Here is a 143275-nt window from a genome sequence, read left to right on the forward strand (position 1 = left end):
GTAGAGGGGGAGGATGACCTCCCTCGACCTGCTGGCCACACTCTGAACCCCAGGATGCCATTGGCCTTCTTGTCCACGAGGGCACATTGCTGGCTCATGGTCATCCTGTTGTCCACCAGGACTCCCAGGTCTCTTTCCACAGAGCTGCTCTCCAGCAGGTCAGCACCCAACCTGTACTGGTGCATGGGGTTGTTCCTCCCCAGGTGCAGCACCCTACACTTGCCCTTGTTGAATTTCATAAGGTTCCTCTCTGCCCAAATCTCCAGCCTGTCCAGATCTCTCTGTATGGCGGCACAGCCTTCCGGTGTGTCAGCCACCCCACCCAGCTTTGTGCCATCGGCAAACTTGCTGAGGGTGCACTCTATCCCCTCATCCAGGTCATTGATGAATATATCGAAGAGGACTGGACCCAGTACTGACCCCTGGGGAACACCACTCGTCACTGACCTCCAACTAGACTCTGTGCCCCTAATCACCACCCTCTGAGCTCTGTCTTTCAACCAGTTATCTATCCATCCCACTGTCCATTCATCAAGCCCACTCTTCCTAAGCTTCCCTATGAGGATGCTGTGGGAGACCGTGTTGAATGCCTTGCTGAAGCCAAGGTAGACCACATCTACCGCCCTCCCCTCATCTATCCATCCAGTCATGCCATCATAGAAGGCTATCAATCAGATTAGTCAGACATGATTTCCCCTTGGTGAATCCATGTTGAGTACTTCTGATAGCTTTCTTTTCCTCCACATGCCTTGAGATGATGCCCAGAACGAGCTGTTCCATCATCTTTCCAGGGATGGAGGTGAGGCTGACCGGCCTGTAGTTCCCCGGGTCCTCCTTCTTGCCTTTTTGAAGACTGGAGTGACGTTGGCTTTCCCCCAGTCCTCAGGCACCTCGCCTGTTTTCCAGGACCTTTCAAAGATGATGGAGAGTGGCCCAGCAATGACTTCCGCCAGCTCCCTCAGCACTCTCGGGTGCATCCCATCAGGGCCCATGGACTTGTGAATATCTAATTGACCTAATTGATCCCTCACTCGATCCTCCTCAACCCAGGGGAAGTCTTCTTTCCCTATTACTTCCCCCAATGCCTGGGACTCCTGAGGGCTGGGCCGAGCAGTAAAGACCGAAGCAAATGGAGGACTGGAGAAAGATGTGTGTTGTTACCACACTGTAGAAAAACAACTTCAGCTTTTCTTATCTTTTCATGGCTTTGCAAAGTCTGAGCTGCTCTGAGTTAGTGTTGCTGGAGTCTCAATCTCCCTTCCATGCTTGGCTGTACTGCCGGAGTCCCACTCACCTCCTTGTAGAGACTGGGGCTTGTTTGAGGCTTCCTGGGGGGCAGCAGGGAGCTGAACTGGACAGGTTAAAACCTGAACTGGCTTGTTGTGGGGTCAGGTGACCATCAGCTCAAGAGCAAACGCAGGGCCTTGACAGCATCCTCTTAAATTACGTGGTTTTAATGTTGTACCACCAGATGTCTCAATGGCAACAAGGTGTCTAGAAGTGAAGTGTTCAGCTTCAACCAGTAGCAAGAGACAGGCTACCTTGCCCAACACCATCAGGGGCACCTGAGACACGCACACGGGACTGCCGGCTGTGACACAGAGCCTGCAAGAGACCCAAGACTTGTGGAAAAGCAGCTGAAGGGCAGGCAGGATCCCTAGGGCACCTAAAATGTCACTAATTGCTTTTGACTAGGAACTGAATCACTCCTACAGAGTGGAGGGAAACAGGACTTCAAAGAGCACCCTCTGGTTGCAGAGTGTAGAGCATTAAGAGGTAAGGACTGAATTCCCCTCTGGAGATGCCTGTGTCTCTTCATTGGCTTTTTACACAAACAACATCAGGTGAAATGAACCCAATCCTAAATTGAATTTCCATAATGTTTTCTTTCCTTCAAAAGGTTTTTATTTTTCCCTGAAATTCTCAGTGCCTTTGTGACATAGGGCCCTACATCCATTTTTTTTCACTATGACCAGCTAGGCTTTGGTGTTTCAAAAAAAACCAAACAAATTTCAACACCACCTTCCTGGAAATCTGTAAGAAGTCTGCATGCAGAACAAAGGACTCCAGGTTTGTCAATGCTACTTTAGTGACTAAAATTTAAGAGACTTTTCTTCTCCCTTCATAGCTCTTTCTTGTAATCTCACTTCCCAGAAATCTAACCACTTCTAAAATGGCATAAGGGACATCACTTATTTGCAAACAGCAACAAGAGGCAATGCTTTGGGAAGGAAACGCATGCACTGAGGGTGTTTGCATTCACAAGAAAACGTGTGGATGTGTATGGGCATATGAAAGTTTGTACTCTTGAAAAATGAAGTAGCCTATAATTGGGTTATGGATCATAACACACTAAAAAACTACAGCACTTTAGGATGATGAGCTGTATGTGAAACACTCACTGTCAACCCTGCCATTTATCAGCTGATTCACATAAATGAGGAAGTGGCTTTGGCATGTAATCAATACCTTAAGTGAGGGAAGTAGAGTGAAGCTTGCTGTAGCAGCGGGGCCCCTTATTAGAAAGAACATAACCTATTCTTATTCTTAAAGATGATCTAAAGGGCAGAGACTGCTTACCCTGACACTGTAAATGATAAAAAGCCAATTTCTGGAATTGAAGTTCAGTGCTGAGGAGGGTGAAAAAGTTCTCGTGTGGTGGAGTTTTACCTAGTGAGGTCAAACGTACATCACTGACTTGCGTCATGACCATGTACTTGCCCAAATCTTTCCCTAAAACTATAGGCTGTAGTCATTGTGCCTGTCTATTTTTAAGCTACTGGTAAGGACACCAGTGATCCGTTGCTTGCTCCTGAGTAAAAGGTGTAGCAGTTGTGTGTAGGCGGCCAGTAGCTACGTCAGCAAATATGTGTCAGGGTATAAATCTCCTGAGATTTATGACCTTTGTCTCTTGTGCTTATTCTCATTTCCTTTGTGCCTTACTGCTGGTTTGTTAACTCCTTGGGAAATACATCTCACTTCTTTCTGGCGTCTGAACAGCACCTAGCAGAGTATATTTCTGGCTTGTACCTGCTAGCCATAGCATCTTAAAAGGCTGTGAACTATCATGGCGGAGTCCGAAAAGTAGGAAATTGCAAACAAAGAATTTTGTGTTTAATTTGCAGTAAGGGAATTTGAGTTAGATAGTAAGGCAAGTTTTCTAACAGTACCACAGTGAAATATAAATAGATTGCCTTGGAAGGCTGGGAATCTATTATCACTGAGAAACGCAGCCAATAGCTTAGCCAGCCCCTTCTTAGGACTCATTGGTAAGCTGGTCCTGCCCAGAAACATGGTGATGAACCATATGACCTCTTAACATCTTCTTTTGGGCCTGTCTTCTGTGTTGCTGTGGTCTTTCCAAGCTGACTCTAGACTTTAATCCCATACATCCCACTCAGACTAGGGGGAACTTTGTATACAAGTTCCATATTTGCCTTGTAAAACTTGTTGACTGAGCAAACCTTATCTGCAATCCATCAATACATTTTATGTCCGCCATGTCACACTAACATGGTTTTCACTATTATTTTTCAGAATCGGTCCCAACTTCTAGAATCATAGAATAGTTTGGGCTGGAAGGGACCTTTATAGGTCACCTAGTCCAAACCCCTCTACGATGAGGAGGGACATCTTCAACTTCTCCGGGAAGCTGTGTTTTCATGGTGCAGCTCTGAAGGGAAGAGATCCTCTCTGATGAAAACCAGGTGCGTGGTTACAGAGGCCATTGTTTGCTGGCCCAAAATTTAGCTAACCACTCTGTTGCACATTCAGCACCATAACGTCTGCAGGCCTGATTCCAGTGCTACTGCATAGTTACTAGAGTTGCTTTTCTTCTTTTCTCTAGACTGTATGAGAAGAACTGCGCTAAAAAATAATTGAGGTACAGAACAAGCTGTAGAAAAGCCAGTCTGCTAGGGATCATGTAAACGCCTCATGCAACAGAGCTGACAGAGCCCTTGTTGAGGACTACAGCACGACCAGTGCTACATTCAGGTCCAGGCACTACTGTTCTCAAAAGTGTATTGACGAAAGAGAAGAAACTTGAAGGGATAATTATAAGTAAAAGTAAAAGTTAAGTGTGTTATGTGGGGAGAGTGATGTTTAAAAGTATCCGTAAAGACTAGAAATCCACAAATATATGAAAGATGTAAACATCACAGAAAGGAATTACTTCTAAAGTTCAGTGAACCATAGGATGGTCCAACTTTTTTTTCAGTAACGGACACGTCGAGGGCAAACACCAGGAAAAAAAGACCAGCTGAAAGATAGTTTTCTCCAGTTTGCAAGCTGGAAAAGAGACCTGACCATCTAAGTATAGGCATTTACAAAGTACATTAGCTGAAGCTGTACAGCTCTTCAGACAGGCAGATACTACTGAAAATATCCCGCAGAACATTGCTTTCTGTAATGACAGAAGCACCAAAGGCCGAGGAGTCATCTGACCTTTTCTTCCACCCCCATGAACTTGGCAAAGAGGATTTCTGTCTTTGTCAAGAAGCTACCTAGCGGGCTACAAACTGTGCTGAGCATTATGCATGCAGTCGTCTCCTCTTGGCTGAGCAGTATGTTTGTCACACAGTCTCATCCATGGAGCTGGGCAAGAAATACACGCTGCTGCTGAGCAGCTGGATGATGACATTTCATTGTAAACAGTGGACGGAATTGGGCAAGTTACACTGAGAGACCGCATGATAACCAGGCAGTCAGGTGTCAGAGAGAGACTGAAAAAGCCTACTCCATGTTCTTGACAGACAAAGCGCCCAGCCTCTGTGAACGTGGTCCATAAAACGTGCAGCCTCTTGGGCTGGTTTTCCTTACCCATGCATACCGCAAGGGATGGGGAGGGGTTGATATATTACACATATTTATATGCAAAACAGAATCATAAGATGGTTTGAGTTGGAAGGATCATCTAGTTCCAACCCCCCTGCCCTGGGCAGGGACACCTCCCACTAGACCAGGCTGCTCAAAGGCCCATCCAGCCTGGCCTTGAACAATTCCAGGGATGGGGCATCCACAACTTCCCTGGGCAACCTGTTCCAGTGTCTCGCCACGCTCATAGTGAAGAATTTCTTCCTAGTATCTAACCTAAATCTCCCCTCTTTCAGTTTAAAACTGTTACCCCGTGTCCTATCACTACACTCCCTGATAAAGAGTCCCTCCCCACCTTTCCTGTAGGCCCCCTTTAGGTACTGGAAGTTTGCTATACTGCATCACTTATGTAAAGGAAAATGCTGTTAAAGGCCGAACAGGAAACCCTGGGCAGTGTTTTCAAAAGAAACCAAGTAACTTAGGAACTCTGCAGCATTAATGTTTGTTAAACTTTGAAAACATTTGTCCTCAATATTTGCCTATGCACACTGAGCATGAGGTACACTTTACCCTTGAATAGCATGTATTTTAATCTCACCATGCAGAGAACAGGAAGCCTACTCAAATGAGAGTTATTTTTTTGTGTTACACTGTTGTAACAACAAACACCATGGTTGTTTGAAACAAAGCTTGGCTTTAGAGGTAGAAGTCCAATTTAAGGGAGAATAAACAGCTCTACCTGATACATGAGGTCACCAGGACTGACGGGCATTTCAGATGTTCCCAAAGTGGGCGGGAAACCACTTCAGCCGGGTCTATCAGTGCTTCCCTGTCTCAGCCCACAGTGAAGCTCTAAGCGATACACAGTGTAGCACAGCAAAGGCGGGCCGTGAGCCACAGGTGCTCCAACTGCACACCAGGCGAATGGGGGACGGTGGGAATTTCCTGCTGCCAGATCTCCCACATCACTGAATCGTGGTCTCACAGCAAGTTGCAAGTATTTCTTTTTGAAAAGCTGAATAAAACAGTGGAAAACCCACAAGATGATGCAGCTGTTACAAGAGCCTGTGATTCTACCTGTCCTGACAGAATACGAAGGAGAGGACCTGCTATTTTTTTAAATTAGAAACTTTATTGTGAATTTTGTATTACCAGAGTTTGTACTCAAGCAGAGTAACTAACAGCTTAGCTCTTAGGCAGTTACACTTAACTCTTTACAAAGTCGCATGGCATTTGTTATCTGAAGCAACGTGAGGAGGAGGCGGACTATGTCATTGAGACTTTCGGGAGTGCATCAGGCACCTAGTTTATATCTCAGACCCTGTGAACGAAGCACTGCTTCCTGTGCCCCTACTTTTCTCTCCATCTCTCAATTTAGCTTGCAAGGTCTACAGGCAAAGGTCATTTGCTCCTGCTCAGCGCCTACTCTGCTAGCTGTACAGCAGCACAAACAACTGCCAACCGGAGGAGCCTCCCTGAGTAGAGGTCACTTGTTCCTGTCACAGTATGAAAAAATTAGGGGTGTTATTTTAATGTATGAGGTTTTCTCTTCAAACCACTCACTTAAAAGTCTTCCCGTACACATAAATTTCTCAAAGGCAAGAGGAAACCTGGACTGGTTTGATGTCAGAAATGTTACCTCCATATTATTATCAGCTTTACTCCTGGAAGAAAGAGTGTCTAGTCAAGAACACCCATCTGCTAATCAAACCAGAACCAAACGCATCAGCTCCATGGTCTTTGGTAATGCTGCTGGATGACAGTGCCAAGTTTTCACTTTTATTTAACAGTTTTCCCACAAAACAGGGAACAGCAATGTCAGCTCACTTCCGCATTTTGGGGTTTAATTGCAAAGCACCTGTGAGAGCACTTCTTACTTTTTTTCCAGGAGTGCTGAACTAGCCTGTGGTAGATTGGGAGGTGTCATTTCTCCAAGGGTTTGGAGAAGTCTGATGGGCAGTGCGGTTAGTAGGTACTGCCCAGATGGTAGTATTCCCTCAACAACATTAGTGTATTATTTCCAGTTATTTTGTACAGCATATACCTAAAGATCCACAGTTTTAAAATGCAAACTTGTTTGAGAATTTAATACTAAAAAGAGGACTTGGTTAACAGTCCTAAGGACAAAACTCTTTCTTTTTGCTCACAGAAGCAAATACAGAGCAGACAGTAACACAGAGACTCTTCAAGACATTATCAGCCCAAGACATAGCAACTTCTGCCTTCCTTTAAAAAGTGGTAAGAGCTATGAAATTTATACAGTTTCTGGATTCTCTGCTCAAACTGTCACAGGAGAAACTAGGAGAGAGCTGCTCCTGCCTGAAAGTTTGCAGTAGGTGCGAAAAGTAAGAAAGAACTGCTAATAGAAGTGAGAAACATCCCAGGTTCATGAACCTGAGTTCAGACACAGCAGTGAGCTATATAATTTTCCTCACTGTTTGAAAAATAAGGGTAGGGTAGTGGGGAGACATCAGGATGCCTTGAAATTCCAGGCAATTTGTTTAACAGCTGCAGGAGAGATGGGAGAGACCAAGCAGAAAGGCTAGAAAGCTGGAGACTGATGGTTAATTTGCACCTCATTGCAGCTTGCTGTCCCTCTCAGCCTGAGAGCTAGGTGGCAGGCAGCACCAGGTGGATCTTGTAAAGCTGATTTTCCAGCAAACGAGCCCGCTGGTAATTTAAGTACCAGAGTCCAGTCAGCTAGACCTCCCCAGAGGAAGAGCTAAAATAGCTGTTGTCCTCCTGTGCTAGCTCTACTAGAGAGGAATAGAAGGTATTTTTGTGTATGCTGTTGTAAGTATAATGTCTTGGACTGTTGGGTTTTTGTTTGTTTTTTTTTTTTTTTTTTTTTAATGGGGAATTACAAGCAAGCGATATTTAAAAATGCATCGTAGTTAAAAAGGCTAATATTCTTTAATGGAGGGTTACTTATATGCTTGAAGGCTCTTTTGTGTTTAGAGAGCATACTTAAATCCAACTGTACTGGTTTTAAGTTTCTCTTTTCAAAGACGTTCTGTATCTCTAATATAGGAGACTGCTTTAACTTCCTGGCATTTATTTTTAAGGAGTAAATCTTTCAAAACAGCCAGAATAATAAAAAGTGGTGTCTTCCCTAAAACTATTTGGAGACTCTTACTATTGGTTTGTTGGGGTTTTTTTAAGTATTCCTGTGGCTAAAGACATAGGAGGCTGAGGGGAGACCTCATTGCCCTCTACAACTACCTGAAAGGAGGATGTAGAGAGGTGGGGGTTGGCCTCTTCCCCCAGGTGAATAATGACAGGACCAGAGGAAATGGTCTGAAGTTGTGGCAGGGGAGGTTTAGATTAGATATCAGGAAGAATTACTTTACTGAAAGAGTGGTGAGGCACTGGAACAGCCTGCCCAGGGAGGTGGTTGAGTCACCGTCCCTAGAGGTATTTAAGAAACGTGTAGATTTGGCACTTCAGGGCATACTCTAGTGGCAGAGACTGTAATGGGGATTTTTTTGTGTGTGTGTATGGTTGGACTCGATGATCCCAAAGGTCCTTTCCAACCATGAAGATTCTGTGATTAAGGTAAATGTTACTACTTACAGAAACAACAACTAGAAAAATAAACGTGGAGATCTTGACTCTGCACATATAAAACCAAGCTGCTGCCACTCAGAAAACTTGTAATAAGCCAAGTTAAGAAAAACATTGAGTATTTACGGCTGTTGTGATCTAGATTAATAAATACTTACATGTGATTTTCCTCTTTGCTTCACAAGATTGTACAAGTAGCAACTCTTGTGTTAAATGCTAGTAAAGAAAGTTGCTATTTTTGAGAAAAGAAATACATTTTTCTACCTAAAAGAAAAGCAGGGAGCTAACTGCTTGGGGAGTAGGCGTTTGCTTCATTTTGTTTCTTGATGCACAGTTTGAGTAAAAAGAAGGAGTTCAGTGAAGTTTATAGCCTTCTGGGGGCAAGTTGGTATTTGTACTATGCAGGGGGAAATCCCTTCATGGTCAAGGAGTCTGGTGTTCTGACCCTGGGGGCAACCATGTTAGTCCCTCTCACATGCACACACCTCCTCATGAGCTCTAGTTATAAAGCTGTTGTTTAATTTTCCTCCCACTCTACCCCTAACAGAAATGTGATCTGTAATGGTACTATTCTGATAGGCTGGCTCCAAGTAAAACCTAATCTTGGAGGATCTGAGGACTGTTGTTGCTGGTCATTTAGGTTATGCAGTTGACATACACTGGGCTCTTGACTGCTTCCCTGCTTCTTACTTCAAAGCAAGTGTTCGTTTTGGGGTGTGTTTTGGTTTTTGTTGTTTCATGTTTTATATAATCTTCTGGAGAGAAGCAATGCAGTGTATTTTCAGAGCTGAGGAGTTGAAAGTGATGGAGTGGTAGAAGGTAGGTGTAAAGCTGCAAAATATCACTTAAAGGTAGCTGAAGCTCCCAAGAATCAAATTTTATCTGGTGCATTATTTTTTTTTTTTTTAAATAATATCTCTAAACGTCATACCTAACTTTCAAAAGTATTGCTTGTTTCCCTCTTGTTTCTTTCCAATGACAAATATTCAGCCAAGCTGCTGACGGCTGTCACAGAGCTCTGCTCAAGTCTGATCATGTTCATCGGGTTACACTGGATGGTGTTTCTCAGTGCTGATGTTCCAGCAGATGCTCTTTTTTTGGGTGAGAAACTGTGAGTGAAGTCCACAGTGGCGCAGTGTCAGATGAAAGCTCCCAACTACTCAGTTCAGAGGAGAAGGTTGCAAATTGCAAGGTGGAGACAAATATCTTGCTTGAAAGGTGGCTTTATGCCTGCAAAATTCACCTTCCATGCTTTGGTTGTACGCACGTGCTTATCTTTTTGGAAATATATTTTAAAACATTGTTTGGGAGAACAGACAATAAAAATATAACTAGAACTGAAGTGCTGCTGTAGGTTATGTATCTTGGGTAAGTCCCTGTGTGGCAGTGTGACAGCTGTAGTTGTGGCTAATTAGTATAAGAAACAACTGGGTTTTGTGGGTTTTTTGATCTTGTAGGCTCATGGAAATGCTGACACTCTTGTTGCACTTGCTTTTCCAGCCTCCCCACATCCCCCAAGCCAGTACCTACAAAGAGCAAACCCATAAAGACAGCCTAATGTTTTCCTGAAAGTAAATTCTTAGCTTCTGAAACCTGTTATGAGACAGTATGGAGAAAGCTGCAGGCTCGGAATATTCCAGCTGATTTGTGTGGCTGTGGCTTGCAGGGTTTGACTGGGAGGCCATTGAAAGGGATCAGAAACTGGAAACATCTATGGCCATAGGACATACCTTCAGTAAACAGCTGGACAGTTGTTGCTGTTAGACCTGAGCAAAAAGCTATGGAGTCAGGGAAGGAAGTACATGCTGCAGATGGGATCAAAAGTAATAGCCACAAAAGTTGTGTGAGGTTTCTGTTTCTTTTTAATGAACACTTTATATAAAAAAGGAATACACAATTTGGGATGAATTGGTCTAAGTAACGTTGCTTGGTGCTTCCTTTAATCTAAAAAGATAGTCAACTGCTAGGTTGCAGGGAGTTCTTCAGTTCTTATTGTTGTTGTCATTGTCACCCCACCCCCCACCTTGGTTATTATAATTTAGAATAAGCAGTGAGATTTCTGAAAGTATTTCTTTTTCTTCTCCACCTCTTCCAAATCCACTTTTAGTTCCCTGGAGAACTAACCATCGTGACTGAAGGTTTACATCACAGCTGGTATATGCATCAAGCATTTTCAAATCATTTGATACCAAAGCACCAGGTTGTCTGCTGAAAGAAAAATTGGCGCAAAAGCTATGTGTATGTTGATCATCCTGAGTCTTATATCTTGTCCTTATTCTTTCCAGGTGCTTTGCAAAAGAGGTGAATTGATAATGGCTTCAGAACATGGAGCTAACAAACGGCGTCATAACCCAGTGGACAGTATACGCAGAAAGATCAAATCTAATCAAATGATGGACCAAGTCTCTAATCCTGCTTTGCAGATACCAAAATTTCAGTCCCAGAACTTTGACAGTCCACAGTACAATATAAAAAAAAATCTAGAAGAAATACTGAAGAAAAGAACTTTGAGAAGTCATGGTAGTACAGGTCCACACTTAATCAGTCCCAGGAGTGATGGTGTTTTCTCTTCAGACTTTGAGTTGTTGTCACCTTGTTGCAGGCATATCTCAGAGTCCTGTTCTGCAAATGCTTTGTATACAACCATTAAAAGTGAAGAGAGATCCAGCAACACATGGATGGCAGTATGCCCTCTGGAGAATTCTTCTCCATCCTACTTCAGATCCCGAGAAGCCAATACCCGTAACAAACTGTGTGCCTTATCAAGTATTGAATCTAAAGATGTGCCTCGTGAAAAGAAGTATCTTATGTCAAGTCCAAATTTATATTTCTTCACATCTGATAAAAAGTCAGAAAGTGCTGTGATCCAATCTCCTGTGCCAAAGAGATTACCTTTGAGTGAAAAAGGTAAAAATCCTGGGCGGGAAGTGGGGGGAGGAACTCCCAATCCAAAATCCTAGACGTCTGACCATTCAGCCTACATAGACGAATAGCTGACAGTTAGTTATTCACTACTTAAGCTAGAAACAATATGTTTTAGAATCACTCAAATCCAATAAGACTGCAAAAACAGTTGAGTAAAATCTTAGTTTTTCCTTAAAAAATATTGACGTGATTGTAAGAAGTGCAGAAGTAATGAGTTTTATATGCTTACTTCAAGCAAAAGAGTAGCCAGAGTTGCCTGAAGTGCATGTGTAGAAGTAGATATATAAACCAGTTCCCAATGCAGAGGCTCCAGCTACGAACAGTTCCTGGTGTTAGTTGTCAGTAAAAGCTCTGGTTTTATTGGTGGAGGGGATGCAGCTGGTTGGTTGGTTTTGGTTTTTTTTAATCACCCTAATATTTTTTTTAAAAAGCATTGTTCAAACTACAGTAGGCTCTGTGTGCTCATGCTCTTATGTACATAATATTGTAGTTAGAACCTGTGGTGCATGAAAGTTACTAGGAGAAAACAAAGATGGATGGCAGCAAACTTTTTCTTCATAGGATGGAAGCAGTCACCGGGGTACAAAGCTGACAATGTGCATGACGTGAGCTTGATCTGTGAAGAAGACCTACTGACAACTGTTTTCTGTGCATGTGACATAGAGCATACAGGTTTGACAGCGACTCTTGCTCCATTTTATTCTTCTCTCAGAAGAAATTTTCAAGGCCGAGATCCTGTTATGATTCCTGAGACGTGCAAATCTGTGATATGACTAGCTCCCTTAGCTAGGTGGCTATATGTGTGGCAGATGCAGAACAAATGTCTGTGCCTCTTTTGCACAGTGCCTGTCTCTTCCCACCTCCTTCCCCTTTCCCCCCCTCCACCACCTGATCTCTGCTGAATTTTAGTGCAGAGGAAGTAGAGGAGCAACATGCTTCTAGAAATCAACCTTATTGTAAATGACTGCTTATTTCTCTTAGGCTTTTTCCCGTTAGAAATGAGAACTTTGGGAAACTTCAGAGCTAGAGATAATTCTTCCAAGTTCCACCTCAAAAGTGACTAAAATGGTAGAGAAAGGAGTCACCTAGCAGAGTAAGATAATGACAATCACAGGGTTTGCCCAATTTGATGAGAGACCTGAAAGGAGCAGCATACCAAATGTCGTTTGTTGTTCTTAAACTGAAGTCCACAAAACCAGTGCAGATCCGTAGCATGCCCTTTAACAGCTTTTTATAATGACCTACTGGATTTCAGAGTCTGGCACATGGACATCTGTATCTATTTTAGGAAAAGTAGCAGTTTCCAACATAGTTGACTTTTTGAGACATACAACTAGTCGGGGCTCGGAAGATAGTGGTCTTGAAGAGCTGTGCAACATGCTTGACCCAGATCAGAAAGATGTCTCTATTGACCTGGAAACATATCATGCCATCATGAAAGAGTGGATTGAAGACTGTAAGAGAAAATGGTAATTGCTTTTTATCAATGTCTATCTCATAAAAACTTCTGTGAAAACAGGACAGTAGAAAGTTCTCCTGTGGCTTGTGCCTTCCGTACTCTGGAACAAAGATGGTATCAGGACACTGTGACCACAGTGTGGGTTTTGACTGAAACCTTCTAAATGTTATGAAGTTGGTAAGCAAACTAGTGTCATACTGATTTTGTGACTCTTGATGCTTCCTTGTTTCAGGGAGGATGGTGCCACCGAGGAATCAACAGCAAGCATGGAAGACCCGGAACTTAAAGTACATAAAAATGTCTCTGAAGGTGCAGACCATTTTACTCTGTCTTTATTCAAGAAAATACCACTTTCTTACTCTATAACTAAAACCACCTCCTCTTTCAGCAAAGAAGATGCATGTCCAGATGAATGTTACATCAGGAAGCTTGGAGGCCTTTGGGGGTGATGTGTCTAAAGGAGACATGTAAGTTCACTTAAGCAATTCTTTCTCACAACTTTGTACTCCTAGCTTTGAATTACTTGAGAGCAATTCCTAGAACTGCTGTTCCAGAAAACTATCTTGGCAGAGTTTCTAATGCTGACCTCAGTCTGCACCAACTCTTGATGTTATCACTTTCTTCCTCACAGCTTCTGCTCCAGCTTAAAACCACACTAATAATTTTTCCTACTGATATCTTGGTCCTGTGTCCATTTGCCTCCTTAATTCCCTGTGGTCAGAGCTCTGGCATGTGTTTCTTTTCCTTTTTAAACTGGTTTGTTCCTTCCCTCCCCCAAGTTCTTAGGTATATAACAATAGAAGACATTATCTCCTGAATATCTGGTCCTTGGTTTTGTTTGTTGGGGGTGTTTTAATTTTTTTTTATAGTCATGACTCTGACTTAGATTTTGTTAATAGCAAAGCACTTATCTCTGAAACTTCTGGTGTTTAACTTCTGCATTTTATGCATGGTCAGAAATCTTAAAATCTGCTTTCTGGTGGTTCCCTATCGTTTCTCAGGATCTCAAAAGGGTGATCTTTGTTCAAGTTTCAGTTGAAAGCCTAAGTTGGGGATAGTTTAGGGGAAAAGAAAGGATCCAGAAATTTTGGAGTTAATCCAAAAGTATTAGTGGTGGCCTTAAGAGCTGATTAGCAAAAGCTTAAGATCTGTCATTTAGACATTCAGATGTGGCACTTGTTTGGTGGCATACCTCAATTGCAGGGCACATTAAAAAAAAAAAAGTGATTAAAAGCGAAACAGTTCCTGGTTTCCATAGAATTACAGAACCGATCTGAAGACGGTCTGATATCTCTGTGCAGAACAAATGAATATGCGCTGCAGTGTTACAAGTCTCTCCTCTCACCTCTCTAATCAGTGCAGCACAGCCCTGGGATTTTTAGAAAGCCTAAATTAGATCAAATCATCTTTCTCAATCTTTCCTGTTTTTGTTACCGGAGCAGGGAGACTTCTGACTTGATAACCTGTGTTGCGGACCTGCAGTATAAGAACCAGAAGCTTCAGGAAGAGAACACAAAGATGAAGCTCACGTTGGAAGCTGTGGATGAGACCAACAATAAGCTACTGGCAGATAATGAGGATCTGCATCAACAAATAAAAAGGTTGAAAACCCTGATGGCACCAGGCCTACAGTGTAATGGCTGTAGGCAGGCTTATCTTCTTCCCAGTGGTCCAGCCTTGCTTTATGCTTTTAGCCTCACCGATGCTTCGTGACAGCAACTTTCTTGACTTAATGTAATATCTGTAAGGTTTAATTATCTTGCCTGACTGTTCTGCTCCGTACCTCCTGGTTATTATAAAATCAGCCATTCATCTTATAGCCTGGTTCTTGTGGCGTGAGGCGCTGCAGGCGCACACAGGCAAAATCTTAGGGTAAAGCAAAATCAAACAAACAAAACAAAAATAAAAAGGCTTAATATTACCAAGAGAACAGCCGGGCACTGGAAGGCTTCCAATCCTAGACCACGCGCTTGCTGCCAAGCAGAGGGGAAATGAGCATGTAAGAGCTATTTTGCTAGTCCCTTGAGGGATTAAAGTGAGTTGTCTCACTAGCTTAGTATTGCTGCAGCCTGGGGGCCCATCACGTGTGGCCTATGCCATGAGTATGAGCCTATTGTTACAGTGAGTTCCTAATGCTCAACTGACCCAATTAATTCAAATGTGATATAGTTAAGGCAACTGCCAAACTGTTCCCACTATCTTCTGGGAGATTAAGGCGAGAGTCCTGCAGTGTAGCTGGCATGGGACGTGTGCCCTTGCGTTGGACCATGTGCTCGGCAGCCTAGAGCTAGCTGGGAAAAGGGCCTTGCCCCATTGGTTAAATAGACAGTGTTTGGGGTATCAGATCAGGATAAGAAAACGATGCAGACCTTATCCTTGAAAACTGAACTGAGATGGTTTCCATAAGTGCTGGCAAACTCATCTTTACAAGACTTCATTACGTGCTCAGGTAACCTGATATAGTTGACTGTAACAAGCTAGATTGTTTGGTGGATGCAAACAAAAGCATGCTGTCTTGGATGTTACATTTGCTTGGGGTTTCATCCCATGCTGTGAGAGCGGAAGGGAGTGATAAATAGAGGGTAAGTCCATGAGCCCTTGCTTACTGGAGGAAAATGATGGGCTGAAACTTGATTGTCGCTCTTCTGTTAAGTATCTGTGCCAAAGAATAGAAGCCATCTGTGGCGGCTTCTAAAAATACTCTTCTTGGTATTTCAAGCCTAATGACCAACAGTAATTTGCTAAAGTTTCTCTGGATTTACTTTCCCCCCACACAGCATCCGGTATTCCGTGCTGAGAGCCAAATCATTGGAAGAAGAACTAGAAGATGCAAAAAACAACCTGAACCTGTCAGAAGAGAAGAGACAACAGATTCTCTGCCAGAATAAACAGCTAGTAGGTGCTCTTATTTCTTAGCTTCCACTGTACAGCATTTCATACCTTGCTGTAGCAATGGCATGACTTCTCAATGGGTAAAACCCATCAGTATGACCTTCTCTGTAATAGCAGGTGCTGAGGCTTTTTGAGAATGTTTGAAATGTGATTTACTAGTGTTACAAAAACACTGAAGTTCTTGCATGGAAGTTTCTTTAAATTCTTGTCAGTTACAGTGAAGTAAACAATTAAAAGGGCTGGTCTCACATGTAATTATGCTTAAAGACAACAGCCCTCATGCTTCCATCATCGAGCCCTGTCTGTTTTGAAGTTGGTGATGTTCTGCTAGAAATTCACACAACTTTTCTAGAACCAGCAGGGACAGGAGACTCTGTTCAGATGTCCACACAGAAGAACCTACCAGAAACCTGTCCGTTCTGGACTGACAGCTGGAAGCCAGGCAGCACACCTTGGTGTGTCTCAAAGGGCACAAGCTGCCTACGTGAGAGTGTCTGAATTGCGTACCGTGTGTCTGAATAGCAAAGCCCGTGTGACGACTGTAGGAGGTGTAAAGCAGCCTGGTAACAAGGCTGATGTGGCTGTAGCTTTAGCAGGTGTTGCCAGACACCAGAGCCTATGCTCTCTGGAGAACATATGTTTATGTTACTGCCAGGCGTCTTGTTCACACTACAGCGGCATCTCTGTGTCGTCTTGTGTGGGCATCGCTGTAAATCAGTGTTCCATAGCTCTGTGTGCGGCTGATGATGGGTATTTAGAAATCAAAAATCTTCCATGTCAAGCAAGAACACAAGGTATTTTTTTTGGTGTTATCCTGCTGCAGTGCATGTATATTTTTTAACTTGAGATTACATGCATAATTCACCTTGTGAGAAGGAGGTGGGGTGGGAGAGAGGAATATTATTAGAAGTCTTGTATCTGTGCCTATAAGTCCTTTAGTTACTGTTCCCTGTGCAGTGGAGGCACTGAGTGGGATGCCACAGTCTTCAGACATTCTTCGTGTCTGATATGGAAAAAAATGTGTAGTGTGGCATATAGGCTTTCCAGGTTTGTCTTAACTCAAGCATGAGCACAACTCATCTGGCTCACTCTGGCCTTGAATACCTTCTTCCTACAAAGTGTTTGGCTTTGAATGTTGAACTTGACATGCTGAAAACAACTGTTTTGTTTTTCTCCTTTTTTCTCTTTTCTTTTTTTAATAAACCTGATCAGGAAAAAGAGAATCGGTCTCTCATCGTCAAAATTACTTCTCTGCAGGAAGAGGTAAAGTAAATCAAGACTCTGCAAGCACATGTTCTTGTCTAGCTAAAAGCTCACCATTAAGAAGTGAAATGTTTGTTAGACTTTGAAGGCTGACATGCTAATTAGGTTATCAAAATATCTTGCATTTTACAAGGATGACTTATCATAAACCTTTATATCTTGGAAGTTGCACTGTGCTTCAGATTTTCCGCTTGCTGGGTAAGTAAGGATACAAGGTTGGGGAAGTATGGGGGACAGGAACAAACGGCTTTTTCTTTTTTCACCCCCCTGCCTCTTTCAAAGCTTTATAGACAAATTCCAAATACTTCTAGTTAACACAGCTATATATATACACTAATTCTATATTGAAACAATATCTATCTAACACTTTTTTCTTTTTGTGTTTGCTTCAGTTTCCCTCCTTTAAGATCCAAAGGAGGAGCCCCCTGTATAGAGCTGTAAACCCCACCAAAAAAAAAATGCAGTGGCTGGGGGCTTCACTCACAGAAGGATCCATTGGCACTGGCCAAGGACCTACAGGAGGCTTGTCGGGAACATACTGCTAATGCAGCTATGTCTCTAGGCTTTCTTTCTTTTTCTTTCCTTCTTTTTTCTTCAGAGGAGACCTATTCATTCTTACTTTGCTTTATTTGTTTCATTAAAGTAAACATTCTATAAACCAGATCTATCAGGTGATTAAAATGTTTTAAAACTTGGTTGCAGCCTGTATTTTAGAATGTTTAGGATAAAATAGAGAAACAGGTTAAATCAGACATAGTAATGAAAAGAAACACCTCATGGATTCAGGAATCTACTATCTGTTATAACCACAGGTTAGTCCTTGTTCTTTGCATGCTTACCATGCTGAAAATTAGGCTTCCTAAAAATCTCGTAAGCCCAAATAGCTATTAAACTGCACCTTTCCAAAAATAATGCTCATGCTGAAGACCTGAAAGCTTTTCTTTAGCTTTCTAGGTCTGGTAGTGCTTATAAATCAAGTCGTGAGGTTTTCTCTTCTAACAGTGCTCTGGAGAAATGGGGGAATAAGTAGCAGAAACAGTTTCAGTGGGGCAAATATAAACAGTGTACGTGCGTACAGGCTGGTAGTGCTTTAGAGTAGGCAGTAGCTTGTGGGTGGAGATGTCACTTTTGCCTTGTTTCTTCAAGGAGAAGCTGTCAATCCATTCAGCTGTGCCTAAATGCTCTGTATCTTGTTCAGGCTACTAGGAATAGCATGGACACTGATGAACTTCAAAAGAAGATTTTGGAGCTGTCTAAAAATGCAGCGGAGCTTCAAGTAAGCATTTCAAGTCTAGGAGGAGCAAAAAGACAGCCTATCGTTTCCTCAGCTCTAGTGAGGGAAATGCCTACCTCTGGAAGGCAGACGGCCCTCAACCTGTCTGTAATTACAGAACTGCAGTGCAACCATAGCTTGGACGGTACGACAGCTTTGACTAAGAAAGCTGTTGTCTGGAGGCTAAAAACTGGGCTAATACGAAAAAATAAAAATCCCCAGTTTCATTCTTTTCTCTAAGTTAAACTTTTAGGAAACTTTTTCACTGCTGTTTGAGCAAATATGTTAGAAAGTCAGGCTTTGGCTGATGTTGCTGAAACTAATTAGCCTGGACAGACAAGAGGAATCAAAAGTGACAAGGCAAGCTGAGAAAGCTCTTGCTTTTAACTGGGTGCAAGATTTGGACTTTGAAACACAACGTGGAAAGTATTCAAAGAATAATTTGTTTTTTTGGAGCAAGGACTGTTGATACCCTTTTCCCCTTCCAAGTGTAGGAGACAGGAACAGACTTGTGTTATGGTACATACTGATGACTGAAATTATTCTTGATCTTTTCAATCTTTAGATCCAAGCACATACCTATGAGAACACTTTGGTGAATAAAGAGGCAAGCTTGATCCAGGTTAGTTGCTTTTACTTCATTACTGTCTCAGCTGAAAATACTGACTATGGGATGATTTGTAAAAAGGCAAGGCAATAGTCTTCACTGTAGCACTTTTATCTCTACTGTTCTCACACTACAGAACCTCATCCTATTAATGGCTTCAAAGTAGGCGAGATCTGCTTTAGGACCTGCTTATGAGTCAGCATAATTAAAGGTCTCAAGAGCTTGCTTTTATTTAAAAAAAAAAAGAAAAAATCACAACCTATTAAAACAAAACAAACTTGCAAGCTTCAGAAAAACATGCAGAAGCTTCTAAAGGCTACTTCCTTCAACAACTGGTCAAAGGGTGTACCTGTAGAAGATCCTTTCCTTTGCGTCTTTTAATTAAATTGCTTAATTTTTGTGTCACAATTATGATTCAGAGCCCAATGGAAAATCAAAATTTTCCTTTCTCATTACTGAGGTGTAATCATCTAGGCTTTGCTGAAGAGCGAACACTTCTGAGGTTGTTTTTAAACTAGTATTTTTGTATTAGAACACAAAGTCATAAAACTACATAAGGGTGTCGGCATTCTCTGGATCCATGAATTACGCACACAGCCTTCTAGGCTAATGGAGTTTCTATTTAGCAGAATGTGCTCTAAACTAGCTGATTATACAGTTGACTTTTTTGCTATCTGCAAAAAATGAGTGCAGCTGAATTTAACTAGTGACAAGAGAGAACCTAATTTCAATGTGATCCAGCTGATGATAATTTCGTTGCTGAGTGGTTTTGAATAGTTTTTTTGGTTTTTAGGTTTTTTGACAGAAGCAGCTTAAGGGCACAAATAAGTTAACTTTTTTGTTTTTCTTTAAAATAGCTTTCACTTTCTTCTCCTTGAATGATTTAAAGCTTTTGTGGTTTATGTAGTATCCTTTTATTTTTAAAAAGGCTTTTTTAGTCTATTGACCAAACAAGAATTTTGAAAGCAGACTGCTAAATTGCATGTTTTTGTAGATAAAGGTGACTGGTTTGTATAACCTTGAAGAAATTGGTGTGGAAAACTGACTTTGCTTGTTAGCATTAGGATCTGTGGGATAAGGGTTTACCTGTAAGCTAAAAAAGCCCTCTTGTGGCTCTCTATCCAAAGGTAAATAGGACAGGATTAATAGTCACTGAAAATTATTATGACAACCTTTCTTTTCCAGGCTTGCAGAAGGTATGTGAAGATAGAAAACACTTAACTTCTTATTTTCTTTTTTGGCCTTCAGTATCATACATCAATTGTCCCTGCCAAGGCTGGAAATCTGGCTCAGTAACCTCACCTCTGCTTAGCTTTCTATGTATTTCATCTCTTTCAAAACCCTCAATTCTTTTTAAAGAGGAAGAGTAGGAAGAAGTCACAAAAGGGGTGAGAGGACCAGAGCTCCTACCTGAAGTTCCTCTTTTCTCTAAGAAAGGCTCTTTGTCAGCTGAGACATTGTCTTCTATTGCAATGGCATAACGTGACTGAAGCCCGTTCATAGTTTGTGATGCTAAGCAAGCTACCGCTTCTACTAACCTCTCGGTCTTACCATGAGGGTTGATACGTTCTCTATGAGCCCTTCTATTAGGCAGTGTTTAATCTGCAGAGCACTACACTCTGCCTTTAATCATGAAAACTAATGAGACTAAACTGAGAACATTGCAACTTGTTTTAAGGGTCTGTTGGGTTTAAAACTGGTGCCAGGCATAATATAGTCCAGGTTTTCAGCTAAAACTAGAGTGCTTCTGTCTAGTTCAGTCTGCTACTGCTGGTACAGAAAGCAGATAAGCAACACACTAAAATACAGCACCTGGAAAGAGTTTTTCTGTCTCCCTAATTTCAGGAGTTACATAGAAAAGGTCTTCTGAGTGCTTTCTGTTAGCCAATATGCAAGGTAATTGACTGTTTTCTTCTCAACTTGTGTTACTTAATTAGATTGCTGCTCAACCTAAATCATAGAGCTTAGTGATGTAATGTAGGTTAGAATACAGTGTTATTTTGGTTACAAAGCATCACAGCTGTAAATATTACAAATGCACTTCAATGTGCTAGTTATCAGGTTGTGTACTTTAAAGGTTCTTTTCTCCACAATCTCTGCAGAAGGAGCAAGACATCAAAGAACTGAAGTTAACCATTGTGGAGTGTTCCTCAGTAATAGAGGTATGGGACCGGCTTTATTTTTTGACTATGTGAGGGGAAAGAATGCATATCCTATGTTTATTCTGCATGATAAACTAATGACCTAACCAGGTGTGATGTATGTTTTAGACTTTGCGGGCAGAAAAAAATAAGCTACTGGAAAACATGCAACACATGCAGCAAGAGCTGATCTTGTGAGTATTGTGAACAAGTCCAAGGAAACACAGTTCATCAAAAGTCAAAAAGGTCTGATATATTGGGGTTTTTTCTGCTTCTTTTAGAAATGGGTTGAGTCTTCCATTGTTCTACAAATTTAACAGTAATATTCCTGAAGGGATGAATTCACTGCTCTGTGAACTGGAACTTGCTCAGTCTTCTGAGGTATGAATCAAATCTTTATTGTATCTTATACCAGTTCTTGCATGAGTAAAAGAACAAAACTACCCTGTAGATCATTAGATAACCCTGGAATTGGAAGCCATTAATCCTAGCACACACGCATAGGATGGGAAAGTTATAATATTGTCCCAAGTGCATCGGAGAAAGTCAAAACAAAAGCAAACAAAACCGTTGGTGATCTGAAAAATGAGTCCTACAAAGTAAATCTGGAAGAGCTAGGGTCATGTGTTTAGCTGGCAGAAGAACAGACTGAAAGGAGAAGACAGAAGTTTTCAAATGCCTAAAGGGTATTATGCTGAAGAAAGTAACAGTCTGTTTCTTCTTGTCCTGCCTACACCAGCCACAATGATTTTTCAATTGCAGGAGGGGAGACTTTCCTCGAAGGCTAATATAGTGAAAAAGAAAATTAAGCATTAGAGTATGCATCTTGACAAGGTTGTAGAGTCTTCATCTAATTTATTCTTTAGAAACTTTGATAAGCATCTGCGTGTAGGTACCATTCCCTTCTCCTTCAGCAGGTACAAAGGAGACCTGAACTTTAGAAGTCCTGTCCAGCTCTTCTTTTTCTCGTTCTGTTTCTTTTTTTTTTTCTTTTTCTGAGGTCTTTGGATAGTGACTCAGGAGAAGCATCCTTCAGATGAGTCTGGCACAGGGTGACAAAATCTTAGTACTGCAGTTGAGCCTATCAGTTTGCATTGTAGTGTGCCCCGTGCCCTCTGCAGAACACCCGGCAGGTGGTTTGGTGACTTTTTGGAACTACACTTTTGATCAGACACACTTCACAAGCACTGGAAGTTTGGTCTCTTAACTTACCGTTCTCATCATTTTCCAGCACTTAAATGGAGAACTGGAAAAAACCCAAACAATTTACATGTATGTTACAGCTTTGGTTCAGATTTTTCTGAGCTATTCTGTGCCCATTTCTCTGAAGACATTCCATGGAGTTCCCGTCCTTCCTTACAGTGCTGTATTCCCTTCAGATGCGAGCTGTGCAGCAGAGCTGATAACAGATGTATGTTATTGCAGTGATTTCTCTCGTAAGACTTCACTATGTTGTATGTGGTGCATTTGCAAAGAGTTAGCAGTTGCAACAGAAAAAAAAAGTCTATTAACGGATTAAAACTACAGGCCCAGAAACGGGAGCTATACTTGGCTAGGCAGCTCTGTTTCAAATGTAACGTATTGTCCCCTATTGCAGCTCCCCAGAGTCACAGTGAGTCACTGTGTTTACCCCTCAAATGCTGTAATGAGACACGATTCCACCAAATCACCTGTAAAGCAAGCAGGGGCTCTGCTTATTCACCACTTGGTAAAGCCTCTTCTGAATAAAGATAACTAATTATTGACTTCCTCTTGCCTACTCCTGACATGAAAACTTACGTTGGATCACTCGGCGGCTTGGCCAGCTTGCCTTTTTTTTTTTTTTTTTTAAATCATCATGACATGATGGTTTTGAAAAGCTTTTGCAAGCATCAAGTTTCGGTAGCTCTGACCTTCTGGTAAATACAATGCAGGGATACTTCAGTAAAGTCTAAATGTCACCGATGCTGGTTAGTAATAAGGAGATGTCAAAATAAGCTAGCTGGCTCTTCTGTCTCTTCAAAGATTACCGAGACTGAATGGACATCCGTGGATGAAATGCTGGACCGTGAAGTGCTGGTTTTACTTCATGGACCTGAATACGCAGGAGAAAAATTTAAGACTCTCATGCAAAAGCTGGTCAGTGGCAGAGCTTATGTGAATAAGGATGTGGTCTTCTGTCAGCATTTTCATTAGAATTTCTCCAAGCATTGATAATCAGATCATGTTTACTCCTTTTGAAAAAATAATAGCTGCTTTGGGGGTGGAGGGTGGGGCATGCTCACTCTAACAATATTACTTGGCACCTATTCTAACACTGTTCCTTATAACCTGGGTAATTCTGGGCAGCATTGTGTCAGACTACTACTAGAAATGCCAAGATTTGGGATTTTGGAGGGTTTTTCTTGTTTTGTTCAGCTTTGGGTTTTCTGGTGTTTAGTTGTCTGTCTTGTTTTTCAGCAAGAGGAAGCCTCTGAAGCAGAGGAGCTTGTCATGACTTCTTTACAAGGGGTAAAAGATCCTGATGTGAATACGCAACAGCTCTGGGAAAGAAAACTTGTGGTAAGTAACTGTTTCTTCTGACGCTGTTTTATGAAATAGCAGGGCTGTGCAAAAACTCAAGGTGGGTATCTTACTCCTACATGCTATGCACATTGATTACTTGAGATCCTAGCAGTCCATTTCGGGTGAGAGATGGCTGTATGGAGAGAAATATGGTTTGTAACTTTTTTTTTTTAGGAGGAGGAAGGGGAGCATTGCTTATCACTTTAAAGTGCTTTTCACTGTGCTTTTTCTGATATGTCTTGTGCAAGAGCTCACTTTGTTAAAACTATGCTTGAAGGAAAGGGTAGATGAAGCAAGTTGATTTGAAGAGGAAGATGAGGTCAGATGGCAACACTGTGGTGTGTGAGCTCTGAAGCTTTTCTGCCCACTGCATGCTTCTGTGTGCCTCGAGCCCCCGTTTTCCACCGTGCTCTGAATCTGACTACTGTAGTGGATGGTTTCACTATCAAGAGGAGAAGCGGGGTAGCTTTCTAACTGGATTTCCAAATCAAAACCTTCACGGGCTTTGCTTTCTTTTGAGAGGTAAAGAGTTCTGCTGTTGCTGGACACACTCCATAGGAAAAGTCTCTACAAAAACATATTTTACAACTTAATCTTGCATATGTATTTTAACTGTTCCTCAAACCTCTTGTGAGACTTGAAAAGAAAGACTTTTGCACAAGGTAACTGACAAAAATAACTGCTCCGTGTGGTAGCAGCAGTCTATGGACACAGCTCAGTTCTCCTGCTCTTGTTCCCTCCTCCCCTCCCATGTAACAGCACGGCTTCTGAATTTTCATATTGCTGGATGTAGCTTTTTTCTAACCTGGTCCTTCTTGCTAATCTATTGTCAGGAATACTGCTACGGAGAACTTCACCAAACTGTATATTAATGCTGTCTTTCAGCTCCTTAATAAATGCAAAAACCTCAGTTCATCCCACTGGCCCTCTTCATCTTTTCCTGGGCAGGCAGGAGCAATGACTGGAGCCATCCAGTCCCCCATCCAGCTCTTGATTTTCTTCTTTTTTTCTTTTCTATGTAAATCCTGAAAGCTTCTCCTTGGAGACGGTTTCAGTCACTTCATCCTGGTGTGTCCTTTGGGTAGACTTCAGGAAGCTGCTGGCTCATGTGTTGCTGTAACTTTTTTTTTTTATCTTGACTAAACTTCCCCCTTCAAAGCTGTCACAGCTGAAAAATGCTTGTTAACTTTTCATGCTGGGATCATGTTCCTGTTAAACATGTGAACATGTTTAACATGTAAACAAGTTAAAAACTTTTGGTATGGGCATTGGAGTTGATCATGGCAAACGAATCCTATTCTGGTTCCTAGAGAGCAATGCCTTTGGAAACTAAGCTAACAGAGGATCAAGGAAGAACAAGATTCTTTAAAAATACAAGGCCCTGTCCTGGGACTCATGGGGATGGGAATTGACTTCATGTCAAATGCATTGTCTTCACCTAGCTAGAACAAGCCAGATATGGGGAAATACAGCATAGGGAGCTGAACACAATAGATCGGGGGGGGAACAAAAAAAAAAAAAACCCCAAAAAAACCCCCCTCAAAGTAGCTTCTTCCAGCCTTGGAGAAAGCTCTTGTAAAACAAACAAAAATTTAAATTTTAGACCATGCACTGTCACTTGAAGCCTAAATACTTCCCCACCATTTCCTGGGAAATGTTTTATGGACACGTTTTCCTGGATTTTAGTATGTTTTAAAGTATATTACACATAAATTGTAAGCATGCCTGTGGTTTTGTGCATGTATACATATATTTAAGCATGTACAGATGGTGACAGTAAAAACTTTTTCACCCTTCTGCTGGAGGATAAGACAGTGGCGTGTGTGCCCTGATAAGCCTGTACCACTTGTGTCAAAACCATGTCACTTCTAAAAGCAAGTGCTGCCTGCCTTGGCCAAGAAACTGATCTGCAGGATGTGGGCATTTATACACGGTCACGTCCTGTGTCATCCTTGTAAACCTATCTAGCAACACTGCTCAGGCTCTCTTTTTTTTGTAGCATGATGCTTGATGTGCTACGCTTTTTTGTTTGAAGCTCATGAACAGTGTTAGACTCTAACTTGCAGGTAGGTGATGTGGCCCGTAGTTGTAGGATTGATGTTTTTCCCTTGGAAGTAGTGTAAAATCCCAGAAATATGAGCCTTGTTCTTACCTCATCTCTGTTTTACTCCTATCAGGTATTCTTTAAAAGCTGAGGACTCTTTTGTATGTTCAGTTGAACAAGGTCAGAGAAAGAGGACTGGATTCTTCCTTCTCAGTACTTCCTACTGCAAGTCACTGTTCAGAGAAATACAGAGGACGCAATGTTACTTAACACTTCATTTTTACCCTCTTCCCCTTTTTCTTTCCACAAATTGGAGGCAAAACTGTCACAAAGGTCATCCCTTGGACAGATTTCATCTGTTAGGCATGTATGACAAACTGAAATAAGAGTTTATTGAGGTTTGGTTTGGTGGTTTTTATTTTGCTGTAATAGAAACTCAAATTGGTGCCAATGGACTTAGTTGTACTTTGAGGAAAGGGTCACAGAAGCCTAAATCGTTAGTTTTAGGGCTTCCTGCAAGATGGTCATTATTAAAACTTCCCCTTATGAAATGTCTCTTGTTGCTGTATCTGGGCATCTTGTGATGGAGGTTTTCTGGGGTAAGTTGTTAAGACTCCCTCATGCACCATGTAATCCTCTGCCACGCTTTCCATAAATACTTGCTATCTGTATATCTGTTTTACAAGGGATGAAGAGGGCTATCTGTGTACCCTAGATCTGCACAGAAAGAAAGGCTAAGAGTGGCTTTTGACTTGGAAGTAACGTTTGGAAGAAAGAGGGAGCCATTTGTCAAACTGAACCACCATACGGAAGGCTTATGGTTTTTTGTGCAAACTGTTATGCACTGCTCCATCCTAAAAAAAGTCGTAAAGTACTAACACTTGGCAAGGGTCTAGCCTGTCTGTCCCTGCATCCCATCAGATTCAGGAGTGAGAAGGCACAGGTTTGAAGCTTAGGTAGCTTGGTTAACCAATTAGACTGCAGTTTTGTACAAAACAAACACCTATTTCTCCTTTATAATCTCTTCCTTATGAAACTGTATTTTTCCTCATTTCTCTCTCTCTCTTCCCCCCCCTTCCCCAACCAGATGCTATGTGAGTAGATTACAAAATATTGTCAACCATCCACTTCATTGCTGAGAGCGTTGGATGTAGATGATGATACTAAATGGTGGAAATCAATTCCCTTCACGTAAACTGGGGCTCTGGTTTACTCTCTGGCTCTGCTCCTCGTCTAAGCACATGGCAACTCAGTTTGAAAATTCCACAGGTTCTCAGGCAAGAACTAGGAGAAAAAAGACACCTTTGGATCCAGAAACTTCATCTCTTGGAAAAATACAAAGAAGCCCTAGAAAAGGACTTTATTCGGATGGCAGGCAACCTGAGGAGAACCAAGACAGAGCAATTCTACCTAAGGAAAGAGCTCTCTGCCAGGTAGCCCTTGAAAGCGTCTGTGTCTCTTTCTTTGTTTTTTTTCTTGGTTGATTGCTTAGCTGTTTGGTGGTATGTGTGTGGGGGGGTTGTTTTTGATCTGGGTAGGTTTTTTGTCGTGTGGAACAAAGTGTACTGAATTCGGAAGGCTTTTCCCAGAGGAACTTAACCTGCTGTTTTGGAGAGTGGATCTGGTTTTAGCGTAACGTTAACACTGTGTGGGAGTTAAGGTTTGTGTATGAAGTAACATACAATCTTGGGGATGCCTTTGAAAACACCAGGGAGACCACAGACTGAGCAGTTAAAGCGAGAGGGCACTGCCTGTCTAGCAGGTGCGACCATTAAAGGAACTGCCGGTTTTGTGTGAAGCAGCAGACCTGTAAAATATATGCCAGCAGGTTATTACTGCTTTGGGAGGCAATTGCTAGCCCCAGTTAACATAATGTCTCCTAGTTTCCCAAGGGTATAGCTTCAATGAGTTATCTCATTAAATATGCAAATGTAACTTTAAATTTTAATTTATTGGCCCGTGGTTCCTGCTCTGGGTTTTGATGTTAGAAATATGGCAGCAAAGGACGTAAACGCCTGCCTGCCTGCCCTCCCTCCTCTCCTCAGACATTCAGGAAAGTAGCTGGTCAAGTTGTTGGAGGTTTCTTGCCAGAACAATTAATGTGAATTTGTTGTCTCTGTGGAGCCCAGGCTTACTCACAGTGTCAGCCTTCTGCTATCCTATGCTAAATGTAAATTTTTGCATACGTGCCTTTACCTGGGTTTGGGGTGTAAGCAGCTTCCTAGGGCTTTGCACTGCTGAGGGCTCATGCAGAGCAGTCACACTGCACTTCTGCCTGACTCTTCTTCCACTTAGTGTTGTTAATGTAGACCTCCCACGTGCTCTGCCTTCACTCAGAAAAGAGCTGATAAAAATACTGATGGCTTGGTTTCTTAAAGCTGCCTCTCTGTATCAAACTTGTTTGTGGTGGTAGCAACAAGAAAAAAAAATAAATGCATGAAGGCGAGTTGGAGAAGTGGGAAAAGGGTTTCTGCAGTGGAAAAAAAGGGGTTCCTTGAAAGCCATTAGCTTTTGCACTGGTTCTGATGGCATCTGCTTGCTGTCAAGTGAAATACCCTCTGATACACTGGGAAATTAATCTGACGAAGCTGTGTATCTGCAGTAATAGCTCCAGGGTATCTCTCTTAGAATGATTGACTCTCTATCCAATTACTAGCTTTCTCAAACTATGAGACAATGCATTCTCTTGACTGAACTGCAAAAGTTTGCGCCACTAAGCTTTTGTTCTTCAAGAGTTGTCAGGATATCCCCCAAGTTTCCACTATGGTATCCAGCTGGTTGGGGCTGGCACAGCTGGGGAGAAACCAGGGAAAACCTCCATCCCCTTCCTAATTCTGGAGCTGCTGTAGAAAAGCCTTGTCTGCCTACTGGGTGGAATTGTGCTTAGCAAGAACAAAGTCCCTGGGGCTGGATCCTGGGGATCTGCAACGTGTAACAGCTGAATGTGATTCTTGATGCACATCTCAATGACTAGCGTGTGTCATCTCCTGGGCATGCCCGCTCTAAAACGTCAGTAACGGATTGTGGTTTGTGCTCTCTCGCCCCACAGGCAGTGTGAGATAGAAACTGTGAAACAGCTACACGAAGAAACTGCTGGCCAGGCAGAAGCCCTTGGTTTAGAGCTGCAAAAAGCTACAAAGCAGCTTGAGGATGCCAGCAAACAGGTAAGGGACAGTCTAGTTCCTTCTGCGCAGAAAACAAGCGAGCAGATGCAAAAGGCTACGTACAGTGCCTCACTGCTCTTGGGAAAGGAAATCGTATGTTCGGAATGGAGTGCCTCATTGCAAAAGTGGAACCAGCAGAGGAAGTAAAATTTGAGGGGGTGGTGACAACAGTTTGCTGATGAAAGAGGCAGCATTGCATATTTGTGGTGGCTTAAAAAAAAAAAGAAAAAAAACCACCAAAAATAGCTTCCAATACACAGTCCACCCCAATGTAAAAATGCAGAAGTTCAGAGGGAGCTTTATCACTTCCTGAGAAAGAACAGATGCAGTTTGGTTTCATTTACATGAACTGTAGAGGCTCCTTGTGTTAGCCGGGCTGCTCTATTTTTTTTTTTCCTTCCCTTCTTTTTTTCTTAAATATTGTTTTGTGCTTAGGCAGAGGATCAAGTTGAAGCCTTTCACTCTGCTTGTGAGGAAGCCGCGTCCTTGAAATGCAAGTTAGAGGAAGCCATTTCTGAGCAGCAAAAACTCAAGGATGTGAATGCAGCTTTAACAAGCACTTGCCAGTTTCTTCAAGAAAAGGTGGAAGACCAGAAAAGTAAGTAACTACTGGTAGTGTGCCAGCACTTGCTCTTGCATGGGCAGATCCTTTATGGCTTAGTTATGGCAAGGGGGAATAGGACTGATCTGCAGGTTATCAGGAAAAAGGCTCTGTGGATACTCTTTCTTTTTTTATTTCCCTTTCTTTCTATTTTTCCTTCTCCTTTAAAGAGATCTGTAAACACGGAAGCTAGGCTGAGAATCAGGTGGGAATCCTCATGAGTGGGTGCTGGGCTGGACCAAAGCTGCAGAACCTCCTAACAAAATCGCTGGTTGTAGGAGGAAGGGTTAGTAACTCCATGGGTGACACAGGCGCTCCTTTACCAAAGGTGCTGTACCCACACCTAAACAGCCCACCTTATTCCTAACAGAGTCGTCCCTCTTTCTTAAGCTTCCAGTAATAAGTAGACCTGATTTTTATGTTCTGCATGCTGCTTGTATTTGCTTTGTGCTTTTGAATAACTGCATGATGTTAGGCTGGTCTCTTTAGTAGAAAGCAATCGTGTCGCTGCATTGTGCACGTGCAACTCCTGCTACAGAACCATGGAAACTTCATACTACCTCTTGCTCACTTGCTAACATTAATACCTCAAAAGCTTGGGCAATTAAAGAATGCAGGTGGCTTGATTCCAGCACGTGTGGCTTTTTCTTTCCAGAGCCTGGAGTGTGTGTCACATACTTATGGGGGGGGGGTGGAAATTGACTGACTTAAACCTGCTGAACATTTGGTCTCAGGCACGCATTTCTCAGGGCGATGTAGCTGATGCTGAACATACATGTGCGTTCTAAACAACTTTATGTGAAACTCCGATTTGCCTTGTAGGAAAAATTACAGTGGGGACCCTGTGTCTTATCTCTGAGGCGCACCTGTTAAGCACTGATGTGGCAGAAACAGCTCCAGGCTGTGCTTGCTGGCTTCTGAGCAATACTTTGGTGTTGCTCACGTGTGCGTTTTCTCATGTTGCTTCCACGTTTGCTGCTTCCTTCAAACTGTGGGGGTCGGCTTTTTAGCAAGAGGCAACAATGGAAATAGCGTGTCATTTTTTTTCCAACCCTGAATAGACAAAGCTCTTCTGCAAAGTGAGCTAGAGTCAATGAAAAGAGAGAGAACCCCAGGCATGTGGAAGAGACTGGTGCCACTGTGATTCAAAACAAAAAACAAAAAAAATCCCCTCCAACCACACCCCCAGAAAACATCAGCACCCTGAAAACGGCTGAGACATTGACTTTAAATGACTCAAGGTAGCTTGCAGAAATCTCCTTCTGTAAGATAAACCGAAATAAACTGGTAGATGCGGAGAGAAGTTCAAGGCATTATAAAGAACAGGGCTGACAAACACGGAGGGGTCTGAGGGAGGACAATGCTTTATATTGGTTCCTGCGGAAAGCCAGACAGGTCTAGTGCCCCTTCTGACCGAAGGGCTGGGCTGTAGTCTCTTCCCCACCCACCTGCCCCCTCCATTCCTCTCCTTCCTCCCACCCACATGAGAGATGAGAAATGAGGGAACCTGTTGGCCAAGGAAGCCACTTCAACCTAAGTCAGCTTTCTATATTTCAAATGTCTAATCGTGCCTTGCTGCTAGTTACTACAGCCCTCATCCAGTGAAAAAGCTGAACAAGTTACCGAGAGCTTGTCTTCAGCTTTTGCTTGGGCACTGAGGTGACAGTGCTACTGAAATATCCTTCCCCTGCCGTTATCCGCTGTGGTATAAAAGCTACTGTAGGCTTACATCAAGGTAGAAGTCACCAGGCCCTGGCATTACCAAACTTAAACAAAGAATGTTTCTAAATATAATATAAAGCCCAACGATTTTTATTTTATTTTAAACTTCTGTACAGGATGGAAGGACAGATGTGCTTCTTCCAATAAATTGTAACAGTCATCCACTTCCACAGGGAACTGTGGTACCTCAATGCTGACGATGTGGGGAAGCATTTCCCCCCCCTTTATAGCAAGGGGAAACATAACCACAGGGAAGAAAAAGTGCCCAGTGTTTTCTGGAACTTGCAAAACAAAATACATTTTTAAAATTCTCTTTTCCTGTGAAAAACTGCAGTAGGTATAACTAGACTGAAGCGAAGTGCGATGGCTTTGTGACAGGTCGTAGTCGGGTTTAAAGACACTATAACATCTGACTACTTGTTATCAAGTTATAAGGAACCCTGTAAGACTTGTAAATGTCTCTTCGTAGCAACTGTTAATACGCTAAGATGGGAGCTGCTTCAAAGGCAACTCTGCGAATTGCTGTGTCAGGTATGATGCTTGTCTGGTGGCAGAAGAAAAGGTAGGCTTGCACAGGAGGTGCTCTGGTGGAAGGTCATCTACAGCTGGGCTGAACTGCAAGTAATTTGGCCGCATCTGATTTCCTCTTTTCTAACGTGTACATAACTGTGGAGGCAGTAAACTGTATGTACTGATCTGCAAACTATTACTTTCCTTTAGCCTTCTGGGAAAAAAGGGGCTATAACTTACAGGTGTGATGTTGGTCTTCACTGTAAATAATTGCTGGTGATCATATCAAATGGGGCTGGGGGAAGCTTTCCCTCATGCATTGGTGTGACTCGTCCTGCACAAACAGCCCGCTTTTCTACACAAAATCTTGAAAACGAACGTTTAAAATCTTGTAATGAAATGTTTCTCGGTATCCAGCCATTGGAATAGGCAGTGATACGATTACACCTTTGCGCTTTTCTGTGGAAATATGCGGGGAATTGTATAATTCTGGAGTACTTCACTTTGAATAAAAATACTTTCTTCAAGTTTGGAAGGGGGTGGAGGGGGAGACATTGTGGGGAGACTTTTGTTCCCCAGCCGGCTCTGGTAAGGAACACTACAGCTCAGGGTCTGAATGGCTTGGATTTAGCATAGAATAACACCGTATTTATAAAGACAAACAGCAGATCCTAAAATGCACCCTAGGCTGTAACAGGGGCGTCAGAGGAGCAGAATCAAAACTGTGGACTAGCTGCACGTGAATAAAACCTGTATTTGTGCTTAAAGGTCTGCAGAATTAAATGCTGAAAGTAGCAAGGGGAAACAATTGCATGGTTTTCCTGATAGCTGAAAATACTTCAGTTGGAAAGTTAAAATTCCATTTTGCTCATAATCAGTTGTAGTGCTCCTTCTTTTTTTCACTCTTTTTTTTCTTCTACATCTGTCTTCCTTAAACTATTTCTCTATTGCAACAGTGCTGTGCAGAGTTAAAATCTGACTGCAGTCTGCTGCCCACATCAGCTGAGCCGGTAAAAGGGAAGGTAAGTGTGTTTGCTGTGGTCCTTACTGAGCCTGTTAAAATGTGACACTAGCTTTGTTTTTATCTTTTTTTTTATGACCAGATGGAAACAAATAACTTTCCTTGTGAGAAACTTTGCCAAGTTAAACATTCAATAAAAATAACTTGAGATACATATTTACGTATATATGCATGCACACGTATACACACATACAAAAGTACATTCAAAACCTTATCGCAAAACCAGTTCCCTATTGCTTCTGAACAGTCACTGTGACAAAATACAGGTGCTAGGTAAATTGCGTTTTGAGAAGGATCAGGGGCTGAAGATGGGGCTAAATCTTCCAATTTCTTTTCCGTGTGTTTCTTTTTGTCACTCAAGCAACAGTAGGTGAAATGCAGCTGCCCAAGTGCTGCTTCACAAGTTTCCTCCAGCCGCCTTCAGATGACATGTCTTCAGAACTAAACAGCAAGCAAGCCATGTGTATCTGGGGGCAGGGGATGTGGGGGCAGTGCTTTGTCTCCGTGCAGCTGAGCTGGAGCTGCCCCCCCTGCTCCCGCTGGTGGAAACCTGACCTGTGTAGAAAGTGTTGGACACTGAACAAATATTCCCCTTCTTGGTCTGTCTAGTTGGCTTGGCTTCCCTGAAAGGGTGTTCAGACTTTGGTTGGTTTATTTTTTATTTTTTTTTTGAATGGGGTTTGATCGTTTGTTGGGGCATTTCTTGATGTTTGGGTTTTTGTTCTCCTGTCCTGCTGCTCATCTTATCTGGTTTCATAGTATCTAGTTCCAGACCTAGCTTGAACCATGGTCTATTGCAAATGTAAAAGTTGAATTATTCTACCTCTTACTGCGTCTGCTCTGTCTGTTTAGGATATGAGCTTTTCTAGACGAAAAAGCGACAGATGATGTATTTGTATAACTGTTAGCGTGACATTATGCAGGTGCAACTGTGTGTGGGGGGGAGTTGGTGGCATTAATGTATTCAGCGTGATTGAAAAACAGCAGCGCTTTCTATTTTTCAATTAGCAGCTCCATTGCTCGAAACGACTGTGGAGTGAAGGACCCCCCTTGTGCACTGAACTTCCCAGGACACTGTCCTCAGGTACTTCATACTGGCGTGGTACGCTTCTGCTAGGTAAGACCTGGTGGTGTTGGCCATTTTTCTGTCTCTCTCCTAAAACATAGGAAGAGTTCAATAGGTAGCATAGAACAGCATCACTAGTGCTTAACGTGCTGGAAAATCTATTGTTGGCTTGAGCCTATTTTTGCATGTAATACATAATCATAATGTTTGCAATTAATGGCCTGAAAAGGTGACTGCCTGTCAACCTAACAGGAGTCCCCAAAAGCTTAAGGAATGGTATAAATCGTACATCCAAGTATAGTCCTGACGCAGTCTGGATCGAGAGGGCTTGGGTTACGTTCTTCCCATGCATCCTGTTGACTGGCACAGGCTGAGATAGCAAATGATGTCCTCCTCCTTTCCTACTGAGCTGAGGTCAGGCCTGGTTTAAATACTTTAACAAGTAACATAGCTGCTGAGAATCAAATAGTCATATTGGTTGCTTTCTCCGGCATTCATAAGCTCTTCGTACTTCCCTGTACCTCTCGAGCTTTACAAATATTAAAAGCAACCACTGAGAGATATGCATTGCAGGGCCACATTGCAGGCCCACAGAGTGCATTTGGGAATTTACAGACAAAGCGTCTCTTCCAGGATAAGCTGGTACAACACAGTGTCTATTCTCGCGCAAACTGTAAAATGCTCAAATGTACCTCTGTACCATACTGGGGGAAATGGAAGACCTTGTCTGACTGCACACGCTGTGTATAAAAGCACTCTGCTGCTCTGAAAGGGCTAACTCGGAGTGTTCTTGCAACTTGGTGTAATATCACGATCTAGCCACAAACAAGGCAGGTACTCTTGGCTTGTGCCAATCAAGTATTGATACAAATAAAAAAAAAATAAATCTGTTTCTCAGCCCTCTCTGTCACACAAATCAATTCACAACAAAGCTGTTCTATAACCTACTGATGGAAAATCCCCGGGTGCTGCAGATTCTCCATCTACAAAATATGTTAATGCCACGTAACCTAACCCTTTCATACCAAGACAGAAGCTGCTGTATTATAGATCGGTATTTGCTCGGTCTGCTCTCTGATTATTTTAGACTTTGTCAAAAGTTGATAGGGGACTAAATCCATCTTTGCCGATGACTGTCACTCTTTGCACTTGTCCCTCTTAACAGATGCTCTGACCTTGGAAACCTCATGCCCAAATAACTCTCCTGTGCACAGCTGGGATCGGCCTTGCGGACAGAGCTCTGGCATCCACACGGTTGGAAGCTGCGATCTGGGACACGCGTCCACTTCAGATGTGATGTCAGCAGGGTGCAAGTAAGAGGGTAGAATGAACTCTTTGGGGCGAAGGGTGGAAGAGTCCACGGGATCTAGCAGGCTCCAAGGGAACGCTGCATCCCTGACACGTGCTGAGTTCAACAGTGGGGCATCTCTTGTAGGAAGTGCTGGATGCTCGGTGGTCAGCTGGTGGAGTTATGGGGTAACACTTTGCTTCTATTAACCAAAGTAAAATTAAAACTTCTTACTGAAACTGTTGGTATGACCACCAGCCAAATGCAGGGATGCTGTTTCCATTTCATGCTGGAGAACTGAGGCACGGTGTAGACGCTTTTGTATCTACTTCCAGTGTTTAACTCGCACCTGCCACGTCCATTTAGGAGCCAAAATCCTATTGGCTTTGAGGAATCACGCTTATTTTTTTTATTTTTTTGCAAAGCTTAGAGCAGGAGTTCTGAGGTCTTTGCTTATCAAGCTGCCTCCTTATTTGAGTTCAAATTGAGATTGAACTGCTTGAGATTACGAAAGCTAGCTGACTGTTGTTGGTGAATATTTTAAGATAGGGATGTTCCTGAAGATGCAGAGGCAGGCAGTCTGCAGCAAGACTCGGCAGCTCTTGAAGCTTTTGCCACCAGTTTTCTATAAAACCGTGCAGCGTGGAGGAGGCTGGGAGAAGGACTGGTGGTGGTTCTTGCTGCTTGGGGGAGGACGGATTGATGTTAGTGATGAATTTGTCTTTTTCCGAGAGGCCAGCTGCCTGGCTATACAGATAGTGTTGTTATGTGCTTAAGGAAAAAGGGCATTGTGTCTCCCTGTTGTTTGGGCAATAGGCAAATAAAATGTGTATTGCCAGGTGGAAAACATGCCCTGCTGGTAACTATACTGATGCAGACCTTCCTGTTTCCATTACAACGATGGACTCTTCGCTTACTGAGGTGAGTGCTGTCTCTGATTCTTGAGATGTGGTGTTGAACGGGTTCAAGCATTTAGTGCCTTACTCTGGCCCAGATCCAGACTAAGCAGCTATAAATTGGCACTGGTCCAAGGTGAACGGGGCGGGCATCAGCCAGCAGGGTGCTGTTGGCATATTGTTCTGTGTGGGGTAGTCCCTTCTGGAATACTGTACCTGTACACCCAAATGCTGTCTTGATGGTCACGTGCATCTGGGTCACGCTTTTAGCCTGGGGGAGTATTTTAAATGTTGTTTCAAGGCTTGAGACTGCTGTTTAGGCAGTAATACTCAGATCTGGCAGGGAAGTCTGAGTGATTTTGCTCTCTTTATCCACCTGCAAGAAACCACAGGACGTTTTAGTCATGAATGCTGCCTTTCTCTGTGCTTTCTCCCGTGGCTGCCATGTAACAGCTGAAAAGTGACATCTTTGCTGTACGAAAACTTCCCTTCAGCTGGTGTGCCTAGATACGCCTTCGCTGCTGTATTGAATCCTGCATCTACGGCTTGAGCTGTCAGTTGGCTTTCTCATGGCAACAGCAAGACGAGCTGCAGCTCAGCACACCTACTCGTGCTCGGTGCCACAGCACTCGCTATTGAAATCTAGACCTCAGCCCTGCCACGAAGGGCTTCTAATTAACTTTACAAACTCCAGCGTTGGCCTTGGTGTTGATGATGGGAGAGTATTGGTCGGTGGTTTCTGTGAACCTGGAAATAACCTTTGCCAGGCTACTGAGCTGGCACCCTCAGACCTACCCCAGCTGGTGTGTGGTACCTGGAAGTGCAGCAGTGGTGCAGTTGTAGCAGTGAATCAAGGCAGAAAGTGTAGTGAGGGGAAAAAGCGAGAGCGATGGGGACTGCCTGTGGTTTTGGCATGCTGGTCAGTTGGGGTAAAGCAGGCGAGGAACTCCTACCTTATGCTGCTACTACTTAAGCTACCTTAAAGAGGATAATCTCGAGGGCTCTGGCTTTCTCCAGTACTTCTGGAAAGTCCCGACCTTGCAAAGTTATGTGAAATGCCTGTGCTTTATTGCTCTGGAGCTTTCTGTAACTCCAGCTGGGCTCAGAGATGTCATTTTCCATTTTTGCTTTTTTAATATAAAATTTCCATGTGAATATTCTTGAGGGGGAAAATCAAAACGTTAAAGCTTGCCCCAGAGAAAAGGCAAATGGGCTCTGTCCAGTATCTGTTCTAAAAACTGTGACGTGCAGCAAAATTTGAATATCCTTGTTTAATAGGAAAAGTCTCCCTAGGTTGTTCTTTTATTACACTGTGGTGGTGGATGTCTTTGAGCAGATCAAGCCCTTCAGCATGTAAGTAACTCAAATTATTTTGTAAAAGCGATGTCACTGTAGGAGTTCAGGGGCTATTTATTAAAGGATCTCTTGTGAAGCCTGGGCTTTTTATACTTGTTTTGCTCTATAAATGTGAAAGTCGTATCACAGTCTAAAAACCAGATGATAGGCCTTCCAAATGTTAATGCTTGTTTGGGAGGAGTTATACAAATTCTGGCCACAGTCTTGTCTGTTGTGATAGAGGATCTTTGGATTATTATGCTAATCGAAGGGACGGAGTGGGGGGGAAAGTGATTAGGATTGTAGCGCAGGATCATCCTTGACACAATCCTTTTATTAGGAAGAAGAGTCATTCTCTGATGCCCTGTGCAACAGGTTTAATTAGGAAATCTAGAATGTCAGGGGTTTGGTGGTTGTTGTGTCTCTTTAAATGTACACTGTGAGCTCCAATCCGTGGGAGCTCACAATCCTGATAAGTCAGTATGGGGTTTTCAAAGCTGAACTGAGGGGTTTCCTTCATTTCAAACAGGAACTGGGGAGGGAGAGGGCATGTAGAATAACGCATTGCTTTAGTCGGTTCCAGGTGATGCAAGGATGTTTGTTTGTTGGGGTGGTGTGTGTGTGTGTTTTAAAAGCCCTTTAGATTTCTCTTGTTTTCATTCCAACATGCTGTTCATTTCCACCTTTTCCTTCCCCAAAACTCCTGTAGACCTAATGGCCTGAACAAAGCAAATGCAATGCTGTATTTCCTTAAGCTTAATAGAGAATTCAAATAAGAATAAAAATAGCCTGGATTTGCATTAGAGGAAACATCTGACTGGCTGGGGCAAGGCTCTGTGAGTGCAGTCAAGGTCTGATGGGTGGAGGAATGGAGAGGAGAGAGAAGGCCCTTACTGATGCTGGGAGCAATTGGTTGCTCTTAGAAGTGCCTGGGGGCCCTTGGTCACCTCCCCTTCAACTTCCCTGTGTTTCCTGGGACCTCTGAGGATGTTTGAGGAGGAAGGGAACATACCATATCATGGATGATCAGTTGCTGATATGGTTTTTCTGTTGTGTCCTCCCCTCCCCCTGTTTCAAAAGTGCTCTTGGAGGCTTGATATGTAGGGAGCTACACAAAGGTGGCTAGTCTCAAGCCTTCTGTGCTTGGAGATAAGGTTTGGGGTGTTGGTTTTTTTTTCTATTCAGCGCTCCTCTTCAGCAGTGGTTGGAGTTCATTGCTAGTCATTACTGACTTAACCCTTCAAACTTCTGGTTTACCCTGTATTTTCACCCACAAAGAGAGACCAATCTATCAGTTGAATAAGCGAGCTGGAGTTTTCCAGGGTGAAATGAGGAAGAGGGATATTTCCCGTTCAGTACCTCCCTTGCCATATTAAAAGACTTAAGAGGATGTTGGTTTTGTCTGTGACGTGGCAAGACTGGGGTCCAGAACCCCACGCTGCAGTAGCTAAAGGAACGTGAGCAAAACTACATACTAGCCTTTAGCTGCTGAATTCCTCTCCGCTGTTTGCGTATGAAGGAGGAGGCCTGAAGCCTTCTGAACTGGTTAGGTAATTATTATATACAATATTGGAAACAAGTGTCATTCAGAGACACATGCAGAAACATACAACGCAACGTGCAACTTTACTGTGTTCCAAATCACCTGCTCAGTTGAGCTGTTGCTATTAATGGTTATTTGTTACCTAAACGAGTCTGACATCTATAGCTGAGCGATGCTCCGTGCACCTCACTTGTGCGGTTTGAGGTCAAGGCTTTGAAAATGGATATACCCTCATGCGCAGCAGTAAGATGGAACAGTAAATACGGTAACACGTATGTTGGTTGTTTTGAAATTGTACGTTAGAAGCAAAACATGAGGTCAGGAACCGAAATGCATCTCTAGGGGTGATATTCCTGAGATGAGATTTCTTCAGAAACATAGTTATTATTCCTAATGATGATAACGTGCTAAGCTGCGTCCTGTATGTATGGCTGGCTTTAGACCAGCAGGCGAATCTGCATGCACTTACCATCTAGTTCTTCACTGCTGAAATAATTTAGGCACAGCTGGGGGAATTGTGAAAACTTTGACATACAAATCTTTGACTCACGTGGCAAACCTTTACCTGATACTAACTCTGCTCTCTTTCCACCTCAAGATCGACAGTGCAGAGCCAACGTTACCAGCCAGTCTGATCCCATCCAGGTCAGATTTTGTGCAAGCTTTTGAAAGCCTTTATCAAGGTTATATAATCCGGATGAGTATCTGAAAGAATTTTGTTTTGGCAGTGATCACTTAACGTCACCCCGAGAAGTTCTTACATCCTCTTTGGAAAGCACTGCCCCAGTAACAGGTAAGACCTTAACTTGGGGTGCAGATGTGTGAATTTTTTGCGCTGAAAATCTTGGAAATGGATATGCTTAAGTCTGCACAGTTACTGAACAGTAAGAGCCCTGTCTTCTCTTGCCTGACATTATAGCCTGCCCTGTGATGGAGGAAAAATCACCCAAGTGCTCACGTGAAAAAGAGGAAGATGTGCCAACTTCCGTAGCAGTGGAGAAAAACAACAACAAGGATCCGGCTGGTCCCGTGTCAGGTACGGTAACTGCTGCAGCTCACACGGTGAGAAAATAGCTTGCTTCCAGTACATCTTTGAAGTGAGGAAGTCGAATTAAAAAAAAAACAAAACAAACAACCCAACTTAATGACGATTTGTGAATTTCTGCGTTTGCAAATACATTTTCCCGCAAGTACTCTCAGCCCTCCTTGAAACTCTGAGTAGCAGTAAGGCTTTACCTACTTACAGGTGGCCACAGTGGCCTACAGCACTGCAAGAATTAAATGTGAAATAACTTAGTGAAGTCTTGATGCTTGCTTAGCTGGCAGAACGCTGTGTGGGTACTAAACCCTAGGAAGTTTTGGGAGGAAATAAAAAAAATAGAATGTTTTCATGGTTTTAAAGTTTGGTGATGCATAGCTAGACTAAATAATGCTTTCCTCTCTTTCAAATCTGATGCTCAGTGTGTAAGAAGCTGGGATGGCTCAAGAAGAGAGAGATGAGGGTAGAGGCTTTGTGTATGGTTCTGTCTTTGCTATAGCTGTAAACACCCAGAAGAATTAATCTTATCAGATCCAATGGTGCTTCTTTAAGTTAAAAACTAAAAGCAAAACAAAACTGGAGTACACGTTACAGGGTGTATTTAAGCTATTTTTAAAAAAGCTTGTCTGAATAAGTAGTACAGGATACACGTGCGTGCTTGTTTGTAACCTTTTTTTTAAACCTTTATCTAAATATAAGACTTCTTGTTTGGTTTTGTTTCTTTCTTTAGTACTATCTTTCTGACATCTAATTCAGTCCCCTCACTTAAGCATATTTTCTTTCTAGCAGTTTCCCTCTGCAGTTAATTTTCATTTGTGGTCTAGGTGCCTTTGGCAAAAAGGAAACATATGCAAAACAGATCAGAAAGAGTCCAAAGAGCTTTAAAGTCTGAGATCCTGCTGCCTGTTGTACATCTCTGAATAGAAAGTGTTTCTAGTGTAAGAACAGAGGCAGTGATGAATCTCCACTTGTGGTTTTTGCTAGTACCACGCAATGTCTTCTAAAGGTGCTTGGGAGCCAGGTCAGATAGGTAGGGCTGCTGCAAAAATCAGCAGGGACAAAAGGGAAGAGCTAAAGCAAGAGGATGTTGTTCATGTGAAGGCTGAAAAAAGAAAGCACTTCAAACCTGAAGGTTTGGTTGGGTTTTTTCTTGTGCCGTTTCTTCGGCTTGCATCTGTGTGGGGGTGTGCGTATGACTACATAAAGAGAGAAAAAGGGAAAAAAAAATAAATCTAGATGTTCTAAAAGGTATAAATAGCGGAGTTACTGCTATGCAAGAAGTTAGTGTGACTCTCAGACTTTCTTCAGTTTCTTAAATGTTTTCCTTTTTAAAATCTTTTTAATAGCTGTCTCTGGGGAGGTCATTTTTGTGGTCCTTGAAAGTCTGTGTTGTATTGGAACTGGCAACACCAGTTCCCAAACTTAGCAGGAACTTCATTACCTCTCTTCTGGTAATGAAACTTCAAAGAGAGTTCCCTTCTTGGCTCTATCAGCACCCTGCTAGTTCAGTTTTGAGGTACAAAGCACAGTCCAAGGGTCAGACTATGTTCGAAGCTTACCCGAAATACCACAACAGTGTGCATTTCATGACCTGGTGATGCTCAAGCTCCTCTAACAGCAGCTGAAGCAGCATCAATTTCTCCCCTTCATCTGATATTCCATAGTATGAAAGAAGAGAATTGCAAATACTCATCGCTTTTCCTGTTAGTTTGAGCATGGGAATTTTTTTTATGTATTCCTGTGCTTATAGAATTCCCAATAAAAATTAATTATAAACTGCCTCTTTAAATAGCAAACAGACCAAAAAAAATCCCTTGCTGGTAGCAAAATAATGAAACTCATTTAACCAAGGGAATATTACTGTAACTCTTGCAACTTCAACTAGAGCAACTACAACCAGGAATAATAGTCTCACTTATTCATATATTAACACTTCTTATAGGGATATTTTTTTTTTAAGCCAAACGTAACTGTCATCACACTTCTTCCTTTATGTCTTTATAGTGTTCTCTGCTGCTGCCTCTCCTCCTTAATGCCCTCTCCTGGAGTTTCCTGCAATTTCTTTTAACCTGTTGGTCCGTGGCTAGTACACTGGGTGTGGGAGGCTTGTTTTGTCCCTTTTCGTTATATTTGGTTTTGGAAATGTTTCTCCCCAGGAGCGCATCTGACCGAGAAGGAAATCTACCCTGTGGTGGAAGAACACAAAACCACACTTCAAAACGTTTTAAAGCAAGACTCGGTAAGAGTCCTAGTAACAGGTTTGGCTGAGCAGTGACAAAGAAAAACACTGCAGGAGGGGACAGGCCCCCCCAGTGGTGTTGTGTCTGTTCCCTTGCTATAACTCCTCTCTGATATGCTTTTTTAGAAGGTGGATCAGGAAAAGAAAAATAATAAAGAGCAGAGTGAAGAAGCACCGGCTGTGGTTCCCAGTAGGAAAGGTAAGAGGCTTTTGCTGAACACATTTGTGTAACTCACAGGAGCGCGTGCCTTGGTGACCTGTGTCAGGCGCCGTGTAAAGAGGTGCGGAGAGCTGCCTGCCCCACACCGATTATTACGAGGGGACTTTGTGAGGGTGCAGTTAGGGACCAAAATGGATTAGCAGTGATGAGAGGGAAGATGTTATCATGCAAAACCTGCTTCTCTGAGTTCTACAGACACTCATCTAACCAGCTCCTTCTTTTCTCTAGACAAGAGGGAAAATTTTCTTTTGGAGTTGCAAAGGAGCTGGGATATGTGAAACAGTTCTGATGTGCCTGCCCTCCCCAAAGTTTTCTAGAGCTAGAGTTTGGGGTAATATGATACAGACGAGGAGGCTGATGTTTCTACTTAACTGTGTGCTTAGACATCTCTACTCTTCTGATCACCTCGCCTTTTGCCTTTGGAGCTAACTGAAAGTTAGTGATGTAGCGAGTCGGGTAACCTCCTGAACCCATGGGCTGGGGACTTAAAGCAAAACCTGTAATTGTCCATTCCTATTCTAATTAAATGCTGGTGGAAGCCAACTAAACAACTAACTTTTGGGGCTATGTACAAGTGACAGAGCTGTGCTGTCTTACCGATGCTAATCCTAATGTACTCTGAAGTGCATGTTTTTTTATTGGCAAGAGCTTAACACTGGAAATGTTTAACAGTGCTTTCTGTTGGAGCTTAAGACTCTTACAAGCTGGTTTTGGGAAGCTGTTTTTTCACTTTAGTTTGAGAACTTTTTTTTTCTCTTTCCTCAGGGAGTTCACCCTCTGTAGGCGGCGTGAAGGGAGATAAATCAAAGCAAAATGAACCGTAAGTGTGCTGACTTTCACTGATCACCTGCAGGCATGAATTTAAAGCTACAGTCTGTTACATGATTGCTTCTTCTTATCCTACAGTGAGTCTCCTAATGAGAAAGAAGTGGAGGTAAGTCTTGACCCCTTGCATCCTTAAATATCTCAGACAATAGAAGGATCTTGTAGATAAACCCTGATTTGATAAGTAGTCCTATATAAAACAACGACACTGAGTAGCTTAGACTGGATGTATTTCTGTAACTTGTCTTCCGAGATCTGTCTTTCCCATCCCAATGGAAATTTTGCATGGGATGGGAAAAGGTGCCAACCTGTAAAACTGAACAAAAGATTTCTCACTACTAAAAATTTTGTTTGCAAGCTTGAAGGAGCGTAGCTGTGACCTCCTCTCGGGCAGAATGTGCTGATTTAAGACAGTTTTGTCAAAAGACACAGATGGCACACTGTGTGCTGCCAAGATATCACCTATTCTGGCTACAGACGGGAAGACTGGCTTTGCTGTATGTGCTTTCTCTTCCGTATCTCTCCTGTAACTTTGTTTGTGGGGTATGGTCCCAAATGTCACGTCAGTATCCAAATCTACTTGAAAAGCTTCTGCATAACTTGGATTATTCTGATATCTTTTCTTCTCCCGAAACAGGCTGAATTTCTGAGGTTGTCTTTAGGTTTTAAATGTGACTTGTTTACCTTGGACAAGAGAGTGAGGCTTGAAGAAAGGTCCCGAGACTTAGCTGAAGAAAACTTGAAAAAGGAGATCACGAATGCTCTAAAGATGTTAGAGGTTAGTGTTGGCCAGGGCTGGTAGGGTGGATGGGATGAACGATTGTGAAAGTGTCTCTCTCCTGCTCTTTTTTTTTTTAGGGTGTGTGTAATACATTATAAGCAAATCTGAACGAACTTCTGAAGTGATGCATTTGAAATATGAGAGACAGCATTTGAGGGGTAGCCTTCATCTGAGTGTGCTCAGGCAGCGGGTAGCTTTTCTGTTGCCCAGGTGTCAGGCGAGAACCCCTGTCTTCAGATGATTTTATCCTAGATAAGCTGAAGTCTTTGCCCACTGAAGGTCTATATCAAGTTACACTGATCGAGGATGTTGGATGCTGATCTTATAACTGTGCGGGCCTGAACGCAACCCCTCAGTGTCATCAGTTGGCTTCACCCTTCTTTCTCTACTGAGTTAACCCTTCTCTTGCTAATAGTAGCTCACAGTTTTTCTTACCAATATGCCTCTTAGGCTTTAGTTCCTTTGTGTGAAGAAGATAACCAAGCGCAGGAAATCATTAAGAAGCTGCAGAAAAGCTTGCAGTTCCTTGGCCAGTATGCAGCCCGAGTTGCCAGTAGAGCAGAGATGTTGGGAGCTATTAATCAGGTAACTGTTTCCATGTAAATGTATTTTGTACAACGCTAAAAACTTCTAGATGTCAAGGGATACCTGTATCTGTTTGCCAGGCATCCAATTCCAGAATAAGATTCGGGAATCTCGTGTATGTAATGAAAACTGACCAGTACAGTTTAGTCCCAGCTTTCTCTTCTTGGATCTGTTTGTGGCACTGTGAGAGCAGCTACATTGCATTAGCACTGTGCAAAAACACACAACAGACTAAAAAAAAAAAACAAAACAACAAAACAAAAACAAAAAAGCAACCAAGCAAAAATTCAAGAATGAACTTTGCATCAGAGGGATGCAAAGTACAGCAGAGAGCACAAGAACACAATGCGGTAACAATAATCTTGATGCTCTAATGGTAATTCTGTGCCTTACAGAAAAAGTAGCTAATAAGCTAAATCTATGGAAACTTACAAAGAACTACCCAAATGTTATGTGTAATTGTGTAAAATGCCAAAGAACAGCATGAAAATATGACTTGGCAATACTAGCAAATGCGTGGTGGCAGCTGAGACTGTAGATCAGAGAAAGAGATGAGGAGGAGTTGTAAGGGCTCAGAAAATGAAGACTAATTTATGTTAGGATACGGGTAATCACTGAAGAAGTGAGACTTGTGTAAATTGGGCATGTGTTGAGAGATGAGTTGTAGTGCAACTTTTGAAAGGGTGGACAAAAATGAGAGGATGTTGCATCACAGTGATGCAAGATGAGAGTAGATGGTTGGGGGGGGGAGTAAAAAATCTTAAAATCTAAACACGATGCAATTCCTCAGAGCCAATTCTTTTTCTCTGCTGCTGTTACACTCACTCTGTTAGGAGAGCCGTGTCAGCAAGGCTGTGGAAGTAATGATTCAACACGTGGAAAACCTGAAGCGCATGTACACAAAAGAACATGCAGAACTTGAGGAGCTGAAACAGGTCCTGCTCCAGAACGAGAGATCCTTTAGTTCTCTTGGAGATCGAGGTAACTAAGAAAAGCTGCTTCATCCTTCCTCCTCCTAGCACCTGCCAGATAGGCCCTTAACTAATCGTGGGTGGAGGGGTTGTGTGAGTGTTGTATCTCCTTTCCTACAAACAGACGAAAAATTAGCAATTTACTAATGGCATTGGAAACAACTCTGCGAAATTAGATGTGCATGTACCCTGCCATGAATCTCAGGGTGGGGGAAACGTTGCAAGTACGCAGTAGCGTTCTGGCTTTTAGAAAAGTGTGTTGTGCGTGGTGGTGATGATAATCCTTGTGAGCAGTAGATTTGGGTGCTCGCTCACACTGGAGGATTCCCAGTAGCTATTTCTAGGTAGCTGAGCTCTGAGTGATCTTTACAGATGGTTCCTGCTCTTTTCTAAATACAAATTAGACTCCTTAAGTGCAGGTGCTCTGAATTCTGTCCCCCCCTAAGCAGATGGTACAGTGGTCAGGTTTTCAGATGGCACTGAGCACTTGTGTCTTTGCTAGGAGAAGTATTAAATTCTTCTGAAAAATAGAGGATGCATTTTAAAAACCGAAAGGGCAGTTTTACAAACTGGTAAAATCCTCACAGGAGCCTTCTTGATCACAGACTGTTCCTGACTGGAAGAGATCGTCCTGTAACAGGACACTGCCGTGATCATAGAAGAACACATTCAGTGATAGCAACAGAAATTGATGCTTGTAGAGGAGGTATAATGTGTGAATATTATTAACTTACCTAATGAAATAGAAAGCTTTTTCCTGAAATCTTATTTCTGCTTTCTGAGAGTACTCAGATACGTTCTTCACTTAAACAGACACTGCAAAAAGTCAGACCTTTAGTTTAAAAAAAAAAAAAGTCACTGCATCCTGTAAGCCTTTCTGATGTTTGATCTCTTCACAGATGAATCTACGAATAAAAAGCTACCAAATTCTTTTAACTTTAAGGTAATGGCTCTCTCAGCCTAACATGAAATCTTAAGTGTGTGTGTGTGTTTATGTGTTTTTCTTCGCTTTTGTCACATGCTGGTGCTCTGCTACATGCTTGACTTGGTGGTTTTCTGTCTCAAATATGGCTGATGTCATCAAACATGAGGATGTATTTCCAATCACCCCCACCAACCCAAGGGAACTGCATGTGGTCCCACTTAGAAGACGAAGCCATCACAGAAGCCGAAATGGCTGTGCTCTCATGCTACGGTTAAGAAATACTGTTTATGTACGGTTCTCTCATCAGGGCTACAGGGGAAGGGTTTAGCACACAGAGATGGAAAAAAAACATAGGAGCAATTCAAATTGCCTGCAGGAATTTCTGTGAGCACCATTAGAGGAATTTAGGCACATTAAATTTTGGTATTTTGCCAGAAGCTGTGCAGCCAGCCTCACTTCAGATGCTTAGTGGAAGAAAAGCAGTTCATGTGGAAAGACACTGCTTTAAAGAACATGGTTTGGGCTGTGCTTATGATTTCGTTCGTCTTTGTGTGCCACTTCAGGCCAAGTATCCCCATCTAGTTTTCTATTCAGTTTGTATAAAAATAGATGGTATTTTATGTGATCAGTGAGTAATCCGGTCATTCCTTGATAGAGTCAGTAATGCCTCTTATTTGTATAGCCATCATCATCCCTACGAAGAGTTAGCATTGCAGCGTTGCCTAGGAGTGTTGGAAATGCAGGTATTGGGTTGCCGCTGGTAAGTAAGGGCTCCCGGAGGGCGAGGTGTTTTACCTTCTCAAAACTGGCTGGGCTGAAGTGTGAAAATGCCGGTGCAGTAAGTGTGTCAAACTTCTTCTCCAGGCCCAACTCCACGAACCTGATGGCGATGAACAGAGCGATAAGTTCAACAGGAGATCAAGCAGTTGGTAAAGTTGCTTGGGCCTTTGCCTTTGAAAAGGCTTAAATACTTTTCAACTCTAACTGTGGCTGTATTAAGCACCTTATAGAGCATCTTGTGGTGTAATAATGTTTAGGCTACACCTCTCACATTAGTTTTATATGCTTCAATAGGTCAAGAGCCTTTGACTAAATGTTACGCTCTTCTTTTTTTTTTTTTTTTTAATTGATGGTTGAGAGTTTAAAAAAACCTACCTCGACTTTCTTGGTTTAGAACTAAAATATGAAATGTAGGCAGCTGGCATCAATGGATCTGGGTGTTTTGTTTTGTGGGGTTTTTTGGGAGTTGTGGTGTGTTTTGGGTGGGTGGGTTGGTTGTTTGTTTTTAAAAAAGAGGAATCCTAGTTTCAGGCAACTAATTTTGAAATGTACTTGCCTAATCCCTACCCAAATGAGTAGGCCTCTGCTGAATTTCTAATTTCCTGCTCTGATGGGGAAATTAAGGCAAATGTCTTCAAAATATGACAGGGGGCGACTGGGAGCAAAGCAAAATGAGAAGCGTCCTTCACTACAGCGGTTCATTAGCGCGTATTCTTGGGCGGAGTACGGAGATGAACATCCTGAAACAAAGTAAGTTCAACAGCAACCTTCTGTGAGGTGTGTGTACAGGGTTGGTTGGTTTGTTGTTAATGAACTCTTAACTGTCCACTGCCTGACAAGGGCTATAAAGTCAAGCTATTGTGATCCTGTCAAACAATGCTTGACGGAAAACCTTTGGAACTGTTGATGCTTGCTTACAGACATGAGCAGTTGGAATCACCTGCTGAAGCACAAGAAGAACTGTCAAGGAAGGAAAGTGTCTCTGAAAAAGGAAAATATTCATCAAAATGGAACCTAGAGTCAGTGTAAGTTTTTTCTCATGTCATCATGAGGTAAAGCAGTGTCTGGGTGGTGGACATGGGACGAGGAAGCAAAGCAGTAGCTCTGGTTTGCTTGTTAATGCTGACTTCTTAAACAAACCAAGTGTAAATGAGTAATGTCACATGCCAGAGACTTGCTCGCTCCACCAGGGATTCATAACTAATCCTAAATGGTGAGGTAAAGAGGAGCCTCATGCTATGATCCCACCTCTTCCGGTTACACTGTGATAGCGGTTATAGCTGGGACGCTGGGTCATGCTAACATGTACTCTTGTAGGGTACAAGGGTTTGAGGCCTGTGCAAAACTTAACAGCAGCTTTGGCACACACTGAGACGTGAGTAGTTATCAAGATTAACTCCGGACTGACTATTCCAGCAAATTTATTGGAATATCTCAAGTCCTAAACAAGTATCCCTTGGAAGCCCCTAGCAGGAAAGGAGGTCTGCTTCCTCTGCAGAGAAACTGATTTTTCCGTATGAATGTCCTATGCTAAGCCTCTGCTGTGAGTATTCCTGATCAAGGGAGAGATGAGACAATTATGCTAGTGTGTAAAACTGAGAAGACAGCAAGAACAAATATATTTTTTTCTATTGTTTGATAAAGCACGGAGGTATCCAATGACATGCAAGGTCTAGGATTTGGATAGTCAGTGAGGGTAAGACTTCTCCAGAACCTCAAGAAGGCACCAAAGCCCTAGAAAACAATAAAGTACTTATAAGCCAATACTCTCAGAGCTTTCTACAAGCAAGGCTTCTTGATGATCTGCAAGGCAGCATTTTAAACCCAGAACATAAGCTACCACTGTACGTAGCTCCCAATACAGTAACAACCTTGTCAATTTTGATGGTTAAGGATCTGTATGTTTGTTTGTGGGGTCTGGTTTGCTTTAGGGGTTTTTTGGGGTGGGAAGAGGGCTTCCAAGTTTTGAAGAAAAACTGAACCACTCTTGACTCTTCTGTGCAGGTGGAATTTAATGTCATCGTGGGCATCCCATTTCAAGGCCTCCTTTTCCAATGCGAACAAAACTCTCTGGGTTTCCGTTTCCATTCTGGTACTGCTTGCTGCTCTTACAAGCTTCCTCACAGGGCTGTCTCTTCAAAGACCAGCATACGCAGCACATGTTGGAACTGGGGACTCCTGGAATTCACTACAGCAACTGTTCTGGCCATATATAGAACTTCGACACAATGGACCACCCCCAGTATAACAAAGGTTCTGACTTTTGTAGTTATACTTCCAAGTTCTGGATGACAGTCTGAGAAGTTGAGATAGTACACTTAAGGTTATATATTGGGGTGTGTTTTGGGAGATGGTGTTTTTTTTTCTTTAAAGCATGACTTGAAATTGCAAAATTTATTTTTTTCCCTTCCCCATCATTCTGACAAAAGTCATCTTTATAAGTACCCAGAAGTATCTTGGTTCCATTCACGTTTACAATAAAACAGGTACTAAGTTTGAACATACCTAACAATAAATGACTACGTGGTCTAGCCACAAGAGAATAAAGAACTTATTTTGCTGTAACAAAAATGGAATGTTTGCATTTTAGTCACTGGAGCTGTTCCCAGAATTCAAGACTTGAAATGTAACTTTATTGATAGCTTTTGATAATAAAGCTTTAAAGGAAAGCTTGCAGTACTTAAGAGTATGTTAAAACTCTCATAGCAAGGAGCAGCTGATACACAACATCAATAAACAGGAAGCTGGCTGCTTCCACTTTATCAATTGCTTCTTTGCTGGCAAAGTCTTTAAGCATATGGTAGAGTGTGGAGTGAAATTCAGTATCTTCTTCTAGCTCTTCTGAAAAAGCTTCACTGGTCTCAGTGATCTTGAGCTTTTGTGCTTTCTGACCATTAAACATGTAAAGAGACCAGTCTTTGTCTTCAACAGAATCTGCTTTAATATGCTCACTTACCTGTTGCAGGAAAAAAAGGTGCTGTTAAGATGAAGCCCATGACACTGACAGACTACAAACTATAGTATGAAATCCTACATTCTAGTACACATACTCATGAATGTAATACAAAAACAAGGTACTGTATCAAGACCAAAATCCTCCATCTTGTTTGCCCCTGTGAAAGGCAAGTTTTGGCTGCTCCATCTTTCTTGCCACTCCTGAGCCCTGTGTAGGGAGTAGCTAGGTGCAACAGGCATTATTTGTCTTAGTTATTGCTCCTGGGACTAAATATTGGGCTAAATATTTTTGTATGTCATGTGCATTTAACTCAAGAGAGGGGGAGAGAGAAAGATTTCAACAGTATGGTATGTTCTGTGCCTACAACCCCAACTGCATCTACATGTGTTTTTAGCTTACAGGTAGAAACAGATCAATGTTTAAGTTGCCTTTTTTTTCCCCCTTAAGTTTACACTAGGAAACAAATGAAAACCCATATGGACAAAAAGAAACGTCCAGGTATTATTAATAAACATTATTAAAACAGACTGCTGTAATCTATAATAGGTTGCTGCTTGTGCAAATTGACATCCAGATATACCGTCCTAGCCTTGGCTAAAGCCCTCAATAGCCAACCTATCAGTTATAGATCCTGGCCCATTACCAACCATCCTTGTTACTGAGACATGTGACCCATTAGAAATCTCACAAATGCATGAGCCGTGAAGCAGGCTCTGAAATAGTCAACCCTAAATGTTAAAACTGCTGCGCTTGAAGACACTGTTTGAGGTTAATGTAACTTGTGGAAGTCAATTGTTTCTATCTCTCCAACTGCCCTAGAGTTCTGTGCCGTTTTTCTCTAGAAGTTTAGTCTAAATCCACAAACCTTGAACACTACTTTCTCTTGACCTGCTTCTAGATTCCACTTGCTCCAGGCAAAAGCAAAAGCAGATGCAACCAGTGCCATCTGTTGATATGCCCTGACTTCTGCTAGGGGAGCCTGTAATGCAAAAATACAAGTTAGGAAACATATATACCATTTTGTCTAATTTCCTGTGTTATACACATGTAAGAAAAAGCTTGCTTTAACCAGAATTCACTGGCTAAGCTGGCCAGAACGCTTGTATACTTGCCACCTGATTCTGCACAACAGCTCTTTATACAAGAAAAATGTTACCTATGTGAAAAATAAGTTGAAAAAACTACACGGAAAACCAACCACTCCTGCACCCACCTTCTTATTCACAGAGACATACTTGTAAGAATACTCTCCTGGGAAAATATTCACACCAGCCTTTTTCAAAACTGCTCTTAGGTCGAGTGGACTTGTCCATTTTCCTGTCACATGGGAAAGCACATGCTTCTCTTCCACCACTACTGAAGACAACATACACTGGTGACCCTGTTGTACAAATCAGGGAAAGCAGGTCACTGGTCATGAAAGCTATTTTCTGCTTCAGGCATCAACGCTTAAGAGTATCTGCTTTTCTGGATACTGCACACATTGTCTACTACTCTGGGCTGTAAACTTTCATCCACATACCCTGAAGAAAGCCACTTTTCTATAGGAAAAGTTTCCAAAAGACTGTAGCAAAAGTTTCCAAAATTTTCTGTAGGAAAAAATTTCCAAAAAGACGCTGGTCTATGGGCTCATACTTGAGCTTATACTGACTCATGTCTGTTACTGAAGCGATTTATATAGCAATGAGCATGCGGATAATCCTGCATAACTTGAACCTTTACAAGGAAGAAGTAGCATTAGTAGTACGTTGCTTGAAATGCTTTTATTTCTCTTGGTATAGTTGGGAGGAGAGGAACAATTTTTAAGTCTTTAGCTGGTGAAACAGTTGAATTCAGCAAGGTAGTATCAGTATCAAAGCATTTGCTGGAACTTTGCAGAACAATCATACAAATGCTTTCTTCTAAGCAGTTCACAGAAAAGAACAGAAATTAAATGACTAGTTCTTTTCCTTACAGTGCTTGGAAAAGAAGAGATCTTCCCTCACTTTAAACCAGAGCACGAGATTCAAATTGCTCTCGTGGAAGCATCCCCCCAAGTTCTTAATAAAGGGCACTGCAGTAATTCGAGATTTTTTTAAAAAAATCTGCAAATGTTTTATAAAAAAAATTATGTACAGTACCTTAATTTGTATCTGAACTGTTGCAAAGACTGTAGTAACTCTGAGTAGTGCTTCATCCACACCAGTAGGTCGCAATTCCCATGCCCGATATAGCATGTTGCAATGAGCATCCTGGAGAAGTGCTATTGTGTAAAAGGCATCCATCTCAAAGGTGATACTCTTTTCTTGGTTTTTATACGTTACGTTGCTGATGCCATCAGTTCTCCACTGTTGGCCTTTACCAAAGGGATGCAAAAATACAAAGATGCCTATGTAAAGCTTCTGTTTGTGATGGGTGCTGGGGAAGAATTAGTTAGTAAAGACATCCTGGGCTAACTAATATTCAGAGTTAAGATAAAATATGAGGCACGGAATAAAAAGAATTCATTTAAGGCAAAAAACTCCCCTCATTTTAATTGTCTTTAAGTACAAGACTGGGCTAATTTGGCAGGAAAGCTTCTCCTTTATTTCAAAAGAAATACAAATACTAATGTAACTGTCATTTCTTACTTGCTATACAGCAGTCCGTAAGCTCATTTTCAACAATAACTTCAAACATAAAACCATTTTAATAGGTTCTACTCTAGCAGAGGCACTTCATACTTTTCTAATAAGTAGAATATCACGTTTGAGTTTTTATATTTAATTATTTTCATATTTTAGCTTAATACTAATATGTGTAGTTAGGAGCTAATTTGGCTCAAGGTGGACTTTACATGGCTTCACTCTAGTAAAACTTGATTTGTGGTGTACAGTTATACCACTGCCTGTAAATGGTGTGTATTTTTTTTTTCATTTTTATTAATAAGCTACAGTAAAAAAAGCCTCAACAAGCAGCTCATTACTAGCTCTATGATGCAGAAGCAAAACACAACAAAAAAAACCCCGAACAATTAAACCCCAAATCAATTAACATTGCAGTACCTAAATTATTTCTGGGCTCTGAACTGGCTCTTATCTTTACAGCCAAATTCAGGAAATACTCAAACTCAGCTATAAATCCCATTATTTAAACTTAAAATAAATTTATGTCCTAAACTGGTACCTGCAGGATCCCATCGGGCTATCACAGGATCCTCAAAATACATCACATGATCAGAAAGCCGAAGGCTTATGTGTATGGGTGGATATGCGGCCTCTTCAGCCTCTTCTGGGGGATATGGGTATGCCTCCAATCCAACATCGAGTAACTTTGGCAAGATGGGAAAAGGACAGATAACATTTTTATTAGAAAATGCAGTAGCCTACTTTTTTCTTTTCTTTTTTTTCTTTTGGTCTACTTAATCACCTGTGGAGTTTCCTAACACACCATTTTAAATGTATTAGTTTTAATGGTTTGCTAATATTGCACGTTGATCTACAGACTCCAAAAAAAACCCCACGAGCACCTGAGAGGCAAACCCAGATATAATTCCACTTTGTCCAAACAGTGTCAAAGGGAATGAAAGAGGTCACATGCAATCGGTGATGCAGCTCTGTGTGCTTGACCGGGACCGAAGATCCCGTGCCTCTCCATCTGCCCACAGTCCTGCTTTCTTAGTTTGCATGGGAATTTCTTTTATTGAAGTTTTTCAGCTTCACTAGAAACTGTGATGTAGATCAATGCTGCATCAGGCTCCACAAGTGGGAAAACTAGAAAACGTTGGCTATAGTCCTCAACTACCTTACAGAGGAACTGAATTGGCCGTAATTTTGTTACCATCCTTCTCTAAGTGTACCTTTCACATATGCAAAACTAAGAACTTCTGTCTTTGATTTTACTTTGGTCGAGAGAATTTTCCAGCAGAGCGATCTGTGCTAGCAATGCTGATGAGCACCGACTGAGCACAGAACTCTGCAGGTGCAGGCTGATCTGTTCCGCACAGCTGCTCCAAAAATTGGCCTAGTGTAATTGAAAAATTATTTGAAAACTTGGTCCTTTAGTTTGCTGCTCAAGCACTCACGTACACTGCTTATGTACGGTGGTGACGCACCTCAGACCAACTCTCCAAAGATGACAGGGAAGAGGACCGCACGGCGTGTAATCTCTTTCCTCACTTACCTCCACCATGTTCCAGTCCTTGATTTGTTTGACCTGAGGTGGAAGCTGCAGTGCATCGATATGGTACACACCACCCACCGGCACAAACTGTTGCAAATCAACAACGTTGTCATCGGTTATCGCCTCTTCTTTTTCATTTGTCTTTTCCTGCCTCAGTGGATCCTGCACTAAAAAAGAAAGATAATAACCAAACAAAGTGAGTCAACCTGGTGCTTAAACAAAGCCACTGAATTTTCCCACTTTTACCATTTGTCCCTTTTGCACAAAAAGCCCATGCGCTTGAAGTGCTTTACACTCGGCAGCATTTCAGCACCATCTACTGGTGCGCCCCAAATCTTTTAACAGTTCCTTGAAAAGTGGGGAAGGAGAGACAGCTGGACAATGAAAAGCACTTCTTGTTATGGTACTGAGCTTTTTAACAGATTAATCTCTGCTCTAACGTTGTAGTCAAGTCAAAAAGATTTATATAGGAATAAGGTTTTACTGACAAAACGATTTACATCACTAATCACAGAAGAATTTCACAACTATACACTACAGCAGATTCTGGACAGGTTTAATAAGATTGTATTGTTATGAATAAAATAAGGCAAATAAAAAGACATAAGGCACCCACAGGTCATGTGCTGAAGGCGAAAGGCAGCTGATATTTATGAAGAGCAAGAGGGATTTAACAGGAAACAAAATTTTCAGATAACAACGATAATTCATGTTTTTTCTACGTATAATTAGGTATACATTACCTATATCTATCAATTGAAGTTTTAATTAATTGGAAAATGTTATTAGAAGGCATCAATGCCATGGAGAAAAATGCCTAGAAATATTTTCTTTAAAAAAAACAAACAATCCCACATAAAACATTGCACTGGATGATACAGAAGGAGGATGGAAGTTACTGTTGACAGGGATCAAGAAAAAGTGTTTAATACTGTAAAAACAGCTACCGCAAATTGTATGACATTTCCTTTTAGAGAGTGAGATAACCTCAAAAAAATGACAAATATCTGTATAAGTTGTATTCAAGCTTTTTAAAAAACAAGTGAAAATGGTGTTTATTTCATAATGTCAGATTTAGTTGTATTACGCAGAGATTTTATTCTACTGCACTCACACAACAACAGAACATCCTTTTGCAGTTATTCCGAGCAAAAAATGTACATTTTACTACCAGCCACAACGGTAGCTTGCACTTTAACTTGCTTTTTAAAATAAGAATAAAAAAAATATTCAAGTGGCTTCTAAGCAAAACTATTCATTCTCCCAAGATAAACTACCTTCTTAACACTGGAGTTAACTTAACAATGAAGTTAAATCCCGAGAGGAACCGGCTGTAATTCTCAGTGGTTTCCCTGGTGTTACATTCCTGTTTTTTTCCTCTCTTCTACCTGGATGCCGGTTTTCACTGCATTTGTGGTAACCGAGTATCCTTTCAAACTCTGTTCTGAAAAGTGGTTGAATGAGTTTGCGAATCATTAGCATGCCAGCAAAAGCATAATTTCATAAGCCTTCTCTCCTTATTAAAGCAGATAAACAAGCTTGAAGATACTCAGGTATAAGTAGTACGCTTCTGCGCATGCACATTTCACCTAATGCTATGGTAGGGATTTTCAAAGCCTTACTGAAATAAAATAGCAAAATCCTCCAAACGAAGCCCAAGTTCTTTAAAGTCTCTGGAAAAATCACCTTGCTTGGGTGGTCTCTAGGGTCTAGTCTGACAACCGGTTGCTTGGCCTGTGCTCAGCAGAAAGTGTTGTTTGGTTGGTTAGGTTTGTTTGGGTTTTTGGTTGTGTGTTTGTTTGGGTTTTTTTTACAAGGAGGAAAAAGGCTGTACAGTTCAGCTAAACTATACTGAACAGTTTGCAATTGTTTCATTTAAGACAGCACTACAAGAAAACTGACTCTTATTAAACCAAAGGACACCACAACACTGAAGAAATTTGTAACTTAACTTATGTGGGACAAATAAACAGATTTAGTTCCTAGAATTAGGCCCTCTTTTAGCGAAGTATAGCAGCATGTATCTTGGTTTAAGCACACATTTAAGTAACAGTAACACCTATACTACCTGAGTGCCTTCCATTATATGCATTTAAATCATTTTTTTCTGAGGAAGTCAATCTCACCAGACAGCCTGGCAGATTCATAAAGATTGTCTGTCTCACCCATAAACATATATAAATGTATGCTTAATAATACACAAACATACATAAACATAATCAATATGGCCATGAACATAAACAAAAATAATAAATAAATTAATTCAAATAAGTGTGGGGACAAAATCCATCTTCCTGTCTGTCCTATTTTCTCCCTGCATTTAACAATCATTAATAGAAATGTCAACAATCCCCAAGTGTTATCAAAACATCAATATATTTACGAACTTTGTTCCATTCACATAGAAATCTATATCACAATGTTTCCATATATAAAATGAAATACTAGAATAAGCAATTTTGCAGTACTGCACGTAACCTAACCAAATACCTTGTGACGGTACGTCCAAGATTTCTGATTTCTTCTCAGTTTTCTCCTCTGCTTCGTTTATACCAGCTATGCTACTGCTGTTTTCTTTGAATGAGCTAGCACTCTATATAAAAACCAAAAGACATTTTTTCATTAGGCAGAGACCGACACAGTAAAGAGGAGGGTATCACCTCCTTCAAGGAGCCCCAAGAAGACTACAGTCCCGCTCCTCCAGCAACATTTGCACCGATCTTGCTACAGGGTCAAGGTTTTAGGAGAAATCATTTCTACCTAGCTAGTAAAAATAGCGTTGATTACTCTCCAACTTTGTTACCAGATAGATAAATAGAGATAAACATAAAATAATTACTTCAGTTCCACGGCAAATTCCATCTCAAGCTTCCCAAGTACCATATACACACTTAACCTTTTTAGCGGTGTGCGCACTCCAAAATTTCTTTCTGCTGACGTAACAGCTAGGAGAGTGACACAAAGAAAACTTAAGCCAACGCTGAATCCAAAGCCACACCGAAACTCTGCCGGAACCCCCGCTTGCAGTCTTAGCCTCTGCCTTGCCCCTGATATTTATTCCCTTTCTCACACTGCTTTCTATTTTCAAAACATTACCCTAGATTGCCAGCCAAATTTCCAACCCCCAAAGCCAACACACTCCATTGAGAAGTGCTGATGAAGGGAACCCAGCAAACAAAAACAACAGTGGGAAAGCCCTCTGGTGGCAAAAGCTTCAGCCTACAGACACCGAGCAAACAAGTAACTGCACAACCAAGACCTGCTGAACTGAATCCTGTTCTGCACGCTGCTAGCTGTCCTCATATAGCAACCCATGTTGGGGTCCTGCGGTGATCTTATGGGGCTGTCAGTTTCTCAGAAGCAGAAAATATGTCACAGATTTATGGAAATATCTTACAATGGCACCTAACATTCCTCACGGATTGATCCCACCCTTAACAGCGACCCAAACGCCAACTCATGCACGCCAACCGCACAGCAGCTACCACACCCTGTCCAAACATCCCTTTCTACCTCCTGTACAACCACCTTTGGTCATTCATCTTTCCACTCTCTTGAGAAGGTCTACAGCACTGTATTAAGACAAGTTGCCTTTTTTTAATAAAATGTTTAAGAACCTGGCTCTCTCAAGCACAGGACACATTAAGAAGCTGTTAGACTGTGACCGGGCTTCGAGTAACAATAGCAAGGTAGAATATCCTTTGGTGAGATTTTTTTTTACCTACTTTTCTCTCATCAGAACATATTTCTTCTTCAGCGGGCATGCTGGGCTCTTCTCTGTCTGTCTTTTTCTCTTCTTCTGGTTCTTCTACATTATCTTTTGAACGCTGAGTTAACTCTTCGCTATCTAAGACTTCCAATTTCGGCACACTCTGACACTGCAGCCAAAGTGGAGATACATGATCATACTGAGTATGCAATATGCGAACAGCAACATTGCTCACAGCCAGTGACTTCGGAAGATCAAATCCATGCTCCACATCACAAAACACATGATTTTTGAACCTGTAAATAACAGTCAAATGGATAACATTCCCTAGTAAAATTGGCAGCACTTACTTTTATATTTCTTTGTAAGTATTCAAATTGATGTTCTACGCTAAAAGTCACCTAAATTCTCTTTTGACGCATGGCACAGTCTAAGAAAGAGAGTGGGATGTCACGGTACGCTTCCTGTCTTGTACTGACAGTTGTCTGTAAGCCCCTCCAGAAAAACTGTAACTGCATCAAGGAGATGAGGAGCTGCAAAAATAAAGCTCCTGATAGGATGACAATGAGGCAAAATCAGACAGCAGCTCTTCTACACAGTATATTTCTGGTAAATTTAATTTAATTTAAATTATTTAAATTTAATTCCTAACTAGCTTAATGGGCAAATCCTACATAGGTGAAGTCACCAGCTGTCTACATTACATCAGTCTTAGCATCTTCCACATAAAACCCAAAGAGATACAGAAATGTAAAGGTAATTTTGATAACCAACAGAATTACACAGCCACCAAGCCTTGTGACAATGGAGGAAACGGGCTAAGAGCAGCAGAGGAGGCCAACTTGCACCAAATCATAGAATGGTTTAGGTTGGAATGGGCCTTAAAGATCATATAGTTACAACCTCCTTGCCATGGGCAGGGACACCTCCCACTAGACCAGGTTGCTCAAAGCCCCATCCAGCCTGGCCTTGAACACTTCCAGGGATGGGGCATCCACAACTTCCCTGGGCAACCTGTTCCAGTGCCTCACCACCCTCATAGTGAAAAGTTTCTTCCTGATACCTAATCTAAATCTACCCTCTTCCAGTTTGAAGCCCTCGTCATATCACTACATGCCCTTGTAAAAAGTCCCTCTCCAGCTTTCTTGTAGGCCCCCTTTAGGAACTGGAAGGCCTCTATAAGCTCTCCCCAGACCCTTCACTTCTCCAGGCTGAACAACTCCACTCTCTCAGTCTGTCTTTATAGGAGAGGTGCTCCAGCCCTCTCATCATCTTCGTGGTCCTTCTCTGGACCCTCTCCAACAGGTTCATGTCCTTATGTTGGGGGACCCAGAGCTGGACAGAGTACTCCAGGTGGGGCCTCACGACAGCAGAGTAGAGGGGGAGAATCACCTCCCTCGACCTGCTGGCCACGCTTCTTTTGCTGCAGCTCAGGATGCGGTTGGCTTTCTGTGCTGCGAGCCACATTGATGGCTCACGTTGAGCTTCTCACCAACCAACACCCCCAAGTCCTCCTCAGGGCTGCTCTCAATCCATCCTGCATCCAGCCTGTATTTATGCTTGGGATTGCCGCAACCCAGGTGCAGGACCTCACACTTGGCCTGGCTGAACTTCATGAAGTTGGCGTGGGACCTCTCAAGCCAATCAAGTATCTAACTTGTGAACTTGGGTTCTTTAATCAGATACAAAAGTTTTTTGCTCATTGCAATTCCTGCCCAAACAAAGCCAGGACAATTCAAATAATGCTTATTTCCAGGTAAGATCAGCTGTTCACAAGTTCTAAAAACCTTCTAGCAAAGGAACGTTTATTTTTTAATTCTCGTTTGAAAATTTTAAGTGCATCTCTAAGCTAAGCTGACCAAAAGGCTCTAACACTAACTAAAATGGGCTCTTCCTGCAGGTCAGTCTGACATTGCTCAGCACCCAGCCTTCTAGTTGTCCTAGCAAAGCTTACAGCAACAGGTCCTGAGTCAATGCAAAGTCCTTTTACCAATTTATTCCTCATATTTGCGGAGTGGGAGTAGGAAGTCCGCTCCAAAATCTTGTTTTGAAAAATGTATCAGTTAAAGGGCAATCTAATAAGAAAAAATATCTTGGATTCAGAACGCACTGTGGAGGATATTTGCATCCCAGGCCCTAGAATCTTTCATCTGACAGAGAACTGAGCACAAAGCATCATTCACCATTTTGCAAACAACTGTAACAGCTTAGAAACTATTTAATGCATGAGCAGGAAACATTACTTCAGAGGAATTTAAATTCTCTTGCATGAGTTTTATTGTTTTCCTTTAAAAATTGTTCTGGCAGCAACGAGGTTCTACTTTATAATTTTAAGAAAGAAATTATAGATATGTATAAGCTTACACATATATAAAACACTCCTGTTTCTTTAATAAAAGGCTGATGTAACCAGTACCTTCCTTAGCAACAGGCTGGTATGAAATCCATCAGTTGGGAGTCTGTAGAAGGAATGTTATTCAACATGAAAAAGATTACGAGAAACTGGTTCTTGGTGTTTACTCGCCTTGGGTAGACAAGGCCAGGCCTCATTTCAAATTAAGAATTTCAGTTTGCTGTACCTTACTTTCTTCTTCAGATTGGCCCAAATACAGAAAGTAACATTTTTATCCTTTATGACTGCCTGCATGTTTCCAGTTTCAGAATCTTCATACATATTAGCTGTCTACAAAGAAAAAAGCCACATGTTTTCTTCTTATTTATATCACTTCGATTTACTTACATTTACACTTGAATAAATAGAAAAAGACACATAGGAATGAAAATACACCAGACCAAGCTCAGGTATGTTGTATTTATGTACTAAAACATGACAGTTATAAACTCAAATCTCTTTGTTAAAATTTGAACTACATTCTTTTTCTTCCTCTGACTTCATCAATTCTGTCAGTCAAATACTGCCAAATACGGGATCTTACATTATCCCCTTCAATGGTACTGCCTACCTCCCTTAATCATGTGCCCCCGAAAATCCTTCTCAGGACAACTTAAAAAAAAAAGAAAAAAAAAAAAAAGGAGGACTTACTGAGCTATAAAGCACTCCTATCCTACAGACACTACACAGATTATGTTATAATTTTGTCAATATAAAACTTGTGAAATGATAATTGCATTAGGAGTTTAATCCTAAACTCAAGTATTTAACATTTCTTAATGGGTTTTGACTGTGAACAAACATACAATTGCTTTACTATTTCCTTTACTCTTTTTCCTTTTTTTGTTTCTTCTAGCAATAGTCTTTTGCTAAACATACTTACATATATGATTAATACATTTAAAATAGCAAGCAAGATCACTACCTATACATGCAATCCAGGGAACAGATTCCCAAGCACCTTTTCATTTTCTTGTTTAAATACTCTTTATTTTTCCCAAGATCTTAGTTTAAAAAATGTTCTAGTCATATCAACTTGTATTAAAAAACATGTACAAGCTAACCTTATGACCTGCTTTTTACAGCTGCCATTTTTTTGTACAGTCAACTAGCTTTAATTTAAATCACTAAGACACAATACGAAACTAATTTCACACAGCACCCCTTGTTTTCAACATCTCCAGCTGTCACAAAATTTCACAATGATTTAATCTTAGAGGTCTTAATGATGGGAATTTCCACTGTAAAGCTAAGGTTTCTAGGGGTTTTGAAGAATTACGAGTCTAGTATCTGCTATGCATGTGATTTGGAAACTCAAATGCTAAATTTGGAAACTCACATACTAATCTGTGACAGTTTAAGAACAAACAAAACCAACCCTCACAAGAAGACACTTGTAGCTAACCTTATGTGCACTGCATGAATTACAGCTTCAAAGTCGTAAATCTCACTTACTTTAAGCAGGTGCTCTGTAGCTCCGTTGTACTTCTGATGAAGCAGATTCTGCAATTCCAGAATAGATTCCTGGTACTGGACTGTTTCTTTTTCTGTTATCTCATTTGGTGGTGTGTCCAATAAAAGAAACTGCAACTTCTCAATTAACTAGAAGACATTACATGTGGGAAAAGTATCTCTGTTTTGACACCATCCTTAATATACTGTGTGTTATGTCATTAAAAAAAGGAAGCAAACTTCCTTCCTTTGTACCTAAACATATTTTGGTTGCAGAAATAATTTTTTTTTTCTTATAGCTCTAGAAATTTTGTTAAGCCAGCATTATCAGATAGACAGTCCACCATGCAAAACGCTGGGAATTCCAGGGTCAAGGCTGCCTGCCTTCATTCCTCCAGTCCAATTCCTTCATTCCTTGACCTGTAGGCTGTGAAATCTTAGCTTATGAAACAGATCATTTATTGAATCATTTTGGTCATATGAAGAAACCTTTTGGTCAAAAATTAGTTTTAATGAAAAACTTGCAGCTTTATTTTGGAACCATATTTTCTATAGTAATAATCTCAAAAAAAAAATAAATAGGAAGACATACAGCAATTACATTCTAATTCTCAGAACAACCCTTGTCGTGAAGTTTGGAACTCTGTCATAACATTGCTGTTTGCTGCTACGTGCTAATATCTTAATACCTAAATGCTTGTATAGAACTAAAAAATTCCTAGCTGGCCAAAGCGACGTGCAGCACTGAGATGAAAGGGGGATCAGATTATTTCTTATGCCTCCCTTCCAGACTCTTCTTCCTCTTAGCCTGCGGAATCGCAGTGCTGCTGCTCATTAAAGGTGTGGGAAAGCAGCAGCAGAATTGTAACTACTACTGTCTTCTTTATATTGCCCTTTTAACATGGTCTACCTCAACAGTGAGGTGGTCCCTGTCAACTCTGAACTGCTGATCTCCATGATCTCACACAGATCATGAGAGTGTTTAATAGTTTCCTCTAAAACCATGTAAAACGGGAAAGAAACGCACAAGTGTTTTAGACCAAGAGAAGACAGGCAATATTTTTGACATCACCTTGCATTTCCAGTAGAGGTGAAAAAAAAAGCCTATCTTCTAGTATCAGGTAATACTCTATTGAGCATACTGTGCAAGGCAGCACACGTTTACAGGACCTGAAGTACCTGTAACTGCTTCGGTGTTGGATGGGAAACATACAGCGGGGGTAGAAAAGGTGTTTGTGGGAAAGACGTGGCAGCAGGGAGAACAGTGGAGAGAAGGAACAGAAGTGGGCAATTGCATAGCTTGGGTTGCAGCATAGAAGAGAAAGGGAGGAGGTATCTGTTGAAATTCTTGGAAGGGACCAGCATGTTCCCCACCGGCTCAGAAAAAGGCAGTATGCCCAAGGTGAAAATTGCAGCACCCCGCAAGCATTGCAAGCCAGGAAATCTAACACTTGGAACCAAACTAGCCCAATAAAAGTTGTATTACACATGCGACTTTCACCCCCAATGGTGGAGACCCCATTTAACTTTCTGAAAAAACACTATAAAGTTAGCATAAATGAAAATAAAGCCCTATCTTTACAGAGCAGCCACAAATTGCTTAAAATTTGCCTCCCGACCCATCGGTGGTTGGTGGCTTCCAGTTTGGGAACTCCTGCTCTTCCATGCCACCTTACTGGTTTAAGTGTTACACAATAAGGCTGCTGCCCACAGAAGCATCTATACGTGACATGAACTTATATGTTCCAGCTCAAGACTGGTTAAAGTGTACACAGCAGGGAAGACGGATGTTGGAATACTAGAGGTCAGTGTAGAAACATCACACACAAATCCCTTAAGTGCACTGCATATTTAAAGTCAATAGTCATCTCCGTCAGAGTTAACAATAAATGTGTAATTAAAAAATGTAAAAACTGAATAAAAACTTCCAGACTTTGAATGTTATAGCCAATTTCATCCATTTGGTGGAAAAAAAAAAAAAAAAAAGGAAGGGGGAGGGGGATGTGGCTGTTAAGGATATGTTCTGGTAAGCTTAAACTGAAAAATACCATCTTAGCACTTACATTTAGCACCTGTTCTCCCTTCTCCATCACAAGTTGAATGTCCTCATTTCGATCTTCACGCCATAAGCTCATGAAAGTATTTATTTCCTGCAGTACAGTTGGGTCAGGACTTCCATCACAACTGAGGTAACGCTCCCACTACAGAAAATGTTCAAAGGAAAGCAGATCTGGGCATGTGGTGCAAATGGCTATCATTATTACATGAAAAAAGAGGATTCTGAAAGACAAATATATTACAGTGATACATTCACACCTGCATCTAAACAGGACTGTAACACCACCTGGCTTATCATTATGCCAGAAAAAAATGGTTTACTTTGATATTAATGTGTTAAGATACTTCTGCCCACCTAACGTTTGCTGTTTACACTTACTTCTGTTCTGCTAGGTAGAGCTTGCACGTCTACAAAAGCAATGTAGTTCTGTATTCAATACTGAATTCAGTACCTGCCTCAAATGAGGAGCTGAAAGAATAAATGACCGAGAACATAAATGAGGAACCGGTGCAGGTGGAAGAGGCAGATGGTTCTCAAACCAGATACTGCCAACAAAACTGAAAATTCCTACGCTAGCAATAAAGCTGCTTAAGAGCCTTCTACTCGAACATGTTTATTCCTCCTTTCTCTGCCTCTGAAGGAGATTTCCTCCTCCTTACCAGCACCGATTCAGCTTTACAGAAACCTTTGGTGGGAAAGTGAAACCCTAGACTTTAATTTTTTTTTAATAATTTTATTTTCAAATCAATTATTGGTCATTCTTATAGGTCAGGGAAGAAAAAAATAATCAGTGACAGGCTAAACCCACTATTGGCTCGTGGTATCAATTTATCACCTATAATGCAATGTTTTTCATCCATACAGTAAGATATTAAGGAAACATTGCCTCCCTGTTTACTGTGAAGATTAATAACACAATGTTACTGAAGATTGCCTTACAATGTAAAATGGATCTTTTAGAGTAAAAGCACTTGTATAATTGCATTCCCAACCACTTCCATAACCATTTCCACTGACTTCAAAAAAAGTAATAATAAGTGAGTACTGAGTGCACTGGAAATTCCTGTATAAAAGACTGATCAGTCTTTAGTAATTAAAATATCTGATTTATTTTTTCACAACTTTGCACTTAAAAGAGAGCTTCGGTTTCATCATCAGGAAGACACATCCTTAAAAATAACAGCGCTTGTTATTTGATAAAAAGGAGAAATGTCATGATAATTTATAAATGTATCTATTAATCTGAATTAAAATAGTTCTGAAATGGATGTGGAAACTCAGCATTTGGTATTATGTATTTCTTTTGCCCTGAATATTCTTAACAAACATTTATTATCTTAATAAACAAAAACCACCCAAAGTTGTCAAGACGTAAAGTGTGAAGTTATCGTGCTGCACCCTTGTGGCAATGAAGGCCAGGGAAGGGCACAGCAGGCTACAACAGGCAGCGCGTAAGCAGCAAGCCCAAGACCGTTCCCTCTGCAGGGCTCCTGAGGCCACAACTGCAGTGCTGCACCCAGCTTTGGGTTCCTCAGTACAAGAGAAAGAATGGTTAAATGGGAGAGTCCAGAGGAGGGACATTAAGATGGTTCGGGTACTGGAGGAAACGACACAGGAGGAAAGGACAAGCTTTGTTAGTCTGGAGAGGACTAACAAAGCTAAAGGAGGAGCTAATTGCAATCTACGAGTACCTAAGGAGGGGTTATAGAGAAGACAGAGGCAAACTTTTCTCCGAGGCGCGCAGGGACGATGTCTCATGGCAAAGAGGCAAAGATCACAAGCTGTAACAAGGGAAATGCCAATTGCATGTAAAGGAAAATTGTTACAATGAGAGTGGTAAAGCTGCCAACTTGGCTGCCCAGAGCTACTGTGGTATTCCCACCCTTAGAAATTTTCAAAACCCAACTGAGCACCTTCATCTAACTTCAGAGTTTGCCCCGCTTTGTGCAGGAGGTTGAAGTATAAGAGTTTCAGAAGTCCCTTCTAACATGATTTATCCTATGATTCTAAATTCGTTCCACAGAGGCTTTATAAAGGATTAAGTAATAAACAACACAAAGAGAAAATCCTTCTGTCTACAAGTCTATTTAACCTTACTTGGAACCAAACCGACCAAACATCGTTCAGACGGTTACCAAATGATGTTTGACAGATTTACAAGAATGAAATGTTCTACTAATGTATTTCCATACCTTATTATTTAAAATTTAACTTTACAGGCATATAGTACTATTGGGTGATAATTCAACCTCCACGTATGTCACCCTAAACTGCAGACATTAACTCCTGGCTGCATTTTCACATATTTCAAGCCCTGATATCTGACCTAGATTTTCACTGTGTCCTTCGAAGTTTTGAGCAACCACTCTCTGAATGATAACCTGTGATATCCAGGAACCACTGGAACAAATGTTGTCAACTGTCTCAAATGCTACCAAAATATTTTTAAGCCCTGGTAGAGATTTTTTTGTGGATTGTTTAAAAGTAGAATGAATTAAACAAATAGAAAAGGAAGGACAAATACCAGAATATCTGAAACTACAGTTCCTCTTGATCACTGGGGTAAGCTGTGGGGCCCTAATACTTCATCAGCCAGACAGGCTCCTCTTTGGCCAAGTGTACACAAAAGTATAGAAGACGGAGGAAAGTGAGGATGGCCAGCTACTACCTTGAGATGGAACTTGAAATGCAGTCATAGCACGCACCTAAATTCAAGAAATGGAAGCATTCCTGGGTCCTGCAATGGTGACATAGCATGAAGTCTCTCTACGACACCAGGCAGATTTTGGAAAGAAAGCTTACCTTTGCATTTGCTCTATAATCCGTTTTCCACTGCTGTGCAGACAAAAACTTCTGTTCCAGTGAATGAAGTTCTGCTAGTTCAGACTCCCTTCGTTCTTGATCCTGTTAATATATATATATATCTCAAACAGAGGAGTTTAATATTTGATTTACTTCTGACTATTATTTTATATCAAAGAAAATAATTTGAGATATTTGAATGAGTTATCATTTAAACAAATCCAAACACTGGTAACTTGCTTTTTTATGAAACATTTAATTGAGAAGACTGCAGCAGTTCTCAATATGTTATTGTCATCACATTAGTTACTGAGACATATGATAAACATAACGTGTCATATGATTGTTAACCTCTCACTTGAACAGTTTCCATATCATCATCCTGGAACTACCTCTAATGAGAGCTGCTAAAAAATGTAACCATATGTTGGAAAAACGTGTGCAAGATTTTTTTTTTCCTTATAATTTATCTTATTTTAAATTCCTCTTCTCCCTAGGGGAAAAAAATATTCCATGAAGGACAAAAGGCACAGGCAAGAGTGACTTTTTCTGAAAAAAGACAATTAAAAAAAATGTTTGCAGTAAATCTCCTTTTTTTTTTTGAAAAAAAAAATTAGATATTAACAATCAGTTTTTGCTCTGAATTCCGGTCTTCTCAGAAAAATAATCATACGTATTCAAATACACACACACACATATATGTATACAGACACATGCACACACACAAATCAATGCATATCCCCTAATGTGTAACCAATTGTAGAATTCATACCAAAATTTTCTTGCCAAAACTGTACCAAATGTAATTATGGGTAACACAAAAAACACATCCAATTGAAAGTATAGTGGAGATGGAAGAAAAAAAAAAAAGCAGTATTCATTCGAACTAGAGTATCACATATGCCCAAAGTTAATGTATTTAAACCACAGCATCTTTATGTATCAAAACCAGGGAAGACTATCCCGTCGCAGGGAATTTTTCTGAATCAAAGCCAAAAATTGGCTTAATGAAAGAATACTACAGAAAAAACAACAGCACCATTTCTCTCGACTTTACATGCATTGTGTTTTAGTCAACTACTAATCCAGCTCACTACTTTCTCAACTTGCAGGATCTTATACAAGAGTACCTTTCATCAGCTTGGCTAGATTTTTCATTACTAATTTTAACCCAGTGATGCTAGAAAATTTTCTGTACATTGCTCCCAACACTAAGAACATAAGGAAATTCTATTCCATTCTCACACTAAATTAATAATGTTTTACAGACCTTGTCACCAGTTTAAAAATAGGATTAGAATTTTTCAGTAACAATTGAGCATGAACTAACTTTCGCCTCAAGGTTTTCCATCTGCTCTTGTTCAATTCTCTCCTTTTCAAGTCTTGCTGCTTCTTCTTGTTGAGCTTGCAATTGAGCTTCCTCTGAAGATTGGGAAATATATCAAGAGCATAAATATATTTTGCTGAATAAAACCAGACAAATTATTTTGTTATTCGCTGTAATGACAAAACCATAATAATGAGCAGCATAGTTATATCTTGTATCGCTCAGAAATCTTCCCAATGCGCCAAATTAATTTGAATCATAGTACTAAACCAGACTATCTATGGTACTACCCCTATCAGCCTGTGACAATACAAGTGGAGACAAGGATCACCAAGCCCTCTTCTTCCCTTCAGAAACAGCAGCAGGAGTGCCTTCTCCCTTTATCTACAGCTTGAACAGGCCCAGGTTCTTAATCCAATGTCTATGGCGAAACTGCCTGAGTGGTTCAGCCCCAAATTACTCTTCTCCTTTCCTACAACCTCCAGTGGCTACCACAGTCTTATAGCTATTTGTTCATTGAAATCCTCTCCAGGATCAGTTACTCCTGATTACAGTTTTACCTTTTCTTTGCTGCCATAGGGATTAGAAAATTAGAGAGAATGTGCAAACTAAAATTCATCTCAACCTCTAAGCCTTCATCTAAAGCTATGCATCAATCCAGATGTTCCCAAACAGCCTGAATGTCACCACCTACATGTAAATCACTGCAAGTATATCTGTGTTGCACAGAAGCAAGAGCAATAGCAGTTCCCAAATCTGCCTGCTACTCCCACCCACAAAGGTTATTAGTGATTAGTAGGCACTTACTATTACTAGCAGTCATAGCATGGCCAAACCCCCACCAGTTTGGATTAATGGCAGAAAGAGAAGCAGAGGAGATGGATCTGAGGTTCAGACAGGGTTGTTGGGTTATGATACTAAACTGCAGAAGCCGACACGTTCAGATGGGGCGGACAGGTCAAGTCATGCAACTGGGATTTCATTTTAAGGGATACAGTGATATACTATAGAACGACCTTGAAGAAGTGGGTGGAGAATCACTCACTCAGTAGAGACAGAGAAAGCACAAGCAAACTACACTTTAACCTATCGTAGTTTGTAGTTACTTTTTCCTGCTACCCCATCAGAACACCCACAGAAGCCAAGAGAAGTATTCCGTTGGCCTTCTCTGGAAAAAAGTCCTTTTCAGAGAATTCTCTTGACTACTGATAACTAGGCTTGAGAGAAGAGTGAAAAAAAAAAAAAGAAATGCAATGTTTTGTGGTTTTCTAACTTGCTGAGAATATTTCAAAAGGTAATGGTAAAAGAGAAAAAAATAAAGATCTAATTCTTCCAACCATCCTCCTTCCCAAGTTCCTAATGGCAGTAGAAATACCTAGAGAAAAGAGTATGGCTCTAACAGGAAAGCGAGAGGCAAGAGGCGGTTGACAGGTAACACAGAATTCGGCCCACACAAGAAAAGAGGGAGAAATCATCTGTGTTTGTGAAACAGATATTGATGCACATAGAGTTTATTAAATTACTTTCTGTCCACTTATTTAAAATAAATGGTTTGTGCCATCACATTCCCTACAAATGAAGTGCACAGTACCTTCCTCTTTCAGCCTCCTTTCTTCTTCTTCTTTCTGTAATCTCAGTTGTTCAGCTTTGCTAACTTTCTTTTTGCCACTGGACTTAATGTTTGCAATAAATTAAAAGAAAACAAACATCAATATTACTTTAATACATTTTGGGATGTATTCACCCTCTGTAACTTTGCCCTTCTAATCTGATCCCTGAATTAAGATTTTAGACTCTCTTATACAGTCAATGGCAATCCATATCCTGGACTCAATTTTCTTCTAATTTTCACGCTGCAATATATGCTCTTACAATTAATATATTATTTTATGCTAGACACTCCTGAACACGGCCACACTAGAGGAATATTAAAATCTCTTGGTTTAATGGGGAAATTGAATAGCATCTACATTTGCTAAGGAAGCGGATATTACAGTTTCAAATGTTTTGCAAAATAGTCGGAAATGCATTTTGGGATATAGGCAAGTTTGGCATTTAGAAGCACCTAATTCACAAGACAACTAACACAGAGTTCTCTTTACTGTCACAAAATCCTAACTGCAGCTCAAGACAGTTTACTGTTCAACCTCTAGGTTAATCCTAGAATAACTATATTTTAAATTTGGGTTTCTCAGAAATTATCTTCCTTATTAATTCTTTGCAGTCTGGGTATACATTTGAAAAAATAAAAAAAAGGCGAGGTAAGTAACATGCAAAATCTACCGGCATGTAACAGATTAACCAAAACAGAACACTTATTTTTGTCCTGTAATTCATAGCACTCATTGATTCCTCACTGATGATACACATACAAATTTGATAATTGGATTTGTGCACATGAGGCCACGTTGTCTTCAAGAGATACAAACAGCTAGGATGTGGAAAGCATAATTCTCTGTGGATCTGAAGATTTGCATTTGGCCCCTCACTTTTTTCCTCAAGAGCAAAAAGGAAGATTTTTGGATGGGGTTTTATTTTTTACTATCATTTTGTTTGGTTTTTGTGTTGACACAGTCTTGGGATGTTTAATCAAGCGTGTAGGATCAGCATTGTCACCAGAAAACAGCACTTAAAGACACACAAGAGGAAAACACTGATTTCCTGCTAATGCAGTAGCTAAAGCAGCCTAAGGCTGCAATCTTCACCAAGCACATGGTTACTAATGACTAAATTATCTTTATTCAGTTTTACTCAGTGTATACACAGGTAACACTGCCATTGTATTGCACACATAATAAACTTGCAGTCAATGTGCCTTGACTCCATCTGGGCTCGATGGAACGATACCAGGGAGGAGTGCTGTTCCTGAAGGCAGATGCTGCAAAGACAAGGCCTGAATACAAAAGATTTAAAAAAAAAAAAAAAAAGAAGGGGGGGGTGGGCTGGGGGTAGAAATGGCCAGGAAGGAAGTAAATCAAAACAAGTTTGCAGAGCTTGTGGAAACAAGGAGGCTGATTTAATACGGAACTGCAAAATGAATTCACAGCCAATGTTATTTGCTCATAAGTGGGACAGATAAGGCTATTTTATTTTTATTTATACATGAGAAAATAAACCATGGTATTCTGCACAGGCTCCAGCACGCGGAGAAAACAAAGAGTGACAGCAGTCTAAACTAAGGCTGAAAGCAAAGGTATGGATGCCAAAATACAAAATGTGAAGGAAAACAAATGACTTGCATTTGGTGGTGCTGTGTACTGGCTGAACAATGGTATTCTGCCACTGACACACACAAACGGAAGAGTTAAATTAAATCAAATGTTTACTTGTTTAAACCACAGAAAATATGGAATGTAAATGGGTTCAGAGGGCGAGGCAATGTGAAAAGAGGAGGAGACACATCCTCTATCGAAGCATCTAACCTGGATGTTTGTATATCAGAGGGCTGAATCCCAAGTCCCCATGCCATCACTGGTGAGAGATGAGTGCTTACAAGGATTCAGTCAGGTAAGGTAAAATGACTAAAACAGCATGAGTTTCATCCACAGTGTCAGCAAGAGAATACAATCGGACGGTATCACAATGTAAATAAGCACTAAGGATCAAAGGCATCTGCTAGGAATCCAATCCTCCTCTTCCGCAGAGAAATGGGTACCGAATGGCACCAAACCAGCACAGTAGCACAGTGCCCATCTTGCAGAGGTGTAAATGAGGCAGTAAAGAAAGAGGTCCAACAAAGCTGACAGGGAGAGACAACAAAAGAGGACTTAAGTCCAGACAGTTGCAAACGAACACGATGGTATTATGAAGTCTTCCTACCCACTCCACCGGAGTATTCGTAATAATTTGGTAACCACTGTTACAAGTAATCCAATTGACAGGGAACTTAGAAATAATCAAGGAGAACCTTTGTCATTCATCACACGAAAAGAGTGTTACAAATGCTGTTATTTCACATTTTGATTCTGACTAGTATATTTTCAGCTGTGAATAACTACTTGGAAAGCTATTCACTTTACACTGCTTTGCATGGCAATAAATATATACATAAATGTAACTTTGAATACAAAGGTTATCATGAAGCTTGAACAAAAGCAATGGTGAAAATTTACACACACCGGTTATCATGAATCTTGTCACATTTGTTACCAAAGCATTTATTTGCAAAATTCTCCTAGAAGAGAGTCAATAAAAACCACAATTCTACCCATTAAGATTTCAGGGAAGAATCAGTTCCTTCCAGTTAAAAAAAAAAAAAATATATATATAAAACCTTTGGATTACTTTTCTTCCAGTGAAAATGGAAAAATCTGCTTGTTTCAATTACTTTTAATCACTTTTTAGTCCACTTCTTTTCACATTCTTATGACTTAACATAGTACAGACAAAACTGAGATGCACAGTTCTCCAATCAATACTGTGTTCTTTTTTTTTTTTTGGGCGGGGGGGGAAGCGTAGTTAATTTCATTATCACTGAATTAAGAATAATCCACAGGCACGAATCTCTGCAATCTAGGTTCCCGTGGACTTCTGTCTGTTGTCCGCCCCTACCCATCATGTTCCATGTCGGGCCTGCGGCTCAAAGCCAGGACACTGGCTCTCTGCCCGGACACCGGCTGCCCAGCACAACACACAGCGACTACGCTGACCGCCTTCTCTCTAGTAGTTCCGCAGGAACACGGCTCTGCCTCCTTGCAAAAGGCACACAGGCTTAGTGTCCTGCAGACGCCTGTTCCTCTCTCAAATTTGACTGAGCCTGACCAACCAGCTTAGAAGAAATACAAGTTAAAAAACCCCACCTCTTTTAAAAAAAAACCCACCTCTTTCTTTCAAAAAGCACATTTGCACACGATTATGGTATCACAGCACCTTTATTACGACAGAACCTCTTAAAAATAATGTTTTGTAGACATTAAGTCCAGAAGTAACTTGATGCTTACTTTAATTTCAGTATGAAGCGCTTCTTAATTTTACTCATTTAAATTCCGAAATAACGGAATTGTGCTGGCACACTGTCTAAATGAACACTGCAAGGGCCAAAATGCTGTATGTGAATTAGAGCATATTTCTGCCTACCTACCTTTTTTTTCTTTTTTGGACCCTAGAAGATCGGGGGAGGGGAGGGAAGAAAAAAACAAAAAAGGAAAGTCAGCATCAGAGAACAGGGTATTGAGTATAAAGGAATAATTAGAAAATACAACTATTCTGTAAAATTAGATGAGATTAACTATTGAAAAGTTATAGTGACAATAATTTCAATATTGCAGAAAAGTAGCCGCTAACACTTGCCTCCAGACCGTCATAATTTACCAGGCTGGCTTACACATACGGTTATAGAAGTACATCTACTTACTCCCGGTGCGAAAAAAAATAACGTACAACAAATATATAACTTATTCCGAGGTACAGTTTAGTCACAAAATGTTTTCCGAACCGATGTACTGATACTGCGTGCTGCTGCTAATAACGCTAAGTTGCACCGCGCGATGATCCGTCAGAACACGGAAACGCCACCGGCGCCTCTTCTCACCCGCGGGGAAACTGCCCGCGAAGTGAAAAAATGTAACCAGGGGCCTTCTCCAGGGGACTGCAGGGCACAAGAGGTTTTAGAAAGCCAAACGTCTAACAGTGAATCCCTTATTTGATTCATCGATTACCTTTTCGGTGCGACGTCCAAATATTGCCACGCGAATTTACGTTAACTTCGGTGTGAATGGGCACACGGCCGAGAGTACTCCCTGGGGGCGGGGAAGGGGGAGGAAGGAGGAGGCAGGCTGTGCCAGGGGACGCAGAGAAGTTCGTCGCGGCACAGCGGCTCCGACGGCAAAGCTTGAGCTCCCTCCCAGCTGGGTTTCTCGCCAAGCAGCCACCGGAACAAACCGCGGCGCAAGAACCGAGCTCGGGGGGGTTGCAGCAAAGCTACCCTGCCCTTCGGGTGATTTTTCAGAGCCTTCAGTCTTTTTTTTTTTTTTTTTTTTTACAATCTTTTTTTTACTTCAGTAGCCCCCGTGGAATACTTCAGCCCAACCCTTACCCGCTTCACCACCTAGCCAGCCTCCCGAGACGCCCGTCACCGTTGCTTTCCCTCAAAGCCCTGCGGCCACACGGCCCAGCAAGCCGCGCTCTCACCGCCGGCAGCTCGGTCACCCGGGCCGGGCAGCGGCAGCCACGACCCACCGCGGTGCGGGGGGTCCCCGGAACGGGCCGCCGTCACGGGGAGACGCCCCGTGCCCCCACCCGGGTAAGGCCTCCCGCCCCCGCCGCCGGCCCGCTCTCACCATGGCGCCGCCGCCGCGTTGCCTAGGCGACCAGCCCACCTGCTCCCCACCGCCAATGGCGTCCTGCCTGCCCCCGCCCCGCCCACGGACGGTCGGGAGAAGGGCGGTGCCTCCCTTTACGGCTTTGTCGTAAAGCGGCGGCAGCGGGGATTACGGCGCGGCGGCGGCCGGTGAGAGACTGACCTTCCCCTTCCCCCCCGGCCGGGAGCGGAACGGAACGGGTCGGGGGACGCGGGGGTCTGTGTGACCGAGCGCCGGGGGTCTGGGGCAGGGCCATGGGGCCAGCCCGAGGGGCGGCCCTGGCCGGTTCGCCCCCCACCCCGCCTCCGGGTGCGGGCTGGGGAGGCTGGGCCGGGCCGGGCTGGGCCGCAGCCGCTTTTATTTACAAAAAGGAAAAATCGGTTTACCCCGTTAGCTCACGCGTTACTTTGGTTTTGCGTTCCGGTTTGCCGGTGCGCGCTGGCCTCGCTCGATTCGTAACGCGGAAGAGAAAGGGAAAGGAACCCGAAACACAAAAGTAGCCAAAAGAGAGCGAGCGGAACCAGGAAGCGTGCGAGTCAGAGCAAGCAGGGCGACAGGGAGATAAAGGAATCTGGTTGGAAGCCCGTGGTGAATGAGGCTGGGATTTACTGACGCCCGTGGAAGGCTAATGTCAAACTGATTATTCTTCAGGTAAAAAAAAAAATAATCAGACGAGAATAAAGAGTTCACTGAAATGTGAGAATGGCCAGTTCTCTAAGAGGTGAAGTGTTGAATCTGTACAAAAATGTAAGTGTTTTAAATGCCACGAGCACCTTCCTTAACCAGACAAAGCCCTTTTACTGCACACTCGATCTATAAAAAAAATTCTTTTTTTTTTTTTCTTCAAGCTGCTGTACCTTGGAAGGGAGTATCCCAAAGGAGCAGACTACTTTAGAAGCCGCTTGAAAGCAGCTTTTCTAAAAAATAAAGATGTGAAAGATCCTGAAAAAATTAAGCAACTAATTGCACGAGGAGAATTTGTTATAAAAGAGTTGGAGGCTTTGTACTTTCTCAGAAAATACAGAGCTCTGAAACAGCGCTACTACAGTGATGACAATAAATAACTGGTATTAATGACTGCATGTAACGATACCAATCCATAAAAATAAAACAATAAAAGAGCTGTAACCTCAGAAGAAATGAAATGTAAATCCTTCCAACCCATCTAAAGTACAAATTAGGACTTCGCTTACCCTGAAGTACTCACTTGAAGGGCTGGGGGCTCATTTTATATGGGTGGTAAGTTTTTCCTCAGCTACTTTTGACCTCCTTGAACTAAAGCTTCGTGTGTGAAACAATTTTCCAGGAAATAGCAGCAACGTAATTCTGTTCTGTTTCACTTGGATATGCGCGTCGAACAGAGCTGTTGTTACCTGGGAGCTGCGTGCTGGTATGCCGATTCAAGGTGCTACATAGAGGATTAATCTAATTTGGAAAGTCTTCCACGTTTAATGATGCGTTTCCACTGTTAAATGAGCACCTTCTCAAAAGTAAACTAAACTTGTAAAGATTTTAACTACACCTGCTTGACATGCGGAGTCATGTTGGCAGAGGCGCCGTCTGGCTGTGTTAGAAAGAAGACTGTGGGGTCAGGAGGGGGGTGAATTTGAAGAGTAGTGGTTGAAGCGCTTAGAGCCCAAAGACAATTCCAGCTACTGCTGATTTCTGATGTTGTGTAACTGCTGTAGCAGGAATATAGGACTTGATCCTTCCCCCTGGAAGAGCAGTTTGACCGTGGACGTTTGCTCCGTGTCTAACTGTAGAGCTTGGCTCAACTAGCACAGACCTGTACTCAGTACATACTAGAGTTGGTTGGTGTTTCTGCGCCCCCGCCCCAGCCCAAGAACTAAGTGACACTGGAGATAGAACATAAATAATCTTTGAAATACAAGTAATCACTGCGGTGGAACTGTTGGCAATAGCAAGTCTTCACTTGCTACTCACAAATTAGTACGCTACCTTGTGATGAAGCGTTTGTGCTTCGGTTTCTAGCACCACATTGAAGTGAAAAGCAGTCCTTCCACATCAGCTTAACTCCTCTGCAACATGTTGCAGTTAAATCTATTCTCAACAAATACCGCCAAGTACAAAATTTAACCTACCCTTCATTAACTGATAAAACATTATCCAGACGTGGTAACAGAGGGCCAAAGCGTAAGCTTATAGACCAGTAGCAGATTCACACTTTTTTCCCCACTGTGGGACACAATCGATACTGAAGAACGTCCTTCATATTTTTCTGTAAGTTTATGGAAGGCATTTGATAGAAGAAAACAAGTACACACCTGGGAATGACTACAGGATGGCTATTCAGAGTATTTTAAACTTGTAGATTAATTCACATCAAGTTAGCTGTTAAGACTAATGAAAACAAAGTCTGTGGGGTGCGACTGAGGGTGGTACAGCCCGAGCAGCCCACAACAGTGGGTGAGAAGCGCATTGTGTCAAAGCATGGTGGCACCCCCCCTCTTCACTGGAAGGGAACACCCCTGGGCAAAGACAACAGCTTCGTGACAGGCAATGAGATGTACAAGAAATAAACCGAGAAGAACTGCCAAACACATGCAATTTGGGATACTCCAGGGCAGAGATGAAAGTGCAAACTGGGACAGCAACTCACAATAACTATTTTTTATTACATTACAATAAATAGGAGCAGTACAGTTTGACGAAAAAATGACAAATTCCAGATCACCTCACAGCACATACTCCTAAAAACATTAAAAATTTTAAAACAAACAGTGGTCTTTTTTTTTTTTTAACTTAATGTCTGGTATGACCAACATTCCTAGGTCACGCAACCAAATGATGGAAAAACTGGATCACACTGCATATGTTCCACATCAAATAAAGCACAATGTACAAAATGTGCATGTTTCAGTTTACACTATACAAAAATAGTTAAAATACATTCCAGGTAAACATATTACATTAAGAAGTCATTCTAGTAAGAAGTTGGCACTCAAGAGAAAAAAGCAGAAGTATTTTCAACATGAAAACACAAAGACAGTGGAATAAAGAAATGTTAGGAAAGATTTACCATCTATGTAGCTTTATGTAAACTTGAGACAAAATGATTTCTTTACAGTTTGATGGTCTTCGAAGGTAATAATTGTATTGCTTCATAGTATAGCCAAGAGCAGAAGAGTGTGTGTCAGTATCTACCCATTACAGAGATCCTGTTACTGTAACAAAAATCTATGCAGTGAAACTTTCTAAGTTTGCAAAAACTTTAGGGCAACGAGACTGGTCAAAAGAATTACACTGGAGTTTTGAGAAAACCAATGATAGAGTTGTTTACCAGAGTTACATAAAGCTACTGTAAGAAGGTGTTACTCCCTGACACATGACAATTTAATGTATTAATGTGGTAAGTGATTCACATGTTCATTTAGTAGTTGCTACCAGAACAGATAGCATCCAGGTGTGTTCTTTGAAAGCATTTCAAATAGGGAAAGACAGAATAATTAGGAGATCAACTTGTGCAAGCTGCAATCCAACATGCTTCACCAAATCTCAACAAATATTAAGACAAAACCGCACAACAGTGGCAAGGATGTGTATTTTTCTTCTTTTTTTAAAAAAAAAAAAGTAAATAAGGGCTAATCTAAACAGATTTTGTAGTAATTAAATTGGTAGCTACAGATCACATTTACTGAAAAAAAATAAACCAACCTATTTTATATATATAGCTTTATATTACAGCTATATAAATCCACATTCGATGATTACAACATTTCAGCTAAAATTTCTCCTAACAGTTTTTAGTTAAATTAACAGAAGAATTTTAGACCAGCCCTAATTTTACATGCAGTGTGACTCAGTTACCAGAAATCTTAAAGTAATCTTAAGATTACTTCCATTTCCTCAAGGTATACAATCCACTTTTGCTATGTTCTTCATATATAATCAAGCGTGTCTAAGATGTGCAAATAACTGTCTCCAGAAGGTTTTAACCTTGGAAGCTGTAAAATGTTTTGCGACCTTAAGAATCCGTTCTTATTCCTTATTGGTCCTTATGATACAATGTTAGGGTCTCCTATTACTGTTTTTCAAAATATTTCATAATCTAAAGTATATTTCACATCAAAGCTGAAAGGAGGGCGGGGGGGGAGGGCTGGGTTTTGTTGCAGGGTGGGGAATGGGGGGCTTGGGCAGGGAGAGGCATTATTTGTCTCAGCCACACAGAAATCAAAGAACACGGAGCAATGCGGACAGTACACGTCCCCTGCCAGCTTTACAGCTCTCCACCTACGAGAGTCACTATGGTGTTGTTTTTTTCCCCCCCGTAGAAGCAAAAGAATACTTTTCTCATGCAGTTGCACCTTTGACATCGTATAAATGGTCCAAGTTACACAGGTGTATGAAAATTTTACTGTGTAAAATTTCCACATGATTGTTTAGGTATACCTTAGGTTAGGGCAATGCTGCTGTTCCCTGTTCCAAATTTTCCAGTGTCCTGAACTATCCTACTTCAGTGTCTCATGTTTTACTTTTTCGGGTACACCAGAGTCCCATTTTCAAATTTTATTCTGCAGCTGAGTTAGGTACTATGAAACAGCGTACCTTCAGGAACCCAGGCCCTAATGAAACAACCAAACAATGCCACATTTAAAGTAAGACAACAGGAACTGGCAACACTGGAATTACTGGCTCTTACTTTAGTTGCAGAATAACTGGGCTGCTGCAGTACCAAAAAACCAAAAGCTTATGCAAGAATTCTGCATTAATTCCAATCAGAAAAAAAAGGAGGGGGAAGGAAAAAAAAAAATAATAAATCACAAGAGAACTTAATCACAGAAAAAGACAACATTAAAATCTTGGTCTAGCTTCATGACAGTCTAGAGACTGGAATGCCACTCACCAACCATTTAATCTGTGCAACAAAACTAGTACTTCACAAACATTACACAAACAACATTGACTCTGGAAACCATGTTCTATGCTGACGATTTGTGCAAATTCCACACCATTTTTATGGCATAGTGGATTTCCAAATTATTTGCATGAAGCAGCTAAATTCAACACGTTCATTTATTCATTTGTCGTTACTAGAATTTAAAATTTCCTCCCCTGTTTTGCACAAAATGGGCATCTAGAAATATTTAATGCCACTCTTGGGGGGAAAAAAGAATGGTTTTACACTTCACTTTATAATTTAGGATTCATTCTGATTTAATTCTTACGGTAAATTCTGGATCCATGTATGAATTAACCTAAGAATTTGAATCAACTTATCTGTTAAGGCTTTCTAGTATTTCCTAGAGACACTAAGGGTGAAACCCTGTACCTACTGAACAAAGCTACTTAAAGATTTGCCACTGGGGGTCAGGAGAGCTAGGATTTCACCTCGGTCTTCAGACACAAAAAGTTAGTGGAAGTCTTAAAGCAATGCATTAACAGTAGCAAATCAACCTAATTAGAACTTTTACTTTTTCCATTGCCACATGTGCATTGTTGTCTTTTTTTAATTTTTCTTTTTTTTTTATAGAAAAAATAGAGTATTTAAGGAGTGACCGTGACAAACTGCGGTGAAAAATTTTTTTGTGAAAGTTTTATCTTTACATTCATTAAAGTTGATCTGAAATGCTACAAGACTAGATGCCTAGAAGCAAAATCTACAGGAAGACTATAAAGGCTTCTGGTCTTTCTATATTGCAGTCAGTCTAAAATAAAAGAAAGGCTGAAATGAAAGTCTCTTTTGCTAACTAGTCCTTTTTCCCAACCAGATTTAAAACCCAAAAAATTAAAGGGGATGCTAGAATGTGTAGCGCATCACTTCATTGTTTGGTTTGCACACAGAACAGAAGTTCACCATCAGTAAGAAAAATAGGAAGTTAGCAACTGTGCATGCACCAAAGAGTCCTAAGACAGTTCTCAGGTTTTTTGTGTGTGTTTTTTTGTTTGTTGTTTGTTGTTTTCACAGGCATTGCTAGTTCAAGAACCAACAGTCAAAGAATACTGGCACTTTGAGAGGAATGAAGTTTCCACTGTCATTTAAAACAAGCATTCAGGTAAAGCTAACAGGATCATGAAGCAGAAAGTAAAGTAATGCTAAAACAAATGCTAATAATTTAGTGTAATGTACAAAAATTACTTAAGTACTTTAAGAATAAGCATAAACTGTATTTACATAATTATACACTTTGTCTTTGTCTTCTTTTTCTTCTTTTTACCATCTTTGCTCATCTTCTCTTTGTGTTTTCTGATTTCCCGAACTAATGTATAGAAGGCATCATCGACACCCTGAAAAGGTACAAAACACACACGCATTAAGATCACGTTAACAGACTTACACACCTGGTTAGGGACAGCCTGTTTGCATCTGACCTGATCTGGTGAAGGGTGTTCAATGAGCAGTCTGTTTTGCTGCCTGCCAGGAGAAGTTACACTGTCTTCTCCTTTTGCAGGCTTTTGTAAAGTGTCCCCATGAGTAGACTGTGGGTTAGAGGAATTGCCGGGGCAACTGTCCTCTAGAGCATTCCTGTTTCTTGGGAAGGGGCGTGCCAGGAAAAACGTATTCAGATGGAAGGGGAGCTACAGTTACCTCACGTGGTAAGAGGAACACTCCTGTCTGCATTACTGTGCATGGGCAGAGGGAGCTGCAGGAGAGCAGCTTTGGAGAACAGGCTGCCATCGTTTGAAAGATTACTCCTGGCTGTTCCTCTCCCGAGCTCTGAGGAGCACTGAAAGAACAACCTGAATGAACTGTTTTGACACCAGCAACAGCTAGCGCCGGCCTGCCCTCTCTCTCAGCTGTTCCCCAAACTGGGCTTACAGCAGCCTGCGGGTGATGCACTGCTCAGGGGTTGACCAGATACCCCATCGGTCCGGCTCCATTACTAATGTGGTAAGGAAAGTAATTTAGTGTACTGCCCTCTTCATCTCAAAGAGGGCACATGTCCCACCTCAAACTAGAAGGGTATAGGTAACATACATTTAGATTATAAGTATGTATATTATTACTACATAATAAAGTTCTGAAGCATTAGTTAACTTTGTTTATGCCTTGATCTATACGTGGCTTTAAGAAGTAAATACAAATATTTGTAGCAAGAATTCAATACCAAAGAGATAGTTATGATTATTCTACATATTCAGGTCATTTCTCAGGCACCCTGATAGAGTAATCACACCACAGTTTTATAAATCTTTACATATGCAAATCAATCCCCTCTTCCCATGATAAATTATTACTTGATAAATCATTCTATTCGGATCATATAGTTAAAGACACATGGAACACATTATCTATGCTGCTGTATCATGTACAGTCACTTAAAATCTCCACAGCCTCCATAGTTAAGCTACAGACACAAAAGCTAGTGTTTCTTCACATTGAGTAGTTTTTAGTTTTTGGGGGGATACTTATAGCTGACAAAAATTGACTCTGGTCAAAAGAGACAAGCATATTTAAAAGCCTGATATCCAGCACAATGTTATATGTTATACGATATACTTTGTAACAACCTGTTTACGTGAAAGTTTATTCTATTGCCTAGCTTTCAGGTTGCTCCACATTCCAATCAAGTACCCACGTTCTCAATCAGCCTTTACATTTAATAGTTTGAGCACTGACAGTTAGAACATCATTAAGATAAAAATTTATCTTGATTCTTCACTGCCTTACTCCTTATATTGTCTTTTAGCTAGATCAGAAATAGGTGTATAATCTTAACGTATCAACAGCAGCCAACTGCACCGCTACAAAACTGAGTCTTGCAATTTAGCCCTACAACCGGCAGGCAGCTTCCTACCTCTTGTCAGCTGCAGAGTTTGCCTTCAAGCTGCCAATAAAAATTAAAAGTCTCTGCTTCCTCCTGCGTGCCTACTCCAGTAAAAGAACTGAAAGTGAACTCTGAAAAAAAACCCACAACAAGCCAAAAATCACCTAATTCACCACTGTTTCAGTCAAGCACCAAATGGTGATGAAACTTAAAATGGAAAACCCAAACAACAGTGAGGTGTTAAGTAGCTTCATGGATAGAGCAATGTTCCCAGAATAACCTAAATTTATTAAAAACCTTCACATTCAAGTTCATAAAACATTTACAGTTAGCTGATGTTCCATCAAAGTCCTTAGCAGTGTATCTCCTAATACTAATTGCACGCTTGTGCAAGGTCACATAATATACAAAATAAACTTGCAAATAACATTCTAAATTTATACATTATTATTAATCAATACAAAATTGACGTAGCATGCCTAATGGAAGAGCAGCCTTGGTTCTGGAAAAGGTCATGTCCCCCGTGAATCTTTTGAGAATTAGAAATGCTTGGTATTATTAATTATGTATTTAGTAGTTTGGTCCTGCCACAATTTGTCTTAAATCCAGGTAATGAATATAACATAGCATACAAAACTACATTTCGAATATTTGTGAATTAGAACTGGAGAACCCAAGATAAACTGAGGTCTTCCACTTTCCAGTCTGTGGATTAAATTTTAAATTAAGTAGTGGATACTGTTTACAGAAGGCCCCTAAAGGCATCAATATGGTAAGATCAAAGGTGATCAACCTTTCTGGTTACTTCTTTCAGTAAGAAGGAACTGCACGCAGCTGAACTTACTCCCTCTAGTAACGGGCATATTGTGCGCAAGCTTTGCAGAAAGCGTAAAATGTACTGAATGAGTGCTTTAAATCCAGGCTCAGGAATAAAAACTCAGAATTCACTGGGCATGCTCAGAACGACACCACTCTGCCTCAATAAAGGTGCATTGATGGAGCTTGCTCCTGGCACCTGATTTTCCAAAGGGCAACTACAAAATGCAAACAGAACAGAAAAACCACAACCCTTCCCACAGAAACAGCCTGCTCCCAGCTACAGCTTTTCTTTGGAGCACCACATGGTCTCATAACCATATAGAAGTCTGCAGATGTGGTTACATGGCTACAAGTATGTATGAGACTTGGCAACTAACCTGGCTCTTATCAATAAGAAACCCTGAATTCATAAGGAATTGGGAATTCCTAAAGATTCCAGGCCCAAATAGGCCCTTAAAAAGTTTTAAATTGCATAAGAGAGTCTTTTTACTTACATGTAATATTTTTTACAAATATAATACATACATGCACACACACGTATGAGTCATGAGCAGAAATTATTTGTATGCCTCAGTAGTACTATGGGAAAAAAAATCTTTTGAGGATTTTATACTGCGTTTTAAAAATTTCTTCTTGATAGCTGGAAATTATAAACCAAGAAAAAGGTGCTATGTACTTTCTGCTTTACTGTGTAACAGGGAAAGGAATGAACCTCTTGGAAAGCATCAGCAGTTAACGGTAGGTAATCTGGGTAGTCAAAGTCTTCACTTACCTTGTACAAGATTAATATAACTAAGAAGGCATCCCATAAGCAGCAGAAAGATAAACTGAGTTTTCCAAGAGGTAGCAAAACACTCTGAACCATCAAATTTGATTACCCACAGACAAAAAAGGAAAATGAATACTGTCTATCATTGAAAACTGTTATAACAAATATTTTTGAAGTCTCAAATCCCAGCTGAAAGACTCGCATCATTAGGTGCTGCTCTCCTTAGCTTATTTACTATATATTGTTTCAGTCTGACGCGTATCTTCTTACTGAATGGAAAGTAATACAAGCCAGACTGTTTTAAATGCCAGATTTCTTATCCCACTAGAATCACTGCTGAACTACAGCTGTACTATAATAATTTTGGAGTATGCTTTCTCCAGCTTAACCTCTTAAACACAAAGTTGCTGAAACGACTATCAACACTATCTAGAATTCACTTGAGTATAAAGACAAATGTTTCCTCCCCTGAGCAGACACTCTCGAAGTTCTAGAGTCTTATATCCAAGACTTTTCTAAATAAGGTACGGAGGAGAAAAAAAAACCAACAACAACAAATAACAATATATATTGTTGACAAAAGATTTCCCCCATCTGGGGAAAACACCCTCAGAACAGTAACAACAACGAACCCAAACTATCCTTCTCTCAGACACAGGCAGAGAGAAAGTAGGAAGCTGGAGGAAAGCAAGCACATGTTTGCTATCAAAGTGAATCTTAAGATCTGAAAAGACACTTCCACTTAAAAAAAAAAAAAAAAAAAAACAACAACAATCAAACAAAACCCACAATCCCCACTGTCCCATTCTCCTTCTCCCAAGGAAATCCACAGAGAGGAAAAGCAGAGAGAATTCAGGATCTTTAAAGTCGTAGTATCCAAACAGAAATTCTACGTTGAGGTATGGCTACATTAGTAAGACATCAAGAAATGGCAAAGTTGTTTTTCAGAAGGCTAATTGAAGGAGGCCTAGCAACTTATTTCATATCGCTTTCATCAAAAGTAATCTTGCCAAGCTGCTGTTAGTTGTTTTTTGATAACTAGGAAAGAATAAAACAACCTATTTTTATGCCATCAATTTTATTGATATTTGGATGCAACACTGGGGAGCTTCCTAACTGAAGCTGCCAGTTTCCTGCAAAGTAAACCTTTGATACAAAGAGTATCACAAAATCTATCTGTAAAGAAACATCTAAAGAATTATTTTAGAGCTGTCATTCATCACCTAAAAGCTGAGAACATAATAAGCCTGAGCAGACCTAGTAAAAACTGATGTGAAACAGTATTTCTCCTCCATCTCCTGGAAAGAGGAATAAAACTCCCTTATTGGAGGCAATATTCCTACGGTTTTGACAGTCACTCTAGGATACAAGTCAAATTCCACTATCTCTGCAAGACATTCTGAAGTATGAAAAAACACCTTGAAAAGGAAACAGTTTTTCTTTTACACAATGTGAAATTGCTGATCATCCTCCTGGTGGACAAGTATTTAAGGCGTAACAGCCCACTCTCTGCAGTGGTGCAGTAAGAGGTAAAGAATTAATGGGACAGCAATGTATGCAAGGAGCTATTCTGATGGTTTGTTCAAAAAGCACTGGAAATGGTTTAGACCTAGCACTTCTTCCATATTGCAGTTTCTTCTTCTCTCCTCCCCCCGCCTTTTTTTTTTTTTTTTTTTTTTACAGGACTGTATTAAAAACAACCCACAATTTTGTGACAATTTGTCTATTGTTTGTTTGGGGGAGAGGGTCTGTTGTGTCTTTTCTTCTCTCTCCAGTTTTACTTCAGTGTTGCCTCTCCCCCCACCGTATAAATATGATCCTCTCCCCTCAGTTCATCAACCTGTAGGTCCAATCAATATTCACTTCAATAGTATCTGCAACATATCTGTAATAAAACTTTTTCCTCTTAACTTCACACACAAGTGGAGATCTTGATATGCAGTAAAGACTTCCTCTTTACCTATTTACAAAAAAAAAAATCCATGAAACTAAACAAATCCATAGTACTTGGGTGTTTTCCAGGAATATTATTCAGAACTACTATACTAAAATCTGATTGGGTTTATATCTTAAATTATGTCATCAATTAACCATAAAATGTCTGATTTGCAAGACACTGTCAATCATTTTCATTTGGCAAGTGATTTGTAAAACTTACCCTGTTACATTACAAAACTTACCCTGTTACATTACAAGGCATTTTTTAATTTTCACGCACCCTGGAGTCTTTTCTTCTTTGCTGATTTTTTTCACTCTGTATTGTCGAATCTCTCGCACCAATGTATAAAAAGCATCCTCCACTCTCTGCATTGTAAAACACAACTCCTTAAAAACTGCTTAATTAACAATCGTGACATATTGGGACACCCCTGGCAGGGGAAAAAACCACAACAAAACCACTGAAATTATGAGCTTTACTTGAGAGTAGTATATGGATCTTCATTTATATATTTAAAATGCTGGGCTTGCACATTTGCTGCTTGACAGGTACTTTGTCATGCAAGTCAGAGAGACACACTCAAAGAATTCCTTGATTACCAATTATTGTAAATATCTACACTTCAAGCCCTCCTTTTTTTTCTGTGCAAGGTAACACTTGCCCAAAAAAGAATAGGAATTATTTTGTTCCATTGCATACCATGCTGAAAATAATACTGCTTGCGTTACTGAACCTTTTCACACAGTTTTGTGGGAATGGATGTATTTAGCAGGCACCAAAACTTATTAGATTGCTAACTGGGGGGGTACTTAGAAAGACACAGAGTTAACCACCTATTCTCACTTCTTAGCCTAAGTGAGAACCTGTTACTGTTTGGGCAGGCAAAGAAAAGTAAGCTCATTTATGTTCTGCTCTTCATGTAAGAAGGTGTAATTTCTTTGCAGAAGTCTGTGGAATAAACTAACAAAGTATAGGAAAAGTCTAACCAGGTCATTTCCTAAGAGGTTACAAAGGAATAAAGTCTTCTAGGAATACTAAATTTTGCACAATATTGTTTTTAAAGCTACTTTATAGAGCATGCATTATGCTATTCAATATAGGAAAAGGGATATTTGAGTCACAGCAAAGTGCTTTTAAGAAGCACCTTAAGTACATTATATTCCAGAGTAACTTCCAAAAGTAATTACTTACTCTAATTGTAGAATTTCTGCTCTTACATGCAGATAAAACAATTTAAGAGCTTGGTTCACATCAAGGAACAAGGAACGCCTAATCTGTTCTCTTTGGGTCAGATGCAGGCAACTGTGACGGTCCCATAATAACAACAACTAAGTGCAAACAGCCTGTGAAGTTCTGCTCCTCAGATTTTCCTCTGGTTGAGGAGAGCTCTTTAAGTATTCCAGGGATGACACAGAGCTCCGTGTTTTACTTCTCTGCTCTCGCATCCTGCCTTTCTGCAGCTCTGTGTTTAGGCCACTTGGATATGGTGATACCATAAGCTTTTTTTTTTTTAAAGAAAAAAAGTATGAGGACTGCAGATTATCTTTAAGCAAATATGAGATAAAGAGGTACAGCACCAGCTTTAAGTTAGAATATCTGCTATTTTAAACAGAGTACATCCACACATAAACTTAAAAGTTTAGGTATATCTGTGAGGAAATTCTTGTTGTAAGAAGATGCAAAATCTTTAGCTGCAGCTTTTAAAGGGGAGAGCAAATCTCTCCTCTGCCTTACTGTCAATCTCATTACTTGTCCCCTCAGTCAGATCAACAGGGCTGTTAATTTAACACAAACTCACTATTTGAAAATAAAAACAGAACAGACTGATGATCATGGAAAACAGTACAAGCATTTAAGCCCCAAAACTTTATTACTACCCAAATGCACAATCTGGGCTTTTATTTGGCAGATTTTCCATAAATTATCTCTCCAACCCATCTTCTTATTATGCACCTAATAACAAAAATAGCTAACGTTTACTGCCACAGTTATTGGGTCATTTTGCATGAACTGTGCCATAGGTTATCACATTGAATACTCATTCTTAACATACTGTTGCTTATCTGAGGGTTCTTCTGAATTACAGCCACTTGAATTTAAAGATTAAATGAATTAGATTTATTTCGTGGATTGTATTTCTCTGTTCCATATAACATGCCATGTTAGGAAGTATTGATGAGGTGACAAGTCCTACAGTCCAGGTCTGAGAGTTTGCAAAACATAAAGAAAGTCATTAAAAACCAGCAAAACCCAAGTAAAGCTCATACTTTCATGTTTTCCTGGAAGGAATGAAAGTTTGTTCCTGAAGAGGAAACAGTAAACATTGATCAGCTGCTATGTGCCAAAGCACAGGCTGTACAAGAATCAACATTTTTTGCAGATCTACTGTTTTGCAGTAGAAATATGTAATTTGATTATGGAGCTTTCACATGAATAATTAGACAACAATTCTTCAGTCAACATTTATTGCCAACTTTCCCATCACCAGCATGAGCTGTAATTTGCTTTAGCAATGCAGAGAGGGGGAGAGACACAGAGTGAGAAAAGAAATCGCTACTACTGCCACCACCAAGAACAGTCTTATGAATCCTGTTGGAAGAAATTATTCTGAAAGAAAAATCTGTAGAGACACATTTGCTGATTTCATTAGCACAAGGTGACATTTTAAAGAAACAGGTGCCAGTCTTATAAACTTCAGAAATCATTTTAATACCAATTTCTTTTAAGATTCTTCAGTATGTTTTCCTTAAACAAGCACAAACCATATATCTAAAATAGGATTAACCAGTTCTGTTAGCTGTCAGAACTGGAAGCAAAAAATATCCTTTGGCAGGTATTAAAACCTTCAAAATCTAAACTGCTGTTTATTTTAACAGCCCAAAGAACCCGTGACCTTGAGGCTATGTTTTCAAGATGCTTTTGACTCCTGGGAGACAGCCAAACATTCAATTTAAAATATGACTATGTGCAAAGAAATACTATTTCAAATACAAACAAAAGTAGAAATAGGAATTTTCACATGTTCTGCTTCTGTAAATAGCACTTAAATGAAACTAACGAAAATTAGTCTTGACATCTCAGAAGTGTTCTGTGCCCACCTTTACACACTGCATCAGAGTTGGTCTCCTGAAACCAACTGGTAGACAAATAAAATCAAAATTATTCATCGGGACATGAGTAAGAAGAATGTTACTTGCATAAAAGCACTCCCAACATAAAACTTCGTAGTGGTAAAGTCCTCTTAGCCAACACTGGAGAATACACAAACCTTCAATAATCGACTAGCTCAGGTAACATTTAGCTTATAGGTTAAGACTTATTTTTTGCTGTCTCTAAACCAGACATACTTCACAGAACTGTTTGGAAACAGCTACTACAACTCAGCCACATGCGGAACCTCCACTAGTTTGGGGAGGGAGGGGGTGTGAAGCCGATCATGTTATCTTATGATGGTTAAATACCAGACATACATCAATAAATTCATACTAAGTATTGCACAAAATCATGATGAAAGTTACAAAGTTAATCACTCCAAGATTAAGAAGTGCCAGAATTACAGCTGTCTGTCCTACCTGAATTTCATCTGTTGTGCACATGTATCCCTTTTTTGCTGCACTTAGTTATCTGTACATTAGGTAAAGAACAAACCTGTTTCCTCAGCATCCTGGAGTCATTCAGCATACAAGTTGGATGCCAGAATTTGTTTCAACATTATCAAAACATTTTTTTCTTGGGGTTTTGCTCTTGGGAAGGACTGAACTTCTTTTGAAAAGTGACATGAAAAAGTTCAACCCAGATTGTGAAGTCTGATAAATTTATAATTAAAACAAAGTTTTAAAATGGAACCTGTACACATGAACTACATTAAAAATGGCTTGGAGTGAAAACACATACAGTATCATTAAAGGGATATGACAAATCCCTAAAAAAATGGCAGGTTGGTTCAAGTAAACTACCTAAATTATCAGTTACTCATGAATCTTAACTGAAAGGTAGGAATGAAGTTCTGTAAATACTGCACCGATTACTTCATCAGACCAAGCACAGGTTCTCAACTTATTTTCTTCACAAGTTTGTGGCCTAACCTAGTGTACATCAGACAGCTGAAATAACTATCATGCTTTTTCAACAGCATTGTCAACTTCTTCATTAAACACTTTGAAAGTGTGTTTAAGTATATATTCTCAACAACGAGACCTAATGCTTTGGGGAATCCTTTACTATGCTTTTCCTTTGAATTCAATAGCAGCAGGACAGTTGAAATGTTCTAAGGAAAACAAAATCCTACATTCATTTGGGGTACAGCCTTACAGTTTTTCCTTGTGTAACTCACAGGCAAATGGAAGCCCACTAAAGAACACAGGATGCAGCCTTGGTGGGGATAAATCAAGTTTGCCTCTCATCTCTTATTGATAATATTGGAAGATATATGCTCATGCAGACAGGGAAGAATTTGAATTTAAAGCTTATGTCTAACAGAGAAAAGTGAAAACAGCTATCAAAATAAACCTAAGAAATTCATACCCTTCTGCATAAGGACTGTAAAAGAATGAATATTAGGTGATGCAACATGCCTTACAAGACGACCAGTATTGACACATGTTTACATTTTGAAATAGGACTACCACTATTTTTCATAAATTACACTATATTAATCACTATTTTTTATAAATTACATTCTATTAATTTCAGTCAGTGAAATTAGTAATCTATAGCCTTATACCCAAGTTGTAGGGTCCACTAAGCAAATGCTTCATTGATGAAGTCAATGATTTGTATGAAAATTCACACAGGGATTTCATTAAAACACAACCTTTTTGCAGTAAGTTAAATTTACATCTTTATTGCCAGTCAGAACCAAATAAAAACAAGTACACTTTTAGAACAACTTATTTCTGCACTTGATTTCAGTGCTTTTCTCTTCCTATTTTTGACCTGTCTATGAATTTTTGAAAATCTTTTTAAAAACTGACTTAATTAGAACTGAGACATCATTCTGCATGAGTATGCAATGCCCTAATTTTAAAAGAGTGTCTTGGCAATCAAAACAGACTACATGGACAACTCCTTTCCATTCCCATCTCCCCTGTTTCCTTCCCCAGAAACATTTCTGATTCTTTTCGAGCTCCAGCAGAAGTGAGGCATGGGGAAGGGCTGAAACAAGAAGATGGTGAGGGCCCCTTCAACATTAATGCTGACCTTTCAGTGTGGTGGGAGGTACATAGAGGAAAGGAAAAGAAGGTTCCTACTTCTAAATATTCATGTCAGACTTTCTACAGACTCCAGAAGTTACCAGACCACCAGCTACACCTGTTCATACTTGGAAGTTCTGCGTGTAACCAGAGGGGACCAGATTACTTACTTATTTTTAGCCAAGGACAGAATTCTGCCCAATAAAGACATAGTCCACGGGCCACAAACAGTTCACAAAACAGTCTGAATCCCCTAATTAAAAAAGTTACTTGGGAAGGTGTGTGTATATATACGCATATATTTTTTATATATGATAGTGTGACTGAAAAATCTGATGTAAATGCATATGTAAACACACATATATACACAAACACATACAGGAATATTGAGATGATCTTGCTGTAATTAAAGATCAGGTTCTTCCTCCCATTCCCTTTTGTCTTCTCAAAAATATTTCATTGACACAGCTTCTTATGAAGCTGGTTCATAACACAACCTGTTACGAACAGCACTGCTAAAGAATCGACAACCATACCTAGTGGTTCCAACTTTTAGAAGCCAACATTCTCAGAATCTATTGGGCATCTTTATTTTAAAATCCATGAGGCACATTTAGGGACTCCTTATCTGTAGGGGGTCTAAAGCTCAGCTTTGAAAAATCAAAAGCCAACAGTCAGATGCCTTCTATAACATTCAGTTGGCACCTCCAGAAATAGAAAGTCACAGATAAAAGCAGTGGAATTATAGAATGACAGTTCATATATGACTGATCTATTGTCCTCTGTAACAAGTATAAACCTCTGACAGACCTTTTAAAAGTATGCAAGATAATAAAGCAGATACTACTTTGCGTCAATAAATATTACAAAAGTGAAGAGGAGTGGTGATTTTTGAGCATGCAATTTTGTATGGGCTAGGCATGGTGGGGGTTGCTTGTAGAGCAAACTCCAGGTAGGGTGGGAGAAGAGATCTTTGAAAATACACCATCATATCAACATACTTTTATTAAAAGTGGCTATGCAAAAGGAATATTTCCTTATGAAAGCCTGATGCTCTGCAAAACAGGCTGAATAAAGTACAATCTAGATGTTCGTACAGAACTTCTGTTATTTCAAACCTCAAACACAATTTCAGAGTTCTTCGTTTTTTATCCTAACATCTCGATAACAGCCACTAATACAGGACCTTCTAAGCAAGAACACTATAATTATTCAGTCCACTTGTATACCACATAGACCACACTCTTATGGCCTAATTTATTATCAGCCATTAAAGTTGGGTAGTTCTGTTTTTTCAATCCTACCTAACAGAGACTTTCTCTATTTCCAAAAGTTACCATTCCTTTGACTTTTACTAATTAGTCTAGGTTTCAACTTGTCAGAAACTTGGGTGGGTGTAGCAAATTTGCACTAATAAAATATTAATTTCTTATATCCAAAAATAACTTACATACTGTCTGTGAGGAAATTCTGCCAAGCGATGCAGCTGAATCTATATAGCAGTTACATGAGCAGTTACTCAAACTGCAGTATTCTGCTCTTATTTCCCCTCTTTCTGCTACACCTAATTCCTGATTCATAACCTGCAAGTAACACTTCCGATTATGCAGAGAGTATGAGTTATTCAGCCACTCAGGCCTCATCTAATTTGTACTGATAGTAAGTCTTTATTCTTAAAAGAAAAACCACAAATCAGCATTTTTCAAAAAGAATGCTTTCTTTCATAGAATCATAGAATCTTCATGGTTGGAAAGGACCTTTGAGATCGAGTCCAACCATACACACACACACAAAAAAAAACCCCACCCAACAACCTACAATCTCTGCCCTTCAGAGCATGCCCTGAAGTGCCAGTATTTCAGAAGTACATAACCAGTTTCATCTATATCTGTATAGCTTATCTTCTCCTGAATAGACAAATGTACCACTATGTGCACCTTTGTCCTAGCAAAACCTGAGAGAAGCACTGAAAGGATCCTAATGGCTGCCTCTCTCACCTATACCAGAGGGGTACAATAAACCAAAACTGAGCTCTAAAGTCTTAGATGACTATCAGTTTACACAAGCAACTAAGCCAGTCAATTCAAAAAAAGACTTACGGTCAATTGCTTAGCTATAAGAAGGTATACCCCACTAGCATGTCCCACTAATACTGAATCAATGCCTCAAAGAAAAATTCCTTTTGTTATTAATGAAAATAATTAAACCAGAATAAACTAATTAGCTGTTTGTGTGCTTAATCCTCTTGCTGAGGAAAAAAGCATTTCACCTTTCAGTAGAAGTGCTTTTTATTCTATTAAAACCTATCACAATGTTAAGAATGCTGGCAAACATCTGACAGTGAAGAGTAATAGCAGGCCAGGTCTCATTCTTTGAGTTTGCACAACTGAAGCAAATCACTCATTAATAAACAATTACCACTTGTCAGTGGGTTGACAGAAAGAAGAGACACCACAAGAATTTCTACTCTGAAGAAACAGATATATTGATATGGCCAAGCAATTATCAACACCTAGAATAATTAGCATTATGGCAATTCAAATGAGAGTTATGTATTTGTGTCTGCTAAGTTTTGAGCTTTACCTGTCTTGTTTTTGCTGATGTTTCAATGAAAGGAATTCCGTAACTTCTTGCTAAATCCTGAGCTTGTTTTGTATCTACTGTTCTGGAAGGCAAATCACATTTGTTTCCTACTAGCACCATTGGGACATCTTCAGAGTCTTTAACTCTCTTTATTTGTTCCCTAAGAAGAAAAAAGAAAAAGACGAGACCTATTTTATTTAACAGACACAAATATTGTTTTAAAATCTACCATACAAACTATGAAACAAAATTAAATTAACAGATTCCAGCATCATTCTTTATGTTAATTTACTGCACATACACTATTAGAAGCCATCAAAAAATAAATTGACCAATCCTGTCACCATCAACTTTATCGTCTTATTTGGGGGGGGAGGGGAGGGAAGACATCGACATTTTGCAAACTACCATAGATTCTGATGTCATTACACAATTATTAAGTTTTTAACAGCTAATGCCAGAACAAGCTTAAGAAGCTCCGGTATAAATCTTCCTACATCTCTCATACTCAGCACTCAATTCATTTGATAAGATAAAACACTGTCAAAAGCACTATGGAAGTGCTATGATTATTGTCTCAATTCTGGTTTGGGGTGGTTTTTTTTGTTGGTTTTGTTTTTTAGTTAAAGACAACAGTACAAACTTTCCATTTAGATAGGTTTAGTTTTTTTTTTTTGAAAGACCCTTGGTCTGGTGCTCTACACAGAGCAATTTGTTAAGGGAGGCCTTTCAAACACTAGCTAGAAAGCATCTTGAAATACTAGTTAGATGTACTTGTCAAGAATCTCAAATAACAATCATTAATTTCATTACTTTTGCCTTCCCAAATAATCTAGCAGTATATTCCTTAATTAATGTAGTCAGTTTCCTGCAAGGTCATCTATGGGTGTGTGAATGCACAGTAGAAACTCCAGTATTCAACTCACAACATTCTTTGAAATAAACTGAGGCAGCTTTCTTGCACATATCTGCAACGCTCTCTTTAAATAAGAAGAGCTCCACGTAAAAACCTCTAGCTCCTTTTCCCCCTTACATCAACATCTACCTTACCTTCATCATTCCTCCTCTACAACCCATTTGTAATAATCTGGTTAGATAATGAAGAGAAGTTTACAGGTTTTTTTGAGGGCAAGATAAGTTGGTTTTTTTAATTAGTCATTTCTGCTGTGCTCTTAACTTTTTTTTTTTTAAGAAGTCACCAGTACCAATACATTCAATTACAACTTTTTGTATGTAATGAAATTTATACAAAGGCTGACTAGCTCAATTTAAATGTAAAAATGAAACAGTCCTGAAATAAAGCGTCCATGTTCTCAATATTGTTCTCTCCCTAAGTTGTTAGTATGCAGCAGTTCTGCCCTTCTCATTTCCAAGAGCACTCCCCCGATCCTGCAGCTGCTCCAGGCAGCTAGGCCAGCAGTAAACTATTTCCGTAGGTAGACACCTACCTGTTTGCCTACTGACACTGGCACACTACACAATCAAATGAGCTGATTTGCTAGCATACAGGAGAACAGGAAACTATGTGATCAGGGCATTTGTACCTTGTGACTTCGATTACCTTGAACTAACACGGTATCCCACCTTAAATGAAGAACTGTAACTTCTATTCGTAAAAAAAGAGTGCAACTTCAGCTTATGAGTAAGTGTTGGATTTGTGGGTAATACTGATAGCAAGACACTCCTCCACCATGCAGTAACATAGATCTGACAGCATTATAAATGCCTAGCTACGAATAGCTTAATGTTATGGGTTTGGGACTAATCTTAAATCGATGCTGATAAACTCAGTGATCTTCAGCGAGATTTGCATTGCATTCTAACAGAATACCTAAGGAAATCCAGTATAATAGTAAACTGCAAAGTTATATGTTATCTGGTATGGTAATCACCAAAGGCTGCTTCTATTTCCATATTAGTGTAGCTGACAAAGAAAGCATGAGTTGAATTTTTTTTAACTAATTATTAAAAAAAAAGAACATGAAGAAACTAATAACAGGTTGGTTTTTAGCAGCATCCTGGAGCTCAGATTTTGTGCGTCTCTTCCTGTGGCATCGGGGCTCACACACCTAAGTCTTCTGGTAACATTCCACAGGTATTTCTCCTCCACCCCCCGAACAAAAGCTAACAATTGACACAATTAGCATTACTGTCTGTAAAATTTCAATTGCATAAGTTTTTCCATCTTAACACATAATTTTATTTCCAGAATAGGCAGAGATTACTTTTAGATAAATCTTCAGTATGAATAGGCAGAAATAGTAAGTCACATTAGTTTACAACAGCAGGGCTTTCAGATATTTTGCCTGCCTAACTTGCAAACGAGGCAGCAGATTTTCAGATTACCCCAAATTACAGACCAACAAATGCACAGATAAACTGCAATATTGCTAATTTGCAAGTTTCCCCTTAGATGTTATTTCAGAAGAGAATATTCTATTATCTAGTATAAAAGGAAGTAACTAATCCACCTAATACAAGAGTTGGTCAATTATCTTTCTGTATACACACCTATAATGGTGAATATCTTCAAAAGACTTTGTATTGTTTATAGCAAATACACACAGGAATCCTTCTCCTGTTCTCATATATTGGTCCCTCATTGCACTGTATTCTTCTTGACCTGCTGTATCAAGAATATCCAAGAGACATGTTTCTCCATCAATTACTACTTGCTTCCTGTAGGAATCCTAAGAAAAAAAACATAAACTTTGGTGAAACACAAACAAGTAAGATTTCAAAACACCTAGAACTCAGAAGATAGTAAAGTTTACTAATAATCAAGCATAACTGAAAATACTTGAGAGTTAAAATCCAACTTTATAGATGGGCAAATGACAGCAAGAAAATAGCGTCCCATGTTTACACGTATACAGTAATCCAGAAGTGGAAAGAGCACTGAAAGAACATGTTCTTATCTGTATTCTGAATCTTCACTGAGTAACAGCCCATGTGCACACACAGAGTAAGAGGACACTTCTTATTTTGCACAAAAGGACAAAAAGTACAAATTGGATCCAAATCAAAAAGCATCTCCCCTTTGTCTCCGTTAATAGAAGAATTGAAGAAACTTGTAATCCCAATTTAAAGGGTTTGACTCTGTTTAAGCTTACACAATTTACCAAATTTATTTTTTTTAAAGTAAAATTTGACCTGCATTATATGGATGTTTACAGAAGTGTTTTACTGCAACAATGTACAAAATAATAAAACAGAAAGAGTTCACAAGACAACTCCAGAAATATGTGCCACTGATAAGGAGATGAAGTATAAAAAGCCTGCAGTGCTTGAGACAGGAAATCTGTTTTGTATGCCTAAGCAGGCGCGTATAATGATATTTGTTATTAAGTTATCAAAGTTGAGTTGATATATTTGAAATTCAAGCTTTTTAGCCAAGACAGAACAACAGTGTCATATAAGAGCCCTGACGGGTTCACAGAGATGTTGGAACAAATTATTTCAGTGCTATCAATTCAAAGTTTTCAGGTCACTGATTCAAATGGCTAAAATCTGTATGAAGTCCCAGGCAACTACAAATTAATGCCTATTTTCAGCTCTTTTTGGTGCTAGGCTTCTATGAGTACATAGTTTTAGCGATAAGAATATAAGCATTACTTTCCCAATAACTCTTATTTTCTATAGACATCTATATATTCAAAGTAAAACTGTGTCAACAAGCTTTAAAAACAGGTCATTGAGCAGCACTATGAATTATTCTCAGTTAACAGTACTTGTAACAAGTAAGAAGTATAAACACAAAATCTTGGTATTACCTTTCAGATCCTTTAGCTAGAGATTAACACAATATTGCTATTGTTCTTTTTAACACTATACAGAAGTGAACCTAAGCTCCTGGGAAAGGAATTAAAGAATTAAAGTTGCAATTCTAGCCAACTTGAAGATGAATTCAGAATGACCTTCCTTCCTTTGTACCCATTTTAAGGCACAGTACACCTACTCCTGTGCACTTTCTATCTATTTGCATTTTTACAAAAGGCTCTCTTCTTTCCTGTTGCTCATGGTAAAAACCAAGCAGGATGTAATTGTATAGAATCGGTATCTTAAACTAAACAAACTCTGTAATCTCACATTTATCTTGAGCCTGGATGACATTTAACAGTATTAGGTAAAACAATATTAACTGTTTACTTTAAAGATAAAAGTTTACTGCCAATATGATTTTGGAAATATTTATTTCACAGAAGTGCAAATTCAGCATACAAGTAAGAAGTAGGTAACTTACTTTAGAAATATATAAGCCACATTTAAATATCAATGCAGTTGAGACAAATAACACAAGCTCCAACGCATTTTAAAAGTAATGTTAATATTCTATTTCATTGCTTAAAGGAAAAAAAGACACCACCAAAAGAACCCCAAAGGATACATTTTTATTCCAGTTCACTTAAACTCAATAGCATATCCCCCATGTCTTACGATACCTTTATCACAACTGCAAGTAGAACTTCTAGCATTATACTAGGCATATTTACAAAGCTTTTGTTTTCTCTTCTTGTAATTTGACTGCTAGTTAAAAAATATGAAAAACAGTTCTTGAAAAGCCTGTATTATTCCTTTACATCTTAGCACTTCAAAGGAAAAGAAATTCCCCTCAACTGAGCCCTAAACAAAAGCTTTAAGTGATTTTCATCAAAGAAAATCATTTTTAAGAGAAAAGAAAGTCACTTTCAAGAACTGCTGGCTTTAGCATGCCCACCATCTTAGCAGTAGTAGCAAAGATGCACCAGCATAAAGCACAGCACAGGTACAAGCAGAAGGAACGCTTTTGAGATGGTATTTGGTTTGCCCACTTCTGGAGAGAAAATTTTGTCACTAACTAGGAAAGGAGATTTGAGGCGGAAGAAAAAGACGTGGGAGAGAAAATTCAAGCTTATGATTTCCTTCCAAGCTACTGAAATAATAAACACTTTGCTTTTATGCCCCTTTTTCTTCCCCCCCTGCAACACATCAAACCTGAAATCACATTTGTCACTCTAGGAAAGAAAACTGAAGCACCACATTAAAAGGTCAGGCTACTGGGACCCCCACCCCTATCACTGTGAATACCAGTGTAAACATACCCAAGATAAAAGTTGTTTATTTAAGTGTTACCATACTGTAAAAATTATCAAGCCCTGCAGAACAGAATGTAGACTATAACAAAAAGAAAAACTGTGTCACTACAGTACTCATGGCACTTCTGCTTCAAAATGCAATTGCAGAACCCAAATGGTCGGACTCCCCTCCAACAACAAAAAAACCAACCTTCTAATCTATAAAAATCCAGTGACTTTACTGTACATTGGAAAATTTGCAGTAATGAATGCAATGAAGAAACATCCAGTATAAGCCTTTCAGCAAAAACAAAATGCAAACTAGAATTTAACTTTGAATTAGGACCCGACTCCAAATATTAATTTGCAGTTTTTCCCCAGTATACAGACTCAGCATATCTATATCAAAAAGTTTTCATTTCATTAATCACTTAGCCTGCTTTCATTGGCCTTTCACAAGCCATAAAAATCAACATGAATTATGCAAACGGGGTAACAATTCCATCTGTTCACATGCACTGATAAAAAAATTTGATAGAAAGTCTCAGCTATATGCTACATACAGAATTTATCTAAAAAAACCCCAATGCTTAATAAATCCCACCTAAGCAAGTAACTATTATTCTGTTAAAATACACTATACGTGTGATTTCATATTAAAATATCACAGCTACTAAGACTAACCAATTACTAAATATTGGTGGAAGTTTCACAAGTGCATAGGTCGTTTAAGAACACAGACTTAAATATCAGTATTCCTAAATCAGTCAAGGGATTTTGCTAATCCAATTGAAAAACCGCTGACAGGCAACTAGGAAGGCTGCTCTTTCTCTAGGACGTTTAAAAGATGACACATATTTAGCACTAAAACATGCTGAAGCTGTAAAAAAAATTAAAAAATTAAAAATATGTTATCACACCATAGCTGCAAATAAAGATTTAACAAACCTCGACCAGTAGAGGGCACTAGTCCAACTGTTCTGTGTATTAGACCAGATTTACAAGGGTTAGTGTACATACAGTTAAAAAACAACACTTAAAATTGCTTGGCTATAAATCTGTGCTTGGACGTCTACTTAAAATACGATGTAAAACACATATAAAGTATGTATATTTGAATAACAGTAGCCATCCAAACATGCACTCAGTTTAATTCCTCCCCCTGCCCCCATCCCATCATCTGCTATACTCAAATGTAAGTAAATAAAATACTCAAGGCATGAAACTTGACATTTTCCAAACAAGTTATTTGTTGAATCATTAAGTCTATTCCACTAAAAACAGCAACAGCATTAACACTGTAAATGCATCCGTGATTAAGCAACTAGTGTATTTTTTTTCCATTCTTCAACTGCATCATGTCTTCACAATATCAGGATTTTAGAAGCATTGAATTTCATTTTGTTAATCACAGGAAAGATTTAACATTATTAACTGTGTAGTTATGGAATCCACTATAGCTACCAAACACTGAAGCCTTTTCTCCATCTACCCCAAAATATTTAGCTTGATTAGTTATCTGCGAGGGAAAACTAGTGTTTTGGCAACAGCCTTATGGCAATGAAAGAAACAGGAGTAAGTGAGAAACAATAGCAGTGACACTACTGAATTGTCTTAACTGTTCTTATTTACCAGTCAAAGCAGCTTTGGCCTTATTTCCTCATAAAAAATACTCTACAGCTATTGTTCTTTGATAAGGCCCTACCACCACAACTCCATCTATACAGGAAGCACAATCAAGCAACCAACCCTTCTCAACTGAATGGAATTCTGCCCAGGCAAGGATTGAAGCATTTGAACCCAATTACAAGCCCATTCTCTGGAACTGTTTGCCACTCCATATCACAGGCCACTCTTACTATAACCGAACTATTTCTTCCCTACAAGCTTACCTACACGACTATTCTATAGCACCGTGAGCACACAAGGTGATTTACCACATAATAGGAAGATATAGCCTCCATCCTCAAGGTCTCAGAATTTCAAGACAAAAATGGTAACTAGTGCTCAGACAAGAACTTGCAGGAGTTGTAGAAGATTAATACTGTTGCATGCAACAAGTTGTTAATGCTGGTAAAACCCATTAGGTTAAAGTCAGGAGTCAATATGTCTGTCTTTCAGAAGAACACATCGATTCTGGACAACACTAAGTGTTACAGTCATCTTGCACACTACCGAATACAGGCCACAGTTCTGGGATTTTAGGTTCTTTCTATAAGGAACTGTATTTTAATTTTATTGTTTTACATTTAAATGTATTTGTTATTCCCCAAAATACTCAGCTTGTTAATTAGGAAAATGCCTCAAGTGATTTAGGAATACTGGCATTTAAGTTTTCGTATTCCTAAGTTGGTTACACAGTTCTGCCTTTATATGACAACTTCTAACATAGAACCTCCAAGGTACTTTTTGTAATGTGTAAGCACACCTCTAGCCTAAGAGAAACCCAGACGATTACGAACAAGTAATCACTGACAAAGTAACAAAGACCAACATCCCCCAAAGCTGCTTTTGCAGGAAAAAGTAAAATCCCATTTTGCATGTTCCTTTCAATGAGTTTTGTGTGTTTTGTGTTTTTTTTAAGCATGTTTTGGGTTGTTGTTGTTTTAAGATTTCACATCTTAGTAATCAAAAGACCTGCTCTCCTAGTGCAAGTCAAACACACTTCCTCTCTCCATAGGTCTATTCACAAAAATCTTCTAACAAGCATCCATGAGGTTACTTGGCCATGCAACAGAGAGACAAGACGGAACAACAGGCACATTAAAGGTAAACTCAAACTCAAGCCAACACACCTTTCTTTGGGGCATGTTAGCGAAGTACAGGCCTGGGTTTCAGTAAGACAGCTTCCTATCATCTCAGGGCACTGCCTCCTTTTGTTTATGTCTACCTGAAAATGACTACATAGTAATTTTCCAAGTCACCATTTTAAGCCCAGATTTAAACCCTTGTAATTCCTTCAAGTGAGCTTGGAAGTGCCTCATTATATAAACATATAAATGAAGTCATAAGCTACAGAGCTTCAGTGCTGGCAACAAAAATCTTGTGTAAATTATGGTGTCATTTCTCCTTTTATACGGTCTGAGGTTATTAAATCCAATGATCCACGGGAGATTTCAGAAAACACTAGCATTCTTCTTGTATTTAAAAGGCAGAGCTTGCTTGCTCATTAAAAGCCTTTAAAACATCGCAACTTTTAAAGCTTAATTACACTTTCAGAGTTTGAGCGACTGTGACATGTATTTCAAAGACTCAACTACAGCAGCTACCTTGTAACATTTTTTCCAGATACTTAAACACACACTGGTTTGTTTAAAAAGAAAATAAAATAAATAAATCGGGTTCCAAATTTTTGCCTATTCACCATAGCATTCCAGAACACATTTCTCACCATGTGAAACAGATCCCAATGATAAGGGCTGAGAAAGCTTGACACACACATTTCAGAACTACAAATTTTGCTCCTTGATACCAAAACGGAAAGTCACATTTAAGAGGTTGCATGCAAAGCCATTAAGGTTTTGCCAAGCATTTTCAATTAAGTCTAGCAAATACTTTGTCACCTAGATCCTAAAAACACACATCCAAACTGTCCAACAAAACATGCCAATTAACACCTTACTTCAATTGATTAAAATGGTTAGGTTTTTTACTGCAGCTGTTGTTCGCAGCCGGAGCGAGAAGCACAGCGATCTCTCCCTCCCAGTGCTGACCATTATCTTTGAGCCCTTTTTAATGTAAAGCCTTGTTCTATGTTTTTGTGGTAAGCCTCCAAAAGTAAACAACTACCATTATTACCAATAATCTCTCTTCACAAAAAGTATAAGATGAAATTGTTTACCTCTATTGTAGGGTCATACTCATCCACAAAGTGGTTCTGAATTAGCTGTATTGTCAAGGCGCTCTTGCCTACACCACCAGCTCCAACGACAACAAGTTTATATTCTGTCATTTTTTAGCAGACCTGATGACAAAGAAACCAACATTAAGCAGAAAGAGTCAGGCTCCGACTAACGAGGATGCTGTTGGTGCGTTTTCATTCAGTACCGCGTTCCTTTACTATTACCGGAAAGCAACTCCCTCCCTGAGAGACAAGACAAAAAGCTATGAGGGAATGCTATTTCTCAAAAAAAAAAAAAAATTATACATAGGAAACACAGCGCAGGGACTAAGCTGAAAGGCACCGATTACAAGGAGCTAAAAACTCAGGGACACACGAAATTCTGAAAAAGGTCGAAAAGTATTTCTTGACAATCAGAGATTTTGTTCTCCGCTCCTTTCTACCACAGCCCCGGTGACTCCCGGGTTTGTTTTTGTTTTTTTTTTTTTTTTTTTTTTTTTTTTTTTTTTTTTAGGAAAGCCGGGGCCAAACCGGGCGCCCCTCGGGTTGAGCCACGACGCCGGGAGCCCGCCTGCCGCAGAGGGCTGTGCCGGGAGGGGCGCGGGTGCGAGCACAGCTTCACCTGACGGCTTCACACACACCAGCCCTCGGGTTTTTTTTTCCCCGGGCGAGCTCAGCCCGGCCGCCGCCCGCGCTCGGCTGCGAGGCCAGCGGCGGGACCCCCAACCCCACCTCCCCCGGGGCTCGGGGTGCCGCTGCCCGCCCCGCCCCGCCTCCCCTCAGCCAGGAGCCGCCAGCGACGGGGCCGGGCCGACGAAACTTTCCGGCCCGGCCCGGCGCCTCGGCCCCGCGCACGGGGGTTTTAAGGATTTGGGATTTGAGGGGAGGGGGGGATAAATATATGAAGAAAAGGGGAGGGATGGGGGGTTGACTCGGTACAAGCCGCCGGGCTCCCGGAGGGCGTTGGCCACCTGTCCCGCCGCCCCCTCCCGCGGCCGCCGAGCCACCGCCCGCGCCGCGGGGAAGGACGGCGGAGGGGCAGGCGGAGGCTGCTCCGGGGGATGCCGGCGGAGGGGAAGCGGGACAGGAGCCGGGAGGCGGCCCCCGCTCGGTTGCCGGAGCTTCTTCCCCTCCGCGGGGAAAGGCGGGGTGCCCGGCTCCGGGAAGCCGCCGCACCGCTTACCCCTGCCCCACCTCGAAGGGAAAGGCGGGGGGAAAGCAAGCAAGTGCGGCGGCTCGTCCCGGTTCAGCGACGCGGGGATAGGCGAGTACCTGCCTGGCGCTGCCGCGGGAGCACGCCGGCGCCTCCCTTGCCCGGCCCCGCCGCGGCGGTGCCTCCGCTCCGCGTCCCTTTCCGTCCCGGTCTGAAATGGCGGGGGACGAGGGAGGGCCGGGGCTGCCGAGGGAGCCGAGCGCCGAGAGGCTGGATGGAGAGATGGATGGCCGGGCGCCGATCGATGCGCTCGGCGCTCGCCCGGCCCCTCCCTCCTCTTCCTCCCCCCTCCTCCCGCCGCGCCGCCTCAAACGCCCGCGGCGGGAGGAGGGGGGAGGAAGAGGAGCTCGGAGGCGGCGTGAGGGAAAGCCGGGCCGGGAAGTGCGCGCTGGAGGGTGGGTGAAGGGAAATAAGTACAATTCCAGCGTTTCCTCGCCATTTCCCTCTCCCCTCATCGCCGGGGCGGGGGGAGAGGCGGCGACTGAGGGAAAGAGGATTAACGGCCGCCGTAAGGCTTCCTACCTGAGAGGAGCGGGTTGGCCGGCCGACGCGGGGCAGGCGTAAGGCCGTGCCTGGCTAAAGATAAAAAGCATTTTATCCACAAAAATGTCAGCAGAGGCCTTGCGGAACTGCCGGGGAACTTCGGAGCCCGCTAAAGTTGGTCATCTTTCACTCGTTGCAAAATAAAATGCGAGGCTTTGTTATTAGCTACCGGGGTGTTCTGTATAAAAGTTGATAAACACAGGGTTTTTTTTTGGAAGCAAGTTAACAATTGGCATAATGAAGCCTGCTTTCTTATTAAAAGGCCAAAAATATCATTCCCTGTAATTGAAAGGCTCTAATATGTTGATTAATACGCTCTAATGCCGTTTATACCCGTGTTACATCCCAAGCAGTAAGATTTGACACACACCGCCAGGTCTCAGACAAAGGTAGTGAACCTTATTCCTAACGAAGCTTATTCCGAGGGTAACTCCAGCGATGTCGACTGGCTCACACAAGGGATTAATTTGGCCGATTGCACTTTCCGTCTTTAAATTGGAAGGTCAAAAATAAATGTGTCGTGTCTACGCATCTGGTGTGCAAGAGTTTTAATGTGTTTAATGTGCTTTGTTCTCTGCAACTGCGTGTGACAGCTTCCAGCTTCTTTCATTCTCAGCGTGCATCTGAGGGGCTCTGCTTTTGGGCCGTACCCAGCTGAGCATGGAAGGCATTAACCCTCCGGGGCTGTGCCGGCTAATTTACAAAGTGCGTTCCTGTGATTAATTCACACAAGTAAGGCAAAGCCTCCATGGTGGTGTTCAGCACTTCTCCCTGGTGCTAAGGTGTTAAGACTCGAGTGTAAAACAAACACATCTTCGAGCTGTTGTGTGAAACATGATGTCTCTTCAGGCACAGACTGCGAAAGATCAGATGAGCTTTTCCTGTATTCTTGAAATGAGTCTTTTGTCACTGAAATCAGTGACAAAAGTCCTATGGACTTTTCCTTCTTTTCCTTTCTTTTCCTTAATTCTCCTATGGGAGCTTCTGTAAGGATACTTGTGTGCAGCGGGAGGGTATATACTGTCATGAACTGTGGGGAAAATGAAATTGGGAAACTCTTTATGATCCCCATTTCTCCTCTACCAGTGATTTAGGTGTTAGTAACCTGGTCATTTTTGTGTTAAATATTCTTACTAGATTGTTTCCCAATAACCTTAATAAAAAAAGACTCACAAAAACACATATCACTGCTTAACATGAAATCACCTCCCAAATTAGAGTTAAAACTGAGTGATTCAGTGTGCTTATCGAGTAGGCTACCTCACATGAGCAGATGTAAAAACCAAAAGAAAGACCTGCTTTCAAAGAACAAGTAGCCTGGTGGTAAAACCACAAGCTTGGGATGTGGGAAACCCACATTCCCATCTGTGGTGTGAGAGGCAAAGAAAGGATTTGAATGCAGATGTTCGGTAACTGAGGTAAACGCCCTGATCAGCAATTTTAGGATAGCTGGATCTCACTTTCGTATTTTTTTTACCCCCCCTAGGAAAACTATTTGTGTGTTGTGGTTCTTCCTAATGCAGTGGGGAAATGCCTGCTTAACAGGAAAACTTGCCCAGTTCTGCACAAAATGCTGGTGTTCCACAAACAGCTTGGATGGTTTGTTCTCATCTGCAGCGCTTTATATGGGGAGAAGCTGTTCATCTTTAAAAACCCACACAGTCCCAGCTGGGATCAGAAGAGTATCCGGAGAGCAGCTGCCTTTGGTGCAACCCTCCCTGTGAAAACTTCAGGTCCCTATGGCAGCTTGAATCGCCATGTCTCAATGAAATGTGCAAACAATCATTTTGCATATAGTTGGAGGGAAAATGAATTATTGGGATTCTGGAGATAGCAGAATGCAAAGCTTGATTTATTTATTTTTGTGCACAGATTTGTTTATAAATGCCTATTATGAGATTGCTGTTTGCTTTAATTAAATTTCATTTAGAAATATCTTCTCAGGCTTAGGTATGAAGTGCTTTGAATACAGGCTAAAATAAATGAGCTGATCAAAAATACTAAGTGCCAAACCATACACCGCATTGACGTGAAAGCTTGTGAAAAGTCATCACAAGTGATGCAAAACCCCCTGGATTTTGCAGAAGTGCTGTTCTATGAGCTACCGACTTCATTTTGGTTATTGTTTCTTCTCAATTTGCCCAGAGAATTCTGAACACAGGCAAAGAAGATGCACATCCTCAAATCACAAAACACTTCAGTGTGCTAGAGCTAAATACTTCCATTAAGTTAAAGAATATTCATCAATTCAAAGGCTTCTTCACATTTGCATTAAAATATTCCAGTCCCAGTCTTCTGGATCCTGCATGGATATGGATCTTTGAGGACAAATCACCCGTCACAGCTCCTTACTCTGACAAGATGTTTCCTTTATGATATCAAGCGCTAGGCCCAAATTCAAGTATAATCCCATCAGCCACATACGCACGCTACTCAGATTTGCCCAATCCTAAACATTATACAGTAAAGTCAATGACATTTTAACTTGGAGAATATATGAGCTTTCACCACCCGTCAGCAGTTGCGAGGTGGGGGGGAGGAAATGTAAAATACAGCTCCAGCCTCAAGATAAATAGTAAGCTTTCCCGTAACAGAGAGTGTCAGACAAGCTGAGACAAGAGTTAATTTTCCTGTGGCTTTTCCTGGCATTGAACTCTATGCAAAGCAGATGCAAAGCCAATGCAGAGTTACTACAGGAAGATAAGTGGGTTTGTGCAACTTCGAGTTTGCCTGCCGTGAATGAGGAATAGCAGTAAAGAGACTTTTTCTGTCACACATAGATAGACCAAGGGTCCCTAGCCCGTACGGCCAGTAGTGATGCATACGTTGTCAGGTAACCACCAATATAGATTCCGTCCTGGCCATGAGTAAGCATGCAGTTATACTTCAGTTGGTTTAGCCAGAGGCCACAATACCGGCGTTAATGGCGGTTTCATGCTTTTAGGCCACCATTATGGCACTTTGCGCAAGGACAGACACTACCTGATCGGGCTGCACATGCGATGTGTTTACATTGCAAAGTGTTTGAAGACATTTGGCCTGGCTGCATGAGTTTATATGGGCTGCCTGTTTTGTTTTATGCAGGCACCTTATTTTGCTCTCGTGTAAGACTCCATGTGTCACCCAGGAACAGCATTTGAGACATTCCTGTCATTTGGGATGTACCAGCCTTTAGTTTTTACCTTTTCTTGTTCTCCTCCCAGGAAAATTAAGACTTTTAAGGAAGCCCTGCCAACCTCGTTATTCTGCCCTACCGTTGTTAAGACCACCTACAGAAGATTTTTCTTTTTAAGTCCTACCTACAGCAGTACCAATGCCCTTACAAATTTTTGTCTGCTGACGCAGCAGACAATTGCAATTGTATTCCCCAAGACTTTTAACTCATTAACTCTACACCAGACAGGATCTACAAGACAGGTATAGGACAGCATACAGTGAACTTAAATATATAAATGTTTACATCCATAGATAAATATCTCTATATACAGCATTTTAAATATGCGTGAGTTTATATCAAGATAAAGGCTATAGTTCACATGGGGTGTTAATTTTTGTGCCCTATCAAATTTCCTGTGGTGGTATGGGCCTCCTAGTAATTTTACACGTATGGACTGAAGTTTAACATAGATGAATTCACACAGTCTATGGACACAGCATATATGGACTCACACTTAATGCGAACAGGTTTTGCCTTGTCACTGCAAATCCTTTTCAAGTTATTTGATGGACCCTGAGAAATCACCAAACCCTAAACCAAAAATTACCTTTCAAATGCTCAGCTGTATAGAGCGCAAGACTAGATTCTGCTCCTTTGGCTTCAGTGGCAGGTAGGTAGTCCACTACTATATAAAAATAGTGCAAGGTCCTGCAAACCTTCCTTCTTTTTTACACGTAGGCACTAAGGAAACATGGTGATTGTATTTTTCTGCAATAACATTAGGTTTGGCTTGAAAGTAACACGCTAAGATACACCACATTACTGGTATTTGTAAATGGTTTGACTTTTGGTTTAATTCAGCTGTTCCTGACTTTTTGAATATAGTTCTCTGCTAAAAATGGGGTGGAGAGAGAGGAACAGTTCAGCTGTAAACTACTCTTTAGAAAACTGGATGCTTTTGCGATCCCACTGTCATCTGGCATTAATTAACATAGCCTCTCTCTAATTATATTGTCAGCATACAGCCACTAAATTAAAATACAAAGAGAATTGTTAAAATTTCCCAATTTAACTTTGGTATTTCTTTTAAAGCATAATTTTTCAAGTTTTGTGTATATAGGAAATCATCCAAAGCCCACTGAAGTTAATGGGCTTCATTCCGACTAGGCCCAGAAATGTTTGGAAAAATCAGTGGGGTGGCCAAATTGCTTCTCTAAAGCAAGCGATTAGATGGCTCATTTCTATTATTGGCACCCGCAGCTCAGCACCCAAAACTAACGAAGTATGCAGCACTGCAGATCCAACGGGTCTCTCAAGGGGAGAAAAAGACAGCATTAGACAGAGTGGAAGTTCACCTTCCCGCTGCACCCACGCCTTTAGGGTGCCAAAAAGAAACACGAGGGAGAATGACTTTAGATCTCTCCTACCCCAGACAGTGTGGAAGAGCAGCGTGGGGGGCCTACACCACATGCTTGCAGTGTGGCTGGGTCGGCTGCAGCAAAACGTAGCCCTGAGACACACCAGACATCCACTGTTCCTCAAGTGGAACCTGCAGGAGGTGAATAGAGAATGCCAGCCCTGGCATGACCCACTCCTCGCGAGCAGCTCCCACCTCTCCCCTGCGTGTTTTGCTCTTCCCGTCCTCACGAGTCGGGGCGTCAGGCACAGCGCAGTGACCGCCTCTGCACATTGCCCCTCAGCTCTAGCTGGCAGGAGAAATCAGGTAGCTGAGGAAACACGGCAGTGCTGCGTGGTGACATACCTTGCTACGTCCCGTGGTTTTTTTGTGTCGTGTTAGGGTCAGCAGCTCCTTGACACTCTCCTAATGAATTTTGTGTCTCTCTCTCTTTGACTGGGGAGAACAGCGGAGAACTAGTGCCTTAGCAGAGCTTGTGCTCTCAGTGCAGAGCTGAGAGGCCTTGAGCAAAACCTTTGGTTCCAGCTAAGTCATCCTGCTTAAAGCATCCTCCCACCCTCTCGGTGGCTGAGAGGAATCTGTGTGTGCGGCTGAGCCAGGCTGGGAGCAACACTGAAGCAAATCACCGGGCTAACTTCGCCTTTTGGCATGACCTAGAGTTCAATCCTGCTCTCAGAAAATGGCCGTTCTGCCGCTTGCTTATGCCTGGGTTTATATGTTAGCATTGCCTACCTTTCAGCATCACTAGCCTCCACTCATATCCCTTGGTATTATTAAAATCCTTGAGATCTAGCTGATTTCTAGCTCACCAAGAGTTTTATTTCTCTGGAGTTTGGTAAAACTATACATCTCCCTGAGATGATCAGAAACACATGGAAAAATACTAAAATGGTGCATAAAGCAAAAAAAAATGAAATATTTTCTTTCCAAGAGAGCTACTCTTTTGCTGCAGACTTTTTACTTTAGAAAAAAGAATCAAAATGTCATCGTCAGTTTGGAAACCATGTCCCTTTTTCTGGCCCAACAGTTTTTTGCCTGTTTTGCCTGGACCTGTAAGCTGAACACGTTGCTACAGCTCAGGACAATGCATGAAGACCTAACGCTTTTCAAAGTAGTAAAAAGCATTCCAGCAGTAGTAGCAGTTCACATTTTTCTTGGACAGGATGCGTTTCCCCAGCTCCCCTGGGAAACTGGAAGCAGAATCCCAGGGCAGCCCTCCTCACAAACTGCTGTGCTTGGGAGTCAGCTATTTTGGGGATATGAACCAGCCTGGGAGACTCAGCCACTGGAGATGCTGGACAACTTGCAGATTTAGGGAAGGCTGGAAGCCCCTGATGTCAGTGATCCACAGACCTCTCAGATAGCAGAAGAGCTCAGAGCTGGAAAAGCCTAGGCACCTGGGCTTGCAGTCCAGGGAATTGCCTGGCGGGTTTGGAGCCCAAGATCCTGGCAAAGCAAAGGACAGGCAAGCAACAAGTTTAAATTGAAATTACCAATTTCACACAGAGAGTTCTGGTTGGCAAATCCCCGCTTGTCGACTGGGGCCATGGTCTGGATGCAGCTGTTTGCCAGATGAAGCTTGGTAAGCAGAGGGCTGCATTAACTCCTGCTGGGACACTCCAAACGTAGATGGCAAGGAGCACAACAGCCTTATCTTACACAGCCTCTCCCACAGAAGAGGTGCGGGAAGCATGGGGTGCTTCTGTGAAGAAGCACGCGCATCTTGCTGCGGTACCATCATGACCTGTCAATGACTTTCATTCACTGCTGCCCCAAAGGCTAAAATATAGCCCACTGAATGATATTTTTGGCCCATCCAAATGATGCAGGACTGGACTCCCTGTGCCCCGTGACTTCTGCATTCATGCACACCAGTGCCAAAATATGTGTGGAGAGAGTGCATTTACAAGGCCACTAAATCAAAGTGGCGGGATGTACACAGGGATAGGGGTAAGCATGCACCCACATTCCCAGTCATGGGGCACTTAAAACGCATTTCGTCCCTGAGCAGATTATTCTGTAAACTGAAAAACAAGCTTGAATACACCAAATTTTGTGTTTACACCTCTTGGTTACATAATGCACTAAGTTAGATGGTAAATGGTCTGGGACAACCCCTGTGGCCAGACTCTCCACCAGCATAAAGGAATATGGCATGTACGGAGTGATACCAGAATACCCCATCGCGGCCATTTCTGGGCTTCCTAAGGCTATAGGTGAAACTGAGTTTTGCAGCTCAAATGACACAGTGGTCTGAGGCAGAGAGGACCTTGCCACTTCTGCGGTGGGAGACAAGGACGTGTAACTGGGACAAAACCTCTGGCAAGCTGGACTGCCAGTTCTGGTTGCTGTCAAGGCACGGCGAAGCACAGGGCAGTGGTTGCTATTGCTGGCTACAGCCAGACCCAAACCATACTAGTGATCTTTATCCCATATAACCAAGCTCTTCCTCGGCACAGCAGCCTCCACATACTGTCACAGGCATGAGCAAAACAGAGAGCAGGCCCACACGGTTCCTGCCTCTTTCCTTACTGTCCTGGTCTGCTGTCCTTGCTCTACATCTAGAGCCAGCCCAGATAAATTATGTATGCTAATACATGTATTTTATAGCAACCTACAAACCAATTCTTTGATCTCAGTTTAGGCCTTTGGTTGTTACTATGATACGAGCAATAATAAATAAATAAACACAGGAAGAAGTAATGCGTATCTGCAGTAGCAGTTTGGTTACCTGTTTCCTTACACATACACACAGCCCAATGCCAGAATTTAATTTTAAGAAAAGGTCACTGTACTCGAGATCACAGGTCCTACTTTGCCGTGCTGTAATTCAGTTTTCATCCCATTTCATTTCAGGAGATTCCACTGTACATTTATCAGCTTACACACTCAGAATTATTCAGGAATGGCTGCATTTACTCCAGACTTGAATTAGAACAAATTATAGCAAAATTTGCCTAATGGTGGTTAGTAAGTCCAATAGCAGTGTACAGCTCTAGGAAATGCACCTAGAAGCACTGCAAGAACGTGAATACGGTGAGAAGTATTGCTGAGCTGTAACACATACACTCAGAGATGGTTATAAAAATAAAAGAATTTCTGTATAATCACAACAGCGGGATTTTTAGGATTGCTTGCTCTTGCAAAGGCAGTCAAGTAGATCCTGACACAGAGTACCAAGGAAGGAAATGTACATGTTTATTTTGGAGTGTTTGGATCATCGGATAGAAAGCTTATAGGAAAATGGAAAACATACAGCAGAATTTATTTCTGAAGGGAAGGAGGAGAAAAGTCAAGGAAATTCCCTCGCAGTCTGCATGGAGCCAAGTTTTCAGCTGGTGTAAATCTGCAGGCTAGGCTAAAATTAGTGGAACCAGCTCATGTCCTGTATCAATAGAAAGCAATACAGCAATGTTGATTTACATTAGCTGGCGATTTGAGGCCCTAAGGAGAGTCAGCACTACCAGACTCCTGCATCAGGGTAAGACCAGGGTCAGATCCAGCTCTCATCCGCAGCGGAGCTGTGTGGCCAGGTAGCAGCCCCTGTCCCTTGTTACGTGTCAATAAACATCAGCCTCTGCCTCTCTTTTCACCACACTGGTAAGTCCCTCCCTTACCACATTAAAATAAAATTTGAGCTTTGCAACAACGATTCCTGTTTGCTTTTCCTTAGGTCCCTACTCTCAACAGTTTTGCAGACGGAAAGTCTATTCTTTGCAACCTCCTCAATATGTTTGCATTATCAGCTGTTACATTTTTTATTACACATCATTGAATTTGCCACATCAAGGCTTTAGCACAGCTTGACCCTGCTCTCTAGGAATTTCACAAATAAATCACCGATATGCACTGCACACTGTCAAACAGATGCTGACATACTCTACAGTAGAAAGGCATTGGATAACCTTTTGCACTAGAATGCTATTTTTAAGTGTTTTAATAAAGAGCACTATTGTTTTTGAAAATATATGACAATGGTGAAAGTAGTTAATGGTTTGCACATGATGTATCACACCCATAACATTCTTCACAGAAAAGTTAAAAATCCCAAGCAGTAACCACGCACAGAAAATTGTTAAGGATACTGTGTGGGTTGAAGCTCTCTTCTTTGTCTGCGCATTTAGACCTTTTTGAGCGTCCTTTGTGTAACAGCACAGATATAAAAGCCAGGCATAATGATCCAGGCACTTTTCCACACCACGGGGTCAGAGCCTTGGGCAAAGGTTTCCCCCATTCAACGGCAGGGACGGAGGAGAGAAAAGGGTGCTCAATATGTCTAAACAGCTGCCTTTCGGTTTTGTGAGAGCCCTGAAAAGAAAGGATACCAAAGCATCTGTTTCTTGGGACAAGGCCATGGTGTTTCTGCAAAGGGGAATTGACTGTGTGCCGTTTATAACCATCCTTGTGGTAATCAGCAAGTGTCTGTATGTTCTTTAAATAGACACATTACCCTAAGGAAATACCCAAGTCAGCACCTCTGTATCCTGCTCTTAGAGAGGAAACCTGACCTACAAGGCATCAAAATTTGCTGCAGCTTGGTGAAGGGGCAGAAATATTTCAGCTAAGGCCTGACTGCTGCTTGCTTTTCTTGGAAAGGTAGCTCCATCGTACTTGGTTCAGCTCTCACATATGTTAGTTTTACTCTGGGGTGACTCGAGTTACTTAGAGGAGTTGCTTCATAATTACACAAGTGGCAATGAGAAAAGAATCAAGCCTGATGGGACTGCTTCCTAAGTAAACCAAGAACGATATGATGGAGTAATTGATTAACGATTCCTCATTTATTCTCACTAATTGCTGTTAAATATGGAAATACATATTTCCAAATATTTGTCCCAGGAAATTACTGCTCTTTTATCTGATACTCAAGTCTTACTGTATGAATCATTTACAACTAGACAAGACAAACCACCAGAGAGTGTGTTAAGCAAAATGAGGATAGAATTGCAGTTGATCAGAAGAACAGACAAGATAGTCTTCCTCCTTTCTCAATGCCTACAGAAGAAAGTTCTGCAATATAGTTTTTTTAACTGCCATGGTGCTTGGGACAGTAATTCTAAAAAGAGCTTCTCTAAAATTCTTATCTCTAAAAGGTTTCCATAATCAGGGGATGTCTGGGAAAATATGACTTCCAAAATATTATCTAAATACACATTTAGAATAGAGAAGGAGGGAAAAAAGCCACCGAAAAGGCGCTGTGAACTGTAGCATTACACACATCCATTAAACTGCATTTTGCTATCTCAGTGCAGTCAGAAACTTTGCAATTATAAACAAGAAACAGAAGACAGAGCTTAACATGATAGATCTGTTACACAGTATTTTACATCAGAATCTGGTTGTGTAATCTAAAGTGAGGATACTGAAGTCAATGAAGCCACTTGGGACAGACCCTACCATAAGTGAGATCAGAACTAACTGTAATAGTATGTTGTTAAAACTTCATTAACACCAGAATGAGTGGGGGAAATGAAATTTTTCTAATACATTTTCTCTATTACTTGTCAGATTTTGATCAGCCTTTCCTGAAAAACCTGCCATTTTGGAGGAAATGCAATAAATAGGCCAATTTAGTTTTGCAGGAGATTTACCAAGGATGCATGTACACTTAAAAGTTTTCATAAGTCTTAGTCTAGGGGAATCAGCTTTTACAAACATACACTTCAGCCTGTCGATCATTAACAATTCCTTACATTGTCCTCCTGCCATAAGGCCCGTCTCTGTCACAAATCTGCCCTTTGAATTGCTGATTCACACTCTCACTTTTCAGAGACATCTAAATGACTCCTTGTGAACAGCTGACATCTCACTTAATTCATGTCAGAGAGAACTTCTCTGTCTAGAACAGCTCCTTGTCAGTGGATCTTCCCTGAACAGGTAGAAGGAAGAAAAGTGCAGTGGTTAAGGAAGAAACATGAGTCACTGGGTTTGTTGCCCTGTCAACTCTTAAATTGCTGCGTTCACACTCACATTCGGCTTGAGATTGAGCATGACCGAGCTGTGGCCAAGCCATACTTCTGGCCATGTCTGAAGTCTGTCCAGATGGCAGGCATCCCTGCTCCTCACAGAGGCAAGATCTTAACTTCAGTGACAGGCCAGGGCTTCTGACTCACGCAGCTCCCGCTGAGCACAGCAGCCACGGGGAGGTACAGCCAACGGTGGAGACAGGAGCATGTGCCAGGGACAGGAGCAGTAGCATCCAGGGGACAAGACCTGATACAGCAAGCTACTTCAGCCTGTACCCTGCCTCTGCTGAACTGAGACAGGCCTGCTCTGTCTCAGATGTGAGGAGATAAGACTGGCTCGAAGACATGCTTAGGGAATGCCACTTACATGCAATGTGGAGCTTTTTTCCATTCAGATGCAAACAGTGTTAAAACAATCTGGAGAACTGAGAGCTGAGCTAAATTGTCTGTGTAGACATAGCATATGTGCTTCTGATATGGACTTCACTGTGAGCTTCTTTCTTGCTTGGCCTGATTGGAAGATGTAGTCTCTGGTCACTAATGTTAACTGGTGTTTAAGGAGCAGAGACTGCACAGTTTTACAGAGGACACAGCCAAAGAGTTAATGACGGCCTCCAGTGTTTTCTTTTCTTACTGGAACCACTTCACTCTTGATTGGGATGAGCAACATACTGTAGGCACTGTGTAAGTGTTTGGAGGCCTTGTTACAGCATCTGAGAAGGGACGGGAATATGAGTGCTCCGGAGCACACTGGCAGCACAGGACGACTCTGAGGCTCTATACAGCCTCCTCTAGGTTTATACATCTATTTAACAGGGCAAGATCATTTCTGCGCCACTCTACACATGTGAGTCTTTGTGGGCAGGGAGTGGCTCCACACATTGGCGGATCAGCCTGAAAGGGACAATCATGATTCATTTACACTCTCTGTTCCCGGTAGGTCCTGTGTGTGGGTTAGCAGCTCTCTGTAATCAGTAATCCTGTAAGCCATTGATAGGCATGAGCAGTATGACCGCCGTGGTTCGAACTCTCTGCATTTGCAGACAGCGGCCAGCCTGACCCCTCACGCAGCACAGAACAAAGCTCACCCAGGCATTTCTGCAGCAAACTCGGAGCTTGTTTGTGAGGTTTTACACATCTGTAAAGGAGTCACCTACTAGCGCTACTAAATCTTTCTTCACGCCGTGGACTGACTGAAGCTTTGCAGTATAAAGGGATAAAGCTGCTGAGGCAAATACATCTCTGTAGGAGACCTATTTCCTACATTCTCTTCCCCAGCACGCTTGCCAGGGATGGTTCACCTGCCACCACAGCTGCCAACGCAAGGAAGAACTCTTAGAGAGGGGAGCAATCTGCTTCACCACGGAGCATGGATGGACCAAGGGGAAGTGCGAAAGCCTGTTGATGTGAAAGGCAAGCGTAATAGATTAGTGGAAGTGTATGAGCTGACAGGTATATTTTCTGTCAAGACAAAGGAACACATAAGCATAGCTCTGCTATGCTATTGAAGAACAATTCTTCATATACAAGGAACGTCACCTACTGACTTTCGAAGAATTCCTCTAAATTTCCTATCAACCATCACTGCTGGTAAAGCTTATAAATCTGTTTGAGACCCAGGAAGGGAAGATGACACAGGACTGCAAGATGTCATTGTACAAATAGTGTAGTTCGCCAAAAATAAGACCATGAAGACTTACCCCTGTCCTCACCCTACAATTATGGGGAGGGAGTGACTGTGGAACACAGCATTTAGGACACCATGGAATATGTTTGGCCTCCAGACACTTCTCAGAGCACCTTGACATACATAATTAGTGAGGATGCTGGTGTTTATTTAGGACTTGTGTTTGTGAAAAATAGAACAAAGAGATTTTTCGGGGGTGGGCAGTAATCAAGGCAGTAAAATAATTTCATTCCTCTCTTTGCTTTTTCTCTCAGGTTTTCTATCGTAGAAACAAATCAAACCCCACCCCTATCCAGTTAGTTCACTTAACTCACACTTTCTTGACAGCTAACACACGCTATGCAAGATTACTTTCCTACATTCCCTTTTGTCTCCTACCCTTCCATTTCATTCTTGCTGTATCATCTTAAAGCTAGAAGATCTTACAATTTCAAATAGTTTTTGAGAGCCTGCAGTCAGACTGACAGAAGGCAGGAGGGAATGAGCTTAGCTTGCTATTTTTCTCAATAGCTCTCTTTGAGATGAAAACTCCTCCTTGCCACATACAGTCCTAAATGAAAGAGTCATTTCTGACTTGCTTTTGCAAGCCTTTTGATTTTCTTCTTCTTTAGTCTGCACATGTCTCAGATATTTCTCCAGCCCCTGCTCCTTATGGACCAGTATCATCTTACATCACTCTTACATTTTCATCAAAGCTTTCCTTTTAACAGAGAGATGCTCCTTATTAGAAGTTCACATCTAAATTTCCCTGAGCTTTGGGAGAGGCATCCGCCTGGAATTCCATTTTGCTACGATGCTCAAGTCAATGTTTTTCTGGGATTTTTTTGGGTTTTTTTAAATTGGAAAGAAAACTTGGTTAGGTTAAAATTAACGTTACTTTTTGTAAATATAAACACACATTAGCACCTGAACTTTGTAGCTTATGCCCACCCATTCCTTTAAATATTCATTAGTAAAACACTCACTTACTGAAGGCAAAGAATTAGTATCATCTGACATTACAGTCAGAAATAAAGGTTGTGTGAATATATATGTGATCAAACCGTAGAATTAGAGATCATTACAGAAATCTAATTCAGCTGACTATTTAAGCCTATTCTGCTCTGCAGTTCCTTCGTTTCAACGAGAAACAAGATAAAGACTGGGTGGGTGAGTAATAAACTTATATCACATACATTAATATACAGTAATTAGATAGCAAAATCTTATTCAAAAGGCCTATTGTGCAAGACACTGTACAAACAAAGACAAACGCAGTTCCTGCCTGGCAAGTCAGTAAAGGCAAAATGGAGAATGAATCAATTTTAGCAATTTAGATCTTAACATGAAGCATAGTAAAGTCAGTGCTGGTCTTTCCATTGACTTCCCTTGATTTCAGACCACATGTGTCCATATACACACATGTGTGCACACACATGCACAGAAATTTGTTCCACCTATGTTTATAGATACACACATTTTACTTAGATGCAAGTCTTGGAGTGACAATATACATGCACAGCAGTGTGCGTGATCATATGGAAAAAGAATCCAGGCTTCACTTGGCAATGAAATCAATACCTACTTTGTTTAATTGCTGCCGCTCTCCTGAAATGCATTTGTGTCTTAACAGTTGTACTATGACAGAAGCAGTTAGTGAGGGAAGATCTATCGAACAGAAGTAGAGGAATAGATCATAGAAATAAGATCTTTTTATTGAGAATAATAAGCATATACTTTCATTCAAACAAGCTGTTCTATGAAAAGGAGAAGGAATTTTACTATTTGAATTTTCTGGATTTTAGCGTAAGCTGAGATATTAAAATCCTACACTGAATGCATGAGCTACAAAGGTTAAACCTAGCAAAGCAGAGTTTTAGCAATGTGGGGGCAGAGTAAGAATGTATCTTTTCTTTAGCAGCATTTCAAGAACTAGTCCTCACAAATTTTTGAAATATTTTGTGTGGCATTTAATGAAGTCATATCGAGACTCCCTCCTCAGCCCTTAAGAGATGCTATTGTCTTTTTCAAACACGCTTTTTTGAAGCATACTCCTTCACTGGTAAACTTGCTGTGATAAAAACAAGCATGAAACACAGCAAAAACTTTGCATAAATAAAGCATTCTGGTTTTGTGGCAAACAAGTAGCTCAAAAACTTGAGGAAAGAAGCCAGTGTTACAAAGTCTATATGCATGGAGGACAATTTTCAAACTTACCCTCAACAAAGTTTGGTGCCCTACCCCATACACAAATTCACCAAAACCAGTGTAAAGTGCTTGCGTCAATGCAAACTTCCAAACACAGGATTTTCTGCTTAGATTTAGCTTTTATTTGTGAACACTTACTCCCGATTTGCCCTTTAGCCTGTCATGTAGGAGGCTGGCTCCTACATAAAAATCACTGTACCTGTTACCTAAATCCTACTTCCTAGCCTATTCCTAGCCTTTCCTAGCCTAGCAGGAGTGATGTTAGTCTCAAAATCCTGTCCAAACTTCAGCAAATAAATGCACTCTGCCTACCTGGCTTTCCTAATTAGTTTTTATTAGAAAAAACTATGCTGCAGGTTCTATATTGTTGTGTTTTACAAAGTTAGTACAACATCAATGTACTGAGTCTTTGTCAAAATGTGTTCTACTTCAGACACAGCCAAAAAAGCGGTTGAAAAATTGCTCAGCGCATAGTGTACATTGATGGCTCTGAAATCTCTTTGTGGAAGGAGTTTCTATAAATCATGTATAAACGTGTTTTTGTTCATTTAAAGGCATTTCTTTTTGTGATTTATTGTCTCAGGGTAATGTAAGCGGCTATGCCACTGTTACGCATTTACAAACTGGTATATGAATAAATGACAATTAAACTGTTTATACTTTCATTTTCAAATTTTATATTCTACTGCCACTGAGAATGTATAACTTGAAGGTTGAATCCACAACTGACGAGTCACTATAAAGGAAGGATGCACATGGCTAAGGACTGGTTTTATAACATCTTGCTTGCAGATATTTCCTTTTGCAAACTTTAATGGAAGATGAGGGAAGATCCATGTTTCAGTTTATCTGAACCACCAAAGCTTACAGAGGAGGAAAAGAGTGGGTGGGAGAAGAGGAAAAGGGAGGGGAGGCTGGGGGAAAAAAAGCATTTCAGCTGTTGTCTATCTATGTTCTAAATACAGGATCCTCTGATCTACTGATACGTAATTCATACCAGCAATCTCATACCTTGACAATAGTTTGCACAGACCTGATGATGTTATGGATATTTTTCCTCCACCTCCTTTAATAAACAGTGCCATCGGATGATTTTCCTCTCTTAGCCTGAGTCATTTCCTCTTCCGTTGCTTCAAGCTCTTTTAGCCTTCAACTGACACTAACCACCTCTCCATCGCGGGAGTCCTTCAAGCCTGTCAGCTGCAGTTAGCTTGCAAGAATTAGGTATTACTGTTTGGGGAAGCTATTATGACGCTTGCCAGGGTGGTTTAAGTGCCCACACGGACAATCTTATTATGTACTAAAAATGCCTTTTTTGTAGTTTAATTTGATCCATATCCGAAGTAGCCTATGCTAAAGCCACATGGACAGATATACATGTAAAAATAGCTTGTAATAGCTTGTATTCCTCATTACGTCCTATGGGGAGATGCTTATTCCCACCCTAATTACACTCTGGAATTGGTTACTTAAATCTTGGGTAGTTTTACTTAAAAAATCTATTTTGTCTTTATTATCTCTTTATGCTACCAACTGCCAGCAACTTTATCCAGCTGTATAAAATGCTATCTTCCCTGACTTCCCTTTTTCACAACCATTTCAAAATGCCTTCAGTGAGTGACATTTTATAGACTTACTGTAATATCACAGATAAAACACAACGTTTTAGCAAAATTCATGCTATGAGATGTTGCTATAGAAATACTTAAAATATAAACAGCTTTAATCCACAGCCATTGTGATGGGGAAAAGTGACACATACTTACAAGCTTTTACAACTCTGAAAAGCTGCTCCAAACCAGCAAGCAAGGCTCTTGAGGAGACCTACCACAGATCCAGTTTTTCCTCTGATGTGCCCATTTCTTCTCCCAGCATCCCATCTGGGCACACTTGTAGGAAGTGCAAGCTGAGCCAAGTCTTCTGTAGTTCCCACGAGAGCAGGTCCGTGGTTTTGGCATTTATGGCTGAGCCTGGCAGGCAGCGGTATGACAGCAGCAGGTAGCAAGCAAGGAGAGCCAACATGTGAGGCAACAGTGTTTCAGCAGGCAGAGCTGAAGGAGCCAAGAAGACAGAGGCAGTGCATGCTTAATGAGACGTTGGAGTTTCTGGGGCATATTCAGAGGAAGGGGTTTGGGTTTAGGAAGGAGTGGAGTGTACTGGTGGGAAAAGGGCTTGGGAGGAAGGACAATCCTGGCAGGAGGGAGGGGGAAGTGGGGAACTGGAAGGGCTGAAGGGCTCTTCAGTGGTAGAGGAGGGGCAGACCTCTGTGGCAGGCAGTGTCAGGCAACCAAAACAGAAGTACTGGTGGTGGGATCTCTGGCTGGGAAGTGCAGGAGGGCTCCAAGACACGATGGGTGGATAGCTGGGATGCCCGTGGGTCAAAGTTGGATTTGTCTGGGACATGCTCCTTCCCAGGCATTCCCAGTTACACCTGGGGTCTAATGGGGGGTGACTAGGGTTACTTAATGCTATTACCTTATCACTTACCTTTACCTTCCTCACTTTTACTGTTAGAAATACAGTAGCTCAGTTCAAAACTCTGTGCTTACTGCTGGTGGAGCCTCTTTGAACTTTGGGGGCCTCAGCAATAGACTTGAAAGGACTTGCTGCAGGAGGCTCTGGGGAGCCGTTGCAGGGGCCTCCCCAAGAGCTGTATGAGCCACATATCCATGCACAAAGCTACTTCTTAATGACTTTGTTCACTTTTGAATTCAGAGCTGAACATGAGCTAGACTGTGACACAAAGCAAATGAGGTACCGTAAAAATAGCTTTATGTGCTAGAAAACATTCCTAGTCCAAGGGGATTCAGACTGTGGTACACAGCCAGGACCCCCGCAAGGAGAACATCTAAAGAGTGATGTAGATGTTCTCACCAGGAGTCCCACAGATCTAGAGAGTGAAATTGTCATCCCCCAGGCTGGAATTTTATTTGCAGAAACACAACTAAATGGACTCCTGAGCAACAAGTTAAATGCTGCTGCTGCTGTGATTGCTCAGGAGTCCACTTACTCACCACTGTATTTGGCAACATCATAAGTTAATTTTCATTATTTTGTTTAGAGCATGGAAGACCTTTGGAGAAAGAAGTGAATGATAAGTTGCTTTGAGTTGGTTTTCTGTTAGAGAGCTTTATCTTTTAACAACCTGAGTTATGACATATTTTTGAAAAGCATTTGTCTCTATACCTAGCTTTCATAGACAGCCTTTACAAGAGTTGGAAGGGAAAAGGGAGAACAACAGACATTTAATCCTGAAACATGAAGGAATCATGTGGATCTTGGCTTAGGAATGTTCAAGTTAATTTCTACTTAGGTGATACGTCTATTTTTCATGGATTTGTAACTTGTCTATAAAAGCGTACTTGAAGACGAATCTTGGCAGTCAAAACTTTCAGGTCAGGAGAATATTTTTAGCAATATTTTATTTAAAAAAAACATAGAAGGATGTTTTTAAGTTTAGAAAGTTAGAGTTTTAAAAAGCATGGGTTGTGTCCCATTTTGATACCCATGTTTGGTTTTTTTGCCCTTAAAGAAGAGCAACAAAATCCCCATCTAACCTGCTTCCAGCTTGACAGATAATAAAAGATATTTCAGATTTATCCTTTTAAAATTGCCAACAGGCCTGTTTCATATTCAAGAGTAAATAATCCATCTCAGCTAATAATCCTTAAAAACTAAATCGTGGCACTGCTGTGAATTTTAATGGTTATGTTTAATGAGCAGATCTTCAGTTCAAACAAGTCATCATAACTCCAGGAATGGCAACAGAGCTACATCAACTAGCGCTCACTGAAGATGTGGGTCGTAAACATGTACTATGCTATCTCCCTCAAAACACGTGACTAATTCAGTAATACTGAGGCAGTAAAGTAATTAAAGTAATTAATACATTAGAAGAAATGAAGAACCAATGAGAGGACACCAATCTGCTCAGCATGCCACGTACAAAAAGCATTAGGACAATTTTGGTCAAGCATACTGGGGCAAACACTTTGCCACAAAATCTTTGGTTTTACAGTTTCATTCAACCTCAAAATTACAGAGGGGCTGAGTCTACCCTGCCAGGATTTGAATTAGTGGTTCCAGGAACACTACGAGCGAAGCCACTGGTATAACTAAGCAGGGGGCAGAAAAGGTGTGGAGCAGACAGAGCAAACAGGAAGGTCCATTTCTGGCCTTTAACTTACACCCTCTTGTTTGCTTCTGCTGCACAATCTCCCTTCTGTGATTTAGACTCCATTTAACATCGTGGACCAAATTCATCTCTGGCTGCTAGTGCTAACCTCTTCTTGTTGTATCAGCAAGGCGAAGGGCTAAAGAGTAGCTGACATTTTCTTGACACTAAGAGAAATCCAGATTTAGTATAAAGACGGTTCATGCCACCTGCTCCCAACCCAGACCAGGAAACACTTCAGGACACTGACTGGGCCAGACCTAAGGTATCCCCTGCAATGGAACCACATATATGAGGCCGTTTTAAAGAGGTATGGGATTAAATACCTGGAACCAAATTGATCCCAGTCCTGCAAAGTTTTAAGGGAATAGAAAGATGACCCTGACAGATTTAACTCTCATCACAGGTTCTGCTTTCAGTTCAGTTCATTTGGGCCTGAAGATATAGCTGTTCTAAGGTGATCAAATCAGCATTTAAGAACAATTCTCACCCCCTTAGGCACCCTAAAGGAGGCTTTTGAGTTTATCTTCAGGCATTTTACAACCAGTGGTGGCTTTTGTAGGCCCAGTTACTGTCTTAGTCTCTGTCCCTCCACCCCTGCTCCTTCTACCCTCATCCTCCCTTGCTCTCCCCTCCCTGACTCCTTCCTCCTGTGGCTGGGTTCCCCTCTCTGTGCTGTACACGCCCTGCTAAGGATTTCTGCACATCAGCCCTTCCAAACATACATCCTTCGTACAGTGTGTTACACAACGCACCTCCCATTCAGAACAACGGGCCTTTTCTTCAAGCTTCTGTCCGACGAAACAGCTTGGTCCGTACACCTAGCCACAGCCCAAAATAGAACAGAGGAAGGAGGGGGCATGACTGGGCAAGGTTTGGGCTACGTTTTAATGGGCTGAGTTTCACGCATAACAAAGCTGTGGGACAGCAGTTAGGACATTTGCAGCCTGTTTGCAATTAGCAAGGTAGCTACGCTCAAGGAGGTCGATATGTGTGTTCACTTCAAGCAGAAGGTACGGTTCTGCTAACATCATTTAGATGGAGAATCTCACCACTCAGCTATTCCAGCGACCCTTTGAGCTGCTGTTGGAGTTCTTTCAGCTTGAGTCTAGGTATTATATAGTCCCCCTAGCTGTAGTATTGGAGTACCTCCCAAGTATTTAAAAATAGAAGTCACAGTAACACTCTCCCTTTCTTACTTGGCAGCTAGAAGGAGAAATACTTGGCGTAACTTAAACATTTGTTTGCATATTCGTGGGTGTGATCAAATTGTTTGTTGATGTGTATATGGGAAGAATTAAATTTCTCTCAGTAAGTTGAAAAGATTTTAGCACAAAATTAGATTTCAGTGGCAGCTTTCCACGTATGCATACTGCAGCTCAATAAGCTGCCTTGTGTCCCCTTGGATTCCCTAGGTTTTGCTGAGAGGGTGAAGGTGTGGTCAAGACCACAATCTGGAGCGTCTCATTCTTGTTAATTAGCTACTGGGGTCTCCACAACATGAAGAACTTTCTGTCCTGTCATTTCTCTTCTGGAAAAAGCACACCACTGCTTCTGAAGCACTTCTGTGCTCTGGAAAGCCTTTTAAAACACCCAAGCAGCCCACTCATGTGGCACAAACATCAATTGTTTATTTGTAGAAGTCTCTCTTTAATAGAATGTTCTTCACCCCGCAGCCTTTGTCAACCACAGTGGCTGACTGCCATGGGGTGTAGTTTCTATCAAGATCTCAGTGCATGGATCCCAGATATGAGTGCGCATGAAGTATGGTCATCAGTTCACAAATCTATACATTTAGGGAGGACACACCTCAGACTGGGGTCAGCACATTGCTGAGAAAGGCAGAGAGCATTTTAAATCTTCATGGGTTATCAGGGATCAAGCCCAGAAGGTGACTGAGCCTGGCTAATCAACGGGAAAGGATGAAATTGCTCTCTGATCAATATTTGGAGGGGAGGGAAAGCATAGAAATGGAAGAATTCAATCCAGTTGCCTGTCTTAAATGTAAATTGGAGGTAAATGTAGGATACATAAATAAAAGTGGGGGGAAATATGAAAGCTAAAATATCTTCCCAGACTGAGATTTTCCTATCTGAACACAATCTAAAGACATGGGATGTACCCTAGGACTGAATGTCTGAATGTATTTACTAGGAAGTTTCTACAGCTTGTCAGCTAGATGTAGGGAAGGGAAAAGAGCAAGGGGCTTTTGCTGTCTGGATGAGCTCTTACAGAGAGTAGATAACCTCAGATTTCTTTCCTTTCTGTCCCCTGTTAGGCAAAATGCATTGTTTCTTACTGCTTTCTTGTTATTAACTAATTTCTTAGCATAGATATGAAATTTTAAATATACTCCTATGATACTTGCATCCTTTTGCTTCTTGAATCTTCAAATTTTCTGTTGACGTGTCCCTGGAACAATGCAAAACTTTAGCAAAAGGAGCTTCCGTAAGTAATACTCATTATGGACTTAGAGGCCTGAAAATAGCCAAACCTGCTCCTTCTCACTGTGATAATTAATGCAGGTAACATTGACCCATCACCCAGCCTTTTGAAAGATGTGAGATATCACCCCAAGAGGGGTCTTCCTTGTAATGCAGTCCTCCACAGACAGACGATGTAACAGGTGAGCTGCTCCTGAGATGCCGGATGCTAATTTGCCTCTGTTGCAACGTGTCGTACTCGGCCTGTCTGGCTCCTTGTCCCTGTTCCTGCAGTTCTATTCACCTCCACAAACCTCACTTCTGAGGCTTCCCGGTGGGTGTCTGCTTTTCCCACACCTGACTTAGAACAGCTTAAGCTTCCCATGTAGCCTGCTTTGATTTCAGTCCCTGTTGCCACACAACCAGATAGGTAAGCTAAAGATGCTTTTGTCTATCCCAAATCATGGATGACCACCCAGGGATAAACTTGACCCAACAGACTGTATATGGTCACATGCAATTAGCAATACTGAGTTCATTATGGCTTTTCCTCACACCATCAACGCCTTTCTGTCTGAAGAGATTTCTAAACTTTTCAGAGTCTAGTTTATTGACTCCGCACATATTCCAACACAGTACATCATGATTTGTCTAGCTGGTCTTACAGGAAGCTAATCACTTCTCCAGGTACCCCTAGAGATCATCTAGTCCAACCCTCTGCTCAAAGCAGGGTCACGTAGAGCAGGATACGCAGGACTGTGCCCATTTGTGTTTTGAGTATCTCCAAGGACAGAGACTCCACAACATCTCTGGGCAACTTGTTCCAGCGTTTAATCCCCCTTACAATAAAAAAGGCTTTTCTAATGTTTAAGGTGGATTTCCCAGTATTTCAGGTTGTGTCCATTGCCTCTTGTCCTGTCACTGGTCACCACTGGGAAAAGCCTCACTCCATTTTCTTTATATCCTTGAGTTAGTTATCTATACATATTGATAAAATCCACCAAGCCTCCTCAGCCTCTCCTTGTACGACAGATACTCCAATCCCTTAATCATCTTAGTGGCTGGACTCGGTCTAGTATTTCCATGTCTCACTTATGCTGGGAATCCCAGAGCCGGATCCAGCACTCCAGGTGTGTCTCACCAGCACTGAACAGAGAGGAAAGATCACCTCCTTCAACCTCCTGGTAACACTTTTCCTAATGCATTCAGTGAGGCTCCTGTCTTCTTTGTCCCTAGGACATATTGGTGGCTAACAGTCAACTTGTTCACCAGCCCCAAGTCCTTTTTTGCAAAGCTGCTTTCCAGCTGGTTGGCCCCCAACCTGTACTGGTGCACGGGGTTATTCCTCCCCAGTGGAGGGATGGTACCTTCTGTTCCCTGAGAAACCAAAACAAGCATCTCTTAGGATAAGCAGAAGCACACCTTTCTCTCCCAAAGGTTTCCTCTGTGACTGTGCCCCACCTCCATGGGAGAATGCTGCTTCTCGAAACTATATTTTCTGCTAGCAAAGGTGTACACCCAAAACATACAGGAAAAACAAAACTAATGCAATTTTCCCTTTTTGTCACTGAAGCGGTACAGCTATCGCTGGATGTATACGGGCTAGACTATGATTCATGCTAACTGGCAAACAAGCACAAGTCCTACGCAATTCTACCACAATCATAAAATTCCCTTCCACAGCTCTGGGCTTCTGGCATTGTTCTGACTATGATGATTAATGCCAGCCACCAGAAAACACTTGTACATGGACTCCTGATATATAAACAGGCCCATATGGATTACTGGAGATACACTGGAGAGCTTTTGGATGTCCTGCAGAAAGGTTCTGAGCTGTTGGGCACAGTGACAGTATTCTAGTATCCTGATTTTAAGCCTGCCCCTCATGCAGGTAGGGTATATATTGATGGTAGACCCCACCTTGCAATTGCCTTTAACATAAGCCATAGTAAAGTAAAAGCAAATAAGAGCATTTATGTATAAAATCCAAAATACATAACGTTGTAAGGATTTACAAAGGCAGAGGTGACAAAGAAGACAGAAAGAAAATCATTTATCCCATGATTAAATCCTTAGATCATCCTCCTCTTCCCCCTTCCCCCATAAGCTGATAAACTGTAGATCCCCTCTTAACCCACAGGGTTAGGACTCATCCTTGCGCGCACATCTGCCCTCAGGAATGTGCACAAGATATCTGCAGGTGGTGGAATCACACCAGTTCTGTAGTTTTACCTTTGTTTGGGGGTTCTCTTGGGACTTTCTCAGATTCATATCTCACACTTCTCCCATCTTGGCTCTGCTTCCAACCATTACCTCTTCTTAAAGAATTGGTTTCAAACCTCAGCTCCTGAAACTGTATCTTTTTTGGACATACTATTGCCTTTGCTAGACCTGATGTGTCACAACTGTCCCTGAGGAGATGCAAAATACCTTTTCTCACCTGACAGGACCAAGTGCAATACTCAGTGAGGAGCATTTCCCTACACTTGAACTTATTTTTCACATGAATGTGCACATTGGCAACCGTACTTAAGACAGATACGTATGCAGGACTGTTTCGTGCAGTGCAGGTTCCTGACCGAGATTTCACGCAACCACAATTAATTACTTTAGACAATAATATACACGGGAAAGCTGAGCAACCAATTCTGGGTTTGGGGTGTTATTTGCAGGTGTATATGCTGGTATCATAAATTTACCAGGGTAAATTAAAACCAGCATTATGTACCTAAATTTAACACTTGATACCTCCTTGTTTACAAGCATAATGTGGTGCCTTGATTTTCCTCCCCGGCACATGTCTGCAGTTGCATGACTGGGCAAGATGCAGAACAGTTTCCTCTCCTGAGTAAATTTTTTCCCTTGATAATAGTAATATTGAACACTTAAATAGCACTTTTCATCCACAAGGTGCCTCACTAGTGTTAATACAATTAGCTAACTAAATTCTCCCTTCTCCTCCACCCTGAATGTGCATAGAACAGGCAAAATAAGACACCAAAAGAAGTTTTAGAGTCACCGGTATCCAGTCCTAAGGCCGCTCCCTCTATGAAGCAAGTAATATAAGACACCCCCTACAATGCCCCACTATTACAGCTGCAATTTTGTAAGCACCTTTTTATAGCAGCTTTTGTTCTTTATCATCCAATGCATTGAGCAAATAGCTTCTGGGAAGGAACACACTCATGTTTACCTTTGCTCTATGTGCCACTGTCAGTGTTATCCAAAACCCAGACAGACATGAAACAGGTGCCAGAGTTGCATATTTGAGTCACCACCAGTAAAGGTTGACTCATAATTACAGTGAACATATAGTCTGTTTTCAGATCTTTGGGTAGAGATGTAAAAACCGAATGTCACATAAAAGAGAGGCTGTCAGCCCTCTAGGTCTCTAAGGAAACAAGGTTTGACAGTAAAAATGGGTAATGATACTATTTCTGGAACATTTTTTAGAGTTTATGACTCCTAGACTTTACACAAATCAATTAAGCTTCTCTCTGCACCCCATACTGAAACATGTCTGAAAAAATACAGATTTGTGGAAGAACTATCTCCGTTGTCCCCAGGAAAAAAAAGCTTCCGTTTCAGTGAATGGAAGTTAAATTGGGACAAAGACCACCCATTTTAGCTTAGACTGAAATCAGAGCCAATCCAAGGCTATGTCAGGCATAGGTGATTCTTCAATGTGGGAAGTTAGTTCATATTCAGGCACTTCTTCTGCACAGTCTGTGCTTTGTTCGCTCTCATTACAGAGGATGGTCTCTATCTTTTCCAGGATACCTTCAAGTTTAGAAAGGGCTCTTTTCCTAGGGAGCAAGGAGGAAAATGAAGTACAATGGGCTTCTCAGGAGGCAAATGAGCATTAAGACCTTTAATTTCTGCAACACGGAGCCTTTCCTACCTTTGGACTAGTGGCACTTCTCTCCAGCCCCTTCCCTTCTTTGCAGCTGGCAGCTGGGACCAGCAGCTGGAGACCAGCTGCAAAGGTCATCACTACATTAACCCCTCTTGGACTGGTTTCCTGCCCTTCAAACCAAGAGGAACCTGGGCTGGGGAAGCCTGACTATACCTTGGTTGACGGAGTACGAGATTACTTAGCCCATCCAAAATACAGGAAAGAGTATACATCCTATCACAAGGGAGCTATACAGGTTAATGTGCATACACAGAACTTTCAACTGCAGCAGCACATTGCCCAAGGATTACAGATCACTATTTTTAAATAAAGGAAATACTATTATCCCTATTGTATAGAAATGTAAGGCACAGGAAGTTGTATGTAAACTTCTTAAATGCACATGAAAATCAGTGTCTGAGCTGCAAATAGAAACCAGGTCACCTGCTCTAACTTCCCACTGCCTCCCATACTCCCTGTTTATCTCTGCTGGGTGTATTACTTCAGATATTTCAGAAGGAAACCATTTCAGAGGTTAGATTTTCTAGAAGTTGCAGGAGAGCCCCGTGACTACTCAAAAGACAAGCACAAAAATACAGACTCACATTTCATCTTAATTTCTTCATTCCCTCACCAAAAATGTACTTGAGAGTGTAATATCTACTCAACACCTGGTTACACACCAGCTAACTTCCATTAGTGTAATCCTTGAACACTGATCAAAGAGTCCCACCAGTGGGCAGTTCTGCAGCAGAACAATCCTGTTTTGGTGAAGCAAGAGACACTTCCATTCACCATGATTATTACACCAAATCATTTCCCTGGGAGACAATCTAATCAAGTGATCAGTTTGATCAAAGAGGTTTCTATTAAAGTTTTATGTGCTCCTGCCCAGCAAAAATAGTATGTTGCCAGCCAAGTTCTAGCATGTTTGAAAGATTGAGAAATAACAGATTCCAGGAGCAGCAATTCAGAAGAATTTTTGCTAGCTAAGGCTCAGATCCTGCAATCAAAAGTAGGCAAGCAACCTCTTACACCTACAAGACATCAGTGACTTAAGTGAAATTTTGCACTGACTACAGTTCTTGCCCATGTGTTCTCAGTTATTATGGTGGAGCCAAGGACTGCACCTCCTAGCCAGGGGCAGATTCACAAGGAAATAGAAAAGCTACAGGGGCACCATTCACACCATGCACATGTATTCCTGCTGTCGTGCAGTTCCACCTAAATTGTGTTTGCTCTTGGCAGAACAGAAGGCAGCTTTCTTGTATCTCCTAATGAGGTCTTCCTCAAGAACGACTTTTCCTTTTCTTTACTTTCCAAAGTTTTGTACATTCATTTAATTGTCTCTCAGAAACCCTTCATTGCTAACTTTCATAGTACTGCTGTTTCCATAGTACTGCTAAATATTTGGAGACCAGATCAGTCTCCTGCCCTGCAGCATCATCCTCACCTTCATTAGTACCATCTTTCATACCTAACAAAAGTATTTCTCCCCTCATGGAATATCACACAGACAAAGAATCCAGTGTTTCATCTCCTACATTTAAATATATTGACCCATTTTGTTCTCTACTCTTCCACCTACCATGGTTGAAAAATGCACTTTATTCTGAACTAAGAAAAAAAAGGGGAACTTGAATCTAGAACTGCAGCTCCTAGAACTCCTCTCTATAAAGCAACAATAACAAGAGCAGCAAAAACTAAAAAACAATTAGACTGAAGAGACGTATCCAACATTGCTGATATCCAAAGAACTGGCAAGGGTTTGCCTCAAAGTCAAGGTTACAGAGCTCACCTACTTCACCATCAGCATGATGGCATAACCTTTGCAGTTTTAGCAACTCCTTTCTAGGACAGGAGAGTCAATGCAGACCAGAGTATCCCTGAGCTTTATAACCATCCACTCCAACTACACCAGGCTACCTAGGAAACATTAGCAGCTGTGGCGCTAACCTCTGAGGGCTCAGGCACATCCTGTTGAAGTCCCAGTGAAGAGACTCACACTCTCATTCCAAAGGAAGAGGGGGAAGAAAATTTACCTTATTGGATGGGTTTTAAGAAGCATGTGCTCATTTACTTTCTCAGCCTGTACATGCAATTACACAGGCGCTTACACATGTAAATTAGGCATAAAATAGAACTTTATGTGAGTAGAAGTTAGTCCTTACATCATGTCTATTTACAACTGCTAATTGTGAAAGTGCTAAGTCTTTGTTCTGGTCTGCAATTAAAAATGAAGCCAGCATAGTTACAGGAGAGTAGAAGTTTCTGTGTGGCTATGTGGGAACAAACCACTTCTTTCCAGCGCAGCTCTCCCTGGAAAAGCCATTTTCTGCTACATCACCAAAGGAGAGCACATCATCTGGTATATCTTAGTGCTTCCAAGTTACATAATATAAGCTGTCAAAAATATGTGTGTGACTACAGTCTGGTTCTGTATTAACTAGGAAATTTAGCTCTAAAATGCATCTATCCTGACAATTCCCTTTGGGTAGGCAAAGTCTGTTTTATGTCCTGTGCGGCACTGAAAACACGCACACTCAGTTCTCAGTTCTAATGGTCCTGCTATGACTTCAGTGGAGTAATGCAGTGTGATTCAAGGTCAATGCTCCCTGAATCGATTTTCCACGGTCTATAATCTTTGCTGTAAACAGCCTGCTCTGCAACTAAGAAAGCAGAAAGGGGTTTAATGCCATCAGTTTCACCCTTAATACCTTCATGTTAAGCTCAAAGAGATGAAAGGATTTCATATGATTTGTTCCAGGTTTGTATCACACTCTACATCAAGGCACCTCCCTTATTCTAGACCACCATGGTGGCCTCTAATGTTTGGCTTTTCACAGGACCAGCCCTGTGTTCAGCATAAATTAAAACAGCTGGAGGATTATATCTAAAGCATTAGACAAACACTCTCAGTGTAACCTCTGCCCTGTTCACCCTCTCCATGCTTGGCATGTACCCATGTTGGGAGCAAGACAGAAGGACCTCAGGCAGCCGATGACTGCTTTACTTTCTCTTGCAGCATGGAACTCCAAAGAAAGCCAGTTCTACCATGATGTCCCCTTTGAACAGCTTCACAGGCATTAAAGGGTCACAGTGTTGGGGAGGGCTGAACGTGTCTCTTTGTTTCTCATTTCCACCCTGAAGTCAAACATCCATTCTCTTTTTAGCTATCAAAACTTTAACAAAGCCTCCAAAGGCATTTTCCCAATGTTCACCCCCAAAATAAACCACAGGAGAGAATGCCACAGGGTGCTAGAAAGACTTTGAAGTTCCCGTGAGAGAACTTCTCTATGATGTTCTCTCTCATCATGGCTAAATTATGCTTTTTAAAAGTCAGCAACAAAAGAAAGATGTGCCATACCCTCCATTTGCTACTGTCTCCATTTAAAACTGAAACACATGAAAAGCTATAGATAAGGTCTGGCACAAATAAAAGTAGAGACTAGGCTATCTATAAAACCACAAGATAATATGATAAGTAAAAGAGCATTTAACAAAAGATAAATCACATCCGCAATTCTCCAAAACCTCAGTAATACAGCAGGATTTTCACAATTTGGTCAAAACAGTGGGGTTTTTTTTCAGTATTCTAGTGGGTACTCTGAAATAATGACTCCATAAATAATAGCAACTAATCAAAATCTCCTTCCACTGACACTTCTCAAAGCCAGGGTGGTAATACATCCCGGTGCAGGCCACATCAAAGCCTATCATATTGCCATCCGACAAAATCACTCCAAGCAGACTGACCACCCACGACATAGCAGAAGACAGTATCGCTGAGTGAAACAGCGTTGTCACCACATGACAGAAATTCAGTGGAAATTTTTTTACTGACAGGGTAGGCCCCCCCATTTTTTTGACTTCCATAGAATCTCTTTGGAAGGAAGAGAGTGCCTAAGTGGCCACTATAGCTACTGAAAAGACAACAAAGGACAAAGGCTTGAAGAACACAGAGCCAAATGATAAAAAACAATCTCAGTTTCTGACATTTCATATGGTTCTGCCTTATTTTTAAAAGTCTGCAGTACCAATGTTTAGATTTCAGAATTCCTCAAAAGCATTCAGTGTTTGGATCTCAGGTTCTGGTTTGAATTAGCTCGTATTTTCAGACTCTGATTTCCCTTACCATCAGCATAAGTACATTTTCACTTTATAATGCCTCACAATGATCAGCATGCCTTTTTAATTTTTTCATTTTTCTTCTGCATAGATATGGGAAAAAACCCCAACACTTTCAATTTAGACCAATAAACCTTTTTTAAAAAATCTCAAAAAAGGACAGATTTTTGCTTCCAGAGTCCTAAGTCTTGCTATTACTTTATTTTGGTAATTCCCAAAAAAAACCCCAGTATTTCAATATTAACTGAAACATTTAACATTTCCAACACTTTTTACATGTATCGAATGAAAGCATCCAATGAACTCAGAAACAGGTCCCTGCCCCACCAAAACTACATTCATTGCATGGATGGATGGAGGGATGGATGGACTGGACAGATGGACGGAAGAAGGAAGGAAGAAGGAAGGAAGGAAGGAAGGAAGGAAGGAAGGAAGGAAGGAAGGAAGGAAGGAAGGAAGGAAGGAAGGAAGGAAGGAAGGAAGGAAGGAAAAGTCAGCTCCATGTATCCTGTGACACAAAGTGAACCAAGTAAAAGACACACTAAGTACACCGTGTCTTATACTACAGATGTGAGAGCCTGTGTGCTAATGAACTAGCTGTTTATGGCCATGGCTGTACAGAAAATGTGGCAGCAGACATATTTTCAGCAACACCTCACATACCACATTGTACATTTTACAGAGACAACGGACAATGGCCAGAACCTTGGGCTCATGTCTAGACTGAAAGAAATAAGGCTGATTTTTCATTATGGTCTTTTTAGAAACAACCTGTGGAATAACATTTTGCAATCTTACAGGTGGGCTCTTTCAACGAAGACTCCCAAACTGCTTTTGCAAGCTACTTCCCAAGGCCAAATCACCCCTGTGCAGTAGGTGTTGCTTCCGTTTTGCAGCAGGGGAAACTGAGGCACCACAGGCTCAAATCCCTTGCCCAAGATGACACAGTAAACCTGCAACAGTGCAGCAATAAAGCCCAAGAGTTATGAGATAATGGCAGGAACTGTCAGCATATCATTTTCTTATTACTTCACAGTTTGATGAGGGGTAACACATTACAGAACTGCAGCTGTCCATGTGAAAACGTTAGCCTTAACTTTTTGTATGTGTGAACTGTTTACTGAAGCAGTCAGTAACTGCTGTGGTTTTGTTTCTGTATTCCTTGCCTGTGCATCTTTCATGCAAATGCCAGCTACAAGGTGTTGTTAAAGCGGCAGCTGAGGGGAAAATACAAGTATTGTAATATATTCAGTTTGTTCAGTTAATCTTTTTGTCAGTCTTCACAGCTTTTTTGTGCTAGGCTTCTGCAAGCACTTGAGGCACCTGGGCAAAAGTGTTCAGTCAGTGCACTTTCTCAGTTGTACAAGTAAGCACTTGCAGAAAATTAATTTCAGATTTGACTGTGCAAGAATTCATGCTCCAAGTGCGTGCACCCAACCCAGCCAGGCAAGTGAAGAGTCTTCAAGGTATTCAGTCAATCTCACAAGTTAGCTGCTGTTACAGACGTAACACTCCCCTACTCTGTAAAACGTGCTCTTCTTTCTCTGTGTGCCACTTCATGCAGGTAGCTTAATGCAGCTTTTCTCTGCTTTGCAGAAGTACCTTTCCCCTGACTAGTAACAACAGCTTGCCAGACTAAACTAGAGTTTGTACTGGTGGTGTTTTTCTGTCAGTTGTGAGGTTTAGTGAGAACACTTGGACAAATTAATTCTTGGCAAAATTCTAACATGCTTTACAACCAAGCAACCAACCCCCTAAAGCAACTATTACTAGTGGCAGTTCTGATACCAGTTTAAAAAAATCCCAGTTTTGATCACTTACAGCCAAAATCAATGCTCTTCTTCCATTCCGGGGCTCTCCAGGAACCACAGGGTCACTAGTACATTCAGGGCTGTACCAAGGGTGGGGCAGAAAGCAAGCGAGCCAGCTCTGGATGTTCCTCCAACAGAGGCACAAAATGTGGAAAAGAACAAAACACAGCAGGCCCTCATGAATTTGGAGATCAGTGGGAGACCCTGCAGGGAGCCTCCACGGAGCAGGGGAGTGCTGAATTAACTATGCTGCCCCAGACAGCAACATGCCTTGCTGCAGTCCTAAATATCCTGTACCCTGAACACAGCTGACTGAAAGTTCTTGCTTAGATGATCAACAGGAAAATAAGGTTAGCCTTATCTGATGAACCAGGAACCTGACTGCATAACCCTATAAGCAAGTTATCAGGTTCAGGCTTCAGAATGGCAGGTTTCCACTGACCAACAGTGATTCAGCTTCAAGGCATCAAATTAAAATGCAGAGAGCTGGGTCCAATGGAAGTCTCACGTGCCTCATCCTCAGGGGCCTGTTCTGTATCGTGGAATAGGACAAGAAATGCCAAGTCCGACAGCTAAACTGCTTACCTGTCTGCAAAAGGAACATTACGAAATTTGGAGTAAAAAATCAAACTTCTGGGGCCTTCAGAAGAGGAGGAAAAGAGGGCTCTTATTCAGAATATCTGATATTACAGGGGTAAGAGCACATTCCTGGGAAGAGGAGATACAGTTTTGAACCTCCTTTGGCTGAGAGGGCATAACACCACCCCGTGTCTCATCTCTGTGCAGGTGCTTTAACCACTGGGTATTATATCCCCTCTGCAGGGTTGATGGAGGTGACTAAAACACCGTGACTCTCTCAACAAGTGCTGGCCATGAGTTGAGGCTGCCTCCCGAGCAGCCCCAGAGCGAGCTAGGTGAGGGGCTGCCTCCTGTGGACACCCTGCTCAGCTGTGCCCGGCTGGGGGCAGGGCCAGGATAGCTCAAGTGCCCGAGGCAGAACCCCAGGTGCCAGAAACTGCACAGTCAAACAGGGCAGTGGGACGTGAGTGCAGACAGCTCTAGAGTTCAGTGGCAGCTGAACAAGGGACTTTTAGGTGACAGTCTTAGAATGGTGCCCCTTCAGTTCCATTTAAACACTAGTTTGGCCCCTAAACCATTTATCAGGTATAATCCTCAGCCTCACCCAGTGAATGAACTCACTGGTTCTTGCTTTCTGCGCATAGCTCCAAGTCGCCAACACAAAAGGCCCACCAGGGTAAGGCAGCACCACTCCATTCATGCAATGGGCACAATCAGGGTGCCACTTGACACTGCAGAAAACATGTGTGACTCATACACCCGAAAATGCACTTTTGTACTGACCAAGGAGGTTCCTTGTCCTGGAGAAATTCAAAACTTCTGCTCTTTTACAGATAACACCGGTGAAGGTAAATGCTCAGGCCACTGGCAATGGAGTGTAAGTTACTGTAGTTTGAAGTGTGGCAACCTACACCCTAACCTACCCAACAGGTTTTATTTAACTGTAAAATAAATGAGCCCTAGCTTTAAAAATGCATTAACCAAAAACACTGTTGCTCATTTACTTGGGAGACCTTTTGTTTACTGATATTGAAAGCATATATGGGAAACTTATTACAACTGCCTATTCTTAGCTGCATAAATGTCACACAGCAAAAAGGGATCCCTAAATCCCATCACTAATGCTTGTTGCCCAAGATTCAGATCCTGCTGCGGTGGTGCGTGCTGAGAGATCCTTTAGCCCTTGAACACAATTGGTGATCTTTTCAAAGGGTTAGGTTAACAACATCTGATCCCAAATAAGCTCCCTACTCTCAGAAAAAATTAGAAAGAAGAGCAATACAAAGCTGTTTGTAAATAGCACACGTCAATGGGCCTGAAGATATTTGCAAATTTCACGCTACATTTCATGCAAATTTCATACCAAAAAGTATTATCAACTTTGTCAGTGTGGGATCTCTCACTAAGGGCCTGTAAATTGGGCTGCATTACTAATGCAGGAGAGAAAACACAGAATGAACTATATACTTGGCCTTTGAGATATACACATACACTCAGGTCTGCCACAGATTAATCAGGTAACTTTGGGACAGCTTTCAAAATCAATCTGTAACTCTGAGGGTTGCAGTTTTGGGGAAATCCATGTGTTGAAACAGCTGCTTTCCTTGCTAAGTACTGAAAAATATGAACCGCGAGCTCGAGGCCACTTTCAGCCAAACTTCTCCTGTCTTCCCATCTATAAAAGAGGCACAGAATTACTCTGCATTGGGTTTTAGCCTACAGTCCCTTATTGGGGGGGGGGATGAAATTATGCCAGGAGGACTATTTTGAGTCTATTCGTAAGAGGAACAGTTTGCAGAGCAGAGCTTAGACTTTACTGCATGGCACATCCTATAGACAGACGTAATGTTGGAGGAAACTAAATATGAGATCTTTAATCCCAAGACGTGTTTACACAAATGTGTTCTATTTCAAAACCACCTCTAAATTATTTCAAGTAAGCAGAGAACGTCCACTCCCCGAAGTGTTAAATTATGCACTCTAAATTGCAATTCGGTTCCAGTAAAATACTCATTCTGATGTTAGATTTATTTTTCCCTCCTGATTAATTGTATGTGCTAAAAAGACCGCAAAGTCCACAACAACCTGAGGCCATTTTGCTGAACGCTGCAGAGGTCATTTAAGCAAGCAGCATAATGGATAAGCAAGGCAGTTCTCGTAACATGCCACAAGGCCTGGATGACACACCTTCTGTACACTCTGCTGCCTGGGTTCCTTGCCAGAGTACAATATTTTATGAAGGAGCAATTTTAGTCCAGAGACTAATAATGCAACACAAGTTGCCCAGGTTGGAAACATGGGAGGAGTCGCTCAGAAGAATGTAGCTCTCAACACACTGGATTAATAATTAACAAGACAGAGAGAAGGGAAGAAGAAGAGAAAAGACTGCATTGAGAGACACATTTAGGGCTATCTCCAGAAGGCCAAAACCCATTCTCGCAATGTTCCTTTGGAGTGTACTTCTTTCAGCTAAAAAAACCAAACCCTGTTCAGGTTTCTAGCATAAGAGAAAAATACAACCACCTTCCTCAACAACTCCACTGGGTTTATGTTTCCTGGGGGATCCTACTCAGCATGCCCTTACTCCTGTGATTCCTTGATGCTGTCAGGCAGATGGCGAGACGAACTCCAGAATTCAAAGTCCAGTTTTTGTACCCTGACTCCTTTTCACATGCTCAAATGCCCTCAGATCCACTACTGATAGACATGACTCAAGTTGGTATATGGATCCGAAGACTAGCGCAACTTACAGGCAGAAAAATTCAGCAAAAAGTACATTAAAGTAGTCTGAGTGCTAGTCTAAAAAAGGTTTGAATACTGCTTTTTGTAAGGGTATGATGTATTTTGGATCTAGAGGTGATTTTTTTTTGGCTGTGAACTTATGTCATCTTCTGAATCTGGCTGTGTCGGTAAAATCTGTTACCACCCTGAGCCCCTCTGCTGGATGTTGGCCTCATCCAACTGCCTATGGAGCAGTTCCAGCGAGCCCTCCTCCTTTCACTTCAGATGAGCTCAGACCGACTATTGCAACTATTAAAACCAGTTTGCCTGATTTTTGCCTGAAAAGAATTAGGATGTGCTCCCACAGACCAGCAGCTCAATGGGAACAGCAGTCTTCAGCCAGGAGACAATTACAAACAGCCAGAAAGCCGTATGTGAAAAATGACATCTTCCTGCAGCCTCACTGAAATAACCATGCTGGAAAAGCAAACATGTCAATTCTGGTACAAAAATGTCTTTGTTGTGCTGCCCAGCCTCATCCTGCACCTAGCTAGTGGCTTGTGGCCTCCAAAACAGGTAGTGCATCCCCTTTTCCCCTCTCCAGGAACATCAGGTAGCCACACACACACACACAGGTGAGTACCTGGGAGAAGGACAGAGGGGTTTCAGCATCAATCCCCAGTTCAGGCAGCTCACCCACAAGTATAAGTCCCTGCCAGAACACACCAGGGGCTGTTAAATTTCAGCACAAGCCTTGCAGAAAGCCGCTTACTCTCACAAGCTGCACTGTCACAGATGGAGCTTGCTGTCCTCCCTTCTGCCAGCACTCTGCCTGCCTCTCCACCTGATCTTGCCCTGCAGAACAAAAGCCTTCTGCTCAGCAGCCACGGGGGACTGGTATGCGTGTCTGTTCCTTGCTGCCCAGCTCCATCACATTTAAACTGGGATGTGCAAAAAGCCTCCTTCCTTCCTTCCTCCCCGCTGATATCTGGTCATTTTAAATTTGAAAGCAGTTCATTTCTTTGTACATACTAACTAGAGAGGTGAGGAACTGGGAATCCTTTGTATTACTGACCAATCTGACTATGCAGATGGTATTTGCCGGCGAGGCTTCACAACTAGTTTAACTCCACTCTTTATGGATCCGGTTGCTTTGTGCTTTCATTTATTATGAAATATAATTCAGAGCATGAAGAAGGTGGAGAATTGCTGGCCTAGTCAACTTCATACACTAAAGCGGTCAAGCAGTTCACTATGTAAATTTTACTATATTAATTTGATTAAACTGCAGAGGGTATTAAAACCTACAGTTTAAAACTGAATGTAAACATTGCAGTCATTTTTCAAGTAGATGCCAACTGAAGTGCAGTTAGAAAAATTGGAGAAAAACCCCAACCAACCAAAAACAGCTCACTTGAAGCACATTTCATCTACAAAATTCATTTCTTCCTCTCTCCTACAGTGGCAGTGATGAGATCCTTAACAAAAAAGAAAATTGGGCAGCTTAAGCATTTAAAAAAGCCCTTGTAAAATGCACTAACTCATCACAATATTTTAGCACACAGCTTCTTCAATGGCCTGACCCAAATCCTACTAGAATCAGTAAGTCTCTTCACTGATTGAATGGGCATTGGTTATAGTTTTAAATGCAACACAAGAATGAGTAATCTGTTGTCCTTTTTACTGATTTACTTGCAATGTCTCTCTCTTTCCCAGATCCATTTAGGTTTTATCCTGGAAACTACTGCCATTGCTCTAATAAAACAGGGGTCAAGTCAGTCTGTGCACTTACAGTACCATCTAAGTAAACCACTTGCTAGGGACTAGCAGCATGTATTTGAGGCTATTTGAAGCCCTGCAGTCACTCAGTCAACTGTCGACACAGCGGCAGGCTTTGGGGCTGTTGTAGAGTTTTTTTTAAAACTTTGGGGTTGTTTATTTGGGTTTTTTCCGTCTTTGCCTGGTTTGAGGCAAATCCTAACAAAAGAAAAGCCAGTGGGAAACCTATCAGTCTGCCTCTGGTGAGCCAAACAGCGAGAGCTGGAGCAGTTCCTATCCCCATCCTTCTCTCAATTACGCATTAGCAGAGTAACCAAGCACACATTGTGGATGTTTTCTTTAGAGCGGGAGTAGAGACATTTGCAATTCTTATTACAGGGTCCGTACTCAACAGTATTACAGGAAGGTGAGAGGGGCGCCACGTATCAACTGGATGTGAGGATTTGTAGGAAGGCACATACGCATAGAAATAGAAGGCTTAGTCTCCAAGTGAAGGGGAAAAACGCTATTGATTTCAGTGGAACTGCAAGCTATGTATCAAATGCCGCATAACGGGGCCTGGGGGTGCATTCCTTATGGAGATAAGCTGCTGTTCTTCTCACGTCCAAGTTTTGACAGAAAATTCCTCGGGTGCCAGTTCCTCAGAAATGATTTGTGTAAGAGCAAGTTTGCAAGATCGGGTTCAAATCACGACTGCAGCTCGCTTACCTTAGTCATTTATTTCAGTGCAGAGCGATTACAAAATCCTACCGCTCTGTTAACGCCTTACAGCCCGGAACAGACAGAGACGCCGGGAAACCTCCATCAGCCCTAATAGTCTTACATCTCCCTTCCAGCTCTCACCACACAACAACCTCCAGTAAAGAGACCTTTTTTTTTTTTAGGGGATACGGAGTAGAGCAGCAAAAAAAGATTTTTGCATCTCCAAATTCTTGGCCGAAGAGCATGATTTGAAAGCAAAACCACCTGAACCGCTCCGAAAAACCGTTAGCTTTTGACTTAAAACTGCCTTTGGCGAGCCCTGCATTTTAATTTTCCGTCCGCAGACGCATCCCACCATTCGCCAGGCCGAGCTGAAAACGAGGGACCTCTCCTTCCCCGCCGCACGGCGGCCTTGGTGGTGGCGGCGGCGAGAGCGGGCCCCTTTCCTCAGCGGGGCCCGGCCGCGGCCGCTCCCCCTCCCCCCCACAGCCGGCCCCCAGCCTTAGGCGGCGGTTGGGCTCGCGCGTCCAACGGCCGGCCCTCCGGGCGCACGTGCCCTCCCGCGCCCCATCCACCGCCCTGCGCCGCGCTGGAGACTCCCAGGGGCTCTTTAAATAGCGTCTATAAATACAACGGCGGAGGGCGCCTCCCCATTGGCCGCCGGCCGCCCGGCTGATTTGCATGCCGGGGCGGGGCCCCCGCGGGGTCACGTGGGGGCGGGGCCGGGCGGGTTGTGCAAACGCGGGGTGACCCGTTTCCCGGCGGGGCGGCGGCGGCGGCGGCCGGGGGAGGGGGGAGAGAGGTCGCAGCCCCGGCGCGGGGCCACCCCTCCGCCTTCCCGCCGCCCAGAGGAGGGGGCATCCGGACGGCATGGCCCTGCGGTGCCTTACCCTGCCCTGCCCGGCGTCACCCTGCGCCGCGCAGACCCGCTCTGCCTTGCTTTGCGTGGCATGGCGTTGCTTTTTGGCGGTGCTGGCAGACCTCAGGGTGGTCTCCCTTGTGCCCGAGGCCACTCAAGGCCGCCGGGGCTAGCGGCAGGCTGCAAGAGGAGGCCAGAAGCCACCCCCACCACCCCAGTCAAGGGTTCAGATCCGGGCCGAAGGCGGCACGTTCCATGGTGCCACTGGTGTATTTCTGGAATTAGGTGGGATGGGAAAGACAAATAAGGCCCGTGAAACCGTGGACGTCAGCGGCGTGTCATACTGGGGTCAGCAGATGACAGTGCAAACCGCAGCCGGGTGCTGAGCAGTGCGGGGCGGGGCAGGGCAAAGGGAGCTGGAAGCCACTGGCCTGTGTGGGGCTGGACCAGTAGCCGGAACGTAAACGTGGGATGCCTCCAACACCCGCTTCCTGCGGCGCTGCTCTTCGCGGAATCAAGTGTTAGGTATTTACTGGAATTGTCCAAAAAATTTCTGAGAACGCAGTTCCCCTTTGAAATAGTTGCCAGGCAGAAGAACCAAGGTGCTTTGCGGGAATAAAATTTTGCTTTTTTTTTATATCCCAAGAGTCCATTCAAATAGCTCCTTTAGCTCTGTTATAATTTCTGTGAGTTAAGTGTTTCATTTCAAGCGAGGCCAAATTAAGGATGAGGACTGCTGTTGGCTTTTTGCTGATTCACTCTGAAACGATATTAGAAAATGTCGAGATGTCTTGGCACGAAAATCTGGAATTTCGACAACTCCTGGAATTTACACTGTTGCCCCAATTCCTTCAGAACGCAGACCCTCCCTCTTTTGCCAGCAGAAGGAGGGGTCTCTTGGGCCCACAGGAGAGAGATCTCCCCTGCCCTGCAGCACTCGTGGGGCCTCACCTCAAGCCCAGCTATCCCAAAGCCTGTCCATGCAAAACACTTGACCTTCCCCAGCCCTTGCATCTGTGGTGCCTCCGAACTCCCGTCCGTGCCGTGCCATGCCGCGCCGCGCCACCAGGCTTGTGCAACGCCATCCATGGCTGGGCCCGACCTCGCCAAAACAGGGCGATCCACATAAATAGTGAGTCAGGGGTAAACAGCTTGGTTTCCTTAGACAGAGTCTAGACCTGCAGACTGGTGCTTGGAAGACAGGAGGCATAATCAAAAGCCTGAGTATTTCTCAGGAAACAAAATACCTTTTTTTTTGCTTTTTTTTTTTTACTTTTTAGTATGTAACAGCTTAGCAATGCAACTTGGAGTTGCCAATATATGGGGATTTATCTCAAGGCTCAGCTCAGACATCGGGTGTTTTTCTCAGACCTATGGCACTCTGAGTCATATGATTATAGCAAGATCTCAGCTTTAATCAAAGAAAAGGAAAATGTTTCTGGATCTCGTGACGATGCAGGAAGATGCGTTGTGGTAGCTATGAAGGAGACGCAAGTAAGCATAGAGAAAGAAACCAAACCAAAATGCAAAACAAGCCAGAATCTGTGGTATGAATAATTCAAGGTTTCTGAATTATTGGCATATCGGCTGTGCCGCATCGCAGTACTGAAGGCCCGTGTTGTGGGTGTGGGTATTGCAGCACTTGTAAGAGTTAACTCGCTTGCATGGAACAGGCAAAACTGAATACTTTCCCACACGCTGCATTTCCCAGTAATTTTACTTGAGCTGTGCTGACCTAGATCTGCCTGAGTATCTAATATATTTTTGAGTGCAAACATAAATACACTCTGTTTCTGCATTTAATTTTTGAACAGCTCTAATTAAACCTAGCTTTATTTAAACACATCCAGAGCTCCCTTGCTATTTGGTCTTCAGTGTGAAGACTCTTTGCTATTTACAAGAAGAGCTGTGCCCTAAATGAACTGAGAAGGAGCAG

General features: G+C 41.5%; 4 protein-coding genes and 1 long non-coding RNA gene across 45 annotated transcripts; 3 read left to right on the forward strand and 2 right to left on the reverse strand.

Moving 5' to 3' along the window:
• The first annotated feature begins 7280 nt into the window (after nucleotides 1–7280).
• On the forward strand, nucleotides 7281–50519 carry IRAG2 (inositol 1,4,5-triphosphate receptor associated 2). 14 transcript variants are annotated; one of them, XM_074586930.1, is made up of 40 exons: nucleotides 7281–7608; nucleotides 10665–11286; nucleotides 11866–11976; nucleotides 12593–12773; nucleotides 12996–13072; nucleotides 13152–13230; nucleotides 14203–14364; nucleotides 15541–15658; nucleotides 16868–16918; nucleotides 18117–18194; nucleotides 18757–18813; nucleotides 20901–20960; nucleotides 21069–21133; nucleotides 21221–21320; nucleotides 22944–23057; nucleotides 23379–23480; nucleotides 26797–26960; nucleotides 28577–28691; nucleotides 29127–29289; nucleotides 31484–31545; nucleotides 32481–32546; nucleotides 33554–33662; nucleotides 34777–34924; nucleotides 35739–35820; nucleotides 39272–39318; nucleotides 39402–39466; nucleotides 39593–39709; nucleotides 41869–41951; nucleotides 42078–42150; nucleotides 42937–42991; nucleotides 43078–43105; nucleotides 43634–43774; nucleotides 44228–44362; nucleotides 45196–45343; nucleotides 46233–46276; nucleotides 46941–47018; nucleotides 47123–47187; nucleotides 47687–47788; nucleotides 47959–48063; nucleotides 49043–50519. In XM_074586930.1, exons 2-40 carry the CDS (start codon nucleotides 10692–10694, stop codon nucleotides 49284–49286), a joined length of 4389 nt encoding a protein of 1462 aa, XP_074443031.1. In that variant the 5' UTR covers nucleotides 7281–7608; nucleotides 10665–10691; the 3' UTR covers nucleotides 49287–50519. The 14 variants fall into 14 exon arrangements, with proteins under 14 accessions (XP_074443031.1, XP_074443042.1, XP_074443041.1 ...); XM_074586941.1 differs by having other exon boundaries at nucleotides 33557–33662; XM_074586940.1 differs by having other exon boundaries at nucleotides 14206–14364.
• DNAI7 (dynein axonemal intermediate chain 7) lies at nucleotides 49652–74243 on the reverse strand. Of its 21 annotated transcripts, none has more exons than XM_074587109.1 (17): nucleotides 73910–74208; nucleotides 72956–72976; nucleotides 71298–71614; nucleotides 69467–69548; nucleotides 67879–67970; nucleotides 66549–66650; nucleotides 63751–63888; nucleotides 61691–61837; nucleotides 60423–60526; nucleotides 57860–58139; nucleotides 56625–56727; nucleotides 54135–54301; nucleotides 53139–53283; nucleotides 52115–52329; nucleotides 51208–51375; nucleotides 50860–50973; nucleotides 49652–49994 (listed from the first exon to the last, which is right to left on the reverse strand). In XM_074587109.1, exons 5-17 carry the CDS (start codon nucleotides 67897–67899, stop codon nucleotides 49719–49721), a joined length of 1980 nt encoding a protein of 659 aa, XP_074443210.1. In that variant the 5' UTR covers nucleotides 67900–67970; nucleotides 69467–69548; nucleotides 71298–71614; nucleotides 72956–72976; nucleotides 73910–74208; the 3' UTR covers nucleotides 49652–49718. The 21 variants fall into 21 exon arrangements, 19 of the variants coding, with proteins under 19 accessions (XP_074443210.1, XP_074443142.1, XP_074443170.1 ...); XM_074587041.1 differs by lacking the exon at nucleotides 71298–71614 and adding an exon at nucleotides 60260–60302 and having other exon boundaries at nucleotides 57860–58012; nucleotides 74154–74207; XM_074587069.1 differs by having other exon boundaries at nucleotides 74154–74179.
• A 36-nt stretch (nucleotides 74244–74279) lies between these two features.
• Nucleotides 74280–75302, forward strand: ETFRF1 (electron transfer flavoprotein regulatory factor 1). Of its 3 annotated transcripts, none has more exons than XM_074587296.1 (3): nucleotides 74280–74323; nucleotides 74826–74921; nucleotides 75023–75302. In XM_074587296.1, the coding sequence occupies exons 2-3, from the start codon at nucleotides 74877–74879 to the stop codon at nucleotides 75236–75238; spliced, it is 261 nt and encodes an 86-aa protein (XP_074443397.1). In that variant the 5' UTR covers nucleotides 74280–74323; nucleotides 74826–74876; the 3' UTR covers nucleotides 75239–75302. The 3 variants fall into 3 exon arrangements, with proteins under 3 accessions (XP_074443397.1, XP_074443415.1, XP_074443406.1); XM_074587314.1 differs by having other exon boundaries at nucleotides 74287–74325; nucleotides 74829–74921; XM_074587305.1 differs by lacking the exon at nucleotides 74280–74323 and having other exon boundaries at nucleotides 74351–74921.
• Nucleotides 75303–76790: 1488 nt separating this feature from the next.
• On the reverse strand, nucleotides 76791–103580 carry KRAS (KRAS proto-oncogene, GTPase). Of its 6 annotated transcripts, XM_074587283.1 has the most exons (7): nucleotides 103371–103512; nucleotides 102099–102221; nucleotides 95715–95893; nucleotides 93204–93363; nucleotides 85678–85793; nucleotide 84097; nucleotides 76791–80420 (listed from the first exon to the last, which is right to left on the reverse strand). In XM_074587283.1, exons 2-7 carry the CDS (start codon nucleotides 102207–102209, stop codon nucleotides 80304–80306), a joined length of 684 nt encoding a protein of 227 aa, XP_074443384.1. In that variant the 5' UTR covers nucleotides 102210–102221; nucleotides 103371–103512; the 3' UTR covers nucleotides 76791–80303. The 6 variants fall into 6 exon arrangements, with proteins under 6 accessions (XP_074443384.1, XP_074443358.1, XP_074443365.1 ...); XM_074587240.1 differs by lacking the exon at nucleotide 84097 and having other exon boundaries at nucleotides 80324–80420; nucleotides 85670–85793; XM_074587250.1 differs by lacking the exon at nucleotide 84097 and having other exon boundaries at nucleotides 80324–80420; nucleotides 85670–85793; nucleotides 103375–103509.
• LOC141743367 (uncharacterized) lies at nucleotides 80101–103518 on the forward strand. The gene is made up of 3 exons (XR_012587025.1): nucleotides 80101–80188; nucleotides 100938–101026; nucleotides 102613–103518. It is a non-coding gene; the product is annotated as an uncharacterized LOC141743367 (long non-coding RNA).
• Nucleotides 103581–143275: the final 39695 nt, after the last annotated feature.

Source organism: Larus michahellis, chromosome 1, assembly GCF_964199755.1.
Source record: "Larus michahellis chromosome 1, bLarMic1.1, whole genome shotgun sequence".
NCBI classification, from domain to species: domain Eukaryota; kingdom Metazoa; phylum Chordata; class Aves; order Charadriiformes; family Laridae; genus Larus; species Larus michahellis.

Bases quoted from the DNA above. Each gene is read 5' to 3' on its own strand.
- IRAG2 (XM_074586930.1), top strand. From the start codon at position 10,692: ATGGCTTCAGAACATGGAGCTAACAAACGGCGTCATAACCCAGTGGAC. The intron at 16,919-18,116 runs GTAAAGTAAATC...TATCTTGTTCAG, and splicing joins TTACTTCTCTGCAGGAAGAG to GCTACTAGGAATAGCATGGA. The intron at 23,058-23,378 runs GTCAGTGGCAGA...CTTGTTTTTCAG, and splicing joins AGACTCTCATGCAAAAGCTG to CAAGAGGAAGCCTCTGAAGC.
- DNAI7 (XM_074587031.1), bottom strand. The intron at 53,284-54,134 runs GTAAGTGAGGAA...ATCTTGCCAAAG, and splicing joins AGGACTGGAACATGGTGGAG to TTACTCGATGTTGGATTGGA. The intron at 49,995-50,859 runs GTTTGTGGATTT...TTCCTGCAACAG, and splicing joins AAGAGAAAGTAGTGTTCAAG to GTAAGTGAGCATATTAAAGC.
- ETFRF1 (XM_074587296.1), top strand. From the start codon at position 74,877: ATGGCCAGTTCTCTAAGAGGTGAAGTGTTGAATCTGTACAAAAAT. The intron at 74,922-75,022 runs GTAAGTGTTTTA...TTTTTCTTCAAG, and splicing joins TGTTGAATCTGTACAAAAAT to CTGCTGTACCTTGGAAGGGA.
- KRAS (XM_074587283.1), bottom strand. From the start codon at position 102,209: ATGACAGAATATAAACTTGTTGTCGTTGGAGCTGGTGGTGTAGGCAAG. The intron at 95,894-102,098 runs GTAAACAATTTC...TTTTTTTCTTAG, and splicing joins AGTATGACCCTACAATAGAG to GATTCCTACAGGAAGCAAGT. The intron at 85,794-93,203 runs GTAAAGCTCAAA...TTTACAATGCAG, and splicing joins CATCAGCAAAAACAAGACAG to AGAGTGGAGGATGCTTTTTA.